The following is a 143,218-nucleotide window of genomic DNA, read 5'->3' as shown; positions in this document are numbered from 1 at the left end:
AACTCTAATGTTTCTTTCTGCGGCCTTATTATCTACAGACAGACACACATTAGATGTAAAATTTTAATTAGCGTTGATGCTTTTATTGTTTTTCATAACATTCAGAATGTTCTTGCTAGTATGTAATCAGATTAAACTCAGGTTGACACTCCAACCACATAAACTTCACCTTAGACCTCCCATTGTGCAACACAGGATAAAGGTCTGCCTGTTTACCCTTGGTTGTAAAATGTGAGGTAGACGGAGCAATGGTCTGGCTGGCAACTATTCAATTTATGTGATCAAAGCAAAATTTAATGCTGTATTTCACCCTTTGAGAAACATTTAACTTGTGCACAGAGGAGTGGGGGTCTAAATAGCATGTGCTTAACTATTCCCTCTTAATATGCAGCCTCAATTTAACCAGTCCTGGTGACATAATATGAATGAAAGTATTTTATTTAATATTGCAATTACTACCTAACATCTTCTGCTGCAATTTAATTTGATGTAGTTACTAATATTTTTAGGTCACCCTATAAAATGTCTTGTTTTAATAAAGTAACAAGGTAGTCAGTTTTACATAGCAGTGGATAGTGCATTGCACTGATTTCTACTGTTAACATACACTCAATTGGCAGTTTAGTAGGTTAGCTAAAACTAAAGCAGTATAATACAATAGCCCTGCAACAATGTTCAGTTTTTGTTGAAACAGATTTAGAGAGGTGTTGATTCAGTTGTACAGTATGATCCATTTGGAGGATGTGTTTTGTGGTGCTGTTGAACCGTAGTGTGTACAGAGAGCTGGTTTTGTTATTTACCCTACCATTGTTACCAAACATGTACAGGTGAGTCAACACCTCTCTAACTAAAACAGTTTCTACAAAAACTGAATGTTATAAACTGTGGGAGAAAGTACATTTACTCAAATACTGTACTTAAGTACAAATTTGAGGTACTTTTACTTGAGTATTTCAATTTTATGCTACCTCATACTTCTACTTTATTACATTTACAGGGAAATGTTGTACTTTTTACTCCACTACATTTATCTGACAGCTGGAGTTACTAGTTACTGCAAAGATTAAGATTTTACGAACAAAACGTGATCAATTTATAAAATGATACTGTGCTATAGATTAAACTATCCAACAATATATAAAGTAGTTAAAATGTGATCCACCTCCACCAGCTGTAACATTAAAATGCTGCTTATATGTTAAAGCATCAGTAATTATATTCCAATAATATGCTATGTATAATAATAATAGTTTCTGAAAGGGACCATTCTGCCTAACAATTACTTAATACTTGAAATACATTTTGCAGTTAATACTTTTGTACTTTTACTTAAGTGAAATCTTGAATTCAAGACTTTTACTTATTGTATTTTTACAGAGCGGTATTGCTATTCTTCCACCAATGGTTATAAACTTCATGAATGTAGAATTTATTGCAGGGCTGTTGTATCAGACTGCATTAGTTTTAGCAAGGTGCACTGAGCAACTGAGAATAATGTTAATTTCCGTTTAACTATCTTCAGTAAACAACTGTGCCGTTTCTACATTATGACAAACATAAAAGCTAACTTAAATACATCCCATGTTTGTTTAAACAGCATTAACATAACTAGCGTTCACTAGCTCTTGATTTTGTTCGTCTCCATGGTAACTCACCACTTGCCAAGTGGAATTTGGCCAAACCAGGCCGACAGCAGGACTGCCCTGTTAAAACTGCACAGCGGCCACTTAGACTGGAAACAACTTTATACATATTGAGCAGATACAGAGGACACACAGCTATCCTGCTAACTTCACCGTTTGACACTCAGCAGCAGACCTGGGAAAGCAAGTTTTTCTGGCTCTAAAAAGTTTGTGGGATGGGCGGGCCTTTAGAGTTCACTCTGTGCAATCCACCGTTTCCACCAATGCTACGTCACAGGATGCGTGCGCTCGTACACAAGTCGTATTTGTAAACAATAAAACTGGAAATAATAATAATAATAATAATAATGATAATAATAATAATAATAATAATAAATACAAATTGTAAACAAAATGTCATGTGGCTTAGTATCACACAGTCCTATATACCATCTATTCTAGTATAATGACGATCATTCTTTGAAAAACATAAACAAAAGAGAACAACGTTTAATTCACTGACAAATATTGAAAGTATCATTTCTAAATCATTCTTAGCTCTCCCTGGTTATTCAAAATAGAAACAACAAAAATACACAGCTGATTTAATCTCTTTCAAGCCATGCATTCATAAAGATTCACTTTATAAGGCACAATTAACACCCAATTTACTTTCTGTATTTTTTTTTTGAGTGATATCATTTATGATATCTGGAAGAAGAAAATTTGTATTTTGGTTTGTTTTGTTTTTTGCCACAGTAGAGGAACAGTGGGTGTCTGTAGATTCAGAGGTTATTGATCAATTACAGGTCAGCATGCTTTTTGCCTCTTTATTGATAATTACACAATTGTAATAATAACAGGCATGTAATTATCAATTTACTAGTAGACACAAAATAAAAATCAACATCCCATGACTGTATAATCTGAATTTATTATAAGCATGATTTTTATGGCAAGCTTTCCAAAAAGATTTGTTTGCTGTTTCAAATTGCATGTAGTATATGGGTGGCTGACTGTTTATAGAGCTATATGTATATGTGCAAAAGAACAAAAAGGTAAAACACAGCAATTTATCACTGTTAAACAACAGTGACGGATTCACTTAAGGATTATGTTTTACATGACCAACCAAGTATCATGACACTGTTTTCCCATCCAAAAAACTAAACATCTTTGTAGAAATAACCTTTTTTAATTTACCACTTAATCAATCAAAGCAGTAATAAATGTATATACACAAAATAGTCTCTGAATGATAAATAGAACAATACATTCCCACTTTTTCAGTTTTCTTCTTTTTGACACAAAATGTCATATATATATATATATATATATATATATATATATATATATATATATATATATATATATATATATATATATATATATACATACATAGATGTAGTGTTCTACAGGGAGCAGAGAAAAAATGCATACAAAATGTGATGTTTGAGCTTTCTGCAGTTTCGATTTTACACAAATAATTTTAACAGATACTCACATTACACCAGTATACAATATAGATCTATATATTTCATGAAAGATATTAAAAAAGTGTGTCATGAAACATATGCTTGTGACAGATAAAAATATTTATGACAGACATATACAGTAACTAATAATAAAGACAGCATATAGAACCACATCATTTATACAATCAATCATATTCTTTTTAAAGCTGAATGAAGATTAAAATTCAGATCATTCAATCAAATTCTTTTGGATTCTCAAAATCAGAGAGTGTCACTGCAGTGCAAAGAAAAACAGTGAAACGACGTCACTTACGTGAGAAGAAAAATAAATAATAATTCTGTGACAGCAAAATATTGTCTTTGCAACTATTTTTCAAGGAGTCATCCAGTGGTTAATGTTTGTTTTGTGTTTTGTCTCAGTCCCAGGCTTAAACAGGTCTTGCAATGTCCCACACCTGCCAGTTGGGCTTATGGGTCTCCTAGTAAGTTGGCAGTGTGAACATGGCGGTAGTGTCAACATAACCATTCACTGCGAGGACCATTTCGTCCTGGACCGGCATGGCAGTGTAACTGCAGGCTGTAGGCTTCTGTGTAGTGGTAACAGTGGACGATCTGTAGCAGTTCTCTGTCACTCCATTCGTCTCCAGGTCCTCACAAGGGCACCTTTCTCCTTCCATCACCTCTCTCTGGAGCAGCAGCATGTTGTCGCTGTCCACCCCCTTCACCTTGCTGTAGTACTCCCCCTGGGACATTTGGGGGCAGCTTTCGATGCGGACACGGCCTGACACAACAGGCTGGAGAAGCACCATATCCTCCTCGTTGACCCTCTGGACTTCAACATACTCAGTGGGCTGGAGAGCGGGCGACTGCAGGCCAGCAGGTGCCTGTTTGTGGCCGATGCTGGTGATGTTGACATCGCTGTGGGTCTGGAGTTGGCGAAGGGCCTGCAGTTGGGGATGAAGCAGGTGAGGTTGCTTGTTGCTCAAGCAGAACTCCCAGTAGCTCAGTCCGAGAGCTTCCTTGGTGCTGTGGCCAGGCTGGGCGAGGTAGGAGGACGTGGAGCCTGGGGGGAGCAGGCTGTCGGACAGACAGTGCTGTTTGGCCATCTCAAGTGAGCTCCTTTGGTCCTGTGGGCTTGAGCTGTACTGGGGCAGTGGAGAAAACACAGAAGGCCAGGTTTTCACCCTCCCACTGGACATGTCAGGGCTAACCATGTCTTCATGAGTATAGGTCAACACTTCCTCCTCCTCCCAGTCCTTCTGGTGCCTCTGTACCTCTGTCCCCATTCGACTGCTTTCCTGATCTGTTCGCCTCTCTTCTTCTTTTGCCTCTCCACACTTATCCATCAGCAGAACGTGGCTGTCGCAGCTGCCCCGGCCAGAGTCGCTGTCAGATGTGGAGCTCTCAGATTTGAGGCAACTATCATGTAGATCCTTGCTTTCCTCCAGCATCAGCTCCTGCTCCTCTGGGACATACACCTCTAAGTACTCCACCAGCAAGTCCTCGTAGTTAGATGATGTGGTTGGGGGGAAATCAGACACTACCAGTGCACTGAAGACCTCCTTAGAGTTGCCATTCTACATATAAAGAGGAAAATTCAGTTACAGAAAAGTAGTGACACAGTCAGTCAGAAGTCCTTTTTCTTATTTAAAAATGATTAGGAGAATTATTGTATAAATCAAAACATTGCTCCATATGTTGCTTCTTTACCTTAAGAAGCTGCTTATCAAAACCTTTGATTTTAGGACCGGGGACTGGTGGCAGAATACAATGCTTCAGACTTCAGACATGAGAAAAAAAGAGATCTATGTCAGGGCTTGTGAGCAGCAGATGGAAATCAATAAATATGAGATGATAATAAAAATCAATCAATCATATTTCTCTTGCTATATACTATAAAAGCCCAGAGTGGCAGCGGTTATATAAGCCCTTATATTTTATCATCACAACTTAAGTACCACATTGTCTCAGGATATTAAATTGTATGTTTTTCATTATTTTGCAATAACAAAATGATAATTCAGTTGGCATCAATAAGAAATGAATACAATCAATAATAACTGTAGCAAATTACAATAACATTTTGGCTAGTTAAAATCTTGAAATAACAGACATTGTCTTTCTTAATTATATACTTATATTATCATATAATTATCATATTCCAACTATCTATACTCTGTAAATTCATAATTTCAATGACAATAAAGTTGTAGTCAGACTTTACTCCTTCTAACTAATCAAAATTCATAAATGTGAATTAGATCTTTCTGTGCTTATCACAACAAAGCAATGATAATAATAATAAAATAATTAAATTGCTATCCCTGAATAATATGCTTAAAAAGAAATATTTATATATATATATTATATATATATATATAGTACCTTTTTTTTAATTTGAGTAATGGAATAGTTAAGTCATGATCACAAAGAAACTAGTTTGATATCTTAAAATAATCTAATGATTCCATTGTGATCTTGAGGTAAGTGTGAAAATCACAGCTGATTTGGGCCTCTGTAGCATATAACATGAAACATGTATTCATATTACAATCAAAAATAAAAGTCAACATTTGACCGAACAAATTTCATAAGAAATTCATGATCATTGTTTTACCTGTGGCTGTTCATGTGTAGCAACCATGTGAGGATGAGGAAGATGAAGGCAGAAAAGACCGTAATGAGGATCCACATTGACCTCTCTCGATGGAAATCTTTAAGACACAACATAACAACGTGAGTGCTTCAACACAACATACAACCTTGTACTGTCTTATCTATTTCTTCCTATGTTGATTATTATAGGATATAAAAGTAATTTAATTCATAATTACATCCTGCCTTCATCCCATTACCATTAGTTAAATCAATAATTCACATTCTGGCAAATACCGTTATTTGCCAGAATTTACAGAATATACAGATTTTTCTGAGATACCACTCTCATATCTGTCTGTTCAATATGGGACTGGAGTCAGGATATAGTTAGTTTAGCTTAGCATAAAGACTGGAAACAGAGGGAACAGCTAATCTGGTTCTGTCCGAAGGTAAAAAAAAATCCACCTACCAGCACCTCTAAAGCTCACCAATAAACACATTATATCCCATTTGTTTAATTTGTACAAAAAACAAAGTGTAAAGATAACAAGTTGTGGTTTTACTGGGGAACTACAGGAAATCACTGCTGCCAGCCAATAAATAGTTCCAGCACATGAGTATAAATGAAATTCCAACTTGATGTTTTTACACTTCAGTTATTTTACGGGTTAAACAAACCAGATATAATGTGTTAAAGAGGTGCTGGTATTCAGTTTTTTTACCTTTGGACAGAGCCAGGCTAACTGTTTCACAGAGTTTCCAGTCGTTATGCTAAGCTAAGCTAAGCGTCTCCGCTGTAGCTTCATATTTAACAAACAGATATGAGAGTGGTATTGATCTTTTCATTAAATGCTCGGCAAGAAAGCGAATCAGCGTATTTCCCAAAATGTCAAACTATTTTTTTAATGAATGCATTATATCTTGTTATGTTTAAAGAGTTTCCCCTTGGGGATCAATAAAGTATTTCTGATTCTGATTATATATGTACTGTGTAGTGTACGGTGGATAAGATGTTGGTAGATGTCTTACAGTCAGGAACTTTGATGTAGGAAGTGGAACTCCATTCACTCCAAAAGCCATGATCGGGCTTACAGCGCACCTGAAAAAGGTATCTACCACCTGACCGCAGGCTGAAAATGTTAAACATCTTCTGCTGGCCTGCAAGGTGCATCTGGAAATACAACACACACAATTGATACAACATGAGCAGTTATGCACAGTCCAGTCAGTCCTTCAAGTTGTCAACATATAGATTATAAAATCTGTGTAATTTGGTATATAAAATAGGTATTTATTTGATTTTATGAGGGAATTAATCATAAACATCCCCTGGTGAAAATGTACTATCCTAATATCCACTTAGAAGTCAGAGGTTAAAGTCAACTGTAGAACAGCACCCCAGGGGTTATTCAGTGTCCAGTTCAATGACTAGTTCCCTAACATGAGGCTTGAACTTACATTTGAAAGACAAACATTTTAACCACCAGGCCACTCCCTTGCACGAGTAACGAGTTATGTACCTCCCAGTCATTTTCCTCCTCCAACTTGACGCGGAGCTCGTAGATGAGAGTGATCCAACCGGAGCGGGTGTCAGCCTTATGTGGCGGTTCCCATGACACCCGGAGGAAGGGCCAGTCCTTGTCCTCCATTACAGTCACTGTTACGTTCTCTGGAGGATTAGGCATGACTGGAGAGGGAAAGAGAAAATGTGAATGAGACATGGTGTGTTTTGTGTGTGTGACTGGGAGGAAGGAAGAGAAAAATAAGTTAGTGGATAATAATACACAGTAACACAATAGGAGCCCACTATGGCTCTATAAGGCATCAGGCCAAACCACTGCGGCAGTAATCCTGATAGACAGGAGTGTGTCCATGTCTCTTGCTCTGTGTAATAGTAAACAAATGCACACCTCCAGCGGATGAGCACTGTCATTGCAGGAGTGACTTTCCAAATATTTGTTGAAGCATGTGTGACGATGTGGTTGAGATAAATGTTTTTTCAATTCAATTTAATTCAAAGGGCTTTATTGGCATGAAAGTTTCAAAAACAATGTTGCCAAAGCATCAAAATCTGTGTAGTGCTTCACAGATGCCTGACAAGCAGACAAGATGACTGATAAGACAGAACTATAAGACCGAAATAGAGTGAAATAAAAACTAGATAAAAAAATCTATATATATTTGGACAAATTATATTTTGATGTTCTCAACTGAACTGCATTAATCTGTATGAAAGGTGCTATACAAATAATTTGATTGATTGATTGATTTGGACAGCACACAATAAGAGTAACATGAACATTAACACAACATTAAGATATTTAGATATAGTAATTATATATATACAGTACATCCTATGCATGTATTTGTGTGTGTGTGTGTGTGTGTGTGTGTGTGTGTGTGTGTGTGTGTGTGTGTGTGTGTGTGTGTGTGCTTGTGCTGTTTGTGTCTAGGTCATTCACTGTCCCTCAGGTTGTGGCATGTTGTTACATATTGCGCAGCAAGATATGCCCTGTCTCCTTCTCCTGGGAGAATGATTGAAATCTGAGATTACAGAGCTGAACTTGTTAAAGTAAATGTTCCTTATTTCATTGAATGTTTTACATTGTAAGTGCAAGTGCATCTCTGTCTCAACCTCAGCTGTCGAACAGTGATCATATTCTGTTTTCTTTTGGTTGCCAGGATTTTTTGTGTCTTCCTTTTTCGATTGCCAGTTTGTGGTCACTGAGCCTGTACTTGGTTAGGATCTGTCTCTGCTTTCTATCTCTGACAGTGGAGAGATATTCTGCCACTTCATAATCTCTTTTTAGGGCCAGATAACATTCTGATCTACTTTGACTTTTAGTTTCTTCTTTCCAATATTCCAAGTAGGTTTCTTTACATTACGTTATAATTTGGTTTACTCTGATTGATGTTTGGAAAGCAGTGCTGTTGTGAGTGTGTCTGAGGGGGGTAGTTAGTCTCAGCACCAACTGACATAGGGGACTCTTTTCTGGGCTCAGCTCTTGGGTTTGGAGGGCTTTGGAATGGAGGGTGTCTTGGGGGCTGGATTAATGTGAGCGCTCTCTTTTGAATGTTAATGTAATTATCTGTGCGTAATTCTGCTCAACATGCATTTGTTGGTGTTTTTCTGTGTACATGTAAAATGTATCTGCAGAATTCTGTATGTAAAGAGTCTGTTGGATGTTTGTCCCAGTGGGTATAGCTACGATGACTGAGTGGACCCCATACTTCACTACCATACAGCACAATGGGCTGGATGACACAATCTAATATTTTAAGCCAGATTTTAATTGGAATTTTAAAATTATAAAATTTTCTCTCAATTGCATTTAGAGCTCTTCAAGCATTCACTGCCATGTTGAAACTCCCTGATGCTGTTATGGTTATACCAAGGTAGGTATAACTCATACTATGTTCAATGATATGATTATTAATGGTAAACTGGTATTTGTTCTCCTGATATCTAGGACGTTTTTGAAAAATCATGACATTAGTTTTCTACATATTAGGAGACAATAGAACAAGGTCATCATCGTAAAACAGAGACTTCAACTCAAAGGTCAGGAGCAGCACATTGTTTATGTTTAGGCTTTAAGTTATCTTCTTGGAGACACATAGTTGACAATTGTGAGGTAAGACAGGACTGATTGGAGACAAGTGGAAGAGGAGCGCTTTCAGATAAGCAGCCTCAAGGGCTATATGGGTTGGATATTTCATGAACAAAACAGCATGCTTTTGTATTTAGCAACAAGACAGGATGGGACTAATTCCATACAATATTTATATGTTACATAATGAAGTACATATGCACAGTATTTATTTAATAAGATGTCAGATGGAAGGAAAAGGCTGGAATTATTCTCCATTTTTCTTGTCAACAAATCCCATGAAAAGTCCAAAACCAGCAGCGTGTTAGTTCATCTTTCAATACTTTCAAACTTCCCTACCATGTCTGCGGCTTTCATACCCAAGCCCCATTTGATCCTACTTTTAAAACGGGTCACAAAGACATTTTTTTTATTAAAAAAAAAAAAGGCTAAGTAATTCCCTAAAACAGCAGGGCACTGTAGACTTAAAAAAAAACATCACTCAAAGAGGAGAGAATAATGCAGTTGTCGGGGACTATTTTCATCCACGGATTAATATGTATTTGGTGCTCTAGTGAGTATTTCCGACAGCAGGATGGTGTATGTGGGATTGACCCAAAATAAACTTCAGTGTGATCTGTGGTGATCCTAATGAAGGAACATGTCAGCCAGTGCAACAGTGTGGCACTTTTATGTGTTTTTAATAGTTTTTAGACAACAATTGAGGTCTATGGCACAGAGGAATAGACTATATTAGGCTTGGGATAGACAGGCAATACTTGTTAGTTGGATAAGTTCATTGTTGGTTTTGGTCTTTTCATGGGATTTGTAGACAATAAGAAAAATATCCTTTGCTTTACTCAATTTCTCTCACATTTGGTTGATCATAATCAACCTTTATTCAGCAGGCTGACAAAATATATTTTTCTATTTCACTGCTTTAAAATGGTGACCTTCAGTGTGCAGTTACAGGGAGGGTAAGTACAATCAGAGAGCATTAGCCCCAGTGTAACCCAGTGTGCCATTGAGCAGCTATGTGAATGTGCGTTAAAATACACTTTTTTTGGTCCTCATGGGGAAATTGTGCCTCGAACATCACGCTAAACCACAAGAAAAAAGTAGCATGCATTGCATTACCTATGTATACCACATCTATATCCACAGGGTCGGAGAAGGTGCTGCCCAGTGCGTTGGTGGCCACCACAGTGATGTTGTAATTGACCCAGATGGACGTGTCGTTCTTGTTAAAGAAGCAGGAGTTCTCTCCAGCTGTGTGGTAGTCTGGACACTCGCGCGCTGTCTCAGAGCTGCAAGATAGGAGGAGGAACAGCATGTAATCGCATGTGTGCATTTGCACTGTACTACACTACATTTCTGAAGAACAGCATGCATTCTGAAACTGTGTATATGTGTGTGTTGGACAAGATGATACAGACAAGAAGAGAGAGTGATTGCAAGATAGGCTAAATGGGGGCTATGTTTTTCTGAATTGCAGACATAACAGGAAGAAAAAGTTCTGAGCCATTAACAACAATTAAAGATGTGAGTGGATAATAGGCTGTGTAATTTCTTTCCTATTTCCTACATTCTCAATTAGCCCTTTTGTTATCTGTACTAATTTTATACTGTCCTGTTACGTCGGCACCTTCTGTAACATTTTCTTGTCACTGTCAGAAGCTCCTACACAACTGTCTTTCCGGGGCGCCTTGGTAGCTCACCTGGTAAAGAGCATACCATGTATCTAGGCTGAGTCTTTATCGCAGCGGCCCCGCTTCTTTGCTGCATGTCATCCCCTCTCTCTCTCTCTCTCTCTCCCTCCCTGTCTCTCTCTACTGTGACTATCTAATAAAGCAGAAATGACTAAAAAAATCTAAAAAAACAAAATAAAAAAACAACAACAACAGTCTTTCCTACTGCAGGTTTGCCTCATCTCTAGGATGTTTTGTTTTCAAGAAAACATCGAAAATAACTGCTGACGTGTTGTGTATGAGCGCTTGACCACTGCCGCAGACACTTGCGTTCAAATCCCAGTAGACCTGGGTCCTTTAATTAACACAACTGGGAGTGTTTATGTTTAGAAACCAACCAGCACCTGCTGCGCTGTGGTGCTGATTGGTTAGAGGACCTGTTCAGTAGGGGGTAGTTCAGTTCACTGAAAGATGGTGTGAGCTTCCACATGCGTTACGCTCACTCAGCGGTGAAGGTTCTTGCTGTGAAGTGAAAAGGAAGCAGCTGGCGACTACTCGGAGGATGGTGTGTGGTACCGTATGACCTCCCCAGGCCAAAGACAGGTGTAGGCAATGACAAAAAATTTCACAATGGCTTCATTTAACAGAAAGTTTGGGAAAAAAGTTCCCAGACATACTGCTGCTTTGACTCACATTGTATCATGGACAGCACTTGCATTTTAATTAAAGTGAATTTGTTGTGCGGCTGCACATGGTTACATTCTTCTGTTGGGAATAAAAAAGTGAAATGAAACTGAATGCAGAATGGAAGGCAACAGACAGTGGGACAAATATGCTAAGCTAAGCTAACGGACTGCTGGCTGTAGCTTCATAATTAACAGACAGACATGAGAGTGGTATTGATCTCCTCATCTAACTCTGCAAGAAAGCAAATAAGCGTATTTCCCAAAATGTTGAACTCCTCCTATAATGCATGCATTATATCTTATTTAAAGTATATGTTATATATAAGACAAAACGCCTTTAACATTTTCCCCAGCACTAACCTTGTCCTCTCTGTTTCCACACACTTTGTATGTCAAGAGTTTGTATCTGCTCTGCCACCCTCACCTCCATTGCTGTCAGCCTCCTTGACTACATGCAACCTTGCTAATTGAGTGAATGAAGCTTTGTAGGTGAACAAAAATGTTCCAGACCCTCCTCTCCTTCTCTGCATCTGTGTCTGTTACTTATCAACCTTGCACAATTTTAAAACCCATAGCCACGGGCACAACCAGAGCCACATAACTCTCTGCAATCTTTATCCTCTTATACCTGTCTGGTGCCCTCAATGCTGCCAACCACCAGGTAGGCCGCTCACTGACAACTGTGCTGACCTTGAGAATGTAAAGACGTCCAATAGTGTTTGCTGCAATTGCTGTACTGATGGTAAGCTCTATTCTTCTTCCTCTGACATATATGTTGACGTGATGTCCTCATCTTTGCTGACCCTTACTGCGGAGCTCCTCGGCCTTGACGAAATCAAACCACCTACATTAGACCTCTCTCTTGGTAATGAACAGACTGGTAACTGCTAACAATCCATCCTTGTTTCTCGCTGTGCACATCAATCAGTAAGGTCATACAAAATACAAAATTAAGTGAATGTGTAAATGCATGAAACTGGAAGCCACTCGCTTTTCTTTGCGATAGTACAGGGCATGGGTGGTGGGCAGACCCCCATCAGAGCCTGGCTCCCACCAGCAGGTGAAGGTCTCTTTTTCGGGAGAACGACATCTGGTCAGTGCGGGCTTCCCTGGCGGGCTGTAGCCTAAAGACGGACAGGAAAGAGAGGAAATTAAAGCAAATACTACATTACATACTAAACAGTGTGCATTATGTAACAAATATAGAGAACAACAGATGTGAGTTATGAATGATGTGTAATATACCATAAAAATGTCCACTGATAAACGACACTATTACTTATCACCTATTAAGTGTGCAACTCTGGCTCCTGTGTCAACAGCCTGCCAACTACCAGACACCTCTCAGATGTCTTAACTCATTGCCAGAAACTGAGAAGATACTGAGACTGTGTTTCAAGTCTGGATGCATTCAAACACTTACGCATTCCCTTTGCATGCGGCATGAAGAATAGCAGCAACAACAGCAGGACAGCTTCCAGGACTTTCTTCATCATGGCACCACAAAGCCTCGGCTGTTGAGTGGAGACAAAAAAAATAAATAAAAGAAAGGTGAGTATGGGGGAACTGTCTGATCTGTGCTCTTGACAAATCACATGACCCACAATGTTTGATGCTGTCCAACACAACAGCATAACAGCATGTCTTATATAGAGTCACCAAATGCTTTCATGGGAAAGGTAGTAACTGAGATGTTTTCTTATTGCCACACTCCCTGCTTGAGAATGAAGTCATACGTGTAATACTAAAATTGATTTAAAGCTCTTGAAGACATACTTAGGAAGAGACAATGCAAAAAAAGGACATCATCCACAGGTGAACTGGAATTAGTAGAGAAAAAACCCATGATGAAATACTGGATACATTACTGCTGAGGTAAAGAGTAATGTATGCTTAGAAAACATCAGCAATGATACGGAATATAATTTAAAAGCAATTTGCTTGAGAACATTACTGAATTCAGCTTAACTTATAGAACTGCTACTACAATTGTTATTATTAGTCTTATTACTATTATTATCATTATTATTCCTATCACTATCATTCCTATTATTATTACTTTATTAATATTAATATTACCACTGCCATTACATTATTATTATTTTAAAATTCTAGGTGAAATTTGCATTGTAACCCAACCGGCAGCGGCGGATGGCCGCCCACCCTGAGTCTAGTTCTGCCTGATGTCTCTGCCTCTTAAAGGAAGTTTTTCCTTGTCACTGTCGCCAAGTGCTTGCTCATGGTGGGATTGTTGGGTCTCTGTAAATAATATTATAAAGAGTATGGTCTAGACCTGCTCTATAGGAAAAGTGCAATGAGATAACTATTACTAACTTCTGCTATGAATTGGTGCTATATAAATAAAATTGAATTGAACTGAATTATTTTGAATTGAACACCCATGTCCTAAATAGACATGATAAGTGTCAAAATGACGCAAAGTCTACAGAATCCTAAATGTGATGAACTAAAAGAAAGAAAAATCTTCTACAGACAATGTATGCTGTTTCACTAAGGATTAAAAAACATCCTCTCTGTTTCTGACTACCTCTACCAGCTGGCACATGCAGCGTAACTGATTGCATAACCTGAGTTATCCTTTTGCCTTGACAACAGAGTCACACACAGCAGGAGGCTGGTTTGCCTTGCTGTTGAGCCAGCCCGACTCCCATTCGCATGACTTGCCATGTGCAGATGTTTGAGTTATTACTCGGCATGACCCTTCCTCTCTGAACCCATGGAGGGGGGAGAGCTGATGTTGCATTAGTGAAAACTAAAAGCTGGCAGAAAGCCCTTCCCCTCACATGCTCTCTCCCTTTCTTCTGATCACTAATAGTGAATTGTTGCTGTCAGTTGAGGATTTGACATACTGACTAGAGAGACCTCTTGACTTGCTCTAGTCCATCCAGGCCAGGAAAAATGCTGAAGTATGGACAGATACATGTTCACGTTGAAAGAGTGAAATGAAAGAGTTTAGTGTAAATAAATCTTATTATATGCAAATACTCCTCTCTACAACACCCCCAAAGCATTAGGCTCTCAAAAAAAGATTTTGCCAAAACATGGAAAACGGATGCAAAACAAGGCAGTCATCTGATAGAACAAACATTTTTGAGATGCTCCACAATTTGCATCTTATTTGCATGTGATAAAATACAACGACATGCTGCAAAAAATCCCTGATACAGGTAACAGGAAATGGCATCTAAGAAATGCATTTACAAACAGAAATTTCAAGTCAGAGACTATATTGTGATTGTATTTTTGAAAAATGTATAGCTTGAAGGGAAACTCTTTAACTTGTGTCTAATTTATTATTTTGACTTGGAGCTTTTCTAGTATGCATGCCCCACCCGCATGTGTATGCTTACACTGTCCCACAGGCCTGACATAGCATGGCACAAGGGGCTTATTGGCCATGCTGTTTTCTTGAACACTATGTTTAAAACACTAACAGTGAGCTTGGGTGGAAACATAGGGGCGCTACAATTAAATGGAGGAGTGCATGTGGTATTTCCAAGAATGTCAACACTTTGTTATATCATACTAAAGACAAGTTTCAGCTTGCAAAGACTACTCACTTGCCAACTGCTTTTGAATTTCTTTGCATTTCACAAGACGATGTAAGCCTGCAGGTAACTTCTACATTAATAATGTACTGCCAGACTGCTCAGCAGTGTGGCTGCCTAGGCATGTGTTGTCATATCATGTCTACTGGTATGCTAAATTAAATTTTAACTTTTGTAATAATCATGATTAAAAAATATATTACATTTTTCCTACTTTTGCAGTACCTTTGCAGGCAGCTTGTTTTAAGGTTGTTACACTTCCTTAATACCATGAAGATTTTGGGTAAAGGATTGTTATCAACTCTTCTTGATGGTGCCTTAATTTGAATAACGTCACCATGATCTGATAATTGGCATTAAGGTCAAGGCACTGGATTAGCCTCCTGCTGCATATAGCCTTCTTACGTAACCACTAGCCCAAACTGAATAAGCTGCTAAGCTGAGAAAGTGCTGGCCAACAATGCGAAGCTCTTCCCTCACACATAATTTTGGTCTGAATGTTAAATTTAAAGTATATTATATAGATTCTCAGCCTGAGTACATTTTACATTTAAATAAACCTTTTTTTATTTTATAGTTTTACCTCAGGAGCACTCGGCCCCTTGTCTTGTTTGTTAATTATACTGTATATCCCAACACATTTATGGTCATCATAGAAAACGAATGTACTTTTAGCTGCTTGCTTGCTAGCTCACTGCTGCACAGCTGTACATACGTTTAACATCGCAACCTTATGTATCACAGTTAAAATTACAGACGTACACTTGAAAAAATCATATAAAAGCAACCAACTATGTGTGTTGAAACGAATGCTAAGTAAAGGGCACAACATACAAAAAATCTGAAGTGAGTCAGTCAGGTCGTGAGGCTAAGGCCTAAATTCAGACTAGTGAATATGAATCATTTACGACTTGTGTCCATCAGTGGCCTCTCAAATTCAAAAGAGGACGTGCCAAATGACATGTTGAGGTAAAATGTAAGCAGTGAAGCAGGATGATCCCCTCGGGCATGGTTGTACGACGGCCCACCTTTGCAAAGGTGATTAATAAGGAATGTTTCTGTCCCAGCGCTCTGAAAAGTACTGACCGACACAGCTGAGCACCACAACAGCAGAACAGTACAGCAGTCCTGTTTCTAAGAACCTGGTTCCTACTTCTGGAAGTGCACAAAGTACACAATATATCCTCAATGATTTACTGCACAGTCACGTATTTCAGTTTTATATTAACTTACTTTATATATGCAGCACAAATAAAATATGTTAATGACACTGTTTACATACTAAATCATACTTGATTTGAAGGTAGAAAATAACTCCTTATTCTCAGGGCATAAGCAGTCTGCTGTAGCAACTAACATATTTGAAAGTTTCAGTATATAGACAAGGAAACAGTGACTCTCTGCAGTCAGTCTCTTCTGACTTTCAGGAACTATGGCTCCACAGTGTATTCACAAAGTAGATCAGCAGGTGTGGCATGACAGAAATGTCAATTTCTCAAGCAACACTTACATATCTGTCCCCTTGTCAGAAAATCTAGTGTACATTAAAATTAGTAAATCTGGCTATGATTTGTTGTGCAGTTTGAAGGAATGTGTAAAACAGATTCCAGGAATCTGCTTTCATATCAAAACTTTGACCTGTATACCTGCTCAGACTGGAATAGACTAGACACTTCCTGGTACTGTAAAAAACCGGTTTGATCATCAGCACCAACGCCTTTCTAGGAACCTTTTTTTTTCTCATAGTATAGGGGTAGCCAAGGGCAGAAAACAACAGAAAACAAGACATAGCACTTGAAGTAAATTTCAAGGCAATGAAACTGCTCCCAAGGAGATAAACACTTGATTTTAATGACCCCATGGCCTTTGATCTATTGTCACCCTCAGGACAAACTTTTAGTCATTATACTGTACCTGTAGCAACTTTATATTGTTTTTTCTGTTCCATACATTCATATCGTGAGGAGTAATGAACAGTATAGACTCTAGGGGCTGCTTTTACTTCATCATTTGTAAGTTGATATTTGTACGCTTATGAACTAATTTAAAGTGGATACTGCAAACTGACACAGGCTTGTACACATAGGTCTTAAACAGTACAAACCAGCACGATGACGATATAAGATGCCAAGACAGTCAGAGTTAAAAACCAAGGTTCTGGTTCGTACTTGATTCTCCATCTTTTGCTTTATAAAATATTAATTTCTCCTCATAGACAAGGTTCAAAATATCATTCACTGTACAGGCAGTGTTCAAGATACACAGAAACTAAACTGACGCAAATTTTGCATACAAAACACGCACATACACAGTCTGCAAGTATGGTGGCGCTTACTGACAAAACAAACAGCCGCGCGCATGTGTCCGCATACATGAATAAACAGTGTACTGGGATAATCAAAGTATATTTATGATGAGAATATAGTTGTCACGACGCACTAAGACAGTAAACCATAAAAAACGTTCTTGTGAACCACAAATTATGTGTCGCCTATTCAGCACTGTTCCAGCTACAGTAACTGCAACACTTTTTTATTGTAATGTGTTGTCTGTGAAATTGTACTTCCTCTATTGTCTTGGCAAATCTGTATCCTGTGCCCTCCTGTGTTTCTGAAGCACTCACGCAGTGAAAAAAAAAAGGCTTCAAGGACAGCCGGCATTATAACTATATTTATAGTAGGCCACAACAGTTTACTATGGTTCCTGTGTTTAGGAGAGCAAAGCAATATATTCAATACATGTGATTTGGAGAGTGGCTTCCAGTAGTTTAAGTGACACATTAGCCTAGTGAAGCAGTACCTGCATGTTTTGAAAGGTGAAATAAGTGAACATCTGATTTCTCTCCACAGCTGGGATGTAATGGATAGATTTGACAGCGGTGGCTCTGCCAGGATTTCACTGCAGCTGCAGGCATGTGCTTTTTCTGATGATGGGCGTAATAACATCCCAACTCACCTCCATCTAGTTTGTCCTTATCAAATGGAAACACTGATTGAAGTAGCTGGGCTGTGTATGCACATGTGAAAAGACGAGAGGGAAGAATGAATACTTATTTTGTCGTTTAGTTGAAAAGAATTAAGGAGAGTACATAAGGAAGTAATTGCCTTACAAAACAGCAGTAGTCATAATATTGTGAGAGAGAGGATTTATTGATTCACCACTTATTTTGGTGCCAATTACTATGTGTGTCACAGCAACACTTCTCACCAAAGCACCAACCACTACATTGTAAGTGTTAATAAAATGACAATAAAGCTTGCAGGTTCTATTCCAGCCAATGCTAACACAGATTTGATATGGTATCTGTCATGATATGGGTCGGGTCTTACATGTAGACCTGTACAGAGAATACTCATATTATAGTTATATCAAATGGGCCTTTGTTGTTTGTGTTTAACAAAAGGTGTAACAAAAGGCCAGGCCATGCTACCTTTCTGATCTGGAGACCTGATCAAACTGATATGCACTTTTCAGAATTGTACCTTTTAAATGTAGATAATTCATTACTATTGATAAGGAAGAATTTCAAAATATAGGCACAAGCAATGTTCTGCACTGTATTTTATGCTTTAATCAGGCTGTGTGACCTAAAAATTACAGTTAGCATGCAATGACTATATAAAGCCCCGGTACAGGTCTAATAGTGGAAAGAGTCAGTAAGCTGCAGGCACCTAACATTATAATCCAATATTGAGTTGATCAGCTCGGTGCTATAAAGGCCAACGGCCCCGTTCACCTCTTCCTAACCTGAAGGCCTGTGGAAGAGGAGCAGATCATGACCATGGAAATCCCATTACACAGCTGACACTGCAGCATCATCATCCTCCTATGTTGAAGGAAATAACCTGCCAATCAGTCAGCTGTCAACCAGGGAATATGTCTCCATCCAGAGCAAAACAAAAAGAGAATTAGCACACTCTAATTCCATACTATGCCAAACTGTCATTTTACGACTGCACTTCACTGTCATTGGCCATGGAAGACATTAACCACATGTGTAAACTGATTCAGAGTGAAGTTGTTGTAGTTGTTGTGACTAATCATCACAGCTGACATGTATTGGTATAACCCTCTAAATTAATGTTATGCCTTGTCAGTAGAACAAATGAAGAGGTCACTATGTACAAGTTCAACATAGATTTAATTTCAGCTGTGGACAAAATGAACCGACTGACTCACATGATCTGAAATCCTTAAATCACTCTCAAAGATGTTCATCGAAGAACTGACCATGCTTTTTCATCTCTATCTCAAACTGTGAAATTAATAAATAATAATTTAACAGTAGCTACTGCTTGGGACTTTAACTGTAACAGCAAGAATCAACTTTTCTTTCTTTTTTTGTCTATATTGTGACATATGTTTTTTTGGACATGGTAACAGGAAACAAGTTACCCTTTTACCACACACACACACACACACACAAACACAAACAAACACACGCACGCGCACGCACACACACAAACAAACACACACATACATATACACACGCAAGAAACAGGCAACAAATTATACTGGCAATATAACAATAATGGCACGACGACATATGGTCCTTCGTGAATCAGTTTGTTCTTACCTGCAATAATTAACAGATTTGGACTTTATAACATCATCTGTGACGTTCAAAGTGAGATATGAAATGCATTAACGTGCTGTTTTATAGGCTACATGGTTGGTACAACGCCAAATGGTATATCATCTGCTGAACTGGACTGAACATGCTGGCCACCAATGAGTGCAGTAAACTCTCTCCTGCCTCGGGGTTCATTCAGACCGGTCCTGATGATACAACCTGTAGCTACAAAGAAGTAAAAGTGCGTCTTACCAGCAGCTGACCGGAGTTTTCAGCCTCTCTCTCCGTGCCTTGGCCGTGGTGACTCCGCTGCCGGCTCTCAGAAGAGCGGACTTACCGACTTGTATAACTGGTTTACCGGGATGACAGAAGACACTTGCATTACCAACCTACCCGGGGAGTATAGCCGTCGGAGAAATCGCAACATCCACTCCTGGCCCCTCTATGATCCTGAGGAGGGCGGGGCAGAGGAGCCCAGCCCCTCCCCGGTAAAACCCCGCCCACGCCTTAAGTTGCCACAGACGTGAGTTTCGAGAGGGCTGGACGAGTTTGACATCCAGCAGGAGTTCCTCATAGGCGTCACAATTTAAAACAAATGGGAGGATTGGGAGCTTAAAAGCTGTTCAGTGTAAAACCGTCTCTTGCAGATTGATTTGTTTATTTTAAATGACTTAATTATCCGTTTCAATATCTGTGTGTGTATGTGTGTATTATAGTAAGGGATTGGGTTACCTGTCTAGTGGTTGTGGTTATGGTAACTCTCCTGGAAATGAATGACAGTCAATGCAATTTCCTTGTGTGTGTGTGTGTGTGTGTGTGTGTGTGTGTGTGTGTGTGTGTGTGTGTGTGCAGTGGTGGATGAAGTATTCAGATCCTAAAGTACTAATACCACACTGTGAAAATACTCCACTACAAGTAGGCTAAAAGTCCTGCATTCAAAATCGTAGGCTACTAAGTAAAAGTATGCAAGTATTGTCAGCAAAATTTACTGAAATTATCAAAAGTGAAAGAACTCACTGTGCAGTAAAATGGTCCTTGTCAGCATTTTATTATTAGCCTATATATGATGTTTCTGGACTAGTATTACTGCTGTGTTAATGTGTATGTTGCATTTTACTGCTGTAGATGTTTATGGTTGTTATTACACACACATTAAATATAGTTTAATGTGTGTGTGTGTGTGTGTGTGTGGGGGTGTTAAATAGAAGAAGTGGGATAATTTTTCAAAATTCAAAATTTCACAAGCTTTCGCAAAAATGTAGTGAGTGAGTAAAAAGTACAACGTTTGCCTGAGATGTAATGTTGCATAAAATGGAAATACTCACATAAAGTACAAGTACCTCAAATTTGTTCTTAAGTACAGTATTTGAGTAAATGTACTTAGTGACATTCCACCACTGTGTTTGTGTGCGTGAGAAACCTACTTATCTGTTATACTATCAGGAATGTTGTGAAATTCCCTGGTAGCCCACAACTACTACAATGGACTTTAAAATGTTGCCCTGTGGTACACCAATACACTATGTCCTTACTGTAAGTAGGTCTATATTCATTTTGTGTATAAAAAATATATCCTGTGGGATCCTGGTTTTCTCTGCAAAACAATAAAAGTCACCTCTCCTCAGGGCAACACATGGTACATTTTTGCTGCTACCTTAGTGACTTGTACTCACTCTACCTATGAACAAATATTGTAAAACACGTTGTGACAATCAGAACACCGTGCCATGCTAAAATAGTGTTTATCCTTTCACTGGTTCCTCTTACTGGGAGCTGTAAACATAGTAAGGTCTCCCAGTATTTGACATCCCTCTCTCCCTCTTCGCCCCCCTCCTCCTCCCATGTTATGTCCCTGACTCACTCTCTCTTATTTATGCATTAATGTGCATTTATCTCTACTTAAAACTGTTTGATATGGATACACTAAGGATTAATACACTCCTTTTATGTAGGATTTCATTCTCTAAAAGGAAAAAATCATGTCATACATATAAAGAAATAGAAATACAAAGATACAGCCATATTTGATTTACAACAGGTAACCCTGACTGAAAAAAAGACTGTATGTTCTTTATGTATATGTGTTTAAATAGCATAAAAAGGATGTCTTGATGTGTGGATGGCACATGTGATAAAACATGAGGTAAACTGTTTTTTTCTGAGACTCTGTATGAACAACTATAGATGAAAAACACAAGCTCTCTCTGCAGATACACAACATGTAGGCTGTAAAAGATCACACATTTCAGCTGTTGGAATTTCACAAAGATGAATGAATTTTAGATTCCTTGAGGGATCTGTCTCTGTATCCGATCATTGTCTCTTGAAACGAACTTCCTCTACGCTCATTGTGTTGACTTTGTGGGAAGCCACACCTACAGGGATCCTACAGACACTGACGCAAACACACATATGCATTCATGTCAAAGATGGGGGCTAAGAGAACAGAAATTCCTGGAAAGTGGTGATGGTATATGGACAAAGTGTGCTTGGCATTAAAATGTAAACTATCTTCAGGTTAAATCAGGTGAAGAAATTAACATACAATAAAAAGTCAAGTAAAGCATTGTTCAGATATTCAGTATAATACTGTATTGGTCTCTATCAAAGTCATAACAGAGGCAGACTTGAGCTCTACATGAACTCTTATTGTAAGATAACCTTCCTGTCTGCAACCTTGCAGTGATTTTTTTGTTTTTGTTTATCTTTTTCAAAAGAGACTATGAAGTCGATGATGGGTGAATGCAAACCCCCTCTATATAAATAGATTTTATATTTGAAGAAAACTTACATTTTTTGGGCTGGCTTATTGATAAGCCTTGGTGCATATTCTCATTAATGTCTAACATAAATAGCTATTCTGGAGTAAGCATAGAATAAATGTGTGTTGAAACAAGCATTTGGGCGTAGTGAATCATGGCGTTGTATCAAGGGTGGCTTGGGAAATCTCTGACCCTCCCCCTTTCAGCTCTACTGAGAAGCAATAATATTATATAACATGGCCATCTGCTCTTCACATTGATTTAAAAGTCCCATTATGCGACATAGCCACTGTGAACATTTGAACAAGGACACGCTTGATGGATGCCCCCAATAGATAAGTTCAAGAGTGCAGATCTATTGCCCTTTTTAAAAATTATTTTCTCTGTCACTCATGATATACGTTTTCGTGTTGACGTGTGCACAGCAGTGGAGGAGCTTTTTGTATGACAGCTTGCGTGCGTGTGTCTGCTCGCTGACGCTGGTGCAAGAGAAGAGGACTGAGGCAGGACCTTTTATACGGTCTATGGGCACGACCAGCAGTCTTCCACAATCAAAAAGTTTACCGCGTGTAACTTCGGTTTGTATCCATCATGTGACATTTGCTCTCTCAATCACTGCAATCAGTAGGATACAGAGACAAACCGGGACAAACGATGATGATGATGACCACGACTATGTAGTGACATCTAGTGGCGCTTTTGGGAACCGATTTGACAAAGCAATCTGTTAAATGAAGCATCCCAAGGCTACAGGAAATACATAGGGAAATGTGGTCTGTCTTTATTGATATAGAGTACAGACATTTGTCAAATGCCTTCCTGTTGAAATCGCAGCCACTGAACTGCGGGACTGGGTAGATTACTGTAATAGTATGGCTGCTATGATCTGTCATTGATTGGAAAGAAAGAAAGAAAGAAAGAAAGAAAGAAAGAAAGCAAAACAGATTGAATCTGATGTTTTACTTTTTTGTATGTTTTGCTCATGAAAGTGATTTAAGAAACAAACTTTACATTCACTTGTCTCTCGCTATGTTAGCGAGTTATGACTGAATAATAAATGAATGACAAAAAGGCATCAGTGTGAGTCATCCTGCATTTACTGCACACATAACAGCCAAAACATTGCTAAAACTATATAAATAAAGAGTTTTCTTTTAAATGAATGAACAAAATAATACATTTGTGCAAGAGGATAACCTCTGGGGTCGACTGTGAATAGGAACTCTTCATCTACAGGATCAAGGAATTGTAATAATAACCACAACAACCAAAGCCACAACGCTGAGTTCATGTGCTGCACATTTTTTTATCAGGTAGCCTAATAGTTGCAGTCTACAGTTAAAAATGTGCTTATACTCGGTCGTTCACCGGCTGAAATTTAGACTAAATGTTGTATTTGTATTAGCCTTACAGAAAAAGTGCATATGATTTTATCATGTCATATGAAACACATTGCACATATTAATCAAGTCATCACAAGCGGTTGATCACATGTGAAACAACGTTTCACATAATGAATTCAAATTATTATTATGTGGTAATCGAACCCTAACCCATCAATCAATGAATCAATCAACCAATAAACAAACAAATACATAATAATCCTGGCCACGACCCTAGCAACAACAACAATAATAGCCTAATACACGTTTGATATTTTTGTATCACTCATTTTTATTGTCTGTTCGCATTAAATGTTCATCTAGTGGGCTACATCTCTATGCTTTTATGTATATGTTTATGTATTTTCACATAGTAGCTGTAACCTCACAATATAGGCCTTTGTTAGTCCGTTGTGGTAGTTGTTTATTACAATTATTTTCACTCGTTTATCGCTTGTTTTTATATAAAATTATTAACGCTGAGCAAGAGAAAGCTAGAGTGAATTTAATTTCCCACGGTGAATCCTCTAACTTTTGCCGCTGCATCAACCTAAATTCGTCATGCGAATCAGTACTTCGATCTAATCTGGTTCTTTCTGTACATGGAGCCTGCGATTGGCTGTGTTACAAGCCCCGCCCCTAACATGAACGCGCTCACGGCTGAATGGTAATGACCAGAGCGAGTGACCACCTTCACGAGACCAGTTAGCTGGAAATGGTGATATTATATATTAAAGAGATACCTAAAAAATCCTGACAATGTTAAACTTTGTTGCTTTGCGGGACACAGCTTCACACACCCTGAAAAAAGGGGAAACAAACACACACACACACACACACACGAGCTCATCCGCCCTCTGCATATTTTATTGGCCGGTGAGGTGCTTTGGGAATTCACGACGCACGTGATTGGTTGATGTTGACAGCAATCACGTCTTATCGGCACACGATTGGCTGAGCTGTTAGGAGGAAGTGAAGCGTCAAAACGTTTTGGGGATAAGCTCGGAGTTGACAAAAGCGATCTGTCTCAGTTGAAACATTTTGGACACCGCTTGTTTTTTTTTAAATTTCCAAGTTGTGTCTTGGACAGACCACGTTGGCGAGGATTACGTTATCCTGCTGCGAACCAAACCCCCGTGCCGTGCCAAGGACTTGGTCTCACCGTGGACTTGACCACAACCGCACGGCAGAGAGAAGAAAGTGGGACTTTATTGTTTAAGGCTAGCTAGCTAGCTTTGCCAAGCGGCTTGTTTTTGTGTGTGTAGCGTGCACCGTAGGCTATATGGCTGCGAATTACGAGCCAATATATGGACTTTCAGAAGATGAGGTAAGATTTAATCTCAACAAAGCTTTGTTATGTAGAAGACAGTCACGAATAGGTGTCTCGGACCGGGGGATCAGCCTGAGATAGCTTACATCAACGTTAGCTGATAGTCAAGCTAACAAGCCCTCAGCCACGGCAACATTCCACAGTAATGTTCAGGCATCTGTCAGTGTCCTGTCCACTGTCTGCGTGTCCATTAGTTTACTCAGCTTCATTTCAGCAACAACTGTACCAGTACCACTACAGAATATTGAAATTAAACCGTTCAGTTCTACCGAGCAAGCTGAATAGCCGCTGCATCCTCTATTTGAATTAATGTGTGAACGACTTGTAGCTCGACTAGTACCCCAAAGTGCCCAGATGTGCAGAGGAGAAATTGATTAATTTCTCTGGTGGAGGGCTGGATGGCATTACAAGCTAACCAGTCTGTCAGATTTAAACACCAACTCTTGTCAGTAATCGGAGCTGATGGTGAGCTGACCACTTAACCACTTGAAGACTGAAGCTTAGGAATGTCAACTGAGGTCGATTTCCACTTTAGTGGTGAGCTCTGTGTCGTCTTTAACATTCAGACCTGCATGAATAATTTAGTATAAAGTCATGCTATAATGCAAACGTTGTTTACATGGTAGCATGATGGTCACGAGTCCAACATGATGACTCTACTGAGTGACAAACAAAAAAATGTCATATCATCCAACTACCTATCAGACATTACTAATACAGTCAGAAATAGTAAGGCTGGAGATATTTTAGATGATCTGGATGGATGACTAAAAATAATTCTTTCATATGTTCATTCATGGTTCTCAGAGGAAAATAGAGCCATTTCATTCAAATCTCACAAAATTGCACACCACCTATCCAGTTAACAGACACCCACCACCCAAACTGCACACCACCTGTCCAGTTAACAGACACCCAGCACCCAAACTGCACACCACCTGTCCAGTTAACAGACACCCACCACCCAAACTGCACACCACCTATCCAGTTAACAGACACCCACCACCCAAACTGCACACCACCTATTCAGTTAACAGACACCCACCACCCAAACTGCACACCACCTATCCAGTTAACAGACACCCACCACCCAAACTGCACACCACCTGTCCAGTTAACAGACACCCACCACCCAAACTGCATACCACCTGTCCAGTTAACAGACACCCACCACCCAAACTGCACACCACCTATCCAGTCATCCTGCGCCGCCAACCAGTGGACATCACGTGTGACCCAGTCGACAGCGCAAGCAAGTTCAGGAAGTCAGGTGATGTAGTATAAAGAGCGAAAAAGTCCATGATGGGAGGAGGTTGTGGTGGATGAATGGGTCAAACACAGGACTTTCACAACTTTAACCACGTGGCTTTCTAACATGTGCTTAATGTCGTGAAAGGGTTTATTTGGGTGTCTGTTAACTGGATAAGTACTACTCTTCTACCAGGATGCAGGAGATGATTTGCATGTGGCCTTGTTATACCAGTTTAGTGGACATACTGTATGTCTTGGCGGATACACTGAACATTGAACTGGCCGATATTGAAAACCCATTAAATTTTTATTTTAACATTGATCATTTTTTATTAAGATCAGAACATGTAATGATACACTTTTTTTCATGGGCTATGAGCAGCCTAGCTCAGCCAGTGTTTGTGTTTGCTCTGCTTTCTTGATGAGGTAACTCTTTTAACTTTCATAGCTTTGTCTGTCAGTCATTATGGGAGGGGAGGCATGCCTGTAACAAAATACCACACACTGCAACACAGCGGACTTTGGAGAGGGTTGGCTAGTTTTTGGTTAACATTCACCATATTACAGACATTAAATCACATCATGCAATCTCCACAAGTAAAGGTTTTAAGACAATTGTGGGTCCACATTTCATGAGACACTGCCTTCCTGTGACCATGAGGTAAACGTCCAGTAGTGCTACACCCTCTGAACAAGGCCATGGCCCAAAGTAACAGCTGGGTGGGCCTGGGCTCCCACCCCCACTCCCTGCTTTGCTTTATTCTCTAGCAATTGTCATACATAAAATTGTGACAGAATTTGTTGTCAGGCTTTATGTATGTCATTAACTCTACTCAGACTATCCACCAAGAAATAGTTTGTCAGTGATTTTACTTTAGACCCCATTTCAAGCAGTGAAGTAGAGAAAAGAGTGTATGAAGCTGTAAACCAAGCATGGTGTGAGGTGGTTTAACTCAACCGACAGTTCTACAGGTGGCACTGTGGGAATGCCTAGATGTAGATGCATACACGCAAAGATTAACTAACTAAACTAATTTTATAATAAATATAATTAATAAAATAAACTAATGAAAACACAGGGATAGTCAAAGTAAGATTGATCAGCAAACGTGCTAGTAAGTCCGCACATTTTGGAATTCATCTGCCAGGTTTTAAATGTTGGTATCGCTCAGGACTGAAAGTTTTTCTAACTCATTTCATTTCTAGGTCAGGGTTATTGATGTAAAAAAAAAAAAAAGCAGGTTAGGTGCAGCCAGCAGCTTGAAATGTTTGAAATGGCTTGATTGTGAGGTTATGAGATAATTTTTTATTAAATGTTTTGATCCATCATCTCTTTCTTCTGCAGCATGAAACGAGAGTGCTGCGGGTTAAGGTCATTGCAGGAATTGATCTGGCGAAGAAAGACATCATTGGAGCCAGGTGAGCATCACAGGACTTTTTTTTTTAAGGACACACCAGGAAATGCTGTTTTCATCAGAGGTTTCTTAGTAGTTACACTGTTATGCCACTTTAATGTCATCATTGTGAGATCGATGTGTAGGCCTGGTCAATGCACCTGCTGTGGACTGCCCCTGATATTCCACCTCTTTTGGCCAAGCTAGTCTTTAAATATGTTGGCTGGTGTTTGGCTCTCTAAAAGATCACATTATGTATTGCCATTTTTTGTAACTGTTTAGTAACATGCAATATTCAAGCAAGGCACTTAAGTCAGCATTATGCACTTTCATTACATTCCTTTTACATACAAAGACCTTGAACCCAAGTGTTAATCAATGATTACCTGCCGGCTTTTTGTATCCTGCTCATAACCCACCTCTATTACAGTTTTTCCAGATAAAAGCGTTTGACTAATAATTATACATACCACATACTTTCTCACATGTCGGAAGACACATATGTTAAACTTAAACTTTTGAGAGCCTTTGAAGTGTTATGTCCATCAAGGGGCCTTTGTCATATGCTGTTTGGCCTCCTTTCCTCATGTGTGATTCTGTGATTAAGTGTAAACCACTGTCACAACTTTTATGTGACGTTACATAATATCCCTCTGTGGAATTGTACTTGAAGTCTGTGTTTAGTTTTTTTTTTTTTTGCTTGATTAAGCGCTGTGACTTCTGCCCCAAATTTTACTTACCTACTTCTCTGTACCTGCAGTGCTAGAACGCTGTGATCAATTAATGATACACTGAATGACCATCAATCACTGCTAAATCTTATGAACTTGCTCCTTCTTAGTCGAGACCAAATGCATCATTCTGTCAGTCCAGGGCCTAACTTTAAGGATAATACCTATTTATTTTTAATGGGTTAAATGACTGAACACCTATTCATGTACTTGCTTCAGTCAGAATGACCAACCATCCTTTCTGTTGTGGATTAATTTTACTTCCAGGAAGTAATAGGCTGCCGTTATTTTCAAAGAGACATTAAAATGGTTCAGTGACATACTGCTGTACTTCACATGGGCATTCCTTGCTACACTGGTCACAATGTCATACACTAGCCTATAAATCAAATCAGGTGTACAAGACGCGAGTAAAACTAATTTTAAGCTTGACAAAAATTAAGATTATATCTAGGGATCCACATATCCATTTATGTTGCTTTTTTCATACACAGTACAATATCAACCACACACTCCCTTGAAAGTAAATTCTTAGAAGGCTGAAGTGAGATTCCTGTTAAAGATTCAGCTCCTACAAAGGTGCACTTAAATACCTGAATTGGTCTGTAAATTGTCAGAACAGGCTGTCTCAGTAACGAAGATTGTATATTATCATTCTTGAACTGCATGCTCATCAGTAACTTCTGCCGGTAAACAACAACCATGAGAAGATCCAAGAATAGTCTAGATGAGACAACACCCATTTGGAACAAAGCTTTGCTCATACAATCCAAAATAAATAATTTTATCCCAGGTACAGTTATGGGGGGAAAAAAACTTTAAACTGCATTTTTCAATGCAGTTTTATCTAGCTGAAATCTCCATATGACTGGTGTAAACCTCATCTAAATTTGAACACTGTTCCTACTGTTGTTTACAGTAATGCATTGTATCTGAGTGATGAGAAAGCGGATATTGTCAGAGAAAGAGCCTGGCATGTTTAGCACTGTGTGAGTGCTAGACACATGCCAGAGTGCATGTGTTAGCATCCTGATGCCCTGCTGGCAGGACAGCTCAGCCAGGCTCAGGAGAAATCTGAACTGTAATGAAGAAACACTGAATGAGGTCTCGATGTGTGGCTAGCTACCACAGGAGACAGTGCTGACTTGGCAGTCTGTCACCTCATAAGATGCTCAAACAGTGCTGGGTTGTTCTTTTCTTCTTTTTGCTCCACACATTCCTGTTGCTCCAAACCCTACAGCTACTTTGTTCTATTGTGTTCCACTCTGTTATTTCGGACTAGGTGAAACACTCCTAGATTTTGTTTTTGTTGTTCTTGTGAGTTGTTGATAGAAACTCGAGGAACTCTCATGCAATCAGTGGACCAAGCTACCATTTGAATCCAGCGGCCCAGGCTAGCTTTCATCTCCCAGTGTTGATCTGAAGTAGCTTGTCTCCCTCCCTCCCCTTTTTGTTGATATGGGAAGGAAACAAGAAGGAGTCTCAGTGCAATCTAGATACAGTAGGCCCATTGTTTTTGTTTAGTCACAGCACATCACAGAACCACACAAACACACAATTAGAGGCTGTGGGGTTCCTGGAGATGTTAATTAGCAATCAGCCAACAGCAGTTTTGCTTGGGGTACATTTGCAGTTCATTTTTTAACATTTCCCATTCCTTCTGCCCTTTTCCTTTGCTCTCTCTCAACTACTTCCTTAGAATCAATGTAAGGCTGTGCTCCAACTGGCAGGCCAAATCTAATTTTGGGTGTATCCATAATGGAATTAGATTGCTGCTTATATCAAGTCTGGATGGCAAAAACTCCCATGGAAATTGATATGGGAAATCAGATTCAAAACACATTCAAAGATCGTTTGAAATGTGATTCAAATCAAATTTCTAACCTTGTGTGTTAGGTCTAGCCTCTGCAATCAAAATGTGATCAACTACACAGGAAATGCAACACGCAACACCAACTCCCCACCCAGAGCATGGGAAAAAGAACAATTTTAACTTCCTTTGTGTCATCTGGGAAGATTGAAAGCTCTGTATCACAGCTTGATATTGTGTTGGTGTGAAGAATTAGATGACGTGCCTCTAGTCTTCATGTAGCCTGCAGCTTGCTTGCTGTTTTACTTCCACATTGGAGAAACACACCATCTGTTATATTATGTGCATATACATTGATAGAAGTTTTTTCAGGATACAGAGTAGATGATCAGAAAAGGACAGAAATTAAGTTTTATTGGAGACTTTGACCTCTCTTATGTAGACGATTGATTAGTCAACAGAAAATTGAGTGGCAACACTTTCATCATTAATCATTTAAGTAATTTTTCAAGCAAAAATGCAAAACATTTGATTCCAGGTTCTCAAATGTGAGAACCATTACTGTGAAATGAATATTCAGGAGTTCTGGACTGTTGGTCAGACAAAACAAGGCAATTGACGATGTTATCTTCGGCTCTAAGATATTGTGATGAGCATTTGTCACTGTTTTCTGATGTTTTATAGACCAATCTATAATCTACAAATAAATAAAAAAATCAGATTTATTGATATTGAAAATAATCGTTAGTTGCAGCCCTACTCTAAAGTTGGGTATTATATTATATCTTAGTTGGATGTGAAAATAAATTAAATGCTCTGTGAAAAGCATACATGATATGCATTGTTATACAATGTGGTCGGATCAGACCTCTCAGGTTGTGTTTAGATCTCAGCAGGAGTGAGCCAGGTTAAGCAGCATGACTTACCTTGGAGTTTCCCTTCCACTTGGCTCTATTGAAGTACTTTAGCACAATCTGCCCTCCACAATCATCTCCCTTCTCTTATCCATTAAGAGCAGTCACTGTAGTGATAGTTGATTTTTCTGTTTCAGTACAATATAAAATCATGTGTAAAAACCCGTCAGTTTGTTCTTGTTGACAGTGCCATCTCTCCACATGCTCCTGCTTACTACTACATACTCCATGTAATATTCACAAAAAAACGGCATTGTAGTGGACAGAATAGACAACAGGAATATATATAAATGTGTAAAAATAAAAAAAAATGTAATCCGAAAAAGTAGTAAGTCACATTTGTGAAAGTGATTGTGTTATCCAGGTTTGGTTGTAATGTAAAAGTTTCATGTAGGAATGTGCCAAGTTACTGATTAAAAAATATCCACTGTCACCACACACACAGACTTGTGAGAGGTTTTTCTTTCAATTCAGTTTTATTTATATAGCGCCACTTCATAACAGAAGTTATCTCATTGCTTTTTTCCAATAGAGCAGGTCTAGACCGTACTCTTTATAATATTATTACAGAGACCCAACAGATCCCACCATGAGCAAGCACTTGGCGACAGTGACAAGGTAAAACTTTATTTAAGAGGCAGAAACCAGAAGGAGACAGGGCATATCTTGCTGCCCAATATATATCAACATGCCACAACCTAAGGGAAAGTGAATTACACACACACACACACACACACACACACACACACACACACACACACACACACAGAGGGAAGCACAATACAAATTCCACCTAGATTTTTTAAATAATAATAATGTAATGCTTGTGGAAATATTAATAAAGTAGTAGTAGTAGTAATAATAATGATGATGATAATAATAATAATCATAATCATAATCATAATAATAGTAGTAGTAGTAGTAGTAGTCATAGGAATAATAATGATAATAATAGTAATAAGACTAATAATAACAATTGTAGTAGGAGCAGGGCAGCAGGTGGCCCACAATCACAGATCCAGACACAATACTACGGGAGAGAGAAGATGTCGAGTTAGTAACATGCATTAATGGGATACAAATGCATACAGAGGGAGAGGAGGAGAGAGGAGCTCAGTGCATCATGGGAAGTCTCCCGGCAGTCTAGGCCTATAGCAGCATAACTAAGTGAGAGTTCAGGACTCACCCAAGCCAGCCCTAACTATGCCCTAACTAAGCTTTATCAAAGAGAAAAGTCTTAAGCCTACTTTTAAATGTGGAGATGGTGTCTGCCTCCCGAACCCAAACTGGGACCTGGTTCCACAGGAGAGGAGCTTGATAGCTGAAGGCTCTGGCTCCCATTCTACTTTTGGAGACTCTAGGAACCACAAGGTAACCCTGCATTTTGGGACAGCAGTGTTCTAATGTGGTATTAAGGTACTTTGAGCTCTTTAAGATACAATGGTACCTGACCATTAAGAGCTTTGTAGGTGAGGAGAAGCATTTTAAATTCTATTCTGGATTTTACAGGGAGCCAGTGCAGAGACGCTAATATTGGAGAAATGTGATCTCTTTTCCTAGTTCTTGTCAGTACATGTGCCGCAGCATACTGGATCAACTGGAGAGTCTTAAGGCACAGATTTGGGCAGCCTGATAATGAGGAATTGCAGTAATCCAGCCTAGAAGTAACAAATGCGTGGACTAGTTTTTCGGCATAATTTTTAGATAGGATGTGCCTGATTTTTGCAATTTTGCGTAGGTGAAAGAAGGCAGTCCTTGAAGTTTGTTTCATTGGAGTTAAATCCCGATCAAAGATAAGTCAGGGGATCCTTAAGGTGGTGCTGGAGGCCAGGGCAATGCCATCTAGAGTAAGTATATCTTTAGATAATGTGTCTCTGAGGTATTTGGGGCCAAGTATAATAACTTCAGTTTTGTCAGAGTTTAACATTAGAAAATTGCAGGTCATCCAGGTTTTTATGTCCTTAGGGCATGTTTGAAGTTTAACTAACTGATTAGTTTCATCAGCCTTGATCGATAATTGTGTATCATCTGCATAACAATGAAAGTTTATGGAGTGTTTCCTAATAATATTGTCTAAAGGAAGCATATATATGGTACATAGAATTGGTCCAAGCACAGAACCTTGTGGAACTCTGTGACTAACTTTGGTATGCACGGAGGACTCACTGTTAACATGTACAAACTGAGATCGATCTGATAGATAGGATTTAAACAAGCTTAGTAGTTCCTTCAATGCCAATTAAATGTTCCAGTCTCAGTAATAGGATATGATGGTCAATGGTGTCGAATGCAGCACTAAGATCTAACAAGACAAGTACAGAGACAAGTCCATTGTCTGATGCAATTAAAAGGTCATTTGTAATTTTCACCAGTGCTGTCTCTGTGCTATGATGCACTCTAAATCCTGAATCTAAATACTGAAAAGCCTCAAATAAACTGTTATTTAGAAAGTCACACAACTGATAGGTGACTGCTTTCTCAAGGATCTTAGAGAGAAAGGGAAGGTTAGATATAGGTCTATAGTTGGCTAAAACCCCTGGATCAACAGTGGCCTTTTTAAGAAGCGGTTTAATAACAGCTATTTTAAGAGACTGTGGGACATAGAAATCTGTCTTAATAAAGACAGATTGATCATATCCAGTAAAGAAGGGCCAACTAAGGGTAAAATTTAGCCTAGGATAGGAGCAAAACAGTCAAAATATATATCAGGTTTTACAGCTGTTTCTAATGTGTTTGAAGATAAATCAGTACCGGTTGAGGGCAGGACATGATGATTTTTTTCTCTAATAGTTTATTTTTTTTTTTTTTATTTTATCATTAAAGAAGCTCATGAAGTCGCTACTATTGAGGGCTGTAGGAATACATGGGTCAATAGAGCGGTGACTCTCCGTCAGCCTGGCTACAGTGCTGAAAAGAAACCTGGGGTTGTTTTTATTTTAATGTTTAGTAATAGGCTGCTTTGGCATTATAAGGCTTTCCTATATGTTTAAGATCTTGCCAGGCTAATTATTCCAGATTTTTGGAATGCCATGTCCTTTCAAGTTTTTGCTTTGTTTGCTTTAATTTGCGGGATTGGGGGTTATACCATGGAGCTAACGTTGTTTGTTTTATTATCTTCTTATTTAAAAGGGCCTTAGGATCGAGTGTCGTTCTCAGTGAGCCTGCAGCACTATCAACAAGATGGTCAATTTGGGAGGGGCTGAAATTAGCATAGTAGTCCTCTGTTATATTGAGACATAGCATTGAATTAAATGCAGATGGAATTGCTTCCTTAAATTTAGCTACAGCACTATGAGATAGACATCTATAGTAGGAGTTTTTGCCTAATAGCATGTAGTCCTGTAATAGAAGTTCAAAAGTTATTAAATAATGACCCTATAAAGAAGGATTCTGTGGAAAGACTATTAAATGTTCAATTTCAATGCCATATACCAGAACAAGTTTGAGGGTGTGGTTAAAACAGTGAGTGGGTTTATGTACACTCTGACAAAAGCCAATCAAATCTAATAAAGAACGTAAACGCAGTACTAAAGCTATCATATTCATCCATCCACATAAATATTGAAATCACCTACAATAATTACTTTATCTGTTTTAAGTTTAACTTGATAAAATTCAGAATAAGGACCAGGAGCGTGATATACTTGAACAAATAGAATTGGCTGTCGTGTTTTCCAGGTTGGGTGTAAAAGACTAAGAACAAGGCTTTTGAATGAGTTATATTTAGTACGTACATATTCTTCATGACCCAGCCAGTTTTCAGTAAGACAAAATAAGTCAGTATGATACTCTGATATTAAATTGTTCACTAGTACAGCTTTAGATGACAGAGATCTGATGATCTGAATCCACATTTAATTCTCCTATTTTGTTGTGTTATTTCAGCTGTGGTAATTTTGTTTAGGTTTTTATGTATAACTCCTCTTCTGTTAACTTTTGATTTTGTTAATGTAAGTGGTCTGGTTGCAGACACCATTACTAAGGAGTTTTCTTCAAAGGGAGATTTTGGAAAGGTTATAATCTGACACTGTACCTCGCTTTGCCTGTTGGGACTGAGATCAGTAGAGTAATTGGTCTGCCTGGTGAATAGTGCAGCTCTGCCCCTCTATCCAGAACTCGCTGGAGATTTTTAACCTGTCAGCACCTTCAAATAAACCAATTGGCTGATCTTAAATAGCACAGTCACGTACACTCTGCTTACTATTTGCGCTGCTCACATCAAAATCATTTGCAATTTCTATTTTTAGCACTGTCAATAAGTTTTTAGCACTGTCAATAAGACAATAACAAGACATTATAGCCTTATCTCACAATACCCACATGCAAGCATTTTTTTTAAATCTGCTGGGTTGTTTGGGGAAGACTCAGGTTTCAGGTCTGGAAACAAGCAGTGTGTTAGAGTGTAGTCTAGCAATATGGGCTCTAGCACCTGTGTCCACAGTTAACATGATGTTAGATTAGAAATAGGAGTAACTAAGGTTGGGCACACTTGGCTGTACGGTTTATCTCTAATTCCCTTTTAAGACCTAAAAGTGTGTCTTAGTACAGAGTGTCCAAAAACGGCCAAGTACTTAAAGTTGCCACTTAATGCTTGGCCAGATTTGTACTTTTTAGTCAGATATTGCCGGCTTTAAATTGTAATTTCGTTAATTTTGTTAATTGTATTTTGGCTTATTTTCTTAAATGTGGAAAAAAAATATATTCTCACCAATTGGGAAATTTTTTTTTAAAATATTGTACTGAAATGTATGTATTTTCTCAGCAATACCATCTGTATATATTTGAAATATGATTAGGTAAATACTCATAAGATTGTGGGTAGCAGATTTTTACCTGTGAATTTGCATGAACTGTTACAAAGTGATAACTGTGAAAGGCTCAAGATCACTTTTTTTTAAACTCCTGTTTTGTTTCTGCAGCGATCCTTATGTCAAACTTTCTCTCTATGTTGCGGATGAAAACAAAGAGCTTGCCTTAGTCCAAACAAAAACCATTAAAAAGGTAGGTCCTAAGGTAAGAAGTGGCTTTGATGCATGCATCTGTAGCATGTTGCTCCTTCCCATGTTCTGCACAGACCTTTGGCTTGTAGTTTCAGACCTAAGGAACTCTAATGTGTTTGCGCCGTATGAGATTGACTCCTGCCACAGTAATCTCCTCCCATACCTGCACCACACATTTACAGTACAGCCTCTTAAATGTGGCTTTGTTTGAGCTCACCAGATCCTCCTGATCCCACCTCCAACACCACCACCCTTCCTTCAAATCAAGGCAATCTCATATCATCTTGAGAGATGGAAACCACAGGAAGTCACCAGAAGGAAATGCTTCCTTTCCTGCTCAGTAAAGTGTAGAGGGAGACATTGGGCAAGCTCTTTTCCCCCAGTGGCCTATTTTGGGGAGGAAATCTATTCTCAGCAGGGGGAGCTATTACTTGCTATTAGTGTAAAGTCCATTCAGATGATATCTTAATGTCAATAAGGGACTTTGAACCAAATGTTCATATTCATTGCTCACATTGCCGAATGCTCTGGGCTATATGGTTTAGAATGATCTCTATATGTTCTTCATATGTAATACAGAACATGTAAAGTTAACGTTATTCTGCATTGCATGTTATTTCATGGCTAGGATTTGTGAAAATACATAATATGCAGGGATGAAACTATGATGAAGCTGCTTCTAACACTGTCATGTAGACTGATTCCGCAAGCAGCTTCTTATTTCTTTGTAAATTTCTCCTTCTCTTGGTAGTTAAGGTTAGCTACATATAGCTGCCAGCCAACCCTCTGCTGGAGTCAGGCAGCTCAGGCCTCCATGCAGGCAGACATATGCTGCCAGTGGCCATGGTTGCCTTATTGGATATAAATAGCTGACAATGCACTGCTATGTGGAGCAGAAAAATCACTGCTCGGCTCTTCTATGGGCTCTATGTGTCTTTAAGTGGGACACCTTTGATGGCATCTTTGATGTTGAAGCTAAGAGTTTGGCTTGTGGCAAGATGGCATGAAAAATTATGAATCTCACGAAGAGCCAGTCTGAGACTAACATAAGTAACTAGAAGTTATCCTGAGCCCCATACCAAACATTGATATTTGGCATACTGTTCTGGAAATTTTCATTATTTGATCAAGGAGAATTTGACAGATTTTAGTGTTAAATTGGCTTTTTGTCATAGGGCAGTGGGTTCATTTGTTATTCTGGTATGTCAGCAGTTGTTTTAACAGAGATGTTATTTTATCACTGCCGTAAAATGTTGTAAAGTGTTTATTAATCAGAGTGACTTGTGAAATTAAGGCTTCATTGACATTCTAGTGTTTAAGTCATTTCAATCACCGAAGGAATTTTAATGAGATGTGTCACATAGTTCTCAGTCCAATAAAATATCAAATGTGTTAGGCAGAAGGAGAGAGTCTGTACATCCACATACTGACCTCATCCATCCAGAAAGTGGGTGAAAATCCTCATGGCTGTTAATCTAGGGACTAAAGCCAATCACTGGGACATGTTGGTAGCTACAAACGTCCTCTAACAACATAAGAGGATCATAAGATTGAGCCTAACTTCTCACTTGGACTCTCTTCTCTCAGTCTGAGTTGAATAGGTTTCATACATCTGTTCTGTTTTCTGTGCAAACAAATGATGGTGTCCACTGTGCTTTAATACACAGTTAATTAAATATTAGTCTAACCATGTCTGTACTTTGTGTTTCAGACCCTCAATCCCAAATGGAACGAGGAATTCTACTTCAGAGTGAGTTCATTTTGTATCAGATTCCCTTTCTACCCAGTATCCTCCACTATGATGGTCTGTTATTGCACTTGTTTACTCTAGAGTGGTAGTGTTAGAGTTGTTAATCTTTGGTTTCAGTTTAACTGAGAGCCGAGTCCCACCTCCTCCACCACTGTAATCAAACAGACCATATTAGACTTTAGAAGCTTAGCTACATGCGTATGATTACGCCTCACTCGTTATTTATAAAAGAATTATAGTTCAATCCTATGTTATAACGATTAGAAGATTGACTACCTTCTAGCCACAGTAGTTGTGAATTATTGTGACGCAAAAGCAAGCAGGCAGTTGCCTACAGAGAGTTTGTATGCATGAGCATCTCCAATGGCTTTGTATGCCACATAATCACTGGATGACTGCTGTGTTATCTTCCCTGTTATTTTGTTGCCAACACAGGTGTGTCCGCAGAATCACAGGCTACTCTTTGAGGTGTTTGATGAAAACAGATTGGTAAGATTCCCATTTTGTAACTTGTCACCCTTCACTCCCTCTGTTGCTTATATCGCACATTATTTTTAATTTCAGTCTGTCATGTTTTGACTGCTTTCACCAGCAGTTAATTTATTTAGTTCCACCCACTGTGATCCTCATGCCTCTTTTAATTTATGTCATGCAGTTTGTTCCTACTATTTAGACATTGCACTGTCTTGATGACATATCATTCCATTTCCCTTGATGATAATGGGCTTTCCAGTAGTACTTTCTTTTATGGTTAAGTCTCAGTTATGCCAATAAAACATTGATGTGCCACCAAATAAAATGTGATGATTGTAAAACTGATATTACTGCATACCTGTATTGCTAAGTCATTTTTCCCGGAATAGTTCTGCTTTTATTTCGTCACAGGGATCATCAACGACATGAATGATTTGTATTGACTTTATCTGCACCCCCATGTCTTTACAATCTTCTTCTTGTGAACTCTCTGGCAGATTGCCAGGATTTCAACTGTAGGCTCATTCAAAAGAAATGCATTGCAGTACACATGGAAGAAAAGTGGACAGAAGCAGTGTATGGCCTGTTTATCTGCTAGTTTCACTGCTCTGTTTTAAGGCTGTAGTCCACTGACAACTACTAAATTCCTCTTATGTCAAATTTCACAGATTTCCCCCACAGATGAGAACACTAGCTTCCTTGACTTGAAATGAAGCCTGTTGTAGGCCCTCAGTTGCCATGACAACTAGATTAAATGTCTGCACAATGTCGAGTTGTAGCAGTTAAAAACAGCACGAGTAGGTCTTGATAATCAATTCACTAATTCATGCTTACCGGTATGTATAACCTTCACCATGGCGAACCATCTTCAGAGGAGACAGAGTGTAGTGAAGTGGCTGTATAATATGAAGACATTGTTCTGTGGAAGACGCAAAAGGCTTCCCTGAAAGGGGCTTAGTGATATTTGTTTCTAATGACTTCTCAGTAACTCTGGGGTCTGTATCTTGAGTTTGATGTTTGATAAAACAAACAGCGGATGCAGTTCTTACTGCTTTTGTGCATGGAGGACCGACGTGGGAGATTGAAAGATTTGAGCTTGTGGAGTGTCTTTTTGTAACATCACATTCTGTAGTTTTCCTGATAACTTAATCAAGTGAAGATAGGTACATTTTATGATTAAATCTCATTCAGTCACTTTAATGTGCATCTTTCATATACTGATAAAATCAGTGTGTACATTGGTGTGTGTTCTGTGTGAATGTTCTACACGCCCCTGCAGAGGGGAATCGCTGGCACTTAGCCCGCTACAAAAAGGGCAGTTCTAATTTTTCCCTCAGTACAGTGGGAGCTCTCTGTTGCTGTATAGAAGAGGATGACACAAGAAAGAACAGCACAGGCTGCCTCAAGCTCGGTCCTCTCCTTATATGTCTGAGGAGGTGCTTTTCTGTCTATCTCTAGGTGCATGCCAAGGCAGCTCCTCCACCACTGGCCAGTATTTCTTTGAAGGGGCTGCTTGTTCTCTTGCATCCATTAATTTATTGTTTATTTGTCAGAAGATATGAAAAGTTTGACTAAGCTTTGTGCTATAGCATATGTGATAGATTGTGGTTTATTTATGTGTACTAATACCAATACTCTAGATACACTAAATGTCAACTAATGTAAGTGCCTACAAAATATAGGAGAACTATATATGAGACTGAAAGAGGTTGAAAAGGCCTACACTACAGTGTAGTGCTTTGTTTGAAGCAGGCATGTTATGTCATTTGGCAAGCTGGGCTTGCTGCCATTGGACCACACATTGGCATTTTGTTTCTTTTATACAGAACATTCTCCATAACATTTCACACACACGTTTATTGACTGTGCCTAACACTGTAGGCAGTGTGTCATCACTAAATGTAACCGGCTGCCATGCCACGATTTCTTCTCACTTTACACTCTTTTCCTTGTGGCTGTTTCTCTGCCTCCAGTCAATATCGCCTGTCTCCTTGATGCCCTCTTGTCCGCAATGGAGAACTTACATTTTTTTGTTTTTACTTTTTGTCCCTTTCCTACTGTGGTGCACCATAAGTGGCTTGGCTGTCAGCTTGTTGCAGCTTGCCTTTTGAGATAGATAAGGTGATGCACTGAGGGCTAAACCATAGGTCGAACTAATCATAGAAGATGGACTTTTTTGGACGATACAGTTTTAAAAGGCCAAATTATCGGCTTCGTCAGTTCTGTGCATGGAGGCACACAGCTTCCACACTAACTCTGGCCTCAAGGCAAAGTAGCCTAAAACCCCCATTTTCACATGCTGATCCACTGGTGAATCACTTTGCTGTCTAGCAGTATAAAGAATGCTCTCATGAATGTACAGTATGTTGTGAAAATGTCTCTCTCTGTTTTACCTTGTGCTGTAGCCAAATAGTATATTACAAGTGCTTAAGCATCATAATTTGTGTGCCTAATTTCAGCATTGCAGACTAGGATCACAGCTGAGTTGTATCTTGGGCGGTTTTTGGATGCAAACACAGTGGCCTATAAAACCACCAGACAGTTAAGTGTTTGGCTGTGTATGGGAGACAGCATAGTCTATTCCGTCTGAAGAAGACTTAGATATCTTTCTCCAGAGAGGTCTGATCAAAGCTGCAATCTGTCAGATATTCTGCTCTTCGCTCTGCTGCTGCCTTTTTTTTCTGGTCCATTTTTAGCAGCAGCTTCTTTATGCTTCTTTTTTATGTTTCCAAGCTACAAGAAGTAACAGGGCTCAATTTGTCCTCCAGATTTGTTGGGGAATTTAGCATTTTTAGTGGGACCATTTAGCAAGGAAAGTTTTACTTCATGTTGTGACCAGTGCACCTGTTAAAAAAAGGATATGGACGTCATTTATGTGTTTGTATACAACAGATTCAGGATCTGTTTCTTCTGTCATTTCTCCTTCTCTTTGTCTGTACCTTCCCCCTCCTGGATGCTCAGGCAGATCAGTAACCGCAGACAGGGTGATGTTATGGTCTTTTAATGAAGAGAGAGTGTAGAGGTCATATTTACCAGTGATAAGTTACTAGTTATCTTTAATGATAAAGGCAGTGGTGTTGCGAGTAAAATATTTAGTGATACTACAAGAAACTGAGCTACACTCAGATACTCAGATAGCAGTTTTAGGTAAAGAGATGAAGTGGTGGGCAATGTCAAAGTTAAGAGGTAAGTTATTGGGGTTAAAAACTACCAACCTGCGTGGACCTAGGGGTGAGGATATTGATGAGGTGTGGAGGCAGGGAAAAAAAAAGAGATCATGTGAATGGAGGAAGGGATGGATGGACAGTGGTAAGTTGGATGTCTTTGGGGGGCCAGTTGGCACTTGAGGGCAGCATGGGTTTGTAAGAGGAGGTGGTGGGGCCATTTGTAGTCACATGACTGACAAGCAACCCACTGTCACCTCGGAAACCAGGATTGCCGGCCGCTCTTATCCAGTCATGTCAGGAATGCTGGCCGTCACTCGGCTCAGGCTATTTCTGCTGCCTGTCGCTAGTGCTTGGTAGTGCTAAGAGTCTGGCATACAGGGATCCTTCTTTTTTTTTTCTCCCCCTCACCATTCCTTTCTTTAGCCTCCACTCTGCCATTCATTTGAGTGCGTAGTGTAAAGTTGTCAGCAGTGGCAGTTTAGTTTTTGTGGTGTGACTTCTTTCCTCCATACAGTTTACTGTGGGAAGGAAAGTTGTGGAAGAGACTCGGAGAGGGTGGGAGGGGGGGGAGCAAGAGAGAGTGGAAGAAAAAAAAAGGGGATCAGTCATCCAGCCAGCCAAAGGAGAGAAGTGGGCGACACTAAGAGACCGAGACGTGAGCTAGAGGAGAGAACCAAACAGCCAGTCAAAAAGAAAGTGAGAGGGAACGGGAGCTGTGGGACGTGAGGTGGAAATGGCACAACGTCTGCGTTTGTACTTTGGCTCAGGCCGCAGTAACACAGCCCCGGAGATACTGGAAGCAGGCTCCGAAGAGCAGCAGGGAGACAATGATGTGGTCACGGCGCTCTGCATGCAGCCGCCTCTGGTATCAAGGCCTTCTCAGGAGCCAGCTGCGCAGCATGTCCCATCAAGAGCTTTTGGTTCGAGGTCAGAGCCTTCGCTTAAACGCAGCTCCTCCATGTTCATACCCCAGCTTGCTGCCTACGCTGAGCCGCGGCCCACAAAGAGCTCCTCCATGCACATCTCCCTTCAGCGCTCCAATGGATCAAGTAATGGAGATTCCCGTGGTCATGCTGTTGATGTCCCGCCACCCTGTTATACACCTCCAGGACCTGCGCCTGCCTATACTGAATCACAGATCCGAGAAGACGTTCCCCGACAGCCACCTCCTCCATACTACAGCCCAGATTCTTTAAACTCACAAACTTTTCTGACAGAGCCGAACCTGCCCAAACACAGGGTCTTTAGTATTGGTTCCAATGGCCATACTATGTTTAACAGAGGCCAACCTGGTATCAGTGTTGGTGGTATTTGTATCCAGAGGAACTCTCCTGACAGTTCTGACATCCAGCATTTTAGAATCCTCCCTTATGGTGGTACTGGCTGGTCTGTCCAGCAGCCGAGCTCGGACCAGTGCTCTGTTGTTAATGGCGGAACACAGAGACTAGTGTTTCAGCTCCAGCAAAATCAGAACCAGGATCAGAGCCAGGGCAGGCTACAGGCTGCTGCATCCCAGGAAGATTGCACAGATGTTGGATTTGCCTGTTCAAGAGGTAGCCCTATAGTGTGTTACCCCAGAATTCGACTGGAGAGAAGCTCGTCTCATCAGAGGCTGTTGCTGGAGAATCACCAGGAAACTGGTGCAGATAGCCAAGCTATAGAGGAGAACCAAACAGACATGGAGACACAGAGAATGGAAGAAAGAAACAGATCTAATGGTTGTACTTTCAAAATCAGTGGGGATACTTCCAGAAGGCAACCTCATTTCAAGATATATTTTACCCCAGGCGGAGGTGGAGATCAGGATGTAAGCCTTGGCAATGATTCGATGAGGAATACTCCCAAGGTAAAGATTATTGGAAAACTTTAGTATGACTGTTAGCCTGTGTCTAAAAGGTTTGGCGAAAAACTTTTTAAATGGAAAAAATATTTTATAAATATTATAATGACATTTGACAATGAGACTTGCAGGGTTTTAGTTTTAATGATGACGTAATTAACTTGAGAATGAACTGTAAACAGTCACAGAAAATAGTGGAGGGGTCATGTTGCTCATATGACTGACATTTAGTTGAACACACGATAGCCTGTGTGTAGTGTAGCCAGAAGAAGTGGTTGCATTAAGTAGGGCCATGGACATTTCAAATGAGAATCAGGGTGAAATGTATGTTACCTAAATGATGCGAACTTTGTGGAATGTCTTAAATATTTCACATCTAATTTGTGTAGTTGCTGATATTTCCCTTATTTCACTCACTGAATCCAGCCCAGATGAGGAGAGATCCATATGGTGCTGGAAGAGGGTGGTGACATCCTGTGAAGTGAAAAGGACAGACATGGTTGCTGAGCTAAATCACACACACTGGCTTTCTTTCACTTTACAAACAGGCATTTGAATTTTTACACACATCGGCCCATTCGGTCATGAAAGGAAAACAGGAACAGGCTTATAGATAAATAATAATTTCTCCCCATGCACTTGTTGCCTTCTGTTTCACAGAAATGTGACACTTAAGTTTGGTAATACCCTTAACTGCAGCCAGTGCTCTTTGAGAGTTGACTGTTTCTATCTTTAGTCTGTTTCAAACGTGGTTGTTGATTTTGAGAGTGGCCAGGCGGCATGTCTTCTTTGGCCCAAGGCTGGTATGGATTCGTATCCTCGCAGCTGCTCCTTGAGCGCTTAAGAACTTAGACGTCATTATGGCCCAAACAAGGATCAAGAAGTTTTACAATCTATCAGTATCTATGTTTCCTGAAAGCCTGAAGTCTTTTGATGTAACTGTCTGTTCTCCTTATATGTATAGCTCAAGCTCTGGAAGCAAAACTGATCTAAAGGTTGCACTTTTATAATCAGTATGTCATATTACCTTATTTATCATTCACAAGGTTCTTCTTAAATCACTTTAGATATTGGACTTTTAAGCAGCAGTATGTTCTGTACACCCCCACCACCACCACCATTTTAAATTTGGATAATAAACTGAAACTTGAGGTTGCAGCTGTAAATAACCGTAATATAATAGATATTTAAATTATGGGGCTGTCATTGACTATGTAAGGATTACTCCCATTTGTTTCTCATGAAGCTGTCAGGAGTCTGCAGGGATTCTCTAAAACACAAACTTCAATATTGTGCACGCTTCCCTCTTTTTTTCAATTTATACAACCTGCACTTTTGTGGTTCCAAACGTTTTTGGCTTGAGACCTCTGAAAATGAAGCAATGTCTCTTTATGACTTCTTGTCACAGGTTGTATGTAAATGAGTTGTGACCAGTTAGCCAATTTAGAGTAATTTTTACTTCTCAGATTGATTTTTGAAGGTTATAGCAAATTCATTTTCTGCTTTCCTATCCTGTTAATCATCTCACGACTCCTTCGATTTTTCTTGCAACCCCTTTGGAACCATTGTACTACACCAATGAATTATAATGAATCAAAATTAAAAGGTGCCTTGTGAAGTTTTTGACTTCCAGTAGTGCTATGGAGCAGTTTTTTTTATGAGTAGGTCCCCGTTTTGTTTGTCTCGTGCACGAGGACTCACATGCGGACAAGAGGGTGATGCGATACACGGTCCTGCCAATTATTTCACATTATTCCAGTGATCGACAGGTGGCAATAATGTGTCAAGATACACAGCAATGCACCAGCAAAGGCAGTGACAAAAAAGACTGCTAGCAAGTTAACATGGGTGTAACAATGCACTTTTTAAATCTAGCAAATGTTTGAGGAAGGAAATGCATTGAATATGTTTGTCAGACCTCAAGGATACACACAGTGAGTTTTGGTGAGTGACACTGAATGTAAACATAACTTTTGTTAAACTCCTCAGGGCACTTTTAATACTGTACACTGTTGTGTACTGTAATTATTTAATTATCTGCCACAATAAGGAGATGAGATACATTTTGTTTCGTGTGCCATAGGCTTCATCTCTAACTTAAAAACATCTATGTTTCACGAAAATGGTGCTATGCCAGGCTTTTATCACATGAATAACATTTTTAATAAACCAGTTACTTGCCTTCCTGACCAGTAAGGCTAGATAACAAAAGATATCTGCAGTATGCTAATTGCTAAACTTGAACCCAAATGTTCTAAATCCAAGATGGTGTAAGATTTGGTAAAATATTTCTGGTTTTGTCTCAGAATTTGAGACCTACGATGTGATTGGCTTGATAATATTGGCTCTTCTCCACTAATACATTTACAGTCTTAATATATTTTTGGTCATTGGTTTTGACAGCACTTAGGCTACACTTGAATGCATTTTACACACCTTCTCCTTTCCCTTTTTTAAGACATGCAGTGTTGTGTTACCCCAGGGCATCCAGTTTCTCATGCAACAAGGAAATCCTCATTTAGACCATAATGACAGGTCTTCCCCAACTGGTAGCCTGGAGTTGGAGTGCCCCTTTTTAAAGCTGCGCATGGGATAGTGTGTGTGTGTGTGTGTGTTTGTGTGTGTGTGTGTGTGTCAGCTAGACAGTCTGCAGACAGCTATGCCACCGTGCCATGCCCTCGTTACAGCCCTGCCTCGACGCCCCCCAGTTGCCATTCACAAAGAGCTCTTGCAGGTCACTGGGTTTGCTATATTTACCTGAGATGGGATTGTGGATGGATGGAGGGGCACTCTTTTTATTTTGGTCCAGTAGCATGTGAGAGGGATTTATATTGCTATTGTTGTGAAGGGCTTTTCTCTGTCAGCTCTGATCTCTCAGAGTTGCATGGCATTGTAATTCTGTTGTGTCAGCACGGAGACTGTTGAGTAGGTGAGACAACCTTTTCACACTTCAGTGCCAGCCTGGACTTGTTCCAGGTTTCTCTATATCATAAACTCCCAGTCCGTTACCACTTCTTCATGTAGCTTTATAGCAGTTCAGTACAGCAGTTACAGTTAGCACTGGCAATTCGTATCACCGTATCTACTTTCATACTGTCTTAAGGGATCGGCTCACCCAAATTACAAAAAACTATTTATTTTTCTCACTTGTCTCTTGTGGTATCCAGGCATGCTGATAGTTTTGGTTTTATTTGTTCAGGTCCAATATGAATGAATGAAATTTCACATTTGGTGCTCACAGTATTTAAAAATAACATTTTAAATCAGCAACATCTCTCTTCATAAACAGTGTCTATGAAAACTGTTGACGTGTTCTGTGGATTATCGGAGAGTAACATGGACATTGTTTCTGGAAAGGAATGTTGCTGTTGAATTTTTTTAATTTATTTTTTCAATGCTGTGAGCACCACAAATTAAGTTGCATTCACTTCCATTGTATTGGGGTTGCGGGAGAAATCTCAGAGACTAATATATAACACCTGAAACTATCTGCATACAACATATGTGAGAAGTACGTGTTTTGTGATTTGGGTGAACTGATCTGTTTGTGTTTAATTCTCTAACTTTTTTTTGAGCTAGCTTTACAATCCCTCATCTGCCTCATGCCTCTTTCACTCTTCGTCCCTCCTCCTTCTCTTGGTCGTTAGTGGCACCCTTCCTCTCTGAGTGTAATCTGGCCCTGGGAGGCAGCTGCAGGCTCAACTGTGACTCTTTGATGACTCTGCAATTATATCCCTCTACATACACATACCCATGGCTTAAAATGCTTGTTATTGTTAAGGACAGAAAAAACAGCCATGTGTCCCAGGAGTGCATGAGTCCCATGGTATACTGTCGTTGCCACTGACTATTTCATAGGTTACAAGCTACAGTACCACTATTTTTTTATAGGTTCAAGCAATGTAGCAAATGAGATTTCCAGGTGAAGATTAAATGCTCATAGTGACTCATCAGTGCTGAACGTCTTGCCTGGTTTGCAACATTCATTGTAATTCTAAACTTTATTTATATAGCACTACAACGACAAAACAAAGTTACTAAGTGCTTCACAAAATCACGTTGTGGGTTACAGATCAACACATGGGAAAGAGTGTAATATGATACTGTCATACTCATACTCATGCTGTGGTCCAGGTTGCTTTTGTTGCCCTCTTCTAGTTCAGAGAAAACTTATGACGCACTGTTTTGAATTACCTGGGCGTTATGCAAGCAGTAAATGAATTGTCTAGTTGTTTTGGGAAATGAAAGCAGATACTGCTGTCATTTACACACAGTAGTGGCTCTGGCTTTTCCAAGAAGAAATTGTTTAAACGGTGTGTGAGTGTATGTTTGTATGTGGATTTGTGTGTGTGTGTGAGAGAGAGTTTGTTTACGTGCCTGTGCATTAATAACTCAGCGTTATTATGTGACTCATTTTGTAACCTCTCACCATTGAATTCCAGGTCTGTTAACTGTGGTGGGAGCCCAGTGTACTCACTTTCCAACACTGCTTTTACTTTTTCTTCTGACGATCAGAGTAAACCAGTGTGATTGCTGTATACCTTAACCTCGTATCAGTGTGAAAAACCGGGACTTGGCCAGCAATGTTGTAAGAAATTACCAACCATTTTTACCACATGACTTAATTTTTGACATTGCAGAACTACATTTGATGAGATTTAAGGAAGCGCTAAGGACTAAAGAAGTGATTTTGAACCCTTTTTCACACACATTTTTTCTTCAAAGCTCTTGTTTGCTGACTCAAAGTTAAAAAGGGACCACAAACATCATTAATTTCATTATCAAATCAGGTTGATATACAGGGTTCCCCACACTTAAATTGGAATTTTTTTCCCTAACTCCATACTGAATTTTTAGAACTGCACTACTTTTGTGCAGCAGTGAACCTGACTGCCAGGTTGCTCTTTATTGCAAGGTAGTCTTCACTTGACGACAGTTGGTTAATGTGTTTTTATTGTTGACCCCTTGGCAACCCATTAAGTCTCCCACAACCCACAGGTGGATCATAACTCAAACTGAGAAACACTGGACTAACAGAAATATCGCGCATTGTTTCAACTCAACCTTTCAGGTCAAACCAGTGTCTACAAACAAACATCACTGTTAGTTAATGCCTGTTGTCTAAACCAGTTGTGTCCCATACACAGGCTTCTTCCAAGAATGGCCTTTTCCATCTCACACAGGTAATCACTGCTCTGGGGGCTGCTGCTGTGCAGCCCAATCATCCGTCAATCTCCCCCTTTTCCTCTCAGTCTGCATTAATTACGACATAAGGATGGACAAACTACAGGCTTCTTAATTCTGAAACACAAACCTTCCCTGGTTTCCCCCCTGTTGTCACCTCTATCCTTCTCTCCCTCTGTCTGGCTGACTTGGCTTCAATCTGGTGGCAGTGGATGTTATTTTTCCTTGCTGGGTTCACGGGTTCTTCTCCTATGAAATGAAACCAAAGGCCTGTCCATAAATAAAACCCTAGACTGAGCCTTCTGCCTGGACACTTGTGGAAATCTGTGCTGATCGGCAGAGAAGATAAAAGCATTGTTGCCTGATAAGCCACAACAAACTAGAGCAAATATTGTATGATAATCTCAGAAACATGTGGTAGAAATTGGTCAAACATAATTGCACTTTACTGTTTTGCAACCATCTGAGATTTTCAGATCACTACAGGTGTTCATAAAAAGGCTAGAGGTTATTTCTGGATGGGACTGTCCATAAAATTAAAATCTTTATCTCTTTCACTCTGTCTGTGAAAAATAAACACAAAATGTTGCTGAACCTTAAGGTGCATTAGGTAATTCACCTCAATATTGTGGTTTTTCCTCTCTCTTCCCCTGCTGGAAATTTTGGTATTCCCCAGGCACACTCAAAAAGCTGTTACTTCTAAAATTTAGCTGCTGAAGGTGACCTTGTTTTCTTTCCTAGACCAGAGATGATTTCCTGGGACAAGTTGATGTTCCTCTCAGTCACTTGCCGGTGAGTTATTTGCATCTATCTGTGTGTATGCAGCCAGACTGACTGTTATAACACTGTTTTGAATACTCAGCTGTTTCTTATCTTCAGTTTTTCTCTGCCTGATTAACCTCTGTGAAGGTCAGGCAAAGAGTGTGTTTGTGTGTGAGAAAGTGCTAGCCACACAAGTACCTTGTTTTGTGGTCAAACAGCACCCTCCTTGTTAGAAATGGAAAGCGGCCTGTCTAGAATGTAAACAGAGGTGACTGTCCTGGGGGCAGGCTACCCTCAGAACCAATGGAAAAAGCTACACTTGTCAAATTCATGCACTCACTCACTTGGAAACTGTGGACTGCTGGGAGATAAAAGCTTTTGAAAACAATAACATGCAGAACCAGTGTGTGCTGCTTTGGAGTTTTTACAGTTTAGGTTTGATGTAAGTAACCACAGGACCTGAAAGTCAAACAAATACACCTACAAATCATTCTAAAGCAGCACTTCCTCTACTCTCTCATTAGTTGAGAGCCGTGCTGTCAGACTGGTTGTCGCTCTCTGAAGTTCTGTCTAAGTTGTGAACCTTTTTAAAAGCGTATCAGTAAAATGTATTGGGGTTAATTATTAATGTCCTATTTGGCTCCCATAGGTCCAGGAAATTAGCAGCAGCTAAAAGCCACAGCTGAGTCATGTTGAGAGATAAAGACAGTGGACAGGATAAATAATATTCGGTCCTGATGCAGCAAATGCTGAAAATCAATTTTTAGCCATTAAATAAATTGGCTGAGCATGAATTAGCTACTGCAATGCTTGTATAGATGGTGTAATCTGCGGTTTATGTGTGTTTTGATTCAATTAATTAGTTTTATGCATGACTACATGTTGTAGGAATTGGAGTCTTATTCATAGTTACTGGATGTTACTTTAGTCATCACCTTTTTTCTATACTAGCTTCTCCTAGATACTCCTCTTTTACTTTTCATTAATCAGCCATACTGACTCGTCTGAAGCAATCTGGTAGCTACATTTGACTTGTGGAAGCTTGAAGATAGGGTACATGTTGCTTCATATTGCTTTTAACAACAGTGTTTTCAAACAGTTATTTTAAATACATTATTTACCAAACTTATTATCAAGTCTTAATGTCTAAGATGTTTAGGACGGTTTGGTCCCAACAGCTTCATCACATCTCAAATTATTGTTATTTTGTTTGTTTTTTTTACCAAACTTGCATTCAAGATTGTATTTTTGATGGAAACCGATTCAGTGGTACGTTACAGAGGAATATGTGGTGAGCAGCCAGTGTGGACTGGTTTGGCCTTGTTCAATATGTAACAGGAGAAGCTCACTGTTGCATAATGATCCTGGGATGGCTGTGCAGAGAAGGTTCCAGCCGTGCTGTAAACTCATGACTCTGATATTTTGATACTCTTTAACGTGTATTTGCTTGTGTGTTCAATTGATTACTGTCAACAAATGCCTCCTCTTAATTTGCAGACAGAGGACCCTGCAATGGAGCGTCCCTACACATTTAAAGACTTCCTCTTGCGGCCCAGAAGGTCAGTTTCTACCGGATTTGACAAACAGGATGTGACAAGTAAACTGTGAAACTGGATACCAGTAATTCAACTTCTTAGGTTAAATTGTGTCTCGTTTGCCCCCATTAGCAAGTGGAATAGAAATTGACAGATTATTAAACTCACAGTAACTTTATTCATGGTTTGTAGACTGGTGTCATAACTCCAGAAAGCAGTAAGTTCATGTGATGGTCGGTTAAACATTGAAGGTGAAAGACCATCTGCTGCTAATAGGCAGTTTGGAAACTCCCCTACATTTCTAAGCATTAGCCTACTAGGGGCTCTGATGATGCAGGCCACCTGGTTTTGATGTGCTGTTTTCAAGTGGGTCCATTTTTGCTGATGTTATCCTTCTAGTCACAAGTCCAGGGTGAAGGGTTACCTGCGTCTGAAGATGGCCTATCTGCCCAAACAAGGAGGACAAGAGGAGGAGGCTGGAGAGATGAGAGAGGAGGCTGAGGTAAGGTCTTGGCCACTATTGTTAGTGAGTTTGTTTTAACTGCTGACTTAGCATTACCTAAGGCCTCCTTTTGACCGTCTCGTTCATAATAACCTGAAGCCAAACCAGATTCTAGTTTTATTCCTTCCTTCCGCAAAAAGAAAACACAGTTCTAAGCTTAAAGATGAAAGTGAGTTTCTCAATTTGGACCAATAGAAATGAGAGAGTGTTTTTTGCTAAGAGTGAGAGGAGAAAGGATGGCTCTTATTTTTAGTCTTTTCTCTAAGAATTTGGGCAGCATCTTGCTGCCAGAATCTGGTGAAAGTCTTTTCCAGGTCAGGGTATGGAAAAACCATTTACAATACTGCCTGTTATTTGGAAAAATAGGAGCTTCTCCTCTTTTACTTTATGTGTGTTCTTGCATGTGTACGTGTTTCAAGTGTGGATTTCTTGTGGAGTGCTAGAGAGGTGCTATAAATTTTCTGACAGTGAAAGGTTTCACAGATAAAGTGACATTTAGCAGCAAAAGCACGAAAACTTCAATGCCACTCTGCTAACCTCCCTTCACTACATGCTCTCACTGTGAAAAATCCCTCATTTTCACTCTCTAGATATCTTTTTTACCTCTGTACACTGACCTCCAAAATGAAATGTATTACGCCGGCTTCACTGATTATTGTTTTTTTTTTTATTTATTTTTTTCATGGTTACTTCTCTGCCAGCCTATCCTTAAAGAGTGTTCATATTTGTCAACGCTGTTGATGATGTGATATTGATGCACATTAGCTCAGCTTTACATCCTGTGGTCGGAGATATCCCACCCAGCCGGCAGCTTGTCAGACGAAAATAAACACCAGTAAATGTTAACAAAAACATTTCAAACCACAACACAGCTCTCTAACCAGCCAAAAGTTCTAACCAGCCACAAGTGTATCCAACATCTTTAATGTATTTCCATGCTTGAATCCCCTCTTAAATTGGATGTGTGCAGAAGTTCACGTGTGTCTGACGAGCTGTCAGCTCACTGGGATATCTGTGACCATGGGATCTTTGGCCTGAGCTACCAGTGAGTTACTCATACTACCTTATGTCCAAAAATCTTTCTCTTTCAGGGATGGGATGAGTCTGCGGACTCAGGCTCCCAGCGACCACAGCAGCTGCTGCCCCCATTGCCCCCAGGCTGGGAAGAGAAGGTGGATAACCTGGGACGCACCTACTATGTCAACCACAACAAACGCTCTACACAGTGGAAACGGCCCTCCAACATGTACGCTCGATCTCTCTCCTCGTGTTTTTAGTTTTAAAATATATTTTTACGTTAGTTAAATGAGAATATCTTTTCTCAAAGTTTAGCACAATGCTTTCTGCTAAGCTAAGCTAATCTCCTTCTGCTTTAGCTTCATATTTAGGAGACAGATATGAGTGTGGTATCAGTCTTATCATCTAACTCTTGGCAGGAAAGTGAATAAGCATATTGCTCAAAATGTCAAACTGTTAAAATATGCAGGTGAGACACAACAATAGCTTGTTAGACACATAAGTCACAGATATTATGTATCCTCATTATTTCCTCAAATTCACTTTGCCTCCTCAGTCTGAATGAGCCTGTACAAATTAGAATGACGAGTGGTAGATTTAGGCGAACATTGGCTAAATCCGTCTATTTAACAGTAATAATTTTCAGCCATTTTTACCGGTCCAATCCTACTTCACTGTAATAATACCTTACCTATCAATTGTGTGACTTACTAACACTTTCTTTTGTATGAAATCACTTCTTCTCTTTCAGTGATGTGATTTCAGAGACTGAGAGTGACAATCAACAGCGGCAGATCAATCAGGAAGCTCACCGTGTTTTCCGTTCGAGACGCCACATCAGTGAAGACCTAGAGAACGAGCACCTGGAGCCCAGGGACCTGGACAATGTGAGATACACATACATACATATGCATACTGAGCCACAGCTGTCTCAAGTGATAAGGTCACTAAAATATTATTTTGGTTTCATGGCTGTGTCTCCTTGTTGCTCCTGTAGTCCTGGGAACTCATCACAGAGGAGGATCCTAACGACAGCATGGCACAGTCTCTGCCTGGCCCCTCCTCCATCTTGACACCACAACACCCACCAACACCTGTCACCCAGGAGTTCTCTGAAGATTTAAATCTGAGGCTGTCGCTCACTCCCGATACCAATGGTGAAGTGCCGGGGCCTAGCCCTGCTTTGGTGAGACCTGAACACTGCAGTTTTCAGTTGTCAAAACCCAAATCACTCCACATTTAAACGACTTAATGGTGTAAATGTAGGCAGTCTAATTGATTTCCTTTTTGTGTCAGACATTAGAGTGACAGGCAGTTTTAGCAATAAATTGTTTTTCTTTTATCCCTACTTACTTTTTTTAACAGGGCCAGCTTTCAAACAGACTCCGATCCTCAAGTATGACGGATGGTGTCAGTGATCAGGCCCCGGCTCCTCCTCTTATGGTACATATTTCTGAACCCCCACATTTTCCTCCATCCTGCTCTTTCTTTGACTTGTCTCCCTTTCCTTGTTATGTTACTTCCAGCATAGTGACCATCATTTTCTTTGTTCTCTGAATGCCTTAAGCAGGCAGGCCTTGCTGTGTCATTTACCTCCTCTCTGTTGGCATGTCTCAGTGTTGTGGGTGTACCACACAACAAATCACCTTCTTTGCTCCTCCTTGCATTTAAAATTTCCACTTTTGTACTAAGCAGGTATCGCTTTCTCCTCGCATTTCCTTCCTGCTCTCTATGCTACTTCTATTTTACCGTTCTTTCTTCTTGCCTCTGTAGGATTACTACGTCCTCCTCTCCCACTACTACTCTGTGCTTAGCTATGTTTGACGTATTGGAGAAAATGTTGACTTTACTGCTTTGTGCCAGCAGAATGACCATTCCAGTAATAACCATTGGCAAGTAAGATTAAGGACAGCACCGCATCAGATCAAACGTTCTCCAGAGACTCCTGAGTCATAGCATCAGGGGAGATTCAGCTCAACAAACTGTCAGAAGATCTGAGTCAGATGTTTGTCACATAGCTGAGTCACAGCAGTGAGCTTGGCATTATCAAGCCAAGTATAAGGAAAAGTACAGGTGCTGATGTCAGCCTTTCCCTTGAATGACAAGTCCCTAAGGACTGGACAACAGTAGGCTCATTAAGAAGCCATCATAGGAAACCATATGTTTAAACAGTTTCCTATCACTGCGTTAGTGCGAGGACCTAGGGAAGGTTAATTACAGTCGCACAATTCCTAATGATATTAAATGTGTATGTAGGTAGATGGCTTCTGTTTGTACCAACCAATGCATTTGAGATTGCTTCTTGGATAAAGGTAGCCTTCACTTGTGATTAGAAGTTAGCATTATTCTCTATTTTTATTGTCATCAAATTCCATAAAAAGACCACAACCAACAATGTGTTTGTTGTTCATCACTCACTACTTTGCAACTTCCCTACCTTGTCTGTGGCACTCAGCCTCAAGGCCGTTGGTTCCTACTGAAGATGAAAATTTCACGGCTCACAATTATGTAGTTTTGTTTTTAAACAAGGCTCACTGATTTCCTAAAACAGTGGGGCGCTGTGTTTTTTAGCAAATGTTTTAGCATTTGTTTTTCAGCCACTGATTAATACACGTGGTGCTCTGGTGAGTATTTACAGAAACTGCACAGTGTATGTGGGATCGACTCAAAATAAACTGCAGTGTATGTGTTCATGGTAATGAAGAAACATGTCAGCCAGTGCAACAGTGTGGCTCATTAATGTTTTTACTATTTTATGGACAACAATGGAGGCCTATGTCACAGAGGGATAAGCTGCTTTATATCAGGCTTTTGCTACACAGACAATACTTGTTAGTAGAATCAATTAATTGTTGGTTTTGGTCTTTTCATGGGATTTGTTGACAGTAAAAAAAATATAGAATATCATCACACTTATCAATTAATAGGAAGTTTTGGGTTGACTGTAAATGTCAAAATGGCTGTATACTGTATACATGTGTGTGAATGAAACAACTGCTAACTGTCTTCCAGGTTATGTAATTTAGTATAAGCACAACAACATCCAGGACATGTCTTTTGTAAAGCACTGCCGGCTAAACTACACTGATATTGTCATCTTACTTGCGCCATGTCTTTTGGATTGCTTGGATGAAACTACAACTTCTATTTTTGTCTTTTTCTGCATTTGATAATTTTCTTCCAGTTCATGTCTTTTTGTGAACTTTCTTTGAACTTTCACTAAGCACAGTAACTCTCTAACATTTTCAGGACACAGAACTGTTTTCTCTGGTGTTACTGTAGCTTTAACATCATTTTCTACTTTGGTTGCGATTAAAGATACTGCACTGGCTGGGGATTACGTTACAGTTCAGGGAAAAGAATCTGTGTCTTTCCTCCAACAGGGGAATGCAAGCCTGATAACTTCTGTGGCTCAGACTGTCTTGATTTTTTTTATTTTTTATTTTTTTACTTTGTCTGTCTTAATATTAAAGTACTTTACTCAGAAGTTACTGACAGCACACTAAAAGTTCACTTCTTAACCTACGTTTTGTGTAATCACATCAACGAATCACAACTGCAGTTACTTTCCAAATTAATTGTGCTCTTTACTGCTGCCCATCAATCTCACAGCTCGTATGCTTCAGTTCAGTTTTTTTTATATATTCACAAAAATATCCTCCCTTTCTGTCACTCCTCACCTCTTTTGAGAATTAATTCCCCCCATGTCCATTCAGTTTGTCCTCACTCAACCTGCACTACTGCCCAAACACCCTCCCTTCCCCATTACTTCCACTTGGCAATGAAAACATATATTGTAAACTAAAGATCGTCTTCCCCTGTTGTCTACCACCAGCAGGGTTCCCAGACCAGAAGAACAAGAGCTCAAACAGTCTCAGGTGGTGAGGAGCCTATGGTAATATCTCAGTTTATATAGTTTAAACCCTATCTTAGTTCCCAGACACCACAGAGGATTGGCCTTGAGTCCCCTGACCAGTTTTGTGAATCTCTTTGATAAAAACCTACACTTGGGTAGAAAGCCACATTATGACATTTAGTCAATATACTATGGTCAGTTTTTTTCTTTTATCCTTTTTTTAGTTATCCTTTGTTTAGCTTTAACAAAGAAGGCAGCATACAAACATTTTCATATGATATGCCAGATTTCCGTGACACATAATGCATAAAAAATGATACAGCTAACATTCTTTCTGAAGTGGACTTTGTGTAAACGTTCATTAAAATGCACATCCTTGCTGGCAGGTGATTGATTTGTTCTTTAAATTGATCAGATGATGAAGCCATCCAAGCTATTGGTGATTTTATGACGTGCTGATGTGCTTATTTAGATCAGCAGTTGTCCCAAAGTTGCTGTGTTTGTGGTATACAATGGTACGTGTGTTGTCTCTTGATCTGGCAACCTGGTAGTCAGTATTAAGTAATGCCACTGAAAACAAGCTATTAAGCAGCATTATAAAATTTGTCCAATAGGGATCCTGATTCGAGTCTTTTAATATTGGGTATCCGACCCGATACTTATATTTACTTAAATGTATCTGACACATTGATATAACGGCTGTAAACTACTTAATCTTACACACCTTATTTTTCACAAGCTACTTGATTCAAATACTGGTGGTTCTGGTTCAAATATATCAAGTTTTTAAACTTATATTATTGATATGATATGAATAAAAGTTTAACTGGAGAATACAACTCTGATTCTTAGGATTGTCTCAGGACATCTCTAGTGTCCAATGTTTGAGGGTGTTATCTTTCCACATCTTTGATATCTAAAATATCACCACAGTTAATGTTGTGATCGTTTGGTTGACTATTTCAGTAATTCTACATAGGGCTAATAGTTCACTCAAAAGTAAACAAAGTAGTAATGATCCACTACTTTGCCCCATGTGGTGTTTATTTTAGTATTACTGTGTTTCATTGTGTCGTGTGTGAAGGTTCATGTCAAACGCAGTCACCTACTTTTCCATTAGAGTAAAAAATCTAATTTTGTCATATATTGTTCCGAAACTGTTTCTGTCACTGCTGCGCAGCTGAGATGGGAAAAGATTTTAAAGCTCTTGTTGTTCTTGATAGATGTTGAGAAAAAAACATGTGGTATGTTGGTATAACTCTCAACTTGACTTTATTGAAAACATCAGTTTCTGTCCACTTGCACAGACAGTTATTTGCGCCCTGACTCTTCTTTCCGTGCTGAATAATTTTAAAATATTAAAATATTCCCTCCACATGTCCCTAACGCATGTCTGCCTGTACTGATGAGTTGTTTTTGCTTTGCTCTTTCTCTACACTTGGCCAGTCTCCCTCGGCGAATGCTTACACCTTGACCACCCCTGGCCTGCCCCCTGGATGGGAGGAGAGGAAGGACGGCAAGGGAAGAACTTATTACGTCAACCATAACAGCCGTACCACTACCTGGACTAGGCCAATTGTGCAGGTACAGCAGGTCTGAAGGCTGGCTGGACCCGACCTCGGCCCCTGTCAGGGCCTGTGTGTTGGACCTCTTCCTCTATTCCCCCTGTGTTTATCCTCTGTGTAGCCATAAAGAATGATGGAAAGAGACACAGCTTTGCAACCTCAAAGTCTCTTTTTCTGTCTTTCTCTCTGTCCGGTTTCCTACTCTGTCCAACTTTATTGTATGTCTTCCTTCTCTTGTCTAGCATTTTGTTTGGTACTCTGGATGAAGTGCAACTCTATATTGGTCACGCTTTTCTAAACCCTGGCATGGAACTGCAACCACCACTTTTCCCTCCCTTTTCCCATTTCTACCCAGTTTTTCCACTTGTCTTCCCCCTGTCTTTCTGTCTGCAAATGAGGCAGCTCCACATAGTCTGAGCTCAGGGAGAGACTGCTACTGGACTGGGTGTATGTTTAATGCTCATGTCTCTCCTCTTTGAAATCCACCCTTTCATTTCTGCTTTTATCAGAATACCGCCATGTTCATCTGTTGTCTTTCATCACTTTATTCTTCTCATTCTCTGATTCTCATCTGTTTTTCTTATTACTCAAAAGGATAGGACACTGCCAAATGATTTACACAACAGTTTTATAGCATTGCTTTCACTGTGGTACATAGTCGTGGCCCATTTAAAATGTGGGTTTACCCATTGTAGCAGCAACTTTCATTTTTCAGTACATTATGTTACTGATCCCAAGCCTTCGTCCCTGTTTTGTAGTTGGCTGCATAATCTTAATCATTAATAATTATATTTTAAGCAAAATAAATGATTATCTTTTTGGGCCTATATGACCCATGCTTTTGACATTTTAGGAACTCATTTTCCTGAGAGAAAAGCTTGCATCCAGACCTTTCCGGTGGCAGACAAACGTCTCTGACAACATGGCTTATGATGAGAACAAGTTTGTTTTCGCAAACAGCATCGCTTGCCTTATTCCAACCCCACTTAACCTCAAAAGTGCTATTCTCACTGACAGCTGACTGAAGACGGAGCCAGCACCTCAGCAGCAGCAGCAACAGGAGGAGCCTCTGCCCTGGCACCCGCACCCACCCCCTCCTCCTCTTCCGAAGCCTCCAACAACCACCTCCATGAGCCCCAAGTCCGACGACCTCGTAGTCTCAGCTCCCCTACTGTCACCCTTTCCCCACCCTTCGAGGTGAGAATTAGCCACCTGCGCCGTTCCGCTCCGCCACACTTTTATCCTTTCCTCTTCACTCCAAGGACTGCTTAATTCTCTCTCCTATTTTCTCCAATCTTTACCCTTCCACACTTCTTGTCAAGCAATTCTTCATTGTATCACCATTTACATCTCTTAGAAGATGACCAAATCATGATCCTCACACATCTACATCAGCCAATCCTCAATTTCCTTCTTAATTTTTACACCATTCTAATGTTATCTCTCCTTCTTTCAGGTTAACTCTGTCTTGATGCTGCTTTCCTCTCTTTTCATCATTGCCAACCTTATGGAAATCATTTATCGGTCTTTTCTTCCCATCTCTTCTTTTCATCTCTTTATTGAGGAGGATTTTCTTTTTTCATACTGCTCTTTTTTCATCTTCACCGGAGAATGAGCTGATGACCGAGTGCCAAAACAGATCTCCGTTAAACAGTGATTAGTCACATGAAATGGTTCCGAGTTTTACTTCGGTTTTGTTATTCACAATGATGAGTTGTTATGAACAATATGCACTCTTGGCACAGTCAGCATTTCATTCTGTGGCAAAATGTGTTTTATAGCAATAACACAAACAGAAGTTACTGCTGGATGAATAAATTATTTGAAATGATTGTTGTAATTTGCCAAAGTAAACCCGGGGATATCCAAATCAATGATATTGATCTTGGAAACTAAATATCATTAAATTCATAGGCCATTTTACTAACACAAAGGCAACTATAAAAGCAAATTAAAATGCTATTGTTACATCTCATGGGAAGCATTTGAATGGCATCTTTTTATGAATACCTTTTTAAAAGAAGATTTAAGAATTTTTATTCTTATCCCTATTTAATACTTGCTGCTCATGTAAGATACAAGTCAACCCTTCTTGTCTTCATAGTGGCTACACACATACGTCTATGTGTGTGTGTGTATGTGTGTATATATACAAAATCCATTTGAACTTAAACTTTAAATTATGCAGTGTAGCTATAAATATACCACACAAACTTGGATAATTAAGATCAACACAGTGTATCTTAAAAAGTCTCTTTTTGACTTCCTACTGCATTTAATGGCTTTACTCGGTGGTGAAGATCCTGTGCTACTGCCAAGGGAACAGACCTGAAGGAGGTTTAATTAAGGTGTGTGTGTGCGTGTCTGTGTTAACAAGGCATTGTAAAAGTGAAAGAAGTGAAACACTCAAAGCAAAATATTGTAATTACAACTTTGAGAGGAGGTGGGAGGTCTGTGGATTAATTAATGCAGTCTTTTTCTCTTGTTAAAAATTAGATAAGTCAGTGATAATTGCTGCTCAAAGAATGTGATGTAGGAACACTCATTAGCCTGAGCAACTTTAGTCTGTTGCTTTAGAAGCTTCTGAAATACCAGTAATTGTAGGCCTCTTGTAGATAAATGGTTTCTGGAAAAGTGGTATTATCTTCTGATTCATTTTTCTTTTAGCCTCAACCAATATCTCCATCTGTTACCAGAAGTAGATTTTACAAAGAGTTCTGGTAGTTTTACAGTAAACCAAGTTTTTCTTGGACTTTTACATTATCCAGTGAAAATCTACATAAAAGTTGTTATTGTACCATTAAGCCTCAGAGGCAATATGCAAGGAATCAGTACAATCTGAAATCTTTAGAACTTATCAAGCCTTGATGCATTTTCTGTTGACATTTTGATTGACAACTTGACAGGTCGAGGGAGTATGCAGCATGGATGTCGATTAGCTTCCTCCCCCCCTCTTTAAATGGGAATCAACAGAATTTACCCCTGGCTTTCTCAGATATAATATTGTGGTGACGATGGTGATGGTTTTTCCTAGACATTTTCTATTCTTATTCAGTTTTCTAACAGAATGCCAAGGCAATTCTTGGAAGACTGGTTTCCATCCTTGTTGTTGTCCATTGTGTTCAAAAGATCAGTGATGATTTGTTTCATGCTGACAGTCATCCATATTCGGTTACAACTTTAATCCTCTCCTTTTAGTCTAACAGGAGTGATAATATTACATTTCATTTTTTTAATTTTTCCATTTTGGTTCCAGGGAGCCAACAACATCCAGGTGCGGAGGGCAGTAAAGGACACATTCTCCAACCCGCAGTCACCACAGCCATCCCCCTACAGCTCCCCCAAGTCACAGCACAAGACACAGCAGAGCTTCCTGCCCCCAGGCTGGGAGATGAGGATAGCCCCCAATGGACGGCCTTTCTTCATCGACCACAACAGCAGAATCACCACCTGGGTGAGCTAACAGACTGTGGTAACAGGCTGAATTGTACTTTAGGCTAGAAGATGATTTTTGAAATATGAATGAAGGACGACGCTGTATTTTACAGGTCTGTTATTTCCTAACAATTTCCTGGTACGTTTTCAGGATAGACCTATGTTATTTTGTAATAGTTAAAGGGAAAATAAGAGACAATTTTCAGTTCCAGTGAATTACGTGCATAACCTCAGTGTACAGCAGGTCAGCACAAGTTCTGCCAACAAGCATACAATGCAGCATACATGAGGATATATAAAGTTTCTAATAATAAATGAATAATGAATGAGTATTTACTTTGATTTAAATTTCATGAAAATTCCTCTCAAAATCAATAGCTGTGTAGAAACTCAATGCAAACTACTAAACTGAAATGACACCTTTGTCTGTATTTTCCTTATAATTAGTACCAATTAACAGTCTTCTTTCCAGGAAACTTGTTAGGACCCTAAAATAAAGTGTTAGCAAATGAAGGTACAAAATTCACAAGTGGTTTATATTTATTGTTTCTGCATGTGATTATGAGCATTATTTGACAGTTTGAGTTATCAAATAGACACAATATAGGACAGTGGTTAGTGTCGATCTTCCAGGATCTTTTGGTGACATCTGGTGGTTCAAGTCAATTTCACATTTACTTAAATCCTTATTTAAGTAAATGTGTTATATTGAAGACCTGTTTTATAATTAAACCAGAGCAAAAGTAAAATGTTGTTTTTACCATTTAAAAAAAAATCTTTTTCTTCACCCTGTTTTGGAATAATTCATATGCATTTCTGTATCTCTTCCTTCCCTTCTTCTCTCTTGACAACCAGGAGGATCCCAGGTTGAAATATCCAGTCCATATGAGGAATAAGAACTTAATGGAGCCTGGCGACCTTGGTCCTCTTCCTGTATGTACAGTCACAATTAGACCAAGTGCATTTCAAACTTTTGTCCATGAAGCACATTAATAGATCCCAATAATAGCTTATCTTTGTTTACTCATTTACAAGTTCCATTACCAAGATGATTAGATTAGATTATCATAACTGTGTAACCAGTTTCTTAAGCTAAACTTTGAATGAGAGAATGTATTTATTCAGCTCCGTCAGTGACTTTTCACTTTTCACTTTGTTTTTGTTGTGGTTTTTGTCTGCAGGTCAGCTTAAACAGCTTAACTCAGTGGTCCATGTTGAAATTTGAACGATGGATGGATGGAGTGGCTTTTGCACTAAAAGATCAGAGATGATCATGTGAACAGACTGTTTTAGACATTTCCTTTTTGGTCCTGTTAGAAAAGAGGGAGACTGTAACTGGCAAGGATGAGAAAGCAGAGTTTGGGGGCTGTGATAATCCCTAATTAGGAGGTGGAGACTGTCTGTCACCTGCACTATTATCTGTTTGACAAAGACAAACTCCCAACAAGTGGGCCAAATGTTACCGTAGGTAGCTGTTGAATAATCAAAGCTTCATGGTTTGTACATCTCACAGGCTTGTGTGGTGTGTGCATGTGTGTGTGTGTTATCTCTCTCCCTCTTTTCTCTTTCTCTTTTCTCTTCGTTCTGGTGGATCTAATGTATGCTACTTCTTCCACACCTGGCCATGTCTGTTTGGCAGAACCTACCAGAGGAGGTTGGTTGGTGCCTGCCTACTTACCTGTCTGGTCTGGTCTGGTCAAATGCCTGCAGACAGCCTTGCGCTTTTTTTTTGTCCTCTCCCTCTCTTTCTATCTTTTCTCTTTCTCATGACCGGCATGGATGGACTGTATCTCTTCCTTCCTTTTCATCAGAATTTTACACCACTTCCTCTCTCTGTGCCCTCTCCATGCACCAACACCCTTTCTGTTAATGATTTAACATTTGGAGCTCCCCACCATTCTCCCGGGATCCCTCAGACTGCTCCATGTCTGTGTACCTGGTTCAGTGTCTGAGGCACAGATAGACGAGTTGGGAAAGTGGAACGAGGCGAGAAGCACTGGGCATTTGTTAGAGATAAGGAGAATGAACATGAAGAACTGAAGGAGGAGAACAGGGTTGAATAAGGGGCAGAGGGAGGGATGGAGGTTTCAAGAGAAACAAAAGGAGCTATATATGTATGTTAGAGGACGGAACTGGCTGTATGCTGCCTGTGTTTTCATCTATCCCACTCATGCAGTAGCAGCATACTTAGGAACACACATACTGTAGGTACACTATGTTTGACAGATTGTCTGACTCGGTCCCTTTCCCCACCTCTTTACTCTCAGTCTACTGTAATTTTTTTAATTGCCTGACTGCTGGTGCCGTACGAGTGTGTGTGGCCTGTGACACTGTAGTGAGTGGTCACTGTGTCAGTGGTGACGTACTGGTTTGAACTACTGGTGGTGATTGACCTTTATGTTGTGGTCGTATCCCTGCCTTGATGACGTCTCAGACATGACTCAAATAGGAGAGAAAATCCCTTCCTTCCTTTGTGGTGTTTGATTAAGCTTGCCTTGCCTGCAGTGCTGGGCTGTAAGTGTTTGGACCATTAAATGGTCAGTCAAGTTCAATCAAACATAAATTTAAAAAAGGAAAAAAAAGTGGATGGATTTAAATTACTATTTGAGCATGGCCATTAGTGCTCTCTAATGGTGACTGTGTGCTTTTTTTCCTCACTATTGCTCTCTTTTTTGCTCCATTTTTTTTTAGCCTGGATGGGAAGAAAGAGTTCACTCAGATGGACGCACCTTCTACATTGACCACAGTAAGACAAGTCCATCTTACCACTTTCTGTCTCTTCCGTGCTTGTATTTGGTCATGTGTGTCTTACTTATCTGCCTTTCTCTTAAGTTACTTTTTATAGTGTGTAGTGGTTGCAGTGCAGCCACAGAATTTTCAGTGTCAGGGACAGCAAAGCACCTCATCCATTCCAGCAGAAACTTACTTGACAGGTCAGGCTGTTTAAAAATGTATTGATGGCCTGATGTAGTGCAACAGTGTCACTTAACTGAAAGATGTGTAGAGCTGAATTTATTATCATTATTATATTATTTATTTTCACCATTGATTAATCTGTCAATTATTTCTTGGATTATTTGAGTCATTTAGTCTATAAAATGTCAGAAAATGATGAAATAATTCCATTTACATGTCCCAGAGCATCCTCTTCAAATTACTCATTTTGTCCAACTAAAAGTCAACCCGTTGTAAATTGAAAGTCAAGATATTAAATTTACAACAATATAAAACAGAGAAAAGCAGCAAATATTCATATTTCAAAAGCTGAAACCAGCAAATGTTTCGGATTTTTGCTTCGTAAATGCCTAGATTTCACTAAAGTCTTGGTGAATCCTATTCTTGCCTTAAGAGTTTGTTTTTATTTGTGTTTGTTTCGTCCAGATACAAAGAACACACAGTGGGAGGACCCTCGTCTGCAGAGTCCAGCTATCACAGGACCTGTGAGTAGTTTCCTCTTACTGCCCCACTACTTCAGAGAGTCTCTGCCACAGCAGTGTTGATACACGGAAACAACAAGTTCTTGTTTTCACACACACACACACACACACACACACACACACACACACACACACACACACACACACACACACACACACACACAGCCTTTGCACAGCAAAGATAAATCACTTTGTCACTGCGGTTGTCACTTAATATACCAACACCTTTGTATCATTCTGTGTTCCACTTCAGATATTGTTCTTCCTCATTGCCAATTCCTCTCCTCAGGTTACACTCTATGTAGTTTTTAGTGTTTTAACAAGAAATAGAAGCATATATAGTTTTCCTGTTAAAACACTGACATCACAAGCCAAATGTTTAGAAAGACATTCATCACTCTTTGACCATTTCTGTGTGCATTGTTTGTTGTCTTGCAGGCTGTTCCCTACTCCAGAGAGTTCAAGCAGAAATACGACTACTTCAGGAAGAAATTAAAGAAACCGGTAAGAAGTGATTTTTAGATCTGTTTTGGGTTTCTGGGTTTTTGCTGGGGTACCTTTGCATAACAATGTCAGGGCAAAGCTAAATTTGGTCAAAACCTCACAGCTTCTCCTTGCACAAGAAGTCTAATTTGCTTCTATTTTGATTATGCTTGGTTGCATTCTTATTCAACTTTCTTCACACTTACTTGACATTGCATGACTGAGTTTGATAGATTTATTGCATGTTAAATATTCATTGCAATCATTTCACATTTCTTTGTGATTAACTCTTTGTAGGTTGAGTGCAGAATTGCATGTTACTGCTTGTTTTTTCCCTAACTGTTGTTTCCTAATGCTGGAATCTAATCTTGGGTGAACAGTGACAATAATAATTAAACTGAGATTAATTTGCACTGACTATGGATTTGACACAGTGATCAGTCTTGTGCAAGAGCATGCTTAATGTCAGCAAGCATGATTAACATGCTGAGGGTAATATTTACACTGATGATGTTGTTTTCAAAGAGGAAACATGTGCATTTTATTTTTGAGATGTAATAATTACTACAACAGGCTTGCAATCCGTCCAGAAACACCCTGCACTTTTTCTGCATTTTGCCCCATTACAAAATTAATTCTGCAATCTGCATTTTACAGCAATCTTCATTCAATAATGTACGCCAAATAATAAGAAAGATTCTATACAAGCCTGTTGTAAATGACATATAACAATACTGTACTCAAACTCTTGAGTCAGTAGTTTGTAGGAACACCTTTAGCAGCAGTTACACTTCCTGGTCTTCTTTGATAAGTCCAAATCATTTTGTTGTCTTTGTAAGATCACATACTTCCCACCTTTGCCTGTATTTAACACAGTATTGTTTTTTTTTTTATTCCAGGCTGACATCCCCAACCGATTTGAGATGAAGTTACACAGGAACAACATCTTTGAAGAGTCGTACCGTCGAATCATGTCCCTGAAGAGGCCAGATGTTCTGAAGGCACGGCTGTGGATCGAGTTTGAGTCAGAGAAAGGATTGGACTATGGTGGTGTGGCTAGAGAGTGGTTCTTCCTCTTATCTAAGGAGATGTTCAATCCTTACTATGGCCTGTTTGAATACTCTGCCACGTAAGTCTCTGCTTGTTCATGTGTGCTTGTTTTAGATTTAACTGAAGAGAGAGGTTTAAAGCCTTGAGGTATTTAACAGGATATGACACTGGACATAGTGTTAAGCAAAGCTGATGTAGTAAAGGAACCTTCCTATATGTTTACAGCCATGGAAAAATCCTCCACTCATATTTTTGGTTGGCTTTTTCCACAAAGAGTAGTAAGGGGCAGAGCTTTAGTATTGTTTCCCTATGAGACTTGTTAAAGTTTCCTTTTACTTTGATTTACTTTTCCTCTCATTCAAAAAGCCATCCTGGAACAAATGTTTCTCACATACAGTACAGGTTAAGATAATTAAAGTGTCGTATGTTTTGTTCCTTTTTCTTGGCACCATCAACAATAGATTACGACTCAGTTGATTCTCTCTCATTTTTGCCATGTAGGGTAAAGGTAACAAAAAATCAATAATACAAATTAAGCTGTTGAAAAGGCAAGGAAATCTGAGAATGAACCCTTACTTTGATTAAAGTTTGCTTGATTTAATAAAAAATAACAGTATGATTAAAACTTCAAACCTTTGATATTAAACCACATTGTGATTATTCATCACAGCTAATTTTATTAGGTTTTATTTTTACTTCAGCATTCCATACATGCAGTACAGTTTTGACATCATTACAATTTCTATCAGCTGCCTTGACATCTATGTAGTTTTTACAATACAATGTTTGAGAAAAAAATAAAATAAAAATAAATAAAAAATAACTTAAAAATAATAATAATATGCATACACACACACACAAAAGAAAAAGGGGGTTTCAGAATTCCCTTATTGCATTAACAGTCGCATTACAGGATTCCACCTCTTTATGGATATGGGTCTTGGCAGCCTTATCGCATGTGTGATTTGTTCCATTTCATACAGTTCCCAAACTTTTTGAATCCAGATGTTGTAGGTTGGAGGTTCAGGTTTCATCCATCTAATTGTAATACATTTGATCACAGCCCCAAGGGGATTTGTAACAAATAGATTTTGGCCTTCCCCTCCAAGCCTTCAGGAATTGCACCAAGTAGCACCACCTTTGGATCTTTGGGGATATCTTGGTGGAACACTTCTCTCAGAGCGTCTAACACGTCTTTCTAGTGTGAGTGCGTTCACATGACTCAAGCTCTCTATTATGAAGAATTTGATGCAAATAACTCAGTCCTTATGTAATTTTAACATCATCATGCAGCTGTAGTTAAATGAAAAGCCGATTCTTAGCAACCACCTTGAAGGTTTCTGTCTCCACTTTCTCCTGGGTGCATAAAAATACTCTAACTCTTAAAATGTTACCCTTTACCTTTTGAAGTCACACAACAGTTTTAGTGAAAACAACAATATAATGTGCAATATTTGAACAATGTTTTGCAATATGAGAGAGAGAGAGAGAGAGAGAGAGAGAGAGAGAGAGAGCTGCAGTTTAATCACTAAATGTCTGGAAGACTCATGAATCACAGTCGTAGTTTTTTAAATCAAGATTATTTTAATGAGGTACTTAATGTTTATTTTATTAAATCATGGACAAAGTTGTGTTAATTTATCAATCCTCACTCCAATCCTCAAAGCACTTTCATCAAAACCATTTTCTTCATTTTTGTTAAATTTCCTCTTTGAATAGCTTGCAGCTGCAAATAACACTGAAATTTCAGTCAATATATTATGTTTATTTACCTTTTTTTTTTTTTTAAGATATCTGTAACCAAAGGGACAAGGAGAAATAAATCCATTGCTACTACTTACTGCTCTGAGCAGAATAACCTTGAAATGACTTTGTTCTTCTGTGCTCTTGTCTCTGCAGGGACAACTACACTCTCCAAATCAATCCCAACTCTGGCCTGTGCAATGAGGATCACCTCTCCTATTTCAAGTTCATCGGACGGGTGGCAGGAATGGCTGTGTTTCATGGAAAACTACTGGATGGTAAGCTGCTTAATGCTATATTATTATATTATAGATAGTAAAATTATCTTTTATTGATATTGTGTTCTTAGGTGTATTTTCAGGTTTGTCATGTGTGAGAACACTTGAGCAACATTTTCATTGATGTTTTTAAACTTTTTTTCCACACACATACTGTTATAGCCTCATGTTGTTTTCTGCTTTATTAGGTTTTTTTATCCGACCCTTCTACAAGATGATGCTGGGAAAACAGATCTCCCTTAAAGACATGGAGTCTGTGGTAAGATCTCACTGCTACTAAATTATTAACTGATTGATTATTAAAAGATTCTGCCATTCTGGGCCACTAAGTGTCTACTGTGAAGTAGACTGAAATTTTATTTTTTTGATAATATGCTTTTAATTTGCTGATTAATTTAAATTATTTTAACAATCAGCATGTGTTTTTTATTAACAACTGAGCACAATATAAATCACAAATAAAAGCCAATTAATGACTTAATTTTCTTTTGTGTTTAATTTTTATCTGCCCTGCCTTGCATCCCTGCAGGACAGTGAATACTACAACTCTCTGAAGTGGATTCTGGAGAATGACCCCACTGAGCTGGACCTGAGGTTTTGTATTGATGAGGACAACTTTGGACAGGTGCGCAGACTTCAATTGGTCACTTTGAATCTGTTAAAATCCACATTTTTAATTGCAGTAAAGTAATATAGTTGGGTTTGAGGAGTATCTTGGCCTTTATTTTTATTGTGGTTTTCTTTATCAGACGTATCAGGTCGACCTGAAGCCCAGCGGTTCAGACATGGTGGTCACCAATGAGAACAAACAGGAATACATTGAGTGAGAACATTACAAATAATTTTCCTCTTACTTCATCCTTGTCTTTTAATGAGTAGTTACAGGCATTTAGCAATGATTATCATAAAACTACATTGTCAAACAAAATGTCTTAAAACTTGTTTTTGTATTCACATTTCAATAATCTTCCCTCTGACAGCCTGGTTATACAGTGGAGGTTTGTCAATCGGGTCCAGAAACAGATGAACGCCTTCTTGGAGGTATTTATGTGCAATAATACAGTCGCCACTTAGGGGCGATGTGACCAAAGACTTTGGGTTGACATGCCAGAGGCCCTTAGTATAAGAGTTAAATTCAACCTCTGTATCTAAAACTTCGTCCTTCAATATTTGTAGCTTTCAAAAATTATTTAGTGGGATGTTTCTTCAGAATTATGTTTTAATTCCCTTTTTGTTTAATTTTCAGGGTTTCACTGAGCTCATTCTCATAGATCTGATTAAGATCTTTGATGAAAACGAACTGGAGGTACGGATTCTTTATTTAATCAGTATCACAGATCTTGAATCCTCTCCTCCAATTGTCATATCTGTGTACATTACATTTCTGCACAATGTGACTGAGTATTTTAACTTTAACTTTTCAGAAGTGGTAATGGTTGTAAATGCTTTCTTTCTCTTCTCCCTCGCCTTCTGACTCTGTGTAGCTGCTCATGTGTGGTCTGGGTGACGTCGACGTCAACGACTGGAGACAGCACACTGTTTACAAGAACGGCTACTGTCCAAACCATCCTGTTATACAGTGGTTCTGGAAGGTACGTCTGTGATACATAAACCTGTAGACTCGTAAATACGTGCAACAAAAACATGCACACACACAACAAATTTTTGCAGACACGTACTGTGTAAATCGTCAGCTGCATGTTGCTACATATTAGTCACAGAAACTGGACATTTCATAATAAACATTGGTTCCAGTCATGTTTCCCACCATCCAGCCTGCGACGGGTTTGCTGGCCTCGCTTTTGAAGATCAAAGTCTGTTTGGAAGAACAAGCTTGTTTGCTCTGATGAAAGCGCCTGAAGTAGTACCGGCCCTGGTTATCATCTGTCTTGACTTGAGCTTTAACACACACAGTCACACAGGCAAATACACTCAGACAGCAAACAACACACACAAGCAACACACACAGACAACAGTGACATGTCATCTGATTAAGTGAACTGGCTCAAACAGCTTCTGTTTGAATTTGTGCTGTTTGATTTTATGGGTTTCTTACATGCACGCGCACACACAGAGGCTAGATTGCAAAACTGTGCAAAAGCTTTGCTGCTTTGAATAATTTAATCTTCTTTTCTGTGGTATAGTTGTGGAAGTGAGAAAGTATCATGGGGTGGAGATTGTCAATTTTAAATGTGTTTTTTTTTCAGGGTAGTGATTAAATAATAAATTAATTCTGTGAAGTATTTATTAAATTAAGTGTTTGTCACTGAGAGATTTTATCTGTCCTGTCTCGTCAGGTTGTCCTGTTGATGGATGCTGAAAAGAGGATCCGACTCCTCCAGTTTGTTACGGGAACGTCACGAGTGCCCATGAATGGCTTTGCCGAGCTTTATGGTATGTTACCTCACCAGACACCTTCAGGTGTCCTTTATTTCCTGCTTATATAACAGTAACAGTTCTTTAAAATCATATACTATATTATCTGTTTAAACTGCAGGTCCTGAGCTTTATGTAGCACTGCCACAAAAATGGTTTTCTGAGAAAAGATGAGTCAACAGTTACAGTTCCAAGAATTCACTGTACACAGATTGATAAATGTGTAAAACAGATGAGGAATGTTTGAGGAAGATTCTATGACTGCTAAAATGTTAGATCCACACAAATGTGTGTATGTATATATGTATATTTACCTAGAGGTTAATAAAAGTATTCCCACATCTCAACTATGTCATCATAGTTATCGTTTTTTTGTTATTGTTTTTTGTTTGTTACAGGTTCTAATGGTCCTCAGCTGTTCACAATCGAGCAGTGGGGAACACCAGATAAGTTGCCAAGAGCTCACACGTGGTATGTCACTACTGCACACACACACACACACACACACACACACACACACACACACACACACACAAAGAACAAACAACTCTAAGAGTCTACAGCCATGCTAGCGGCTTTAAGTACTAGTCACAGCAGTGCTTTGAGCTAAATGCTATCATCACCATGCTAACATTCTCACAATGACAATGCTAACATGCTGATGCAAGCAGGAGTAAGGTTTACCATGATTACCATCTTAGTTTAGCATGCTAGTATGCTAACATTTGCTGGTTAGCACTAAACAAAAGTACAGCTGAAGCTGATGGGAATGTAGTTAGTTTTTCAGGTATTTGGTCATAAACATAAACATTTTACCTGCTGGAGGCACTAGAGAAACAGTCAGGGATCACCAAAGTCACTAAGATACATAGTCTGGGAACCACAAATGTTTGTACAAAATTTTGTGCCAGTTCATCAAGCATTTGTAGAGCTATTTCACAAAATAAATGAAAACTTTGACCTGCCAATGGTGCTAGAGAAAATATCAGGGGATCACAAAAGTCATCTGTGGAACCTGAAGGTCTGTACAAAATTTCATGGCAATCCAACCAGTAGTTGTTGAGATCGACCGACAGACTGACATTGCCGTCCATGGAGCCATGCTGATAGCATGCCTTAAAATACTCAGTGGAGAACATGAGAGTCAAACTTTGAAGTTTATTTTTTGCATTTTCAAACCAAACACCACGTTAAGTTTTTGTTATTTGTCAATCAAACTTTTTTCTCCCCAGTTTCAACCGCTTGGATCTTCCCACTTACGAATCATTTGAGGACCTGAGAGAGAAACTCCTCATGGCTGTGGAGAATGCACAGGGTTTTGAGGGAGTCGACTAAAATGGCAGCATCTGACTGCATTCAACCAACCAACAATAAAAATAAAGAAAACAAAAAGCCACAGGGACTTCAAACCAGCTGCTGTAGCAGCATGTTGTACTGTAATGCCGGACTGTGAGTCACATCCACAGCATGGTGGTTTGAGACTGTACAGCGATTTGTCAAGCCAATATGCCTACGTCTTTATATCTTTTCAGTGCGGGTAGGTCACTCCTTAAAGGTGCTGGGGAAAAAACGGGAGAGACGCACCATTGAATGCTGAAATCTATTATCCATAGGCATGAGCGATGATGAATGACAAGAGCTGGCCCCTGATACGCCGTTTCTTTCCCTTCTACCCTTGTCCTGTGAAAATCTACAGTGCTGGAAAAGACTAATGCATTTCAATAGCTCTTTTATGTACACTATAGCACAGTATTTGAGCACCCTTCAATGGAAGGGTCCTAGCATGGCCTTAATCTGGCTTCTACATGCACTATTTCTCTAAGAAACTGCAATGGCACTATGATCACAACTTTCTCAAATCCTTAGACCAACACCAGATTACCTTAGGAATGCTAGCCAATCACATTTCAGGAAATCGGCCACACCCCTCCGTAGAGCCTTGTCTATACATTATGTTGTGTGATCAGAAATCGCCACTGCAGCCTTTTGTAGAATAATGTTTTGCTTTGTTTTTTTTAGCCACTGGTAAGGATTCAAGAAAGATCATTTTTATAGTTTTTGTCATCATGGAACAGATTTTTTTTTTTTAAATCAAGGAAAATACTCTCATCGTATTTGTACTGATGAACAATGTTGTTTACTATTTTGACAATTCTATATGACATGGTGTGTTCAGTGTAAATCTGGCTAGCCTGGGAAATAATTAATCCATATCATTTGTTATGGTGATAGCAAATGTGTTGAATAAAATGTTTTTTATTGTAGTGCTATGAAAGCAGCATGAAACTGTATCTTGTGTTTGCTTTTACTACATGGTAGAAAGTTGGACATGTAAACGGTCTCGAGGTCGAGAAGCGACAACTAAAACTGATGATAGTTTCTCTGAGATGTTTGCATCATGATTATATTAATATTCTCATGCCTGTTGCTGTTTATAATGCTGTAAATTGTTCTTGGAAAAAAACACATTTTAAGTTCTTTCATGCTATATATACAGTAAATATATGTATGAACTACATTTAACAGAAGTATTACTGATCAGCAACACTAAAATGAAGCTGTGTGCGTGGGTGTTTGAGAGAAAAGCTGTGCTTGCCACTGAATATAAAGCAGCACGTTTCTTACAAAGAAAAAAGTTTGTTTTTATGTTTTTGTTTTTCTCTCCTTTTTCTAACACCATTGAACCTAAAGGGCACTTTATAGATCACTCTGAGGTCATGTCACCTATTGTATGTTTTTTGTCATTAACTTGAATGTGATTCTTTTTTTTCCATTCGGAGCACTTTTCTGGTGCAATATAAATAGTCTGTAAATCTGGGCTGCTGCTATGGTAGAAAAAGTTGACAGAAGTGAAGCAGAGACTTCACATCCTTTTTAGTATTCTCTACTTTCTCTCTTCTTTTCTCTACCTTTTCCTCCCTTGTGTTTCCTTTCTCCTTTGATCCCACCTCTCAAACTGACTCAGTAAAGATTAGTCCTTTTTTAAAGAGGGTTTTTTTTTAATGAATGAAAAATATCACTTTTGTTAAAGTTTCCACCACTCTCTGCAAGTCTTTGTGGTTCATTTAACTTCAGTCAAATAAAAATGAAAGTTCTCAGAGTGTGTTGTTTGATTTAATACAACTGGACTTTAACTTTCCTCATACCAGAAGAAGAAACACACATAATCCGTAAAAATATATGCTATAGATGAAAGTAGATTGGTAACTAGTTACTGTTTAACAGTCTTGTATAAACATTACATTTAACAAACCCAACATTTGATATCACAGACACTTTACTGAACTTTTAAACCATTTATTTCTTTTGCATAAAAATAAATATGAACCCAAATTTACCATGAATTCTAATTCCACCATTGCCCTATAATACGTACTTTGCACTGGTGTAAAGTAACTACTTACTTACATTTACTGAAGTAGTGTATCTGCGTACAATTTTACTTTACTTGAGTGTAACCATTACTTTATACTTTCACACCACTACATTTCAGAGGAATATATTGTACTTTTTACACCATTTATTTGACCCCTATAGTTACTAGTTGTTAAAAATAAAATCTAAAACATGAACGCCTTGTAAATTAGGCTGCATTGTTATACAAACTGTATGTAAAATATATATAATTAGCTCCACATTGAGCAGCTACATCATTAAAATGCTGCTAAAAGTCCTGCAGGACAATTTATAGTCATTATTCCTGCATCAATACCAATAATCTAATAATACTTAATATAATACATTATAATATAACACTCTGAAAGGGGCCTTTCTGAGACTTCAAATTTATTATTGCCAGTTCATTCATACTGATCTGAACAGACCTTTGCACTTTAAATCAGTGCTGTTGTACTTTTAATAATTTCTGACTTAAAATTTACAGAAATACCAGGATGGTCCTTTAAGTGTAGCAGTTGTATAGCTAGGAATCTGAAAATGGTTTTATTTGTGCCAACATTGTCCTTTCACAGAGGTTTTTAAAGTTCCACACGGACAGGTGCCGCTGCTGAGGGAGAGTGTTTTAATTCATCCACATTATAAATGGATTCTTGAAATCCAGCCAACCTTGGCACAGTTTCCTGACATCAAAATACTATCTACTACTAAAATCAATTTTCAGAGCACCTGTCTTGAGAAATTAATGACACTTACCACTCTCCCTGTCTGTCTTTTTTTTTGTGTGTGTGTGCGCACGTGGTGTGGTGAAGGGACCTCAGTTCATTCACACAATCGCAATCTAGGAGTTATCAGCTCCAAGGACAAGCAAATAAAAGCCACCTTGCCAGTGCGGGGACATTTTATCAAGCCCTCCTACCCTCGATCTGGTCACAAACAAACCAAGGGCCAACTCTTCTCTAGAGCCACCTTTTAAAACATTCCACCTGCTCAAAAAAAATGTCACAAAGTGCAAATGGGAATTAAGCTTAACATAACTGTTAACAGAATGAATCATAAGAATGCACAAATACATTTCTTTGGTTTTCTGTAACAAATTAGACAGTTTTACAGTCTGTCCTTCTCTCACAGGCCTCTGTTTCTATGTTATGTCAAAGCACTGACCTTAATGAAACAGTGATGAGAAGTTAAAGCAATAACCTGGACCAAAAATATTCTAAGAGTTAATATTTTCACCTCCAATGTTGTTTCTCAGCTCATTCTCATTGATTATAAATGCTAGCCATCCATATATTATAATAAAAAGGAAAGGAAAAGGAAAAAAAGGAAATCTCCCAGTATTATTACAGTATTTTACAATTGCTTTGTTCAGTTTTCATAATTCAATGAGCAAAACACTTAATAAAAAGAGCCAAACTGACTTGTTAAATTATTACTTTTAAACACAAAATGCTGTCCTAACATACAAAATACAAACACCACCCATTACTTTTAGCTAACTGTTCCAACTGTTTATCCATTACATTTAGCTAACTATTTCAACCATTTATCCATTACTTTGAGCTATTTCATATATCTAGCAGTTTCAACTGTTTATCCATTAACTGCTTTTTGCTAACTATTTATACCATATCCATTACTTTTAGCTAAGTCTTATACCAAAATATATCCATTACTTTTAGCCATTTCAACCATTTACTTTTAGCTAGCAATTTCAACCATTTAGCCATTACTTTTAGTTAACTGTTTCATCTATTTATCCATTACTTTTATCTAACTATTTGAACTAATTTATCCATTGCTTTTAGCTAACTGTTTCAACCATGTAAGCTTTACTTTTAGCTAACTATTTTAACTGATTATCCATTACTTTTAACTAACTATTTGAACTGTTTATAATTACCTTGAGCTGTTTCAACTTCTGCTTGCCTATCGCCTAACTAGTTTTCACACTCTCTCAATTGCAACACATGAAGCTGACTCAAAATGTGGATATATACCAGTAGCTAAATATTTTCTAAATCAAATCATGATTTCTATATTTTCAAATTAACTAAGCTTTTCCACAATCTTTCCATGTAGAAGTACCCCCAGGGATACAATTGCAACCCTGATTGGGAATCACTGATTGAACATTAGGGCTTCAGAGGTTGAAAACTGAGCAGAGTGACACATCTCAGACCTCCAGATAAAGAGATACATAATCTGCCCTAAGTAACAGGTTTTATTATGAAACTACTCCTTGGGGACATGGCATATCACTACTTATAGTGTATCTATTAACACATTTTTATCTATTAACTATTATTCACTGAGTGAAGTAGTAGTTTTAAATGGAGTGAAGTGCTGTAGTGATTTGATTTTGGCAATGGGGAAAAAATACAGGTTTTCCTTCACACGATTTACTTTCAGATAAATACAGTGAGGATTTAATTTATGGAATAAACACATGACAAAAACGTGTGTTGACGTGACTCTTTGACTTGCTTTACTTTATGAGTATCCAGTTTTACTTCAGATTCTGCCAGCTGGCTGTATACCTTGCTGACTTTTGGGCTCCTCAACGCCACCAAATTCCATTACATATATTACATTTTCATTTGATCGTTCTTCTGTCAGGAACCATCACCTGACCTGAGTCTGTTACATTCAGCTCACAGGGACTTTCAGTGAAACCTTGGTATTAAGGCCCTGTTGCCACACCAGGGCAGTTTTTTTGGTCTACCCCTCCTCTGCCCCTCACCCTCTACCTCTGGTCAGGGTCGATCAATACTTCCCCTGTAGCTTATCACTAATGTGGAACTGGCTGTTTGTCCAAACCCTGCTCTGTCTACATAAAGACTTGGACAGGACAGCATCAAACCCAAATGCACCATATATCACCTCATGAACATGCAGCTCCGGACACACTACTGGACTTTTAACTGTTTGGAAAGACTCGGAGACAAAGATACGCTGGTGTGAGAGGGAAGGAGCAGAGAAAAGAGAGTAGCTGGGGAATCAGAAGCATAAATGGGTATGAATCTGGAAAGAGGATCAACTTTAGAAACTTGAGGTGAGTTGGTTGTTGTTGCAATAGGTCTGAATCCTTTAGTAATGTTTTTAACTCACAGTTTTATCAGTAAAGTTGGTCATTTATGAACTATGATAAAGTTAACAACTAGATGCTGGTGCTATTTTCAGCTCAGAAATGTTATGTAATAAAGCAGAAACAATAAAGTTGTATTGAATCTAGAATAACATACAGTTTGAACCAGCTCTATTTTTTCAACTACATTTTGGAAAAATGAATGCAAACATGTTTGTTATATAGAAAGAAATGGGGATCACACAGGTGTTCTTTTACTTTATTGCTCTTTTACACTCTTGTTCACACACACAAATACACACAGCTGCAGTCATCCCCACAATCAGTAGAAAAAGACATGACTGGACTTTGGACACTTTGGATAAGCTTTGTGTATTTACTCAGCATTATTTCCAGCATTATTATGTTTTTCATTTGTGTTTAATTTCAGCATATTGATGATTACATATTTACAGTGCTACATCGATGATCATAAATCACAGCTTAGTGTAATTTCAGCTTGACTTGAGTTTTTCATAGAAAACACCACACACCATGTGTACTGTAACTTTATCTTTGTTTCTCTCTACTTTCCTTTCTCACTTTCCCTCTCTCCATTGCTCTTTATTGATTCCACACATCACCCGACTACTTTCTTCCTTATTTCACCAGGTCGTCCATCCACCAGTTTGTATTAACAACCTCTCCATCTGCATCTACAGTAAATGCTGTCCTCCAGAGCTGTGGAGTGTGACAATGGTGTTTGTGTCCTGTGTATCAAACGCCATTATCACACTAAATAGCTACAGTGTGAAAAGGACCTCGATATATTCCTCAACTTCCTCGTTTGCCTGGTTGTTTATTTTTCTTTTTGTAATTTGTTTGTTTTGTGTCTTCTGTATAGTCTTTATTTCCTTTTTACGGATTTGTAATAGTTACCTCATTCATACTGTAAAGCCCCAAAACACGTCCCCGTCTGTTGTGCCTATAGCTTGGGACACATTACACCATGCAGCAGGGGCAGAGATGAAAATAAATATACGTTATGTGTTCATACGTGATCTTGAGCCTCTAAGTGTGACCCACTTACTTTAGCATTTGAGGTGCTAATTTGCTGCTGGAGACCTTCTCCTATAAGTATAAATAAGAATAGACGGCCCATTTGTTTTCATGCTGCTGCCATCTCTTGTGTTGTCATCATTCAAACTTTTTCAACATGTAAACAAGTAGAATTAAATAAGACACATTGTTCACATTTTATAAATACCTTCAACCCTATGTACAAAGATACACAGATATTTGCACCCCCGACCAGAATCTGTAGGTCAGAGGTTCCATTACAGGAAATGTGAGTTAATTTAACCTCATAAAAAACAAATCAGAAAGCATCTTCAACCAGCAACATCTCTTTAATAGCAAAGATCTACTGTTTGCTTACACATTGACCATAGCCACAACCTGAGAGCCATGTCAGCAATTTGGGTCAGGCATTTAAATGGCAACAGTGAGAGTAGGACAGAGAGGCTTATTATATCGAGACCGTTTGAGATTGCAGTTGAATAGCTTGCATGCTACTGAGATCCAATGGACTGTTTATGCAAGTAGATTTTGCTCTGGATGTAAGGTTAGTGTGGTGTGATTATTGGGTCCAGTTTTACACGTCTTTCACTTAGTTTGAGCTAGACCGGTACAGTATAGATCCTTGAAATGATGCTAGACATTCGAAATCAATTTAACAAGCAGAACTGCCCAAGATAATAAAACGATAAAGCAATAAATCTTGACATTTTTCAGTGAATGCATTTAAAGGCATACTTTACATGAGCTTTATGTATACAAAATGTATTTGTGTTGTTTACAGAATAAAAATACGAGCTCATCAGCTGAATCAGTGCCTTCACTAAATGAGCAAACATTATAATAATGTAACATTAAACTGAATCATACCTTTGCCACCAAAAATGACCCACTCATACTGTGTGACTGAACCCAAAACAATATATGTCCACTACTGTGTGTATTTTATCATACAACCTACTTGAAAGACATTTCCTCCAATCAATTAATTAACAAGTTCATTAATTTAATGAACTAATAGTTTGAAAACATCACCGAAGTAGAAAAACAAGAAAAACTCTACATTGATCTGTAAATAAAAATCATCGCACCTCATCAGTAAAGCAATCTCTAAGACATCACAGTTCAACACTGTCGACAACTCATCATTCTCATCATCATTTTCAAGTGTTTGTTAAATTTGTCACAGTTTTCCCAAAACTAAATAAAGTTTCCACCCCTGGATTGTAAATACTCTCTCATACATAAACAATCTCTGGTGAAATCTTCATTAAAATAAAATCTATCTCTCGATGTTCAACATGAGATGAAGCAAAAACTCTTGAAAACAACAGTCGCTGGATGCGTAATGATCGCTCCCTTGAGAGTCAGAATACATCTGTTTCCTCCATGATCTAGGAGTCCAACGTGAGTGAAGCAAATCATCAAAAACCTAACCATTTCAATAACAATAAAACCCATAGTCCAAGATTCTCCTCCTATTATGACTTGCCCTTCACTGTTGGCCCAAATGTTTTCTTCTTGGGTGCAGCAGAGGGTTGGGGTTTGGGTTTCGGAGCAGATGCAGGCTTTTTAGCTTTGGGCTGCAGGGATTTGAGGCCAAGGATCTCACAGTACGTGTTGCACTGGTGCAAGGCTTTGAACTGGTCAATGAAGGAGGTGGCACAGTTTCCTTTGAAGCCCTTATATCTAAAAAGAAGTCAATTATTAATACATCAACTTGCATGTATCAACAATTTGCATCTAAAAAATACTCACCCTTTCTTACACGTGGCTATTCCCACATCAGTAAGCCTCATTCCCACTCCTGAAAACCACAAAAACAGACCCATTTTTAGAACTCTTAATTGTAATTTTAAGTGCAGATAAAAACATTTTGAACTTGTGTATTTGCACACATTTCAAAATATAAAATTTTCCATGTTTTCCCAACCTTGCATGTCAGTAACCAGCAGGTTCCCCTCAGTCTTATGGTAGACCCAGTGCTGGAAAGCACAACATTTCTGTCCTGCCTCCGAATCGCGTCTCATCAGGTTAATCTCTTTGCCATCCTTGACTGAATACTTGACAAAGTCACCAATCAGCTCCTCCTCCAGTGTGGCGTATGGGATGTCATTGGATGGACGGTGAACCAGGTAGATGGGAATGATCCTAGTGGAAGCATGAAACAAAAGGACTTGAGCTATAAGCACTTTACATTATTCTAAAATACTATGTAGGCAAATGTGGTGCAGAGAGTTTAGTTGTACATTAAGTTTACAGCTTGTCGAATGTGTCACTCACTCTGGGATCTCTCCGAAGGCTTCAACAGACTGGGCTGCAGTGGTGTACGCCTTGATGTACTCTCTCGCTGTGTTCTGGACCTGGCACTCCTACCGAGCAAAAAGTCAATTACAGTACACTTATTTTCTTTATTAGAATATCTCTGCACACAATGTTAAGTGATCTATAGAAAGCCAGCAATGCTTTTGTATGCTATTAATTAAAGACTTCTCAAGCTTTGATAAAATGACATGCAGCAAAGAGCTTGTAAAAGGTAAAAGGTAAAAGGCTTGTAAAAGGTATGTTAACTGCATTATTGGCATATTAAAATATAACCTGATGGTCCCCAAGTGTCACATTTAGCATATTATGTAGCTTTGGGGGCACAAATACTTTCTATGCAAATTCACAAAAGGCATTTTCCCCTACAAATTGCATTTTTGAGCCACAGAATTGGATGTAATATCATATTGGATATTTTTAATCAAACTTTAATGACATGACAAATTTCCATGTTACGTTGCACACAAAATTACATTTTGTGACACTTTCTGAGCATTTTATGTGGTATTTCTCTAGAAGAATTACCATTTCTCACAAAACTTCTTGCACAACATGTTTGTCAGAATAAACATTATCCTAAGTTAATATGGTGATGATATTGTAATTGTGTTACAATAATTTGTATTATTTATTTCCATTTCCATAATTTTGTGGCAGAAAAAGTATGTAAAAGTACATGCTGTGGCATGTGATTATTATGTACATAATGCAATTATACTTTGAGCTACTAACATCAGAGTACTGTGATATTCTTACCTCCACAGCCAAGGTAAAGTTCTTCTGAACGAGCTCGTCGTTGTTCTTGGTCCCGTAGCTGATAGCATTGTGTACTTTGAGCACACAGGAGTGTCCAGGTAGTAACAGGGGTATCTGACCAGCATGCAGCTTGGTCCGGAAAGCCCGCCGGTGCATCCCTTCCCCAAAGTGAACCTTTTCAGTGATGATGCTGGCAGGTTGGTTCTCTCCGAAGTATTGGTCAGCTAGGAAATCCTCTTTGAAAATCAGCCTGGAACAGTGGACATCCTCTTCTTCACTCCCCACCTCTACTGGGGCAGCTAGAAAAAAGAAAGGCAGACACACTGTGTCATCAGTTTTCTGTCATGCAATAAAAAAAGCAAAACAAAAAAACTGAGGAGTAAAATAATAAACCTTCAACACTCACATGAGATGGTCTTTGGAGATGGAGGGATGACAATCTCACTGAGCACTGTAAAATAGTCAGAGTCAAAAAGGATACACATTTAGTAACTGTGCATTTTTCTTGTCCATGTTCATGATAGTTGTTATAGTTAAGTCATGTTTTATACCTTCATATGTGAGCAGGTAGTCCAGGGTGACTGATCCATGTAAACTGGTGAGCTGACACTGGTACTTGCCCAAGTCTTTGTGAGAAGCGTTGGAGATGGTCAGTGACACTCTACTCTCGTCCCCTGCACTTCAGAGAGAGGTTCAGTGCCACAAAATGCACCACACAAAGCCAAGTCTCTATACAAAAACCCTCTGGCATTGGATCTGATCTGAAATTTGGATTCACTGTGACATTTATTTATATAGGCTACTGTGCATTACAATATAGTATTGTGTTTCATAGAACATAGAACAATAGGAACTTGGTTGACGTCAGAAAAACATCCAAAACTTGGATCCGTATATGACATATACGATAATTGAGAAATTTGAGGGCCATGCAAAATTACAGGAGTTTCCCGGGAGAAACAACAAAACGGGAGAGCGCCAGGAGATGGCCTTGAAATATGGGAGAAATATGTTGGCAGAGATGGAAGATACAGGTTATACTTCTGACTGCTGTGCTAAGAATGGTAGGTTTAAATGAAGCAAAATGTAAAACCATACTTTATCCTTGCAGTCAACAGATTTTCCGGCTACTTTCCGCCCACTTTTTCTGATATCTAATGCCTGCTAACATAAAGTAGATTATTGATTCCCAACCTTACCCCAGGAGGTACTTCTGCGTTTGCCAGGGGTTACGTGGAAAGATTGTGGAGTGTTAGCTCAATTAATTTGAAAAAAGATAAATTACGATTTGATTTAAAAAAATATATCCACATATTGAGTCAGCTGTAACACCTGCTAACTTGAACTGTGGTGCAATTGAGAGTGCGTGAAAAATAAAACGATTTAGCAAGTGAGCAGAGTTGAAACAGTTGGGTAAAAGTATTGAATAAATTGTTCATATAATTAAAATAATGGCTAAATGGTTGAAATAGTCAGCTAAAAGAAACTGGATACACGGAATTGAAATAGTTAGCTCAAAGTAATGGATAAATGGTCAAAATAGTTCGGTAAAAGCAATACATAAATGGTTGAAATAGTTAGCTAAGAGTAGGCCTAATGGATAACAGTTGAAATAGCTGAAAGTAATGGATAAATGATTGTCCATCTTCTGCCACTCCAATTGGTAGTAGCACAAATGCAAACTCAAACCGATCTAAACATTAACAGTTCTAGTATATGAAATAATTATTGGAACAATACACACTGTATATGATTAACAGTGTTAAACAACATCCAATTTTAAATCACTTCAAATGAAAGCATTTGGAATATGACTGGTGGTGTCAATGAAGTACTGAGTTCATATGCAAGGGGCTGTGGGGGTACGTCAGACAGAAAAGGTTGGGATCACTTAGACTAAAGGAGCATAGCTGGCAAAGATAATCTGGTTATGGGCAGCAGTGGAAAGTTGATACATTTACTCAAGTATTGTACTTACGTACTAAGGTACTTGTATTTTACTTGAGTATTTCCATTTTTTACTTCTTTTACTTCTACTCCATCTCAGAGGGAAATAATGTTCTTTTTGCTTCACTACATTCACAGCTTTAGTAGCTTTGTAGATTTAGATTAATAACACAAAATATAATCAACAAATAAATTATGATGTATGGGTTAAGATGGGGGGGGGGGTTACCAGTGGTATATAGTCATTAGCTCCACCTTTACCAGCTGCAACATCAAAGTGATGAAAACATTAATGCATCAATGATTGTAATCCAATAAAATATATACTATTCTGAAATGGGCCATTAAGCATAATGAATACTTTTACTTTTGATACTTTAAGTATATTCTGATGCTAATAATTTAGTACTTTTATTCAAGTACAATTTTGAATGCGGGTCTTTTACTTTACAAAGTATTTCTACCCTGTGGTATTGCCACTTTTACTTAAGTAAAAAGATCTCAGTGCTTCTTCCACCACTGTTTTTTTGGTATGTGGTTAGTCACTGGTGCTTTGGGGTGTAATGCTGAGTTATAGACAGTATTGTGTAAAGACAAGGGTATAATTTGAGAAAGTACGTTGTAAAAATCATGTAAAATGAAACTAAATACCTTCTCTTGATCTCAGCTAGGACAGTGCCCCCTCTGCTCCAGGTCACAGTGTAGTGGGAGAAGACAGCTGCAAACTGACACCAAAGGCACAGACTCTGGGGGTCGCCACTCACTGACACTGCCAGGATAGGCTGCAACACCTTGGGGTCTGCAGACATTGTCATATGCTTTTATTGAGAGGTAAAGAATGTGTGATTACATGGATTCCATCATGCAGGAGAACAGCTGGAAAACTGCTAATGTGTCATGGAAGAGTGCTTAGCTGAAAAATGGTTTAATGTTTATCCTTTACCTTCCTTAGGTGGGATTTTCTGTTTGACCACTTCACTGTACGCCTTCTTACGAGTTTCCCCGGCGTCTACCTTGGGCTCCTCTCCCTTTGCCTGGATAGAAATGTCTTGCTTGGGTAGTTTAGACTCCAAAACACTGACAATCTTCCCAAACTTATCCTCTGACAGGCGTCGTCTTTTAATAATATCATCGTTCAGAGGACTGGTGAAGTTTTTCGGCTTGTGGTCTTTATGATCTGAATGATGCGGAGGTTGTTCTCCCAGGGAAGCTTTAGCCTCTGGTTGCTGGGACTTTTTCTCAGCACCATGTGACTGATCACTGTCCTTTTGAGCTTTCCCAGCTTTAGCACCCAGCTTGGCCTCAAACATATCAATCCTTCCTTTTGCAGTCTTTGGTTTTGCTCCATTCTCGACTTCGACCAGTGACTCCCCTATACTTTTCACTCCTGTTGCATTCTGAGCATGTTTCTTTTTCTTCTTGCCATGTGGCTTGCTTGGAGCCTTCTCAGTTGCCACACTAGTCTCAATCACCAATTTAGCCTCCTTGTCCTCAAGCCCGGCTGGAGTGTTCTCACTGGTTTGATTTGCTCCATTGAGAGGATTAGTTTCTTGCTGTTTGCAGACCTGCTGGGCTGAAACATGGTGAGACAAATTCTCCTGTTTCTTGGAAGCTTGTGCACCATAATGATGACCAGCTGACTTGTCCTTTTTGGAGCGTGTTTTGCCCTCTGAGGTGGACTTGTGGGTTTTGTGAGGCATCTTTTCAGCTGTTTTCTGACTCAAATCAGCCTTCTCAGATTTAATGGCTGTGGCGATGGGTATTGTAGCCCTGGGGACAAATGGGCCATTTACATCTAAAGTGATGAATGCAACGCGGTTCTTCTCTGAGATGATGAAATTATCTGCAGGGACAGCAGCCAAGTTTGATAGTTCTTTACTGAATTCATTGATCTCTTCAATTATTGTTTTTCTTGCAGTGAGGAAACACTCTGTACTGTCACCAGTGACCAAGTCCAGTTGTCCCTCTGGTGAAGATTTCTCAGAAGAGTCTATTGTATTTTCCTTTTTATGAATCAACTCCTCATCACCTTCCAAAGATGGTTTGTCAGTAAACCTATCAGAGTTTGAGCAGAGAACGCAAGGTTGTACGTGATCACAACTATGGTCTCTGTTGTCATTGAGAGACCTTTTGGCACAAGTTTGATCTCCTTCCAAACTTTTGCTTGCCCGACAGACGAGGGAGGAGCCAATACCGAGAGGAGCTAAGGGCGTAATAAACTTGGGACTTTCCCACTGTGGCTCCAACTTACATGTTCCGTCAAGGTCTGGTAAAGTGTCAGACAACACGTGTGTGTGAACACTGATATGCAGATCAGGTTGTGTGTCCACACCTGGTACATATGAGTTTGTCAGAGTGTGTTGTGTGTTGAGGAAATGAAGCTCTGTTGACAATTCGGTTCCTTCACAATCAACCACAGCTGGCCCACAGCTCCTTTTAGCTTCTTGCTCGGCCACCAAGCTGGGCTGGGAGATACTGTGTTCATCTGTCACTTCACGCAGTCCATCTCCAAAGGGCTGATAATGAAAATGGACAAATAATAATAACAATCTGAGGTAATTTTAAGAAATTATATATTTCTAAGACTGAGATAATTATTCACAAGAATTTTGATAGTCATACTCTTGAGTATAAGACTGTCAGACTCCACTGAGATTGTAATATGATAGTATGTAATAATACTGATAAAGTGTTGCCATAGATATCACAAAACAGGTGATTATTATCTTTTACATTTTTCTGTTCAACACATACCTTTCTGTAGAGCCACAAAGCAGAAGTTTATGAAACACCATGCTCCTATATCCAAACCCACAGTCCATATGTCCTGCATACAACTGAAATCTACACTGTTATAGACAGGAGCTTCAGGTATGCCTTGCGTTACTAAGCCAATCAAAAGCAGTGTCCTAGGCCCATGGACCTGTGAGTGTCCTGATCCTGGATTTTTAAAGGAGATGTGGTGGGAATGGGTGTGTTATAGGGTACGTACAAAAAGAGAGAGAGAGCAAGGGAGGGTCATGTTTCAGTCCTCAGCTGTGCACTCCTCTCACCCCTCCACCCTGACACGCCACGGATGCATGCTATTATCATTGAATTCTCAGCTATTATTAGATGCCATTTCTGTCCATCTGAAGTTTTCCTCTCAGGCACTCCCGTTTCCTTCAGCAAGCACACCTGTCAGTCTTTGACATGGGAGCCAAAGGACTTATCCAATAATACAGAATCAAGCCTGCGTGAAAGTCCTTGGGTGCAAAATGAGTGGCTCCAATCCAAAGCAAGGCGACAATACTCGCGGGTCTGATGTGTGGTGACAAAGGTGTATTTCAGTCTCAGGACTACTCTACGTACCGCTTAACTAGCTATCAGTTCTGTAGGTATGACAACACCGACAAGGGCAGGAGCAGGAATGTCTCTTAATGTTCTGGCCATGTTTCCAAAGCGCATGACTGATTTATCTGTTGGCCAGCACGACTGATGTGAAGGTGATCGCTGTAATTCTCTCTATCGTGAAGGGTGAATCTTTCCACTGCTCATTCTGTCTCTGCCACACACTTCAGAGAAAGTAGTGCGTGTTTGAGAGTGTGTGTGTCTGTATGTGTGGGACCAACACACAGGGAAAAAACCGTACCCATACCATCTCCATTGTTTTATTGTGAAAACGTAAAGCAGAGCACAAACTTTCCTACTGTCAAACACTTTTCTAAATTGCATGGGATAATAAGTTTAAATTTTACAATACAAGAGATAATAATGAATATAAATCTATATAGTAAGTCATCTTACCTGTTCAATTATTAGCTCTGCAGGTGCATTTTGTCCTTCCAAATCTGTATCCTCTATTATATTCAGTATGATTGGATCTTCTTCATTGCTGATGAAAATGTCTGTCTCAAAGGACTTGTCAAATCCACAAAAGTGAGAACAGTCCAGATCAGCAGAAGTAGATCCAGGGATCACATCTAAACCGTATCCTCCAGGAGAGGCCACCATATCACCGGATGATCTCATGGATGAGCATTCAGCCTGGCTGATCTTGATTTCTCCCGGTTCCTTTTCTCCTTGTGTGGTAGGTGTTGAATCACACAGGGATTCAGCGCTCTGGGAGCCCTCTCTGTCTTGGAACTCAGGTCCTGCAGCTTCGAGGCACAAAGAGAAACAGCTCTGCCCAGAGAGGACGGAGCTCTCTGGGAAGTTTTGTGCCTCTAGAGACTGATCCTGGACACCCATGGGTGGCTGCAATTGTGCCTGCACTACTGGTACTTGACCCTTTCCTTCTTTAGACGTCTCTGTATCTATTTGAGTATTAACCTCTGCTAGTGCCTGTGTCAAAGCATCTATCTCAGCCCCTATTTCTGTGAAGGCAGCTGTGAAGTCCTCTGGTGGAGCTGTGATGATACTAGTCCAGTCTGATAGTGCACTCGCCCAGCTGTCCACTGACGACCACCTCTCAACCGGTGGCCCCCAACCTCTGGTGTCATCACTAGACCAGCCAATCCCCTCGCTACCATCCGGGTTGTAACCTGACACTTGTGTCTCTCCTGCGTCACTGGTGGCTGTGAGCCCTCCTTGCATCATAGAATGACCTGTCTTGCCCAAAACATCCCTATCCTCTGTATCCTCACCTGCCAGATACTGGCATGCGTCCAGCCACAGCTCAATGGGGCTGTCGCTTCGCCTTGGTTGGGGGGTTAAATCAGTGACCTCTGCTTTCCCTCGTCTCGCATCATTTACTGACATCAAGCCTGCCTCACAGGCATCCACAGCAGGTGGTCTTATCCTTGTATGTTGGCTTACGTCTGACTCATAGTCCACCATAGCTTGTTCCTCACTAGAGCCATGATGACATTGTGTCGCTGCGTTTTCCGAATCACACATCAGGACATGTGTATTGGAGTCAGGGTCTGCCTTTTTTCCCCCTGTTTGTGATAATGGCTGGTATTCAGGACATTTAATCTCCTGGGAATCATTAGGGCTCAGGATGAAGTCCTGTGTCTCACTTTCAAAGATATAAAGGTCTGACACAGGTGCAATAGCTGTGTCACTCTCTAAACCATCTGACTGATGTGATAACGACCTTAATAGATAAGTGGCTTGACTGTGTTCAGAGCTGAAGCTGAGGCTGGAGAGAGGCTCAGTGACAGATGGCTCCGTCAAACCCTCAGAAGTAGACGACTTTGCCCCAAAAGGTTGAGGTGTACTATTTTCTTGTATTAGAGAAAAGGAGCAGGCTGGTTCTTGTTTAATGTAGAACTCTGAAAAAGATCCACACAGGGGGGAAATAAAGTCATGAGAGAGGTGAGGTAATACAGGTTCTGACGAGCCAAAATTGCTACAATCCCTGAAATCATCATCCTTTGGTGCAGGCTCTGAGCAAAGTGACAAACACTCTGACATATTATAGCTGGATGATAAAGGCTTCAAACAGTCTGCGTCAGTGCTTTTCTCCTGAGAGAGGCATTTGGAAATGTTCAATAAAGTCTCGGTTGATTTGTCAGTGGGGTCTGAGAGATCTGACACAGTCTCTGCTCCTGTCTCATGTGCAGACAGCATGTTTTTTGTGAGAATAGAAAGAGACTCTAAATCCCCAGATTGACTGTCTGTAAGAACTGGTGGTGACCGCGTTTGGTCATCCATGCAACGGAGTGACAGATCCATCGGGACTTCTAGTTGTGCTGCTCGAGGAGATTGTCAGCAGCAAGACTCCAGCTGTCAAACAACAACTTCAGGCCAAGTTTTGGGACAAATGGCATAAGGTTCTGCACACACATTGTTTGTGCCTGGCTTTTCTGGTGTCATTTCCTCCCCTTGGTTTTTAGATTCAGTACCTGCAAAGTGAAATCAGAGAAAGAAGATATTTCACAGTGAAACTGCAAAGCTAGGAAAATCAGTCAAATAAACTCCAATCTCCTTGATCTGAAATATTTGAAGTAAGACCCACTATCTCCCTCTAGCTATTTATCTTAGTTGCAAGAGATGCCCCTTTAAATGGCATGTTGCATCTATTTTAGAAGCTTTTAAAGGACACTTGATATACCTTATCAACAGTAAAACTTCCTGTTTTTTGTTACTTTGTATCTGATAAAAACGTCTGGTGTGGTGGTTGTGTTGTTACCAGCTTCAGACTACACTATCCAAGTTCTATTGTCTAGCATAACCGAGGGGCAGTAAAATATGCATTGTCTATATTATCAATATATTATTATATATACTAATATGTGGGATCATGCATCAGACAGTGTGCGATTCAATGAAGTGTTATTGATTCAACACTTTCTTTTGCATTTCAGATTCTTCTGATTGAAGGTTTTCTAAACAGTTACATCCATGCACACTTGAAAACCATTCAGCAGAGAATCTGCAGCTCTAACTTAATGCCAACCTGATACCTGATAATTATGAAACAACAGTCTGTGGAGGTTTCTGTAGTATTATTGGTGCTAATTCCCTCAACATTCATGATATTCCAAATTTCACAATCTGATAAAAGACATAAGAAAATAAGTTGTTTTTACATGGTCATAATATAGTCATAATCAAGTAATTATATTGTTAAACTGGAGGAGTTACCATCTTAAAATTTTAACAACAATGACAATACACCTGATGAGTAATACCAGCAATATTTCTTAATATTCTAGCTGTGTTTCCTGTTATTTTTCTTTTAGATTACAGCTGTAATATTTAAGGGACTTAAGATGACTATAGAAGCATAGCTGTGTCTTAAAAGCACCTATCTTAAAATCACATTGCTCGTGTTGCCCGCTACCTGACATATGTGCCAAGGCCTGATACGAAGTGTTGAAAGGGGAGGCTTCAAAATATGCACCCTCATATACAAGATTGCAAGAGCGGAATTGGTGGCACAGACTCTGGAAAAGTCTAGTATACCTTCACCCATGACCTGCATTTGTCACATTCCTGTTGCAGTGAAGGACACCTAGCCAAACCCTCAAGCCTGAAATGTTTACTATGGAATACAGATCCTAACTTTAGTAAGTCTATTGACAAACACCTTGAAAACAAACAAATTTCACACAATTTTCAGGCTGCAAAAAACATTTAAACCCCAACAAAATGTTAATTTTAGAGTTAAAAGTCACTGAACTAATGTTTTATAAGCATGGTAATGTTATTGTTCAAAGTGTACGTCAGTTAATAGCATCCTGTATCTTAACACTGTCCAAGATGCATTTCTGTTTTCCTTAAATTAATCCAATCTGTTTGATACATTTAATACACTGACGCCATATTTAGATTTGATTATGCCGTGCATAATAATAGTCCATATATCTGAGTTGTAACCTACTTTGAAGTTTTAAATTGAACAAAAATCAATCTTGTTGTTATGGTTGATTAGGGCATTAGATAGGGCTTGATCTGTACTGACATTAAAAAACAACAAAGCTGTCAGCACCTGCGTGACTGAGAGCAAGAAAGTGTAATTTGATTTCATCTTGACTCTCTGTGCCAAAATAGATCCTCAGTCACATAACACCCCCCAACAGCCTGCTGCATCTTTAAAGCTCCTGTATGTGAACAACTTGCTTGAAAGACATGAGCTCAAGGACCTAAGTACATTTTAACAAAGTTTTGAAAATAATAACACACGCTGCCTCAAAATATAAAACACTGACAGCTACAAATGAGCTAAACTAAAACTAAACAAATATTCGCCAAAATTCATTATACTTGTAAATCACTTTAAGGAATTAATTCGGCTGCTAAACAAAGTGTATCATGTGTATCATGCAGCACAGCAGAGAGTGCGTGTGCGTGTGTGTGTGTGTCAATCCTATCAGCAGTGTTGTAACAGATGAAGCAGTGTAATTGACAACATTTACCATTCCCAAACAAAGCCACAAACAAATGTCTAACAAGTTACCTCACAGCTGAATCACACATGATAAAAGTATTATTATTACTTGAGGCATTAAGACAGTTATCTGAGCCTGTGAAGGGGATTTTCAGCCATGCATGTAGTACGTACCTTTTTCATAGCCGTGTGGTTGAGGATATAGACCTATGATGTAGGACTTCAGTATGAGCTCAGGCAGAGTTGGACGTCTCAGGGCGTGAGTCTATTTTTAACTGTTGTCTCCCGCAAGTACAAAGTCAGTTACCTGATATTGTGGACATGTGCCGATCTAGAACATTTAACACTCGATATCTATATTTACAGGCTGTTTCAGTGATGGCCTACTTTACAGACTGACTCTCACGAGGATTTGGACTTGTGGTTGTTATAGAAATCTAATTAAGGGATGTTTTTGACTCCTGCCAGAGAGAGAAATAATGAGAAACTTTTATGCAAGCACACACTGGAGTAATAATTAAGATTTAGATAGTAATTTTGCCAAAATCCTGTGTGCAGAGAAAAAAATGAATTAAGTGCTTCTTTCACTGTCCAGCTCAACCCAGTGTGGCATTGGCCAGCATGTTAGTTATTTCATTAAGTTATAAAAAAAAAGTATGAGAAAACAGGCTAGTACATTAAACATTAGGTTTATTTTTCCAGAGAAGTAATCTAATCAAACACTCTCGCTATACTTTTCTGAAGGTTACTATAGGCTTGTGTAAACTATGCTTGTAAATTATTTTCTGTGTTTACAGTGCACCTGTGACACCAAGGGTCACATTTTGCAACAGTAACAACCCTCTTAACTACTCTGGCAAAGCAACAATGCACTGTTGACATTGGCCAAAACAACATAATGAGGCCAGACCTTTCTTGGCTTTTATGGAAAATTATTAGTCAATTATCTCGCCCCAGCGTGACAGTGATAAAATGTGACATTTTGTCTCTCATTTAACCAAATTATTCATCTCATAAGCAATGAACACAAGCTAATCCCTAATGACATAAATGGCAGGCCAGTTTCCAATCATTTGAATGGTCCAATGATTCTAATTTAGTTGGAAAGTGATAATGATACTGTAGTCATGATGGCCTGTGTGTTGTATGTACTTGAAACATTTATGCTTGAAAAAAGGGTATACTTTCAGTTGAGTCACATGATGGTGCTTGGATTCTGATGGGGATTTAAAAGAATAGTTTGACATTTTGAAAATACGTTTAATTGATATCACTCTCATGTCTGTAAGCTAATCATGAAGCTACAGCCAAAAGACAGTTGGTTTCACTTAGCATGAAGCCTGAAAGCAGGGAAAAAGCTAGCATGGTTCTGTCCAAAGGTGAAAAAAAAATCTGCCAACGGTGAGTATGTGTTAATTAGTGAGTTTTAGAGGTGCTGGTAGGTGGATTTTTTTTTTACCTTTGGACAGAGCCAGACATGCTGTTTCCCCCTGTTTCCAGTCTTTATGCTAAGCTAAGATAACCAACTGCTTGCTGCAACCCCATTTTGAACAGACAGATATGAGAGTGGCATTAATCTAACTCTTGGCAACAAAGAAAATAAGTGTAATTCCCAAAATGTCAAAATACTTTTGTTTACTTTGTGTTTTGAGCACCGACTTGACTCCAAACCTTGAAAAAAGGTAGTAGGCTGTTCAGGAGTCTACAGAGTTGGATATAAACAGTGAAATACAGTCACTTGAGGCGCCTTTTCATGATCTAAAGTGGTCTCTTGTTAGACTTCACTCCTTTTTTAAACACTGCTCATGTCTGTTGCATATAATTACACATTTGCTTAAAACTTGTCTGTTTAATTATTTTAGGGCATTTTCTCAAGATCATCCCATCAATTTCTCCCAGTTACTTCATCCCATACTGTTATCCTGCTGTTTGGCAACTTTCAGTGACTTATTCCTGCTACAAAGCTGTCTTTCACTTCATGTCTTGCAGTTCTCTTTCTCCTTTCATTTGGGCCTTCTTTCTTGTTCATTCTTCTCATGTTTCTCCAAGACCAGGCAGTCACCATCGACAGGCTTCTCCAGATCCTTATTGTCACAGCTTTGCAATTTTCATCACTCTTTTCCCAAGTCCGCTTTTGATGCTTAATAAAAAAACATTTTACACTTGAGAAAACTCGAGATGGTATCATCATTTGGTTGGATCAAACATTGTTGCAGAGTTGTTTACTTCCCTGTATATCTTTCAGAAAGCCACCTACTAAATGTTCTTTCATAATGACCATGAAGGACAGTTTTGTTATCAAGAGTAATTTATGGCTCTAAACATCATCGCTCCTGTCACAGGTGAGGGGAGCGGATACTTTTACTGCTTTTTAAAATCACTGCATTGTAAATAGTAGTTTTAACAACAGAGACCCTCCAAAAAACTGAAATGTCTCAAGTCTGATTTTAAAAAATAAATAAATAAAATAGACTATTTATGACTATTTTTAGCTACTACTTCTCTGAGAACACTGACACCCTTCCAGCTACATTGGCAAGGCACTGTGTGCAATCACTATTGCTAGTGTGTATGTGTGTGTGTCTGTGTGTATGTGCGTGTGTGTGTGTGTGTAGAGAAATCAGTGACGAGTTTTATGAATGAATGACCCCCCCACACTACAAATGGTTTCATTTATTATTACGAGAACAATGAAAATAAGAGGATGAGGACACAAACCGTTAAAATGGTGTCATGCCCTTTTGCTCTTTTCATGCCATTATGTAACACTTGTGTCAGCACACCTGTTCTTGCGGTGCCTTGTAAATCTACTAAGCAACGGAGGGAATGTTATTGGACTATTGGTGCATGTGTGTGTGTGTGGGAGTTGTTGTGTATTAATTTGCATGTGACCCTACTGTGTTTTCTTTCTTCAAAAAATAAGTATTTCAGGGCAGGTTTATTGTAATAAAATTACTTTGTAAGTTTTAAGAATAAATAAAGGAGAGAAGTTAAACCACTAAAATAAAGCTTTACTCCTAATGTGTCACATCACCCAAATGACCATTACATAAATTGAGTCACCAAGCAACACTTGGACAGGACTTTAATAAGGCAGGACTACTATGATGTAGTTGTTAAAGGATGTGTGTGTGTGTGTGTGTTGCTGGGTTGAGATGGTGGGTGAACTGTGGGGCAACAAGTAATCAGTACAGAGATTCATTGCATAAAATTGAAAAATAACCACTTTCTGTATTCAGCAGAGGGGGTACAATAATATGGCATGTCTTTTAAATGCAAAACAAATCTTGAATTACGCAATATAAAACTATGCATGCATTTTTTTTCTTTCTCCAAAACAGTGTCGTTTTTAAATAAATGCTCTAACAGTCTCAGACATGTTACACCATCTTGAGCATGTTGTTGTGGGGTTCTGGATTGGATGTGACCCCGTGGACCCATGTAGTCATAGTGAGAAGTGTCATCTTACCAAAGCAAGATATATTTTTACACCATGTTGCTGCACAGACTGCTTCAGCCTGGCATCTGGCCTCCTTCCCTAACCTCCCCAGACAGGACCAGGTGAAAAATGGTGTTGCACATGTAATAAGTGTGCGTCACAACCACGTTTTGTTTGTGTGGGTGCGTGAGAGAGTCAGCTAAAGGATGCCTTCCCAGAACCAATTAAGGAAGGAGGGCCATAGCAGGCAAAGGAAAGATATGAGACACATCTCCACTATGCCAAAGTGTTATGAAAGAAATAGCAAACCATATTTGGCATTTATCTTACACCATTGAACACATATTAGTCTAGCTTAAACTATGAAATTAAACATGATTTACATGACAAGTAAGCACATTGAATGCTGGAAATTATGACAAAAATTCTGGGAGAAATCGTATTGTTTTTTTATCTCCATCGTGGTGTCAAACATATGCGCAGGAGGTCTGAACAATTTAAAAAGACATATTATCAACAGCTTTAAAAAACCCTGACAGCAATTTACAGTAACAGGGTTCCATTATGCTGATTTTACAACATTACTCCAGTGAAAATCACCACACAAGGAGTTTGTTTCTGTGTAAACGGCAGAGATTAACAGTGGCAGAAGGATCTAAGTATTTCTTTGAGGCTGTTCACCAAGCATTACTAAGCTTAATACAATGCACAACGGAGCACATGCCTTGCATAACTCAAGTGCTAGGATGGAAACATAGCTGGGTGTTTTTGTGTCATAAGAAACTGAAAACCTTTGCTATGGTCTCATCAGCTGAGTCATTGTCACTTTCAAATTCTGACTCACTGCCATGGACAGGGGTTGTTGATATGACCCAAGTTATTTGTGTTGTCTTACACCAGACCCGTTAATAGGAGGGGAAGGATGATCGGGGAATACGATGAACTTTGGGTCACAAGGAAGCCAGTCACACTAGTCTTGTCCTCCGCAAGAAGGCAGTACTTTTCACTATCTCTGTCCGTTCCTCTTTTAAAATTAGACTACGCGGGGAAACAGTAAATCATTATTATCATGCTTATGGAAAATCACAACTAATCCTGAAAAGGAAAATTTTTTTCTGCATGAACAATTGACATTACATTAATGTCAACCATTAAAGATGGTGATTTAAAGTAATCAGGGAACTTCTCCAGAACAATGTGACACCAGTGATGATGAAATATATAACTGTATATAAGATGATTATATACATGATTTCATGCTTAATACATAACTGGCCTTAATTAATCATCTTTAATTAATATATTAATTGACCTGTGAGATTAAATGAACTGTATCAGCTTTGAATCATATTTAATACTCTCCATGACAGGGACACTTGAAGACCTTGTTTCTGACATGTGAAACCTCTTGTAGAATAATTTAGAAGTTAGAAGAATTAATGTCCTTATTGCTACACAATATCTTAGCTGAAGAGTTTTTCACATTAGGGGATGGCATGCTTTCAGAGACACAAGGTTTTCACCACCATTTATGTGGATTTCTTCATGAGCAGCATTATAATTCTGGTCTTTCCAAAATTTCGACAAGATCATCTGTGCAGTTAACAAATTTCAAAATAATAAGACTCGAAAGGCCTCATGTCAGAATTTTATTAGAAACTCTTTTTGGCATATTATAACACACAACGAGGGATGCCAATGGCAGATGACTGCTTACAGGGCAATTTCATTGCTGAAATAAAACTAATAGCCTAAACTTTCTTCATAAGGTTAGAAGGTGTACTGCCAGGGAGGGACAAGACAGGGCTGCCCCATTTCTCCACAATTATTTGCCCCTGCAATCATCCCTTTGATTCAGTGGTGATGGGCATAATATAGCCAAGACAACACAAAATATATATGCTTTATATGCAGATGACATAATGTTATATCTGTTAAACCATTAACCTGAAAACCAATTCAGTTTTACAAAATATGGACTTTTTTCTACCTTCAACTCTGCATTCTTAATTTTTTTTGGTATTATTGGTTCTGGATGCTGTTGATGTTATTTTTACCAATATCACTGTGAAGGTTGATGAATGTGTTGATTTCAAAGATCTCACCTTATTTTTGTGATCTGCAGGATGTTATCTATATCAACCCTCTGTAATCTGTTGAACAGTTATGGAGTAAAAGTAGTAACCACTCAGCAATCACCAAAAAAACCTATTTTCTTCCCTTTTAAAAAATAATAAACAGGTTTATTTTAAACAAAAGCAGAATTGAACAAGAGTATTTGGATAGCTTACAAGGCACAAGCAAACAGAATATAAGATTAGGTGTGTTAACTGGAGTATTTTGTGTGCTGATTTGTCTTTATGTACTGCTCCATTTTAGGAGGAGGTAGGGTTTCTCAACCAGCACAGTAAACACGTAGCTCACCACCAGCGTGAGAACCAGGTGGCCAAGGAACAGGTACATCTGAAGAAGAGACATACAATACATTAAGTTAAAAGGCATAGAGAAACACAACCAAATAATGGTCAAATCTGAAATACCTCAGCATTAGGCTTGAAACTGAATGAAATGTGCTGTCTGAAGTACTTACAAAGTTGATGTCTGTGTAGTGGATTGGGGTCTCTTGCAAGCCAATGTAGAGGATAATGAAGACAGGATGTGTCAAATAGCAGGCGAAACTAATGTTGGAAAGAGGAACCCACAAACCCAATGACAAGAGGCTCTTGATAAATCCTGGAGAAACAGTGAGAGACACAGAAGAAAATGTAGCATTGATTTAGCTGTTACTCACAAGTCACTTAACAAGAAGTGTGCAGACATGCTACTACTGTATTTGTATCTATATTTGTTAAACCAAATCATTCATTTGGTTTTGTATTCTGTAAAGAGGTAGGTGAGGGTTAAAATGTATTGTTGTTTATTGCTTAGGCTAAAACAGTAAAAATCCCCCGAATTGTACAGTATATTTTTCTCATACTGCCATTGCTATTAGTATAAAAATCATTAAACAGCAAGTTACGGTATTGTAGTGTAGTCAATCATTGATCAATATGATCAATAGTTTTGAATGCAGAAGAAACACATACTTGAATATTTGTTGCATATTTTAAATATATTATTATATATTATATATAATGTATTTTGTTTTTCCTGAATATGGTATTTGTTTACCTCCGTAACCCTCCTCACAGGCCAGTATGATCCAGGTCACAGCCAGAGCCCAGAGCGGTCTGTGCAGTCCCTGGTAGAGGGCATGAGGCACAGATGGATAGGCTGGGGTCTCCCTGAGGATGAAGGCCAATCCAACCAACACAGCCATGAGTGACAGACAGCAGAACCAACCAAGTGCTGCCTGCCACTGGAGCAACAGCAAGACACAATAAGCACATAAGTGGGATGGTAGTTGCTTGTATGTATATGTCTATTTGGCTTGATAATGTCACAGAAGAGCATATGATGTGTTCACATTTACTAAAAGAATAAGCTGTGTAGTGATTTTGGCAGGGATGCCTGTCAATGTAATCAGAGGTTCTCACCTTTTGCTTTAACAGCTGATCTTTCTTTGTTGTCAAGTATATTCCAGTCAAGACCCCTATTAAAAACGGTCCATATCTTGTGTAGGGTTTCACATAGTAATACAAGACATAATTCTCAGATGTCCTGCAAAGTAAAGAAACAAACAACAAATAAAACTAGTTTTGAATTTTAAAGAAACAACTAAAATAGCCCTTACTCTCTTTTACATTGGATTTCACAGTATAAAAAAAATTAAAGTTAAAATTAAATAAAAAAAATTACTTGACATCTAAGTCACCTTACATTTCATGCATTTGGTTCATAAGCTGTTTGCATTAGTACCAGATCACCATCAGTAAGTCTTACAGTGTAGACGGCTGAAAGACTGGCAGCTGTAGAAGTGCAGTTATAACAGCACTGGTCACAGTGGTCATCAGCAGAAGGCCTCCAGCAACAACTGCAAACACACCTCTGTTTCTGATCAACAAAAGACAGGATGAATAAACAAAATGCATTTTTTAGGTAGAAATCTGATTTACCTGAGGACTAAAGATTTTGCTATTTTTTAAAATCATATGAAAGGACATACAGTCTGTAAAAATAGACCAACAGAGGAGTGGTGGCATAACACTGGAAGTCCAGAGACAGGTACCATGTCCAAGGAATACACTGAGGAGAGATTGGGAGATAGGTTAGTATAGAAATATGTCAAAATAGAATTAAATACAGCACGAAGGTCTAAATTACTGCCTAAACTTACTATCTCATGGACTGGGAGGAGATTGCTTATCAACAGTAAGTTAGCCCACCAGTAAGTTTTACAATCCATCACTGTATCTATAAATGGGAACCAGTAAGGTCCCCACTGGACCAGAGAGATGAGGCCAATGGTTAGACACATAATAAACAGATGCAGAGGTTGAATCCTGTAGCAAAGGAAAGACAAAGAGAATTCACATTTACATTAGTTTTAGATCACACATACAATGAAGAGCTTCTAAATCCTTTTTAATTGCCAAGAAAAATAATGACAGTAACACAGATAGATTACCATTTGGTGAAATGGTCAACATACAATACCTTTTGATCCTCTTGAGGAGGTAGTTTACCACCAAACTGGGGCTCAGTTTGTCTTCAGCCCTGTCGATGGAGCCCAGCAGAGACCTTGCACTAAGCAGACCCCTACAAAACAAAAGCTGCTCTAGAAACTGCTAAAACTGGCAACTTAAAAAGCACAATAAAATAGTTGTTTTACAGTAAATCCATCACTGTTTCAAACTTGTTGTTTCAGTCTTACCCGAGCAGTAAAAAGCTGTCCACAGCCAGAAAAACAGGTCCGCTGATGGTAAGCACATACAGAGGGCTGCTTTCAACTGTGTTCTTCCAGTTTTTGTAGTTATCTGCAATAGAGACACTGCAGTGTAAGAATATGTAAGTGAATGACCTGTGGGCTGAATGAGCCAGTGGCAGTGAGTCTTGTCGTACCCAGGTTGTTTATTACGGGGAACTGTGCAGAGTGTCCACATATGATCCATAACAGGCTGAGGACACGGATGCCATTCAGGGAGGAGTAGCATCCTCCTGGGATGGATGAGGAGGTGCTAAAGACACCCTGGCTGCTGGTTTGTAGAGAGAACACCTGCAGGCATCGGTACACACCGCTTCGAGGAAAACACAGTGGTGTGTGGCTGGTGCTGTCTACGAACGACAATATTCAATAAAGCAATGTCTGAATATGAACACAATCTTAATTTTGCACAGTATATAACTTTTCAGTGCTCAATAATTACTCATCATCTTCCCTCTGTAGTCGATCTTCCAATCACAGCAGAGCATCATGCTTGCGATGCATCATCTGGTAAATATATTTAAATCTTTGGGGGACATGTACTCACACAAAAACACATTGTGTACTTACTATTACTATTTTCCTCCAAAGTGCTACTATTCATTTCGATACTGGAGGAGCCATTGGTCATCAGGGTCCCATAAAGGTTGAGGCCAGTGTTTAAACAGGAAGACTCTGCTGTTGGACTGACCTCTCTGTTCCGTTGCCACCTTATCATAGCTGTAAACAGGGTTGCCGCAAGAGGAATTGCTACCATTACACAACACACAAACCTGCAGGAGAAAAGGTATCTGTTTCAGGTGAAGACTCACCAAGGTTACTTTTTTAAAAGACAAAAACAGAATGAGATAGGTTACAAGTACAGATAAGACAGTGGAGAGGGTAAAAAATAGTCCAATCATATACTGACAGGCAGGTGACATCTGATGCATCAGGAGCAATGGTGTTGGACAAACAGTGGGTCATGATCATCTCCTGAGTCGACTGATTGACCAGGATGGCAGGTAAAGGAGGAATGAGGGACGTCTGACCAAACTGAAGTTTCCCTGTTAAAAAAAGTGAAACACATCACAAGTATTGGACTGATGTGAGTCCAGAGAAAACTGATTTTAAAATCACTGACCGTATAGCACCAGCATTTGCACCTCCTCTTCTCCACAGGAATCAGGAACACATAAACCCACGAAGTACTGGACGGTTCCCTACGGTAGTGAAAACACTTTGTTCAAAATCTAATTTTTGTCACCTATAGCCAAATGTCAGGATGACATTTTATCTTCTATAATAAATTTGTTGTTACCTGCCTAAGGAACACCTGGCAGTACTGTCCAGAAAAGGTGGGACCGTGGGCAGAGCGACACTGCTGCAGCAAGCCAGGCTGGTTGGCATTACCTCCTTCAACATTGCTACCCATCTTTCCAAATGCATCATACACTGACAATACACACACAAGCACCACCAAACAACAGTGCAACTTAGTGCAAAGAACAAAACAGCAACTGATTTAAACACCCTCCACAGTCCCTTTGGATAAAAAGAGAGACTGAATTCTTAAAATAAAACATGTAAAATGTGATAGTGATGATTGATTGTGTTGTGCACAATAAGTGCGTAAATCTGCTTCCTTGATTCATACTTTTGGTGTTCTAACAGAAACTGTTTCTACTTCCTATAGTAAGTCAGGACTCCCTCTATGGATCTATCCAAAATAGCTACCACTGTCATTTTAATAAAAAGATTTTCTTTGTCACATAACAGAGACGTTATTTCGTTGTCTTCCTCATTTTTTCATCTAGTTGCCTCAATTGAGTGAAACAGCGCCCCCCTCGGTTGTAACGGCTGGTCAATGATATCCAGTCTGTGTGGTCAGAAACGGCGTTGCACCCTTACCGAAGGGAAAACAGGTGAAGATGGCATTCTTCGATTACTAGATAAGTATCAAAAAATCAGATGTGGTCACTATGACGCTACTTTAAACTGTGAATTGACAGGTCTCTGGTAAAGAAACTTAAAAGTTAACGTTGAAGCCAGTCATGCTCTGGCCTCACAACAAACAGCAGAGTTAATATTTAAATGAAACAAAAGTTTGCTTGTTTTTCAGTGTTGCTAGCTACCGTGTTTTACCGTGACTGGTTAGCTAGAGGCTAGTTAGGGAGGAGATGAGGAGTTCAGCTAGCAAAAAAACTTAATGACCATCTAAGCAACAAGTGTAAGGACATTTTGTGACATGGATATGGACTACTTCATCTTCATGGTGAGTCAGATACACCCTCTGTATCTGTCTATCTCTTTGCTCACTGTTTTTCTCCCTAGTGGTTAAATGTATCTCTGTGGTTGTCTGTGTGTATTCAAATACTTGCTGTGTAGTTGTTATGAAGATCGTGTTATGTACATTACCTTGTTTACTCAGGCACTTTAGCTGTTGTGTGCAGTCACAGGGATAGAGTTTGCAGGGCTTTACATAATTTGTAGGCCTAATATCTCCAATTTTACATTTACAGGTTGTTCATTGTATGTAATTTGTGAATAAGTTTGAGAAGGTCTGCTAGTTCCTTGCGATAATTAATTCATTCCTGTTTTGTTTTTAAGCTGTGCTGTATACTACTACTACTACTACTACTACTACTACTAATAATAATAATAATAATAATATACTTTATTTGAATAGCACAAAATGCAGCTCAAAAGGCTTTACAAAATAAAAGCAGGCCATTTAACAATTAAAATTAAAATACATTTTAAATGGATGAAGAATGTAAAAATAATAAACAGTTAAAAATAATCAAATACAGTAAAGTGAAAAAAATGTAATGTATATTTTACAGCAACATCATATTTATAATTGTAATCCTCTGAATATCCTTGGGATAGTTAGATTAATAATTAACTACTAATTAATTAAAATTGTCTACTAATTGTAGGCAATTTTTGTAGGCCTACACCTAGATAAGATATAAGACATAAAGATATGATTGTCATGTATTTGATACAAGCATTTACACTTAATGTGAATTGATGTGAACTCTTAAATCTTTCCTAAAGCTTTCTAGTACTGTATATATTTTTGTATTTTAAGGGAATACATATGTTTATGTGCATTGTTTGTTTTTGATGTAAATATAAGTCTATTGTCTGCAAGTTCACTAACTGTTATGTGGTTTGTTGCATTACACCACAGTGGAACGGTACTACAATTCTCACATTGTCCAATTTAATAACATTTCTTTAGATGGCCTTTCAAACTTGGCTTCTGATCCACTTCTTGACTAAAATGAGCACTTAGTTTCAATGTAATTGAATTAAATGTTCTCTGAAAGAACAGCTGGCCCCAGTCTGGCCTCTCTAGACACTCTAGTAACTATACAACTTAACATACAATAAGAAAAAGCCTTTCAAAGGTCACACTTACTGAAAACAGCATATTCCTTTGGCCTGTCCTGGTTTATTTCCCAGAGAAAAGTGCTGGTATCCTCCATACATCTTTGAGACACAGTAAAGGCCTGCGTATTTTCCACCGTTACACTACACCCTGCAAACAGAAGGAACGCCACCCAACCCAGGGACATTTTTAGGACTGACTGCATCTTTTTAGCAAGGTGTTTAAATAACACATCATCAAGAAGGTAGCGTGACATTAATCTTGCACGGGATGGATTGAAAACTGCTTTAGCAACTGCAGGTTGTCCCCACCTGGTTTTCTATATCAGGTGTGAGCAGGATTTGGTTACATGAGGATGACAGGCTAACAAAAAAGACCCAGGCTGTGATTATGTCACCACACAGGATCAACATAATTAGAGTGCAAGTCTCATAAGGATGACTACAAGTCAGTGTTGGGTTGTAGCCCCATCACTACCACTGGAATGACAGGTGTTTTACATCAGTATCAGTCTGATTTTAGCCTTAAATAGCCTCAAAGGCTGTTCGGTCCTTGGGTCTGATCACATAGGGAATTGCTGGTCATTTTGTTCTAGATAAGAATAAATTGAAAACCTCAGCTACACATTTACAACTGTTACATTACATTTATCTATTTAGTTTGTTTTTACTGGAACCATTTTTCTCAAGCTAAAATATGAGAGAAGGAAAACCACAGACAGTCCAGTAATTGAAATAAATCACCAATGGCCACTAGAGGGTGAGCTTGTCCTAAAATAGAGTCCTTTCGTAAAGTGCCATGACTTTACCAGGCAACAGTGATGGAGGCAATCTATACACATTCAGTATGATGCAGCTACGTTTTAATCAATTCTAGTTTTTGAGCTCATGCTAGAGAGAGGAGATAAAAATGTATCATATTATAAAGTAAGGAAAGAGGTAGAAGTTTTATCATTATTGGAACATTTTCATTTACCAGTTGGTAACTTGCAAAAAGTAACTGGGACTCTACCGAGGTTCCGCTGTTGACACACACTGACCTAATTGCTGTCTCCTAGAAATTACATTAATACACTAAATTATTTTGTTGTGATGGAAACATTCTTTACGTTCTTTATTATTTTTTTACAGTCCAGGAAGTATTAGACTACATTCTTCTACAACACAGAAGTAGTGGGGAGGTGGTTGAGGTGGATTGTGAGTGTACACAGCACAGGACTTTGACACTGGATTCCAGGATGCGTCCCAAGTTTAGGGAACTATTGTAAAACACTGGTTAAACTGGCATAAATGGATTTTTTTGCCACTTGGGGGCATACAGCAAGCTGTAAACACAACACTGACATAGTTTCACCTTATAAGGTTGATATGGCAAAGTTCATATGGAAAAACAGGAGCAGACCTTGACCTTGTTTTGGATAAAGGTAACGCGATGTATAAAGAGGCCAGGAAAATGGTCCCTGATCATATTCATTTGACTACAGATGAGCTCCCTGATGACGTTCCTGCATGGAGGTATATACATTATATGGACAACTCTTCAGGTATGGCACATTTGGAGAACCTTTACCTGGAGCTGGACTGAGCTGCTTGTTATCAGATGTGCAGTATGCATTACTGTTGATGACACAGTTATGTATTGCAGTATTCAGAACTAGGTCAGGTAGATATTTTTTCTTTGATCCTCACTCCAGAAGAGCCAAAGGTTTGCCCCTACCCCTGGGTTCACGCACTCCTGGTACTACAGTCATGCAAAGAAAGGAGAATCAAAAAAGGAAAAGTATGCTTCTGATGAAACATATAGAGCAAAGATACACAGAGCAACATTAACATTCGTTTGGAATCATTCACCTGAAATCACCTTCCCTTTAGCTCTGTATTTGTCCACCCCCCACCCCCACCCCCACCCCTCTCCCCCCAACAAAATAAAGACATTGATTACATTTTGTGAATTGCCACCATTTAAAAGTACACAGAATAAGCTATTAGCAGCCCCTCTTCAATGCACCAATGGATGTACAGACAACTATCACTGGATTACTTTGATACAGAAGAAAACTTATAAACGTGGTGATTCTCAGGCAAGTTCTGGAGTTATAAGGAGCATCTTTTTGGTGCTAGCCAGGTAGCGTGCACTGGGTTTATCAGAGCTTTGGGTCGTTGAGAGCAGTGAGAGTGAATCAAAACAGTAAATGTGGGCAGTAAAACCAAAGCAATGAGCTGAAAGATGTTAAAAATGCTCCATAGAGCTGAGGGGAACTGCAGATTGGGTTTCTGTGGGATCATCACTATGAGTGACGTCTTTCACAGTACACATAGTCATTTGATCCATTGTTACTATAAAAATATTGATTAGTGCAGCTTTAAGGTTAGGGAAAGGGTGTGGTTTTCGGTTAAATATAGAAAAAGCAAACATGTACTTCAAGGAAAATATTGACATTTTCAATATTTAAACAAACCCACAATGTTTTATTAACCGTAACTTGGTGCCTTGATTTTCCTAAACAGAACCACAGATAGGTTAATCATGCTTTAGTTTCAAGAAATGGATATCATAGAGAAAACAACTGAAATAGCACTTGAAGCAGTTCAGCATACTTGAAGTTGATGAACTTGCATGATTCTTGCAATTTTTGGGTTGTATCCACATGATGGTTGAATGCACTTATTGTAAGTCGCTTTGGATGAAAGCATCAGCTAAATAAATATAATGTTATGAATGTATGTTGTCATTTAGCAACTTTGCAGATGCGTTAATTAAAAACATGTCCTTATTGATATGATAAGAAGTTTAATCCGGAAGGCATTACGTTTCTTTCAAAACATATTTTCTGTTTCTAATTAGTAGTATGAAAACAACATTTTTAGTAGACAGGGTTGGCATTTAGGATTTTGGTAAAGTTAGATATAATTTAATATCACTCATAAGACTGCCACTGTCAATGGTTGAATTAATGTTCAATAGATTGCAGGACATTTAGATGCCAAACACCTGTTATCAAAATCCAGCATTTAGACTTTAGCTTTTATAGTTATAATGATCCATGACACAAACAGCACTATGCAAGCATGAATGATCAGGAGAGGATTTCTGACATATTTTCATGGAGAAGATCTGATGTCTCATGTGCAGTCGACATCAGATCTTGGTTTCATCATTTATTGTCATAAAGAACAGCTTTGTACACAAGCATCAGAATTGTCTAAAAACAGCAGCACCAGCAGCAAAACACATTCTAATCAACAAACAATTCACAGACTGCTTCTCACATGCAGTTTTACAGCGCAAGACAGTTAAAGTCTTATTCTCGGAGTAGAAAAACTACTGTCCAAAACTGAGTGATATTTTTTGGAAATGCTTGGAACGAAGAAAGCAATGGAAAACAATCTTGAGATTCTCACGACTTTCAGTTATTGTTCATTTAATTGAACTGGTTGTTTTGTATGAATAATTCAGTTTCACAGCCATGTTTACATTCCTAGAAGTTTTTCTTCGGTTTAGATGTTTTTCCAATGTTTGAACATTCATTATGATTTCACAATAAACCAAAGAACCACAAACTGAAGAAACAAGATAGAAAATTATGTTTTACGAAATATAGGGTTACAATTTTATTTTTATTGTGTAACGACAGATGAACTATGCTGTAAAGAAGACTGTTCTTTGTATCTTTATATTTTAAATATTCGGGTAAATAAATGTAATCACAAAGAGCTGCCATATATATGTTAAGACGAATGAAACATAAAAAACATTTGACAATCTTTTACAAAATATATTTTTAAAAGAAAATTCAAATTTGGCCCATAAAAGTTAAGAGTTAAAAGACTCCTGTTTCTGTTTCTTCAGAAGTTCTGTTGTGTATGCATTTAATATGTGAATGATAATAACTCGACAAGGTGGAATGGAGATGCAGCTGAAAATAGGCTTTATCTTTGTCTGGTTGTCTGAAATCTACTGATATTTCATGTAATTTCAGCTCAAAATGAATGCAGAGATTTTGTTTTAGGATCAGTAGTTTCAGGATGTATTAGAAGGAGACCATAGCCATAGTTAGTTGTAGAAGCCAAGGAGGGCTCAGAGAGAAATATTAGTTATCCATGAAATATAAAAACTGAAACATAAAGAATGTTTGATGCCAACTCAATTTTTAAGTTTAAATTGAAGTCCTCAGTTAGGGGTAACGTACTGTAGTGGGGGAAACCTGAAGCTCCCAAAAGTTTTATATACTTTTGTATATTTTTTTAATCTTTCTATCCAGACATTCGTTGGACATTAGCAGCATTGAAAATTCAGAACACTGCTGACTGTATGAGGATTAATCCTGTTACAACAATATATTCATACATTATCTAGTCCTAGTGAGAAGTCAACAATGGAAACTGTTTAAAATAAAAAAGCTCTTCTATAAAAAAAATTTATTCAAGGCCTATAGAAACATCTATGTGTGTACGAAAAACTATCTTGTTCAATTTACTTAACATTTATTACATATTTTGTGTGTATATTGTATACATATTGCAGTACCCTACATATACATTATGTATATGCAGCGTGACCACAGCCAATTGAGATTGAGACTGTAGTTTGTCTGCAACAATTTAACAAATTGTAAAAGTTTAAAACAACAGTGTTTGCTTTAGATGGAATGGTTTCAAAGTGTGTTCCTCTCACTTCTCAGCCAGTCTCTTTGACTTTATGAACGCCATCCCATGTGTCCTCATGTGTGTATTCAGGTTTCCCTCCGTTTCAAACTTCTTCCCACACACTTTGCATTTGGTATTTGGTGTTCCGTCATTGTTCTCGTCTGTAACATCCAACTGGTTCTCTCTCTGACTCTCATCGTCATCCTTGCCCCGTCCATTGTATCGTGCGAGACCCTGCGGCTCCTTCAGCCGATGGACGATAAAGAGGTGTCGGGCCAGGGAGCGGTGGGAGGTGTAGCAGAGGCCGCACTCCTGACACTGGTAGGACGAGCCATCAGACTTGTGCTGGGGAATGTGCTCATGGAAAGCCGCAATGTCTTCAGTGGTGAAGCCGCAAACGGCACACTTGTGAACTTTAAGGATGTTCACCTTGAGCCTCTTCAAAGGCTGTGAGTCAGAGACCCTGGAGTTCAAGCCTGGAGACCCCTCATCCTCTTCTGGCTTCCTTTTGGGGCTGAGGGTCTGTAGAGGAGATTAAAAGGATCAGTTAGGAATTACAGGAGAACCATGAAATTCACTTGTAAGTTGAAAAGATTCACACGGGCCACTTCCTTCTAATAAATGTATATCCATAAACTTGTGCCACAGTACCGTTTTCTTGTCAGGTAAAGCCTCCATATTATCAGAGTTGACAGTCTTCCCCTCTGGGTCTTTGACTCCATGCATCAGCTGAATGTGCTGATCCAGCAGCACTCTCTTAGTGAATGGCTGACTGAGAGGTGGACAGTGCCTGTCAAAGTACAATAAAATAACAATTAGAACCCCATGCAAGCTATTTGCATACACAATTTGAGGTAGTTTTATTATTATTAAAGACTATTAAAGATTTTCACTTTGAATTGCACTGTATGCAAGCAAGTTAAAGCATGGTTCTCGCACACCCAGACCTCCACAATTACATAATTGGAGCTGCTGCATGGACCCAATGCATTCCTCTTGAAATTTGACACATCGGTCTGCAGCTGCGCCGACTGTGCATCGCTCTTTATTGATAATTGGCTCATTAGTCTGTGGTACTCCCGAGCCTTCTCTTCCGTCTCCTTCAAGTGTCTGTCCTTACCAAGAAAAAACAGAGCTAAGCTAATGGCCAAAAACAACATACATGTACGTTCAAGCGACAAAGCCCTGTCTGCCTGTTGGGAGCAAAAGAGGAAGTAGTGTGACATTACTATAGAGCCACAAAGTCCACAAAAGAGGGTGGAGGTCAAGGTGGATGGATGGGTCAACAAAACATTGGAGAGTGTTGTTTGTTTCCCGTTTCTTACAGACAGTCAACGTTGGTTTCTTGTAATCATGACAGTGGTTGTTCGCTAACTGTAACCAAATTGTTATTATTATTATTATTATTATAACCATGATAACGAAGGTCTCCTGACCTTAACCAAGTAGTTATTTAACCCAAACCATGATCTTTCCCTAACCAATTCGTTTTTGTGCCTAAACCTAACCGAACCTTAATCATAGTGGTGTAAGATCAGAAAACGGTTTTATTTTAGAAATGGCGATGTCACCCTGTCAATAGTGCCGTCAGATCAGAAAACACTTATGTGTTGTTCTGGAGGGCATGGACCAACAACATATCTTGTCATTAAATTTGGAGGACTTGTTAAAAACACAGTGGGTGTGTGTACTCACGGGCAGGTGTAGGCCTTCCGCAGTCCCTTGTGTTTGAGACGGTTGTGTCTGCAAAGACTGTGGGAGGAGCTGAAGGACTTGTCGCACTGTCGACATGGGTGTTTCTTCAGTATCTGCAATATAAGGAGAATGCAAGATACCCTTTAAAATATAGGCAGTTATGGATCACGGGACAAAACAAGCAATGTGAAGGTGTTACTGTGGGCTCTGGGTAATTGTGATGGACATTTCTGACAATTTCCAAAATTGAAAATAATCAGCAGATTAATCAACAATGAAAATCATCATTAATTACAGCCTTTTATAAAATAGTTAAAAATGAGCTGCACCTCAACCAACTACTACTACTACTACACATTGATGCATCAGTAATAATAATCTAATGATACATATGATATATAATAGTATAGGCTAACAGTCACAGGGGCCATTTTTCTGCATTGAGTACTTTTGATACTTTCGGTTTATATTTTCCTGTTTATACTTACATACTTTTAGTTAAGTAACATTTTAATGCAGAACTTTTACTGGTAATGGAGTATTTTTACAGTGTGGTGTTAGTCATTTTACTTAAGTAAAGGATCTAAATACTTCCTCCACCACTGTAGAATCTTACAGCATCAAGTCTCTAAATTTTGTGCTCTCTTAGCAACTCTTAAGTAGAATCTCAAAAAATGTGTCTAATTGGAAAGTCCATGATTCACCTTGCCGTGTTCACGCCTCATGTGAGCCACAAAGACCTCCCTGGAGCTGAAGAGGGTATTGCAGTCTCCACATGTGTATCCTGAGCCGGGAGGGTTCTTAAGGTCTGCTGACCAGTTACTGTTTGTTTTCTTTAGCGGTGAAGGTAAAGGCTTCTTTTGTCCCTTGTCTTGACCATTGACATTTCCTCCATCTTTATTATTAGTATTATTATTACTGGGGATATTGCTATTTGTACTGTTAGAGTTAGTAGGCTTGGTGCTGAGAGGGAGGTTGATGCCCAAGTTTGGTGGACCCTCGATGGTCCTCAGAGTTCCATGGGTAGCCTGAAAGGATCCACACGTGCAGATTGAATTGTAAGTAAGAATTTATATAGCACTGGTATGTAAAACATTTCTAGACTAAACTTATTAGTATTACTCATATGATTGGCCTTGCAGATTGAAATAAAGATAGTGATACTGTGTCACACATACCTAACATTAAGTCACTTAATTAGACGTTAAAAACAGACTCATAAAATTAAGTCAGGACACATTAAATGTAGATATTATTATCAAGCATGCTTAAAATAACTGCTTTTTATGCCCACCTTGATATGGTCCAACATGAGCTGTTTCTGTGCATAGTGCAAGGAGCAGTCTGGGCATTTGAACACTGAAACTTTATGATTGACGATGTGCTGGTCGAAGTGCGTGTAGAGCAGGGACTGCAAAGTGAACACGGTATCACACATGGAACACTTATAGATCACCCTGAAAGACAGAAAAAAAAACCTGTCCTTTAAAAAAAAAAGCACTGGGAGTTCACTGCTCACTTCTCAACAAACCTTTAGATAGTTTTAGATCGTGATATGAACAAAACAAATAATTAATCATACTGAAATAGATGGTTCAGTATATTAAATATTGTGTCACATCAGATGTTTATTTAGCTCTAAGCTTGGGGCACAACCAGGACCAAACCCACCCAATGGTACAAGAACACCTGCTCCTGATCTGTATCATCAGTAGGGCTCATGATGGACAGTGTGTAAGTCAGTGAAAGGTTGCCACGTGGAAAAAACCCAAGTTAAGCTGCCATGTCTAAAACCCACAAATCCTGCTACTGATGAAGCAGCGAGGGTGTTTTTCCTTAGAAAAATGAATTGGACATAGGTATTAGGTTATATTGGTGTGTGCCTGTGTGAAAGGAAGAGCATGTAGATGTGTGTTGATGTGTATGTGTGTGGTTGACAATTCTTTGAAGAAAAAGCGTGTATATTATGTGTGTACTGCATTCTATTTTTATTTAAATATTAGATTTAAATTTGCATTGAATCAACTTTTGTGTACTTCAAAATGCACACTTACAACAACAACAACTGCAGTATACTTTGCTGAATTTTGTCTTTAATGAAATATAAAACTAAAATATAGTCCACAGTGTTTTTGATAATAGCTACAACATGTTAAGACCTACTTGGGCTCTCCTGTCTTCATTCCTGGATGCTGTGTGTTTGCATGAGAGTGCGTTCCAGGTGCAGACTTGAAGGCCATGGGGCAGAGAGGACATTTATAGAAGACCTCACAGTGAGTATTCTGGATGTGGGATTTTACGGTTGCAACATCAGTGAAGATCACACTACAGTGGGTACAGCTGGAGGGAAAAGAAATGAGTTTGCTAAAGTCAGATTTAAATAAAAATTTTAACTGAGTGAAAGTCTATTTAATTCATTCTTCAGACAGAAGCAATTTGTTTCTAATTTAAGACTGTGTTTTAATTTACTTGATTGGTGAGTCTAACATGCTGGTCAGCACATGACTCAGGATCATAACTTTGAGAGACTTTTCTTGGGAAATACTCATATTCACTTTCTTGTCGAGGGTTAGATGAAAAGATTGATACCAGTCTTGTGTCTGTCCATTAAATATCAAGCTGAAAGCCAGGAGACGCTTAGCTTAGCATAATGACTGGAAACAAGGGGAAATAGGTAGCCTGGCTCTGTCCAAAGGTTAAAAAAATCTGCCTACCAAAACCAGTAAAGCTCACTAATTAGCATGTAATATCTTGTTTGTAGGTAGATGGTTTTTTTTACCTTTGAACAGAGCCAGGCAAGCTATTATGCTAAGCTAAGGTAACTGTCTGCTGAGAGTGGTATGAATCGCCTCATCTAACCCTCTGCAGGAAATTGAATAACCAAATTTCCCAAAATGTTGAACTATTTCTCTAAAAAGAACATATAGGTTTTCATACACGCAGATGCATGAATAATTTTGTGTGATTAATCTCTCATTTCATGGAGGGAAAACAGCATATTTCATTTTTTTGTGTACCAAACACAGATTTGAATTTCAAAGTTAAAAACCGTAACTTTCAGCAAATTCACATTACATTGCCGATTTTAACTCTGAGACATTTCATAACATTTTGATAGACCAGACTCATAATTGAACCATAATTGGTGAGATACTGATTTTTCAGTTTTAATGGCATGTATCTTGGGTGACTCCACACAAAAATTGTGACTGTCTAATTTTTCCCCCATCACTTTCAGTGATATGGGATTGTCAAGCTGGGGCAAACATAATGTAATAATAACTGTAATTAGAAATGACATTATAACACTTGAAAGAAAAGCAAGAACAAGAGACATTTAAGTCTGAGTATAGCCACTTACAAAGGAAGGACACTACTCAGTGGTAAATACTTTGAATTTGTCTTCAGATTTGAATATCCAAAAAATCTGGGGTTTAACAGAAGAAATTGTGGCAAATTAATAATGTTATGATTTTAGTTAAGGTAGACTGACCGGTAGCCGACTCTGCGGGTGTAATGCAGGCAGTTCTTGGTGACATGTGACTGAAAGTGGACAGAACGGCAGCTGGCTCCACACTCGGGGCAGATGTAAGGAGACTTGTGCTGATGGATTCGCTGGTGTGACAGAAAACTGCACTGATTTGGGAGAAGCATTTGGCAGATGGTGCATGTTTTCTAGAGGCAGAGAAAAGAGGAGATAAAGAAAATCATTAATTGCATTTTATCATGACACTACAACTCACTTACCTCCACGGATGATCCACAAACCCCATTATGAACAGTTTTCTTTGGCACTACTTTCTACTGAAGAAATAGTCCCATTCCAAATTGTTGCAGCACAGGATATCTCAAAATTGTGGCACATAAAACCAGTAATAATTAACCTTTACACTGTATAATGGATCTAGAGCATTTCATAAGTTGAGATGGGATGGAGGGGCTGCTGGTACCAGAAGTGTTTTCCCCCACTCACGCGATATCCTCAATGTTACTGAACAGAGAAACACAGCACCCTAAGTAATGTAACTGTCCGTTTTCTCAACACCTTAATCTTTAGCCTCCACCCACCATTAGTGGAGCACAGAATTTTAACCTTGGCGATTGGATGTTTCTTGCTGAAATACACCGCGGGAGTTGGAGTAAACACCCACCTCTAAGTTTTTATGTACACAAGCTTGTACCTTTTTATCAAAGAACCAGATAGTTGCTACCGCAGTTGTTAATCTTTTGATGATTCAACCAGTTGAGTTTCATGCCAATCCAAGCTGTAGAAGTGCTCCAACTGTGAGTCACGTAACATTGTCAATAGGAAAAATGAATGGGACTTCCAGAGGTGCCTAAAATAACTCCTCCCAACTCTATAGCCCACTATACTGTGTTAATCAATAAACTTAGCAGAAGTCAGAACTCAAAATTTAAATTTAACCATATTATGTAGCAGTTAAGACGTTACGTACACACACCTGCCCACTGGACTCCAGTGCCTGTTGATAGTGCATAGCTAGCGAGCTGTCGTCCTGGAACATTTCGTTACACTCCAAGCACTTTAGGCTGTGCCTGCAGAGCTTCGATGCATCATCCTCCAAGGGCATGGCTGCCACAAGAGGAGCACTGCTTGGAGCTGAAATCACTGCAGTTTTGGACCCATCACCAGCAACTCTTCCTGGGATTTGACTAGTGGGTGCTTGTGCTTGGGAAGTGGAGCTAGCGCCAGTGATCTTGGGTGGGCCTGATGAGGGCGATGTGGTTATCATCTGATCTGCAGGAATGGGTTTTAGGATTAGATGTGAGCACTGCATGACAACCCCTTTGTCCTTGTGGCCCCTGGCATGAGACAAGAGGCTGCATTTGTTGTAGAACACTAGACTTTTGGCACAGTGGTTGCAGGTGACCTCAATCCGCACACTGCGACGCTCGTAGTGCTGTGCCAGACTCTTTTCAAGAGCAAATGAATCTCCACACTCCAGGCACTTGTAACCACGTGAGGGTATAGAGATACAAGCTGAGGTTGGTGGAGAGAGGTTTGGGACGTACACAGGGACAGGATTTATGCTACTCAGAACTTTATTGAAGGCGTCCACTACAGAGCTTTGAGAGCTGGTGAACACTTGAACCCTAGAGACTTTCTTTGAGGCCCGGCCAGCGAGAATTGTTTTCTGTTTGACTTGTTGTGATTGTTGATGCTGTGGTTGTTTGGAGGAGGACAGGGCCTGTTGAAGATCACAGACAGCAGAGGATACAGTCTGAGGCAGAAGATTGAGGTTACTAAGATGGACTGTCTTTGGCACAAGTTTGGCATTAGCCAGACTGGAGGCAGGTACCATGACAGTCTGTTGCTGGATGGCATTAGCAGCTTTCAAGATGGCACTGCTCGCACTTTGCACTGATGCAGCGGGGATGACTGTTGCTTTGACTGTGGTGTTGTTAGCTAGCTTCAGGTTGATGACTTGGGAACCAGCTGTCTTGACTGCTGAGACAGGCAGGAAAGCTGTCGCCACAGGTTTAATAGTCATTTGCTTGGTTATTTCAATTGAAGGGCCTCCAGTGGTGCCTACTACTGTGGTTGGCAGAGAGGGCCTTGTGGGAGATGAGAAATTTGCACTGGTGGTTGCCATGACAGGTGGGCTATTCTCTCCTTTTCTCAGACCCTCAGGATCAAACTGTGGTAGAACTCGTGTGACAGTACGCTTGATCTGGCCGGATGAGGTCTTGATTGTTTTGATCCTGACTTTTGGGATGACCGGGGTGGTGTCTGTGCTTGAAGCAGGGGAACCTTTGCTGCTACCCTCACTGGTGACGCTAGAGGGGCTGTCTGGTTGTCTTGTTAGAAGCCTCTTTGCAAATTCTAGGGCTGACTCCTGCTCATGTGGCTTCTCTGGAGCTCTGGGATTTTCATTGGCCTGGATGGATTCTTTCTGTGTTGTAGGAGAATCCAAGTCTGTAGCACTAGCTTTTTTGGCACTAAGGGCTGCTATGGCTGCTATACAAGATGAAAGTTTTGCAGAGGACTTAGCTTTGACTTGAGACATATTGGACACATTATCAAGCCCTGATGGCTCACCAGCCTCTTTGCACTCCTGACCTTGAGACTTGAGGACCTTGAGTTCCTCCTCAGGGAAACTTAATTGAGGGGGGTCGTTAGACTTGGGACCTCCAAGAGTGCCATTGTTGTTCTTGTTTTGATCTGGTTTTTGGTCTCTGTTTGCTCTGGGCTTAGAAACATTGTCCACTGATACAGGAGATTTGGGATTCTGGTCCTCTCTCTTAGTAGTGGACCTAAAGAATGACTGACCTCCCTGCTTGTCCATGGGATCATCTACCTCAATTTTATCATCATCATCAAACTCTTCAGCACTGGAGATGGGGCTGAACTGATTGAAGGTAGATGATTGGTTGTTAACTGACTGTCCTTCCTCCCTGAGAGCTTTCCATCCATTCTTGGTGTAATGAGTACCTGGTGGTATTGCTTGCAAGAGGCCATTATGAAGTCCATTGCCAATGCCAACAGAATGGGGTTGGGAGTGGAAATGTCCATCCTTCTCTGATATGCTTCCGCCATTCTCACTAGTGTCCGTTTTTCGGATGTTCTTGACAATGACACTAACGCCAACATCATGTCCTGTTGAGGGGTTATGGGCCTCGTCTTCAGTGGTAGCCACTGCATCACTTGGTTGCTTGAGCTGTCCGTCATGGTCATCATGGTGGCCAGATTCAATAGCCACTTTAGGATCCACCATGTCAGGGATGTCAAAGGCTGCCAGTAGGTCATCGAAGTCTGGCGTCTTCATATCTACCATGGTCCTGCTCCTGTTCTAATGAGGAGATCACCTGGGGAACACAGATAGAATGGAAGAATAATGAGTAACGTAAGCCATGTTTACTACAGATTTTTAACTATATTTAATGATTTGAGTTCTTCAATATGCTATAAGATATCACATTTTGCAATGAAACTCTTCATACTGTCTGTGTATTAGTTATGTTTGTATCTGATTAATGTAGTAACAGAATATTGTAGTGAAGAAAAACAGAAGTACATTAAATTACTCTTATTATTGCTGCTGCAACATACTGTCTCGTATGAGATTGTACGAGAGGAAACAAAAAAGGGTTTGCTTATTTCTCGTTCTCAAAAGTCAGCTTAGCAGATCAAAGATCAACACAGTGTACTAATACTGTTGTCCGCTTGTGATTTGTGTTGAATTTTCCTAGTCATTGTCAAGGCAATCTGTTAATTAGATTATGAGATGTATTGTGTGTGAAGCTGATATTTTAGTTTTTGGGTTGTGCAAGATGACAGCTAATAATATCCATAGATCATAGTTTCCGTAGTGGATTTGTTCGTATCTTTGTATAGACATGAATTTTCTCAATGAATGTCATGGCAATCTTCTCTGAAGAGCTTAGTATTTGTTGTACAAGTGAACTCAAACTGTAAAGGTAAGGTGTAATGGATGGCTATACTAACTAACATAAGCCCATCATTAGTCCCAAATGAGGCTTTTTCTCTTGGTGATGGAAAATAACTAGGCAATTCATACTGAGAGCAGAATTTATTGACGTTTAAAAGTGATAAATTGGTGATATTTTGCAGGGCAATTCCATGTAACTCTCTCCAAATTTGATTTGGAATCACACTTTTCCATACTGAATTTATCAAAAGATACACAATAAAGAATCTGTGAGCTTGTGATTTATTTGCCCTGTTTTATCTGGTCCCCCTCCCATTCAGACAGATTTCCAGCCAACCTGGCCCAGGTCGGGCCAATCACAAGCATTTCACATTTGTAAATTGGTCTGGCGATGTCAGGCTACATTAAACAACAAGACCTCTGTAATATGATTGTGTTCATGAGTGTTTTAGCTTTTGAGTTTTGATGAAGTTGGAGTGTGACTTTGGGACATGAAAGCAGCAATGCAAAAATCTGTATTCCTGGAGAAAATCATAAATTCTGGATAATAAAAGTGTAAATAATCCTGTCTGTGGCATACAAATTTCCATTTTAGATGTAAGTGTCACATTTTAGTATTTTTGACTAAGATGAGGTGGTAAGCATACGATACATAAGTTTATTTTAAGCTATATTTTCAGTTATTTCCCTTTTAACAATACTGGAAAATCCATTTTTAAACTGTAGAACAATGAAAGATCAGCTTACTTGACATCATTTTTTTGAGGATATTTGAACATTTTTTGTTATTTGAGAAGAAGCCATAGAATTTAATATTAAATAGTTTTTTAACTGTCCAATTTCATATGTGCCTACATTTTGTGACTTACAGTATGATTTGTGGTGGATTTGGGTCTAAACACACAAACATCATTCAGTCAAGCTTTTGTTTTGCAGTTTCATTTGCCACCACATGGTGTGCCAGTGTCTACATACAGTACAGCCTGTGAAATACCATGTTAACCATGACTTAGTCACTACTTTCTGGTGCTTGATGTTTCATTAGTGCATTAGCAGACTGAGCTTAGTGCTCCCTCCGCCTACATCTTCAAATCAAAAGTCCAGCTGACGTACAGTGCATAAATGTATGTACACTTGTGTATGTTCTTTTTATGCCTCATTCATCCTTACATTGGGTAACTTCATTGAACTGTTTCAAAGAGTAACACCGGGGAACCTCATGCTCGTCCATATGGGGGGTAGATGTGACATTTTGATGACATTAAGTGGGTACTCAAGAAAACATTTTCCTCTTCAATCACTACATGCTCAGCATTGCTATAATTAAACAAATTAAATGGGGAGAAAACCAATAGTATACCAGTGTGCTAATGAAATGCATTTTACTTTTCTTGAAAAACTGCTAGTGGAACAAGGCAAGGACCTGCATCATGTCCTGACTTTACCAGAGAGTTCCTGTTTTATAATATAATATATATTTTCTGATATATAATTAGGAAACAGATGGATCTGGTCCAAGTAATTAATACAATATAAAAGATGAGTGTACTTGTAATTTTAGTAATTTTCCTATCAGTGGCACTTGTCAGCATCAGCTGGTTTTGGTTGTGAATAAAACATGTAAACAATACTTATGAATATGTAAATATGAACATGATCACAGGAGAAAGGACTTATCATCTAAAGATGATCAGTCTTTCAAGCCAAGACAACATGTTTATTTATCAAAAACAACCAATGTTTATAGAAGATGTTTTTGTTAGTGAATTCTGTAAGCAAAATGTCTTATACAGGATTATTAAACATCAGAAAGACTTTGCTTTCAGTGGGTTATAACTTCAGAAACAAACCAGTCTTTATTTTTTTTAATAGTGAACACTGCAAATAATACATGATGGGACTGAGATGCACTGTGTCTGTATGTGTTATGGGTGTTGGGGACAAAAGGCACAGGCATCGAGCTGCTCTGCTTGTACAGTACGTGCAGTTAAACCAGTACTGCTCTTTGATCCAAATGGATGGCAAACACATCTGCACACACACAGACCCATATCTTGTCTTGCCTCATCTCTGGTTTCAAAAAGCAACAATTCTCAATTCAATTCAGATGATGGGATGGTTGTAATAATGAGGTAAACAAACAAAATGACCGAGAGAGGTAGAAATGTTATGGAGGGAGAGGGCAGGCGAGAAATGTAGTGAGGGGAAAAATGGCTGCTGAGCTGTGTGAAGCTGCAGCAGAGAGAGAAAGGCCTGGTGGAAAGAACAGCTAGTCACAGCCATGAGCCAGAGCAGCCTGACGTAGAAAGTAAATGAAGGTTAAATACAGACAAATATGAAAAATACACAACAGAACCCCTCTCAACAACAGGAGTTTAATACACATGCATCATTACCACCTGAAATCCACTGAGTAAAAGACTGCTACAATCTCAGTAAAGTGAATGTAAAATAACAATGGTGGAAACATGCAAGTGAATCAGCCACTCCTCACCCTCTTTCCTCCGTCCCTCTCCAGCCACTAGCCAAACCTTCTTTCCTTCCTTCCTTCCATCCTGCAACAAACACAGTCACAACACTACTAACCCACAAAGAAGCCATGCACCCCACCCTGCCTGGGAAAAAAAGTCCTGTTTCTTCCCAACCAGGAAAAGGCCCAGAATACAGGGTCAGGTTACATCCAGGGATCTGGTGAGTGGTGGTGGTCCTAGTAAGGATCCTCCCTAGTCATTCTCTGCACCACTAGCAGCACACAGACATACAAACAGACAGATAGATCATGCTTCTCTGTGTGTGTGTGTGTGTGTGTGTGTGTGTGTGTGTGTGTGTGTGTGTGTGTGTGTGTGTGTGTGAGGCACGCTCGAGGCTGCAGATTCACAGACTCCCAGCCAGCCACATCCCCCTGCCCTCGTCCCTTCCCAAATCTCCCTGCCCCCCTCGTTACGAGCCGCGCTGCGTAGCACGACTTCCAGCCAGCAGCAGGGTTTGTGCCTGTGCCTTCGTAGCCAGTAGCTGAGCTGTGAAGGGCTGCCATGGAGCAGCCTGGGCTATCTCTATCCCTCAGTTGAGCACAGAGACGGTATTGTTCCTGTCAGCCCTCTCGTCTGCCTCAAACCGGTTTCAGCTGGTTCTGGTCACCCAAGATAAAGCCCTGTGCTGCAATACGGCCTCAGAAACACACAGACAGAAGCAGTGTGCCCACCTCCCAGGAAACACTGCAACATTCTTCACCAAACTACATGTATATTGTCATATAGATTTAGGGAAACAAGAACACACAATATTTTATAGACAGGTGGTGACATGATTAAAGGAAATTCACTCCGGTCGGTTGCACTGCCATAAAATTAGGCCACAAAAATACACAACAAGATGATGTTTGGGTTAGCACAGTTACCTGGACACACAACACAGGACAACAGTAAAGAAAATGAAAACAATCATACAGTGTAAACAAAAAATAGGTTATGTGAGGTAAGATTTGAACATGAAAAACATTTTAAACATATAAAGTAAAATGATGACTGAAATATATAAAGTAAAATGATGACTGATAACAGCAACTGATATGCAACGTAACAAACTGGAAAGAAGAAGCAAATTTAGGTAACCATGATGGTAGTAGAAGCTCAGTCCGGTACCTTGGCCTGTTTCTCAACCAGATCCCCCAGTGTTTTCACCCCCAGACACACTGGTAGTCTCTCTGAAAACTAAAAACTTCCATACAGCCCCCAGCAGCATTACACCCAGCACTGTGATATAAAGACAAGGAATGTAAAAAAGAAATCAACACAGACTATCTCAATTGGGCAAACACAGGCCATGCATGCACCCCCCTCCCAGATTCCCATCAAACACATGCAACCCCTGCCCACATATGCCACCACAGAGACACACATAAACATAAACATGCATGTTCATGCATATATAGAGGTAAATGTGGCATACCCTTATCAGATTTTTTTCCACTCAGAGATATTCAGGAAAAATCAGTCTTCCTGTAGAGGCCTCAGCACCTGCCTGTACTCAGCCCCAACCATTCCAGCCCCCATCCTCCTCCTCCTCCTCCCCTCCCCCTCTTCCCACTCTCCTTCACTGGGTCAGTCCTAGATTTTAGTCCCAGTCCAGGCCTCGTTTTCTCCTGAAGCCCCCGCCACCACCATTACGGCCGTGCATGAAGGGACGGATGGAGAAAGGGGGCAGTGTTCAGCAGGCGAATCAGGCCTTTTGTCTCTGTGCAGGGGGGTGAGGGGACTCTTCACTCTGGCTCTGGAGCAGCAGCAGCAGCTGGTGCAGAGAAAGGAGAGAGAGAGAGGGAAATGGAGACAGAGGGAGGTGGGGGAGAGAGAGGAAGAAAAGGAAACAAGCAGGAGAAGAGTATAATATGGGTTTGAATATGTACACTACGTTCATATTTTAGGCCTGTGCCATAGCATAGCCATATACTGTATGATCGAGTGGAAAATGTTTGTGTGGTATTGTGCTGGTAAACTAGTCTCAGTCCTGCACATTGTTCTTCAGGGATCAATAACATTATATATTAATAACATAATGTATAAATAGCCGAGGCCTCTGTTCAGGCCCCATGCTGTGTATGCCAAGGTCAATGAGTCTTGTTTCTGCTTAAGATGGAAGTGTCACAAACTTTGATGGCAATCCTGTTTTGCTGCCTGTTTTTACTGTGCACAAGACAAATACCCACATGCACACATATAAAGCACAAATTAATGTAAGAGAAGATGGCAACTTTTCATTCTAAAAGGGTATGACATAACACATGCAGTAATGACATCATTTTCACCTACACGTGAAGAATTGAACCGATTTTGCGATTTCACAAATGTAAACATGAGCGTGAGCGTGATTATGATTCGATTTTTCATGTATCAATGTACAAACACAAAAATAACACATTAATAACAAGACAATCAGAAGGGTCAGAGTGATAAATTGGTAAACAAATACGATCATATCAAGTATTTCATAACCTACCTGGGAGACTGCAGAAAGAGAGGCTTTCAGCTGATTAAGCATGACTCTCTTTGGACTGCTACCAATCCTTGATACATCTGGCAGATTTTTCAAAGGCAGCCATGAGTGCTGCAGCATAAACTAATTAGCCTTCATTATGGCAGACCATACCAGATTTATTCATCAGACAACACAAATGCATTTTATACACTGTTAGATTTGTGCATACATATCATAAAATGATGGAACATGGTGCCTCCTGCCTCTCTACAGTGTGACAGATTTCAGTGCAGGAGAGGAGGCTGACGTTGCCGTGCTCCCCACCCGGAACAGAAAGTCACATGACGTCACATCGTCTCCGTTTGTGTTGGCTACAAGCAGCAAAGAGGAGCTGCTATAAGCTTACCATCTTGTTTCCCTCAATTTTCACAGTTTCCTGCTTGAGATAGGCATGTTTGATCATATCACTTAAAAGCTTAACTTCAACACTTGAAAAATGTCATTCAGATATTCAGATAGTCCTGTTTTGTCATACATGGTACATTTTTTTCCCATATGATTATATCCTGTGATTAGAGAATATCAGTATCAGTAGTATTACCTGTCCCGAACTAACATGTTTAGTATTTTTTAGCTCTGTAAAAAGTGGATAAGCCTAATATTATCTCCATAATATCCTGTATAATCAAAGGTTACAAATCGAAGAAATAGCCTTGATAGGTGTTTTCACGGTTGCCTTTAGGCTCCATTTAAACCAGTGGTTCCCAACCTTTTTGACTTAAAATGAAACAATGCAACTACTCATCACAAGTCATGGCCTTTGTGTGCACATGCAGTTCAACCAAAGAGTGATTTTATCTTCTTAGACTGTTTCATTTGAAGGATTTTTAGTGGTAAGAGGTAAATGTATTCAGTATTTTACAAGAAAAAGGCAAAAAATTTGAGAACAGTCAGAAAAAAGAAACACAATTTTGCTCTCACTACCTCACTGGTGGATCAGTCATTGCAAACACATGCTGTGCAGCAAAACATTGTTCAAACCCACACAACTTTATTTTAAATTCTAGTGGCGATCCCAAAGTTTCCAAAGATACCAAGATGTCAGGTTGAATTTTGGAGAAATGTGTATAAAGTGATGCGCAAGACACCTAGAATATTTGCATCCATAAAGAACATGGAGTCTTGGGTTTGAATATTTCACTCATGTAGCTTTGATGAAGAGTGGGAAGGTGCTGCTGCAGAATATGCGATACTGTCAGACTGTGGAAAAAGATCTTAGACCTTAAGGGGGAAATATAAAAGGAAAGCTGGGTTTTAAGGGGTTAAAGCTGTCCTGTGAACAATGGAGTTTGCACTGAGTTGACTTCTCTGGTTAAATGGATACAGCAAGGCATTTGTTGCTTGAATAGTTGCACATTCTGTATCAAATCAACCCATTTGCAAACAACAGAAGTAGTCATTTATATGCTCTCTCCCTCTCTGTCTCTTGTGTAACTATGTAAGTAAAGCAATATGTTTCTTTAAATCCCAGTGCAACCTTCGAGGTCTCTGATTGGACAGCTGCCAGGTGATTTAGTCAAAACTGTGACAAACAGCAAAGACCTCATAATGACAGTCTGTCCTTTTTAATTGACACTTTCCCGTTGAAGGGCCTTCCTTAAATGGCTTTTACTTTTCATAAAGCCAATATTATTACAGTCATGACACCACCATCAGAACACTTAATGTATCATATGACATCTAAAAAGAAGGAATAGTGTGAATGGAAAATAGAAAGGACATTTTCACAGCTCAAGAAAAAAGATTTTCAGTGATTTTGAGCTCACTTATTGTTCACTTTGTTATACATGAAATATATGAAAATTAGCCTGAAGAAACATGTTACGTTACAATAATTTTATTATGTTATGTTGTTATGTACTGTTTTGTAAAGATGATGATGATAATAAAGCATAGATTGTAAAGATAATCTATAAATGTCAGTAAAATCAGAGTTCTCCCTAAATTCACCCCACAGTGCCATCTGCTGTTTCTACTCCCAACAAAAGAAGTTAAGAGTGACACAGGGTTTTACAGTTGGAGTTATTGTACTATAGCATTATCCACTCTTTCTTTGAATGGACATTTTTTTGAAGTTATAAGATGTGTAAAATGCTGAATGACACAGTCGGTCACGCTTATTCCAACTTTCTAACTAATTAGATTTGGTTTAATTGTGTGGCTTGAAATTATTTCAGTGATCAAGGGCAATCAGGCATGAGTGGCTGTTAGTGAACTCATGAATGAGTGGGTGAATGATTAAAACCTCCTTGGCCTCTCAGTATGTTGTAACCCCAAGTTCATACCTTCGTTGTGCAGTACTTGACATGTTTGAAGTCTTACTCATTTGTTTTTGTTAAGTAAACGATGCACGATGGAAATTCACTTCAACAATATTCCCCACTATCGTCATATCAGGGCATCGCGTTTTAAATGAAACATAAAGTAAGTCTTTTTCAGTATTTGCATAAATGATTACAATCTTTTATTTCAGTGGTACATTTAATATTCCTGGAATTTAGTGATTTCCCAAGACATTTTCGTGGTACATGATCAGACGCAGGGTTTTGTTATCTTACATAAAAATAACCCAACAAACATTTCAGATGGCACTGCTCTGTGTGTCCTACCTGATACTGCCCCTTGAACACAGGTGACTCATCCTGTTTTGTTAAGGTCATACTTGTACGAGGATATGATACGTTACGAGCCAGAGATACTCTCTAATATGCTGCCGGGATGTGTGTGTGGGGTTGTGACATGACAAATAGCCTGAGGAAACCTTCAACCTTTTCAACACAAAATGTTACTTACCTGCGTGGACTCCTTATCTGTCCTCATCTATTCTCTTCCTCCAGCAATCTGTCTGTCAATACCGTCATGAAAGGGATCAGTCAAGTATGAGAATTTCACACAGGCACATGCGTGGGCGCCTCACTGTGTTTGAGGACTGCTTAATTCACATTGTTGACCTTTCCAGAGGGATAAATACACTAATAAACTGTACCGATAAATGATGTGGACTACGCATAACAAGCTGGCATATGCTGCTTTGTCAAATTCTTGTAACTGAGCACACGACAGGTGTTGTCTGCAGCAAAGTGATTTGTTGCAGCACAGCAGATGTCACAAATCACTTCACAATAAAAGATAAAATAATAAATAAAAGAAGAACTTTTGGATGTCTTCAAGTGTTGTGGAGTCACTTTTTGGGGTCTATTCTATTCTGTTCTGATTCGTTGGCTTCTTATCTGCAGGTTTCCCCTCATCCTGTGAATAAAACACTCATTCTTTAATCTAGACAATAGCCAGTAGTAGAAGGTAACATTTAATACTGTACTTTAGTCAATTACAGTGCAAGCACTTATCAGTTTATGCTACTTTGTACATTTCAGACACAAATATAATATGATTTACTATCTGACAGCTGTACTGTCTAGTTACTATAAAGCACAGGATTTTACATAATAAACACATTAAAATGTTGGTACCATGTTAATGCATCAGTAATATAAGCCCATAATAGAATATATAATAATATAACATTCTGAAAGCGGGCCATTCTGCATGATGAGTACTTTTACTTTTGATACTTTATTTGCTGATAATACTTCTGTGCTTTTAGTCTTGTAAAATTTTAAATGGACCTGTAACAGAGTATTTATACACTGTGGTATTACCAGAGGTGAAAAGTAACTAAGCAAATTTACTTCAAGTACTAATGAAAGGGATACTCCAGTGATTTAGTTCTGTAATTCAATAAAGGTGAGAATAAGAGAATGGTTAAAATTAAAGAGACTGTCCTCACATGATCTATCGTTTCAGCAAGTGCTTATGTTTACGTTCAGGTGACACAACTCTCTAGGAGCCGTAGTAATTATGATGGGGGCAAAGGAGCAAGTCAGGTGATGTTATTACAGAGCGAAAAAGTCTGCAGAGTTAGGAGGTCAGGGTGGATGGATGGGACACCAAAAACATGGGACTTTAACACCACTGTACGTTTCCCTTTTAAAACCGACAGTCAATGTTGTATTTTTTTTTAAAAGCATGACCACAAAGAGTTTTGAAAGGCACAGACAAATGATGCTGTCCTGTCACGCTTCTATGTGTCGTTATAGAGGGCATGAACAAACAACGTATTGCGTATTTTAATTTGGAGGACCAGATGAGAATTTAGCACAAGGCCCTAGTATGAGTCAAGCTAGTAATGTAGCCAAAACACTACATTACCCATAGTGCAACCAATAGCATCTTTGTGTTAGACCTTCACTGCCCAGTAAGTGCCCAGTTTGTAACACAGGCTTTCTGTTAAAAATGTTAACCTTGATGGCATCATCAGGGTTGTTTTCTCAGACTTGACGAAACTCCACCAGGACACAGAAGACATTATGCAACTGTTGTCACAGGCTGAGCAGTGCTAACCATGATTAGTACACATATCATCATCATTTGTGAAAAAAGTTTTTGTGTCTCCAGAGGGAGCTCAAAAATTCTGATCAATTGCCTCAAGTGATGTCAGCGGCTCGAGGCTACATTAGGCGCTACTAGCATGACACACCCAAATCTGTCGTTGGTCGAATTGCATTGTGGGTAATGTAAGCGCCTGGTTTTGACGAGGAAGAAGAATGCATGGAATAAAAAAGGCGATATCTCTGGTTCAGCTGCAACGATGTTGATCATTTTTTTAAAAACTGTCCCCATGAGTCCAACAATGTTACAGGAGGGCAATGCTAAATCTCTGGAGTACAATTTTTTAGACACTTTTACTTTAATTGAGTACTACCATTTATGCTACTTTATACTTCTACTTGACTGCATTTCAGAATGAAATATTGAACTTAAAGAGGCCATTCTGCATGATGAGTGCTTTTATTCCTGACTGCCAACTTTAAGTATACTTACAATACTTTAATACTTACAATGCAAGGATTTTTCACTTTGGTATCATTACTTTTTCTTAAGTAAAGGATCTGAATACTTCTTCCACTGCTATTGCTAAGCTTTTCCCCCACATGCCTGGTGAGACGGAAGCAATTACTCAAAAGTCCCGTCCATCATCGCGAAATGACGTTGGCACCTCCCGCGATCACCCTGCAATCTCAGGACAAACAATAGCGAGCAATAATAATTACAGGCGATAGATGATCATTTGTCATCATGACTTTCTCATCCTGGTACCGGCACCGTGGTACTTTTAAAAACACCCGCTGACGCACAGCTGTATCAGGAGGGGCATTTAACTTTCATCATTAGTCATTTCTATCAAAGGCATCGGGAGTGAAACTTCTATAAGTCTGCAACTGGAGTCCTTCTGCCCCTCTGCGGTATCGGTTCACAGAAATAAAAATCGACTATGGTGGAGATTTTCTAAAGTTAGATCAAGCTGATTAACTGCAAGTAAGGATTAATAAACCGCTGTTTAGATCTGACATTTTCCTCTGGTAACATGGGCGGAGTGTGCATATGCTATTCATGGACTTGCAGACCAGTGTGGCCAGTTTTTATTATTCTGGCTACAATACCTTGTATGTTGTACTGCTCAGAGAGTCCTGCAGCAGTTGTTGGCAAAATATATCCACGCGGCAATCACTGGGCAGTAGGTAAGACAAACCTCTCATTTTTAATAGGATAAGTAAAAATAAAATAAAATTTTATTGTTTTTGAAAATTTGATAGTGTATTTTCTTAATTTATTTGGTAATTATGCACCATGTTTGGCGATGATATTTAGAGCAAATCATATGATATCTCGTAGGATCAGAAGATATGTTAAGCATGTTTAGAACTCCTTTAAATCCTGCATGCTTTATAGGACCGTTGCTCGTTTGAACACATATTTGCTCACTAATAATAATGGTGTTCATTTATAATAATTATAATAATGCAGTGATCTGTCTCATCTGTGTGTCAGCTCTAATAACTAACACCTTACCAGTACATGTAATAGATAGATTTTTTTCTCAGCTTCTGTTGGACAGGTTTGCAAAAAAAAAAAAGAATAATTAAATTCCAGTAAATTGTATTAAAATAAATTAAACAAACATTTCTTTGTTAGATAGGAAAGCTGTTTTATGGGAGACATAAACTGAATACATTGCATGCCATCCATGCTTGCAATGTGGTGAAAGTTTGGATTTTATTTACAATTTAATTACAGATTAGGGCCTATCATGGTATTGTTTAAACCACAAACAGATTTATTCCAGAGCAGTTAATGCATCCCATCATATCCAACTCCCCAGGTCATTTGATGGGAAAGAAGAGCATCGAGAGCCTTCCTGAACTGCAGGAGACAAACAGTGACTACCTCACACCCTCAGAAACAGCTGGGGTCACAGAGCTGAACCAATACCAGCATCTGATGGACGCTCTGATGCAACAAAAGAACCAAAAACAGATGATGCCACGAACTGCAGACAGGCTGCTTTGGCTGCGCAGTGGCTGGAGAGAAGAGGACAGAGACAAATATCTCAGAGAGGTCAGTTTGTGCATTGTACCCCTCCTTTAATTTATCAGTCTAATCATTCAGATGTTACCATTTCTGGAAATAAGATGTTATGGTTACATGTATTTCTCCATTTCATCACTGCATTATAGATGTCAAACCTGCTTCTTCTGGCTTTGAAACTGCAAGACAATGACTCCCCGTGAATGGAAGACGAATTCTGTTTTTCATCATTATCTACTAAACATGTTCCCTGTAATCACATATCCACACTGTATACTTTTTCTGCTGTAACAATACGCTGGAAACCTAATATAAGTTTACTTCATCAGTAATTTATCATTTCTAATTTGCATATCATGCAGCAGTTTGATAACAAACTGACATGACAAGGTTATGTTACATAAGCTGAGAATGCTGAATAAATTTAACATTGTGATAACTGCATTGTGGATGTCTAATCGTGCTTTGCACACCACAAGTGGCCTTTTATTTATTTTTTATCACACATTCACTGTATTTGTTTGATGTAACGCTCATAAAGTTTGCTCCACCTGTACAGGAACCAGTTTGTACCACCAGATGGCACACAATATCCATTATGAGAGCATCTATAGTGTCTATGTTACATTTTGAGTAATTTACCAGTAAGGTGAAGCATGAAGAGAAGAAGAACATGATCATAATTACAGTAGAAAACAGATCACCAAAAGCAGTTTATGGTCCATTCAGAGAGCTTTGGTGCTGCTTTTTCTCATAAGAACAAATAAACACACAAACACAAACACCCCCACTGACTATTTAGGACAGTAGGATAGATGATGATGGGGACTATTATTAGCCCTCAGGGGTTGCACACAATAGGAAATGCTAATTGCAACAATTTGGTTACACACATCGTTTTTCTTAAAGCCAAAGGAAAGTTCTTCTTTCTGTCCTCTTCCCTCATTTGTCACAGATGATTGGCTAACAATAGAGTTACAAGCCACTTTCACCCCGTCATTTTGAGTCTAATCCCAGGAGCGAATAGGATAAAGTTTGTAGGAGCTAATGAGGAGGAAATAAGTGGGTTGACAAACTCATTCTGTAAAACAGAGGGAGGAAGTCTGGGCTGCTTCTTTATTACACTCATTAATTAAATGATTAAATGTTTAGGTGGTATGAAACTTGATATCATAAAGAGATTAAATGGATTTTATGATTCAAAGTTGCATTTCCAGTATGATGTGTGGCTCTATTTGAGTGTTTTAGACAGCATTTGCAAATTAACTTCAGTATAAAATAACAGAATTATTCTTGAACAATTACAGCTGAAAATGTCAACCGGCTTCCCTTCATCACTCATTTTGCATTTAGTGTTAAATTTGAATTTCATTGCTCTTTCGGAAAAATACTTTTCCCCCAACCTGATAGTGGAATCCACCACTAAGAGGTGCTGTATTCAATATTCTCCTCAGTTAGTGTGAGCTGAGCTGCACCTTCACTCTGCAGCATGATTAATGAGGCTTTAAATAATTTTTTTTACATAAATGTGATATTAGCATATCAACTACGGGTCATGGATGCCATTCTGTTATAAATTTCAGCTATATCATTCCTGTTCTGTCCTGTACACACACATTTTTATCATTCTGTGAGATATTTCTGACAAATCTACATGTCTCATCTGTGACAAATTGTCTCGTTGAAAACTTGATCAGTCACTATTTTGTTCAAGGATTTTACATATAAAGTTTATTGTGCAGAGAAAATATTCACATTCATTAAATCTTTCATGAGGAAGATCAAAAAACGGCAGGGAAGAATGAATCCAAATGAGGAGTGCTCCATTTACAAAAGTAGAATAAATACAGATGGCTACTAATAGACTTATATTGGCAACGTAACACTGGATAAGAACAAGACTGGGCTAAATGAATTTAAAACAGTAAACACAGCCTGCAGAGAAGATAAAGGAGAAGAAAAACACCAGATAAACAGTGTTCATTAGTTTCATATTCTTACAGGAACTTCACAGTTAGCGTCACAGATTTTCAGATAGTTGCTTATATGGGTAATACTTTACTATTTATTATTTAGTATTTATAAGCAGTATAATCAGTATTCATTTAATAAATGGGTTATAACACATTAGACTGTAGTTATACACAGCTATAAGGACATATTTAAGTGTTTATTAATGTACGGTATTTGTCAACAACTTCTCCTATGAAGGCATATTTTATATTATTATTTTATCATATTGTCATTCATTATCTGTCTATACAGCTGCTTCCACTATTGGGTGCCCACAGGAGGAGTTATAGTTGTTGACAAATACATTAATAAACAATTATAACTACTTACAACTTCTTTATAGTGTGTTATAAACCATTTATGAAATGTTTATCTATTGCTTATGAATACTAAATAAGGGGAGTTAAAGGAAAGTGTTACCCTTATAGGTGACGAGGATGTCTCTAATCCTGGATGCCAACTGTAGATTTCGCTCTTTAAAACTTCCAAAGTAACAAATCCCATCAGCATGAGGATGAAGTCAGTTTTTCAAAAGATGCAGCATGATGTGTTCTGGGTTTCGATGTCCATGCATCACCACGTCTTCCCAATAGACTGAATATGTTCCTTGGCCTTCATCCTCAGTGAGGCAATACTGGAGTTCCTTGGATCAGCTGAGCACTGGTACGCCGGTGGTGGGGGACACATAGAGCCCATGTGGGGCAGGTGAGGGTGGTGTCCCAGGGCCGGGGAGTTGAGGAAGGAGGGCGGCAAGGAGGAGGGCATGGAAGGGGGAGGAGAAGGGGTGTAAGTGCCCGGGAGGCCCTGTGAGCCCGTGATGAAGCCCGGGAGGGACTGCAGGGAGGTGGAGGTGGTGATTGGGGTGGAGAGCCAGGGGTCCAGCTGCAGACTGGAGCCCAGGGAGCTGGTGGGAGAGCGGCTGAAGGAGAGCAAGGAGGAGGAGGAGGTGTCCTGGAGCTTGATGGAGCTAACCTCCAGCTTCTCCTGCCGACGCCACTTGGCCCGCCGGTTTTGGAACCAAACCTGCAAAAAAAGAGGACGATTTTTATTTTCAGTTCAACTTAATACAACTTTGTTTATTTAGCCCTGCAAAGGCAACTATATGCAGCAGCTCGATAAGATAAGAGAGAAGAGAATAAAATGCTTTTAAAGCTAAAAACAATCAAAGGCTGTAAGCTTTAAAGCAAACTGTAGCCATTTTAATGTATTATATAAAATATAATATTGTATGAAAGTGTTTAAACATATATAAATGTGAAGGATGAACAAAGCATTAAATTGTAAAGCTATAATCAATAACTAGTGAGTGTTACACACCTATATAATATATCAATATAATAAGAAATTGATTTAACTTCCAATTTTTCACCTTCTTTCAATGTCTGTGAAAAGACTCATCCCTGAAGCAAGTTAAACATTCTATAAATAAATTTTATCTCTTTTTCTGTGTTAAAATTCAGCCAAATAAATATAAAAGTTTCTTTTTCTCTTCAGGTCTTCACTGATCTAAACAACTGAAGTAACTGTGGACTTGGGGAAGTTAGTATGTGTGAATAATAGGCTATAAGGCTATAAGGAATAACATTTTATTTGTTTATGTTTATGATTTGGCAAGTTAAATATCTACAAATCAAATTCACGTGAAAGAAAATCTAATATGTCACAAACTGTTTCTCTAAATGATCTCTTAACTTTGTTGTAATAATGGTAGATCTACCCAAAACAAACTTTTAATGTAAACATTAAACCTGCTTTTCATTTTGGAAAGATTATTTGTTTTTTCTTCTATTGCTGCATTTATTAAAACAGATTACATATGTTTTTTTGTGTTTGTGTGAGGAGATAATGCATATACGGCGACAGAATTGTAGCCATTATTTGTTATGCAGGCCTATGGGTCGAATATATGCGTGCACAATGAGAAAAAAGGCGATATAAGCGGTCATATGTTGGGGAAATACCTGCACTCGGACCTCCGGCAGGTTGACCTTCAGCGCGAGCTCCTCCCTGCTGTACACATCCGGGTAATGGGACTTTTCGAAAGCTCTCTCCAGTTCGTGAAGCTGGAAGGTGGTGAATGTTGTCCGGTTCCGACGGTGTTTCTTCTTGGGGCTTTCATCATCGGACAGTTTGCCGTCTCTGTCCGGTGAGTCCGGGCAGACCGAGGCTTCAGCGGTGCTGCTGGCGCAACACACACCTGGAGAAAAGACCAGAGTGAGGATCGAGAGAATTTCAAGTTCTGGCCAAGTTTAAATGTTTTTCCTCAAATCAAATTGTCATAGTTTCAAGTTATTTTCCCAATGTAGCTTATTAATGTGTTCATTTATTAATTAGAGGGTTTTTATAGCTGAAAGATAAGACAGTTTGCGCGAAATCCAAAAAATGGCACCTGACTCAAGAAAATGATTACCAGATGATTTTCTTTAGAATGAAATACAAGTGTTATGTTACCTAAAGGTAACCTTTAGAATCTTAAATACTTAGGCCTAATACTACAGCTACTACATGGCATGTTATAAGCTTATTTTTGCACTTAAATTGACTTGATACTGAAATGTGGTGAAAACTAAATCCACTTACTGTCAAAACTTTCTGAGGAATGACTTTTCTTCATTGGGGTCACAATTACATTCCGCTCAGCATCTTTCACCAGGACTTTTTCTGTCATGCTGTAGGAGGCTGACTTGTGGAAGATGGTGTCCTCTTTAAATCCCAGTATCGCCTCTATGCTGTGGATGGTAGCCGGGTTGTCCCCCGGGCTCTGGGCGGAGCGTGCGGAGGGAGACAGGCGCTCATCCATCATCATCATCACTTGGGAAGTTGATCCAAGAAGCCACATTGGTCGGTGAAGTCCAAAGAGATGGTCAAAAGTACACACGCTCCAACTTCTTTTCAAATGTATCGCTGTTCTTGTGTTTGGTAAAGTTGTAAAATTTCAAATCAGAGCCGAGGGCTGCTGGAAAACTTGCGCACCAGATACACACCAGTGAGACCGTCTTGCTCAGTGGATGGTGAGCATCTTCACAGGGGGCTTTTAAAGTAGCGCCTGCTGTAAGACCCCTGCCTCATGCGGCACCCCCGCTGCACGTCAGAGAGGGGACGTCCTGTTGGATTTGGCCCTGGATTTAGGGGTAACTGTGCGTCCAGGCAGGCAGGCACCAGCGCACACCCTCCCTAACTCCTCCCCATCTCAAGTGCATCATTCAGTGCTGGCTCTAAACCTACTTACATAAATCTTAAAACCATCTTTCCACTCCTCCAGATGTCATGTTCATGTCAGTCTGTGAAAAAAGAAGAAGATTAGGCCCACAGATTAAGGTACAACAAAATCATAATTACAAGATTTCTGGTCAGGACACAGATTGCAAGATGACAGCTTAATATTTAATCAAAGATATTGTTGCCAAACCGAATAGACATTTCATTTAGTTGAAGAACTATTTGTTTTATTGACCTAAAGGAAAATCACGCACATCCTGACACATGTTGAATAAAAGGAAGTTAAATACTTTTATAGGCTCATTAAAGTCAATTAAATCACGTACTAATTAGTCATAAACCAGCCTTAAACCATGAGCAGTTTCTTTAACCAGTTCCTTATAGGTGTTGAGTCAAAGAGGGTAACAAAGCCCAAACAATAACAAATTTGGGCTATAACCACTTAACAGCAAACAAAGATTGACAGCAGTGTGGTAATCCTGCTTAAGGGGATTACATTATTTTACTCAAAAGAGTTAAAACCCCTAAAACTATTTAGCTTTTCCTAATTACAGAAGGTGACCTTATCCTTTGTTTGCCTGAGAGAGGGTGGAGGTATGGGGGGTGGGGGGGTGGTGTCAGAGGGAGAAAGATGCTAACTGAGCACTGTTTAAATTCGCACCAAAAAGTTGTGAGGCGAGCACATGCAAAACTTTATTTTTACAGCAAAACTTTTTAAAGAAGCTCTCTTGTTTTCATGTATTTGCATTTGAAGAGCTCTGATGATGTTTTATGGCACACACACAGAGCATGATAATAAGCTGTATGGTGTTGGTGAAGTTTGAATTGATTCAGTTTTATTGTTAAAATGTCAATTATGTTTTGACCTGTGGAAAAAGCTGAACATTCAGTTTCTTTCTCATTAGCTCAATGCTCAGCTAACAGTTAGCCTTGAAAGTCGCACGCACACAGGCTGAATGAAGCTTCTGCATCAGTATAATAACCTCCAGTGTTCACACTACCAATAATGAAGAGACGATGTAGACAGAAAATGTCTTGCAAGTTTCTTAAACTTATTTGAAAGTATGTGTGGTGAAATGATCTCAACTCAAACTTTCAGTGGCCTTCAGTCCAAACAACTTTTCCAAATCTGAGATAGATCATGGCACTGACCAACTACAGGATGTCCACTATGATCATTCTATATAAGAGATGGAAGCTTAAATGGAATAGTTCATTATGTTGGGAGCTATGTTTTTTGGTTTTCTTGTTGAGAGTTAGATGAGAAGATTGATGCCACTCCTGTATCTGTGTGGTAAATATGAAGCTACAGCTAGCAGCTGGTTAGCTTATCTTAGCATAAAGACTGGAAACTGAGGGAAACAGTTAGCCTGGCTCTGTCAAGGTTAAAAAAAAATCTGCCTACCAGCACCTTTCAAGCTCATTAATTAAGACATTATATCTCGTTAGTTTAATCTGCACAAAAAACAAAGTGTAAAAACACTATAGCATGTTGGTTTCACAGGTAGTTGTGTGCTGGACTATTCCTTGGTCGGGAGCAGTGACTTCATTTTTGTAAAGATATAACGTGTTAATTAGTGAGCTCAGAGGTGCTGGTAGGGACATTATGTTACCTTCAGACAGAGCCAGGCTAGCTGTTTCCCCCAGCCCCCATGTTTCCAGACTTTGTGCTAAGTTATGCTAACAGTCTTCTGGTGGTAGCTTCATATTTACCACACAGATACTGTATGAGAGTGATATCAATCCCCTCATCTAACTCTCGGCAAGAAAGCACATCAGTTTATTTGTCAAACTATTCTTTTAAAGGGACTTTGATGTTACTATTGCCACTATGTGGCCAAAACCCGAACCTTACACACCAAAATACTACACACAAATGCAATTGTTGACTAGTTGAGGAAGAATATGACATATATATATATAGAATATGACTTATATAACTTGCCTAGCAGGTCGCTCAACTTCCTTTCCCAATAAAATGAAGAATGAGATTTGGTATTGCAAGACTTCAGTTTGTCCTGTGGTATTGTCATCTAGAGAGAGCGAGGGAGAGAGAGGGAGAGGCGCAGGCACTGGCCGACAACCTTGGCTTTGCTGATCCTATTAGATGGTAATCTCCAGACTTTATAAATCCACAGCCATTTAAACTTGGGTTCATGTGAAACTCTGAATGTTGAGGATTCCTTCCTCCCCCCGTTCTGCCTAATCATCCCTAACAAGTGTTTGGATTATGCCCAATTAAATTAAGACCTATTTCTTTATTCACTGCATTAGCTCTGATTCAGGTAGATGGGATTAATTGTTGCTTAATCTTAAATGTGTAATGGTTGTTCTGTGTGGCTGACCATTTTGAGGATTTGAGAATGAGAAATCCAAAATTAACATTACAGTTAATAAGCACTAACAAGGTGTCTTTTTTCCAAAATCAGGTTACTTGATAGTTTTAATTGCTAATAACTGACTTACACTTAGTAAAGACATGAAGTTTGAACATTTGTAAAGCTGCATATGACAGACACATGAAGAAATAATGTGTGTAGGAAGAAGTTTTCCAGTACCCAGCTTCACAACACACACAGACGCATTTCATGTATTCAATATACATCTTTATTTGAACAATACATTTATTTTCTCATTTCAAAGTACCTCCATATATTTCATCAGTGTTTATGTACATTATTTTTATTTTTATGGAATAAATCATTCAGTGTTTTAAAATCATGAGTTGTGAAAATGTTTCAGGCTCATTATGGTTAAAATGTGAATGTGGAGAAATTCAAAGTAAATCAATGTGTCAAGACTTCTGAAGATTGTCTGCTTTGTAATTACACAGAAAGAAAAAATCTAAATATCATAATTAATTCAAACATCACATACAAAAAAAAATCTAGAATAACCAACAAACCAAAAGGGAAGTTGAAACATTCAGACAGGATTTCATTTTTTAACTTAAATAAGGTTTTTTATAAGCAAGTCTTGGTATATTGTTATTTGTTTGACTGAAAATCACACATATGTAGACTTGACTGTCTCATTTCACAACAAACAGAGAAAAGAGTGAACATTATGTCACAAATAATCATCTTTTTTTAAATGTATTGTGGCCATGAAAAGTGAAAAAAAATGTGAAAAGCAATACTTGGCTGGGAAAATCACTTTTCTACATAATTTATCTAAAGAAAACAATCATGGGGGAGAGATGGGGCACCCGGGATGTCATTTAAAGTATTTTCATGATAAGTTGTAAATTACTACACATTCAGAACAACTAACAGGGAAACTTTTACAGTATATCCTTCAGTAGATGCAGACTGGCAGCAGTAATGATGGGCTTCATTTTTTATCACAGAAAGATGATTTGCCTTTTTACTGCGTATAATAAAATTGAGTTCTTTGTAGGCGATTTACAGTGTAACTGAATCCCAGACTGCACATTCCCAGAAAGTGTTGAAATTCATTTTCTTGTGTTCTCCTCCCTTCCTCTTCCTCTTCATTATTAAAACACAGACCATTCACATGACGGAGCACTTCTCCTCTGCTTTGCTCTTCAGCTCGGTGACGGTGGCCGAGGCCTTCTCCTTCAGCTGGTCCATGTCCATGTTCTGCAAGTTTTGAAACTGGCCCATGAGGGAGTCCTTGCCCTCCTCCTCCGTGGCGTCCTCGTCCACCATTTTGAGCAGCTCCTCAGGCACGTCCACGTCGTCCCCGGCCATCTCAATCATGTTCTCATCCTGCTCGCTCTGCAGACGACATCAGGTAGAAAACACGGTCAGAACCCAGAAACACAAACATATGACAGTAGAGGATTTTACATTCAGTGTGATCATTAATAATGAGCACAAGTCTCTGTTTTCTCACCTATAAATTAGCACAATGGTCCTTACTTGGTATGCAATGTCTTTAGAACATGAAACAGGTCACAAAACCTTTTTTAGAGGGTTGTAAAAGGTGGTGTGTAATTAAATTGATTCACAGCATTTATTCATAAACATTTACACATTTTTCTTCTAAAATTGTTTTTGTTTTCTCTGGAAAAGTAATAGATTAGTTAAAATAATTCTCCATAATGTCATTTCAGGGTATTATATATAAACTTAAAGTATATAAACTTGTATATATATAAAAGTATATATAAGCATGAGGGGGGTGGGGGCATTTTTTGTTTTTCCCTGATTACAATAAAGACTGTATATTTATGGCATTGAATTATTATTTGCAAAAGTAAACAACCTAAAGGCTGACTTTTTTACAGGATTAACATGCAGTCTGCCTGCCTGATTTGCACAACATACAGTATGTCTTCCCACTGCTACACTCAGATCTGACAAACATGGCGTGTATTGCCCTGGGTTAATCAGAGGACATACCACTAAACTGAGCTATACATAATCCTAAAAAAAGACTCATTTGTTGACCGCTTTTTGATGACTTATATTGTCCTCCTTTGATTTTACTTTAGTTCTAATGCAACACATTAAATTTACATTTACATTGAATTCAAATTATAAGCAAGTGATCAGGGAAACTAGGAAACAAACAAATCGATGAACTCTAGGATCTTAATCCACATTCAAGTAGCTGCAATCGAGGATTTTCTGCTGTCTGTGTTTTCTACATTTTTGTGAAGCAGACTGAAGGATCTCATTTACTTTACTGCGCTCCCTCACTTCATGTGCCATTTAAAGCCTTTCCAACAAACCCACTCTAATCACTTAATATCTGGAATAGTCTTGCAATAGGTATGACTGTGACTATTTTAAACATCAATCTGTGGGATTATCTCATTCTCAGACCTGCCTTAGCCTTTCCTCTCCGAATCCCAACGATAGTCTAAAGATATCTTCTATAGCCTTGCACGAGACTCTAATTCCATTAGACTAACAGCAACAACTTGCTGTTTCTACTCATACTGTACACTTGTACCATTAAATATATATGTATATTTTTTTATAACTCATCCCTGATAGCAAGTATGTGTGTTCTCAACCACCCACCAGTTAAAAGAAAAGAATCAACAGAACAGGATTCCTTTAGGTGTCTTATTGTTACTGAAAATCCAATTAAAATGCATATTTCAGTTCTAATAAAGACACTTTGGCCTTGGTCATTTGTTCTTTTTTCAAGCTGGCACGCAATGTAAACATCATTTATTGAAAATAATTAGATTGATATGTACAGCCTCTTGCCATTGTCCTCACCATATATGTGCAGTTTCAATTTAGAAGACAAACAGTGAAAAGAAATGTGCGCATTGTTTAAATCATAAAACTGAACAATAGATAGTCTGTTGCATGAGACTATTAGAAAAACACCTCCAGCAGCCAAGGTCACCACTGCATTCAGACGAATAAAAATCGTGCTATTCGAAAACCTGTATTAGATATGATTTAGCTCTTTTGCCATAAACACAATACAGCATGTTTTCACCACTAGATTCATTTACAAGATTAGAAGACACTCTACTGATATTTATCTTTAAATGGCTTAAATAAAATCCCAACATACCTTTTTTGCTCCTTCCATTACAGCAAATCTTTCTTTAAGATTCCTTTTAAATTGCTCGTTTTACATCCACTAAAGTAGATGTTGTTCTTTCTTAAAGCCAGGTCACAGTGCCTGGTGCTCCCTAATGAGCCTGGGACACCTGCTCAGCTTTTCGGCGTTGTAAGACTCAAGGTGCAATATGGGACACATAGGCTAACGTCTCCAGGACGTTGGTTGAACGTCTTTCTCACTAATCTACTGGCATGGCTTCCACCTCCTGTTGTCCAAGCAGCAGCTGCCAAGTGCTAAAGACAACCTCAACCATGAGGCAGCTATTTGTTGCTCTACCTGCGCAGTCAGGACACTTTCAAAGCCATTTAATAAGACAGTTGATTATAATTACCAGTCCTTATTAAAAGACTGAGAAAAGGAGTAAAAAAAAAAGGGAATTGATACAGAAACGGCATTACAGGTGTCGAGTTGAAGCAATTGGTAACACCCCTTATTTAACATTTATAAGCAGTATATAAACATTTAATACATGGTTTATAACACACTAATGCAGCAGTAAGCAGATAGAAGTGTTTATTAATGTATTTGTCAACATTTATAACTCCTCCTCTGGTCATCTACAAGTGGAGGCTGATGTATAAACAGATAATTAATGGCAATATAGTAAAACACTGTTTTAATAATAAATTATTCATAGAAGCTGTAGTTGTTGACAAATACGGTATATTCATAAACACTTACAAATGTCCTTATATTTGCTCATAACTACATTATAGTGCATTGTAAACCATTTATTGGATATGTATACTGTATAGTGCTTATAAATGCTAAATAGGGGGCTTAAAGTAAAGTATTACCTTGGAAATAATTAACTTAGAGTCAACCATTATGCCTTTGTGTTCCTATTAAGGGGAATTTATTAATGTAAAGTATTAAGTGAAATTTTTAAATATGAATTATACTAGAACTGTATAGGGATAAAAGCTCTTTACCTTTGGCAGCCTGTATTTTTCTCTGAGGCACACCCTGAGTGTCGCCCTCTCTGCCTTCTTGTGTAAGAAATCTGCATCTCTCTCCATCCTGAAATAGAAATGAAAAACATTACATTATAAATGTATATATTAGGGATGAGCGAGTACACCATTATATGTATCTGTATCTGTTCAACTAACTAATTTATCTGTTTTAACTGAAAGCCTGAAATTGATATGGGTTGATCACAAGTTGCAATATTTATTAGAAAACTATTCACAAAACAGCCTCAGAACTGAGCTTCAGAGCAATGTTTTTGATCACAAGAGTAAGAACTATTTACAGAACAAGTTTTTTTTTAACCTTAATATTTATGTTTTTTAAATGTCTTTTATCACTCGTTTAACACTTCTGAAGAATACAAAGGGAAAAGCTTCACAAAAATACTAGCTAAAAAAGTGTTTGTGCCTGAGCTCTTGTTTGTCATCAGTGTGTCAAAGGCTCAAGAGCAGCATAATATATTTTTCAGCATTTGGATTTTCATGAAAAATTGTTTCTTCCCAATGGCTCTGTTTTGCGTTTACTGTATCTTAATCCAGCATGATACACACACACACACACACACACACACACACACACACATCGGCCTAATCAGATAAACTGTTTATCTCAACAGTACATCATCCAGTTCACCTGAATATCATTAAAGCAGGAAATCATGTCTGCTGAAAAAAGATTTCAGTTTAACCAATGAGGTGTCAATTAAGATTCACTTTATTTAAAAAATATTTTCTATTTTAGTCAAAAGAAAATGTTTTGTCACAATAAGTGTATCTTCATTGGCTTTTCTATTATTTTTTTTTGTCTATTATTAGTCTCCCAAAACTGCTGAAAACATACAAAAATCTATTTTAAACTTACATAAGCTATGCATGAGTTATACGACATTTCTTTTGTTTGTAAGTGTCTTGTTGTACTACTTGTATAACTGTTTAAAATATTTGACACTATTTTACTTTTGTAAACATTTGTTTGGCAACAAGCATTTGGTTAAACATTTAGTTTGAGTTGTAACAAGGTTATTTGCAGAAGATATAATATTACTTAGATCTGAAATCTCCTGAATTAATTTGCCTTAGTAACTTTACTGCCAGTTATTCCAGTGTTAGTTTACTTCCTCTAGATTCAAAGAATAGAAAATACACCAAAGCTGTATTCTGTGTTAGACATGAAATAAAATGTTGTTGTGACATAAGCGTTAGCAACATCTTAAGCCATTAGAAGATAATAATTCAACATCTTTCATTAGTGATTCTAGTTTTTATCGTTGAATCAAGTTATTAGTCATTTATTAAGTCTGTGTGTTTTCCAGCAGCCTGCACTTTGTGAGAACCTGCCTGCTGCTGCATTTTCAAGGCGAGACTCATGTACTTTCTCTCGGCTAATTAAAGATGGGATTATTAGGCCAGAATGAGTCGAGTAGATTTGCAATCAAGCCAAGACGCCACAACTTGAACTGTAGTGAAACAACAAAACAGTATACTGCGGTGTTTAAGAAACCGTTAACTATACATTTGTTAAAATGCTTGATCTGGCCAGGTAGATTATACAGATACTTGTACAGTTTTTAAGAAGAACAAAGAGTTTTTTATGTTCTGTCCTTTTAATTTCCATCAAATGTTTGTGTGGATCAGGATTTGTCGCTGTAGATCTGCATCCATTACTAGAAATCTACAATTATGGAGAAGGTTGTCATTTTATGACGTCTTTTAAAATAAATAAAGTCATTTCCCAAACATGAGTGGAGAGGCTGGATTAATGTTGTTATGTAATACAGACTGACTGGATCCGCTTGATGCTGCAAAATCTTCTCTGTATCACAAAAGTGCAAATTCCAGATTTATCAAAAATTTTAAACGGAAATATTATTTACACAGTTTCTTTAAAATGGTATTTAGGATGGATTACTCACATTGTTGCTGAGTGTACATTTTATTACTTAGATGTCAGCTTAAGTGAAAGGAACTGGAACTTTATATAAGACAAACTGGCCATTATGCACTGGTGGACAGCAACATGGTGAAACCAAATTACCTGCAGCTCATATCACTGTAGAGTTTTAAAAGTCTATCAAAAATAAATTCAGAAGGTATTCCATAAAAAATAAAAAACTGTGACCTGTGAATAAAACTGCCATTTTACAATTGCTTACTCAACTAGAATGTCCCTCAAAAAGTTACCCATAACTGCTCCTGATGCAGAAACAGATGACAGATTATGGGAGATTATTGATCCAGGTCCAGCAAGACCTTTAGCCTCAGTGGGTTATTATGTAGAAAATTCTGGAAAAAAGAAAAGATCCACTGTGGTGGTACCTCTGCTGTGACCTTCAGCAGCAGATGCATCTCTGACAGACATTGCTTGCTCGTTGTAAACTCATAAAATACATGAGTGTTTACATTTAGTTAGGCTTAGAGAGAAACAATTTGGTTAAATGTAGTGCAAGAGAGGGAAAAAGTAAGAAGTGAAGGGTTGTAATGCAGTGGGAAACAGCTTGACAAGGTCAGATTGTACATTCTGAAGTCATAATGTTTTTGACAGGCCGATGGCATCAATTCAAAGTGGAGTACTGTCCATGTTGCTACTTACTTCTCCTCCACCACCTGTTTTTGGTACTCTTCATACTCCTCCCGTGTCATCCCTGCTGCCTTTGCTGGATCTGAGGGGGTGGCCTCCTCTTCTTTGTCACCTCCACCACCAAGACCCATTCCTGACAGGGGGTTCCCAATCATGCTCTTGATCAAGAAAGCCATCTTGAGTTGTGTGACTGTTTACTCTGCAAGGATGAGAATATTGTTTTGTAGATGAAAATGATGCTGCTCCCCTTATGGTGCCCTCCGGTTCGCCTTCCTATAGCTGTCAAATCCAGTGGTAGCTCTCTAGCTAACCTGCTGCTTGACTATGGAGCCAAGGACACACTGACTACAAGCAACAGACACATACACACACACTTAGACACACACACAACATTTTGCCTCGGCCATAATCTGGATTTAATCCTCCCTGCTCCACTATGCTAAGAGGCAGATGGCCTGTTTTCTCTCTATTTTTAAATCATGCAGACCTTTGTAGATGTTTCTCTATATTTATTTTGACATTTTGTGCATTCTTTGGAAGAACGAGGTGCAGCACTCATCCTAAAAATGGTTTTGGCGATGGGTGTCCTCAGTTTGGGACCACACATATGCTGCTTCCGCCCATTGGTGCTTAATCATATTAGTAAAGTACGGGCCGGCCCGTGCGCAGCTTATTCTGCTGAGACCAAGCAGAGTAGAGAGAGAGAGGAGCAGGATTAGAGTCTTGTTTATCCCCCAATAGAGCCATCGTTCATGCCGTGCTATTGTTCAGTAGGA

The 143,218-nt window shown here is 39.0% G+C and overlaps 9 protein-coding genes and 1 long non-coding RNA gene across 22 annotated transcripts in view; 3 read left to right on the top strand and 7 right to left on the bottom strand.

Annotated features, from left to right (window-relative positions):
• Positions 1 to 1,883, bottom strand: part of LOC122865331 (alanine--glyoxylate aminotransferase 2, mitochondrial-like) — an 11,021-nt gene extending 9,138 nt beyond the window's left edge. The window contains exon 1 of one of the 2 annotated variants that reach the window (XM_044173609.1): positions 1,656 to 1,883. In XM_044173609.1, the coding sequence (XP_044029544.1) occupies positions 1,656 to 1,752 (97 nt within the window). In that variant the 5' untranslated portion in view covers positions 1,753 to 1,883. The remainder of the gene's footprint in view (positions 1 to 1,655) is intronic. The other variant, XM_044173610.1, reaches the window with a different exon arrangement.
• Positions 1,884 to 2,536: 653 nt separating this feature from the next.
• Positions 2,537 to 20,243, bottom strand: prlra (prolactin receptor a). The gene is made up of 9 exons (XM_044173608.1): positions 20,054 to 20,243; positions 13,083 to 13,173; positions 12,651 to 12,783; positions 10,423 to 10,592; positions 7,216 to 7,382; positions 6,725 to 6,866; positions 5,715 to 5,811; positions 4,808 to 4,877; positions 2,537 to 4,674 (listed from the first exon to the last, which is right to left on the bottom strand). The coding sequence occupies exons 2-9, from the start codon at positions 13,153 to 13,155 to the stop codon at positions 3,577 to 3,579; spliced, it is 1,950 nt and encodes a 649-aa protein (XP_044029543.1). The 5' UTR covers positions 13,156 to 13,173; positions 20,054 to 20,243; the 3' UTR covers positions 2,537 to 3,576.
• A 4,579-nt stretch (positions 20,244 to 24,822) lies between these two features.
• On the top strand, positions 24,823 to 73,929 carry nedd4l (NEDD4 like E3 ubiquitin protein ligase). 10 transcript variants are annotated; one of them, XM_044173536.1, is made up of 32 exons: positions 24,823 to 25,272; positions 27,872 to 27,945; positions 36,295 to 36,376; positions 38,087 to 38,125; positions 38,561 to 38,614; positions 48,754 to 48,789; positions 49,532 to 49,582; positions 51,050 to 51,111; positions 51,487 to 51,589; positions 52,681 to 52,835; positions 53,358 to 53,493; positions 53,604 to 53,792; positions 53,972 to 54,049; positions 56,442 to 56,501; positions 57,909 to 58,046; positions 59,045 to 59,224; positions 61,284 to 61,481; positions 62,318 to 62,395; positions 64,154 to 64,208; positions 64,844 to 64,902; positions 65,338 to 65,403; positions 66,282 to 66,511; positions 68,332 to 68,453; positions 68,642 to 68,712; positions 68,983 to 69,078; positions 69,203 to 69,276; positions 69,434 to 69,494; positions 69,700 to 69,759; positions 69,938 to 70,045; positions 70,751 to 70,847; positions 71,228 to 71,300; positions 72,062 to 73,929. In XM_044173536.1, the coding sequence occupies exons 1-32, from the start codon at positions 25,228 to 25,230 to the stop codon at positions 72,162 to 72,164; spliced, it is 3,033 nt and encodes a 1,010-aa protein (XP_044029471.1). In that variant the 5' UTR covers positions 24,823 to 25,227; the 3' UTR covers positions 72,165 to 73,929. The 10 variants fall into 10 exon arrangements, with proteins under 10 accessions (XP_044029471.1, XP_044029470.1, XP_044029474.1 ...); XM_044173535.1 differs by having other exon boundaries at positions 36,295 to 36,388; XM_044173539.1 differs by lacking the exon at positions 48,754 to 48,789.
• Positions 73,930 to 77,059: 3,130 nt separating this feature from the next.
• On the top strand, positions 77,060 to 78,353 carry LOC122865781. Its single transcript, XR_006375543.1, has 2 exons — positions 77,060 to 77,280; positions 77,965 to 78,353. It is a non-coding gene; the product is annotated as an uncharacterized LOC122865781 (long non-coding RNA).
• A 315-nt stretch (positions 78,354 to 78,668) lies between these two features.
• alpk2 (alpha-kinase 2) lies at positions 78,669 to 91,483 on the bottom strand. Its single transcript, XM_044174640.1, has 11 exons — positions 91,388 to 91,483; positions 87,184 to 89,225; positions 84,341 to 85,913; positions 84,049 to 84,196; positions 82,002 to 82,129; positions 81,857 to 81,901; positions 81,451 to 81,749; positions 80,653 to 80,741; positions 80,303 to 80,520; positions 80,128 to 80,176; positions 78,669 to 80,058 (listed from the first exon to the last, which is right to left on the bottom strand). Exons 2-11 carry the CDS (start codon positions 89,053 to 89,055, stop codon positions 79,851 to 79,853), a joined length of 4,629 nt encoding a protein of 1,542 aa, XP_044030575.1. The 5' UTR covers positions 89,056 to 89,225; positions 91,388 to 91,483; the 3' UTR covers positions 78,669 to 79,850.
• Positions 91,484 to 94,419: 2,936 nt separating this feature from the next.
• On the bottom strand, positions 94,420 to 103,105 carry oacyl (O-acyltransferase like). Of its 2 annotated transcripts, XM_044174988.1 has the most exons (15): positions 102,926 to 103,103; positions 100,817 to 100,950; positions 100,640 to 100,718; positions 100,427 to 100,562; positions 100,087 to 100,289; positions 99,654 to 99,866; positions 99,466 to 99,568; positions 99,249 to 99,350; positions 98,929 to 99,094; positions 98,758 to 98,837; positions 98,535 to 98,645; positions 98,189 to 98,312; positions 97,824 to 98,010; positions 97,243 to 97,385; positions 94,420 to 97,115 (listed from the first exon to the last, which is right to left on the bottom strand). In XM_044174988.1, exons 1-15 carry the CDS (start codon positions 103,098 to 103,100, stop codon positions 97,011 to 97,013), a joined length of 2,061 nt encoding a protein of 686 aa, XP_044030923.1. In that variant the 5' UTR covers positions 103,101 to 103,103; the 3' UTR covers positions 94,420 to 97,010. The 2 variants fall into 2 exon arrangements, with proteins under 2 accessions (XP_044030923.1, XP_044030924.1); XM_044174989.1 differs by lacking the exon at positions 94,420 to 97,115 and having other exon boundaries at positions 97,264 to 97,385; positions 97,824 to 97,936; positions 102,926 to 103,105.
• Positions 103,106 to 105,991: 2,886 nt separating this feature from the next.
• znf532 (zinc finger protein 532) lies at positions 105,992 to 121,814 on the bottom strand. 2 transcript variants are annotated; one of them, XM_044174576.1, is made up of 11 exons: positions 121,641 to 121,814; positions 120,597 to 120,935; positions 119,143 to 119,203; positions 113,700 to 116,064; positions 112,730 to 112,911; positions 111,400 to 111,576; positions 110,531 to 110,693; positions 109,941 to 110,264; positions 109,237 to 109,349; positions 108,193 to 108,331; positions 105,992 to 108,063 (listed from the first exon to the last, which is right to left on the bottom strand). In XM_044174576.1, exons 4-11 carry the CDS (start codon positions 116,031 to 116,033, stop codon positions 107,566 to 107,568), a joined length of 3,930 nt encoding a protein of 1,309 aa, XP_044030511.1. In that variant the 5' UTR covers positions 116,034 to 116,064; positions 119,143 to 119,203; positions 120,597 to 120,935; positions 121,641 to 121,814; the 3' UTR covers positions 105,992 to 107,565. The 2 variants fall into 2 exon arrangements, with proteins under 2 accessions (XP_044030511.1, XP_044030510.1); XM_044174575.1 differs by lacking the exon at positions 119,143 to 119,203.
• A 4,909-nt stretch (positions 121,815 to 126,723) lies between these two features.
• LOC122865629 (gastrin-releasing peptide) lies at positions 126,724 to 128,549 on the top strand. Its single transcript, XM_044174322.1, has 3 exons — positions 126,724 to 127,258; positions 127,900 to 128,135; positions 128,255 to 128,549. Exons 1-3 carry the CDS (start codon positions 127,105 to 127,107, stop codon positions 128,306 to 128,308), a joined length of 444 nt encoding a protein of 147 aa, XP_044030257.1. The 5' UTR covers positions 126,724 to 127,104; the 3' UTR covers positions 128,309 to 128,549.
• A 1,272-nt stretch (positions 128,550 to 129,821) lies between these two features.
• On the bottom strand, positions 129,822 to 133,280 carry rx3 (retinal homeobox gene 3). The gene is made up of 3 exons (XM_044174319.1): positions 132,699 to 133,280; positions 132,080 to 132,315; positions 129,822 to 131,141 (listed from the first exon to the last, which is right to left on the bottom strand). Exons 1-3 carry the CDS (start codon positions 132,955 to 132,957, stop codon positions 130,692 to 130,694), a joined length of 945 nt encoding a protein of 314 aa, XP_044030254.1. The 5' UTR covers positions 132,958 to 133,280; the 3' UTR covers positions 129,822 to 130,691.
• Positions 133,281 to 135,926: 2,646 nt separating this feature from the next.
• cplx4a (complexin 4a) lies at positions 135,927 to 142,795 on the bottom strand. The gene is made up of 3 exons (XM_044174321.1): positions 142,455 to 142,795; positions 139,826 to 139,913; positions 135,927 to 137,077 (listed from the first exon to the last, which is right to left on the bottom strand). Exons 1-3 carry the CDS (start codon positions 142,616 to 142,618, stop codon positions 136,850 to 136,852), a joined length of 480 nt encoding a protein of 159 aa, XP_044030256.1. The 5' UTR covers positions 142,619 to 142,795; the 3' UTR covers positions 135,927 to 136,849.
• Between the last annotated feature and the right edge of the window lie 423 nt (positions 142,796 to 143,218).

The sequence above is a fragment of the Siniperca chuatsi genome, linkage group LG18, assembly GCF_020085105.1.
Source record: "Siniperca chuatsi isolate FFG_IHB_CAS linkage group LG18, ASM2008510v1, whole genome shotgun sequence".
NCBI classification, from domain to species: Eukaryota; Metazoa; Chordata; class Actinopteri; order Centrarchiformes; family Sinipercidae; genus Siniperca; species Siniperca chuatsi.
The sequence above is the reverse complement of the archived record's forward strand: the minus strand, read 5'-3'. Positions and strand labels throughout refer to the sequence as shown.

Excerpts from the sequence above, each read along its gene's own strand:
- prlra (XM_044173608.1), bottom strand. The coding sequence starts at position 13,155 with ATGATGAAGAAAGTCCTGGAAGCTGTCCTGCTGTTGTTGCTGCTATTC. Across the intron at positions 5,812-6,724 it reads CTACATCAAAGTTCCTGACT|ATTTCCATCGAGAGAGGTCA; the intron begins GTAAGACATCTA and ends TGTGTCTTAAAG. Across the intron at positions 4,878-5,714 it reads CTACACATGAACAGCCACAG|TCTGAAGCATTGTATTCTGC; the intron begins GTAAAACAATGA and ends TCATGTCTGAAG.
- nedd4l (XM_044173530.1), top strand. The coding sequence starts at position 42,500 with ATGGCACAACGTCTGCGTTTGTACTTTGGCTCAGGCCGCAGTAACACA. Across the intron at positions 53,494-53,603 it reads AGCCCAGGGACCTGGACAAT|TCCTGGGAACTCATCACAGA; the intron begins GTGAGATACACA and ends TTGCTCCTGTAG. Across the intron at positions 70,046-70,750 it reads TTATACAGTGGTTCTGGAAG|GTTGTCCTGTTGATGGATGC; the intron begins GTACGTCTGTGA and ends CTGTCTCGTCAG.
- alpk2 (XM_044174640.1), bottom strand. The coding sequence starts at position 89,055 with ATGGATCTGTCACTCCGTTGCATGGATGACCAAACGCGGTCACCACCA. Across the intron at positions 82,130-84,048 it reads CTAGCTGAGATCAAGAGAAG|TGCAGGGGACGAGAGTAGAG; the intron begins GTATTTAGTTTC and ends CTCTCTCTGAAG. Across the intron at positions 80,177-80,302 it reads GCTGGTTACTGACATGCAAG|GAGTGGGAATGAGGCTTACT; the intron begins GTTGGGAAAACA and ends TGTGGTTTTCAG.
- oacyl (XM_044174988.1), bottom strand. The coding sequence starts at position 103,100 with ATGCAGTCAGTCCTAAAAATGTCCCTGGGTTGGGTGGCGTTCCTTCTG. Across the intron at positions 100,290-100,426 it reads GCATCAGATGTCACCTGCCT|GTTTGTGTGTTGTGTAATGG; the intron begins GTCAGTATATGA and ends TTTCTCCTGCAG. Across the intron at positions 99,095-99,248 it reads CTCCTCAAGAGGATCAAAAG|GATTCAACCTCTGCATCTGT; the intron begins GTATTGTATGTT and ends CCTTTGCTACAG.
- znf532 (XM_044174576.1), bottom strand. The coding sequence starts at position 116,033 with ATGGTAGATATGAAGACGCCAGACTTCGATGACCTACTGGCAGCCTTT. Across the intron at positions 111,577-112,729 it reads ACCCGCAGAGTCGGCTACCG|CTGTACCCACTGTAGTGTGA; the intron begins GTCAGTCTACCT and ends TTTTCCCTCCAG. Across the intron at positions 110,694-111,399 it reads ATGAAGACAGGAGAGCCCAA|GGTGATCTATAAGTGTTCCA; the intron begins GTAGGTCTTAAC and ends TCTGTCTTTCAG.
- LOC122865629 (XM_044174322.1), top strand. The coding sequence starts at position 127,105 with ATGGGCGGAGTGTGCATATGCTATTCATGGACTTGCAGACCAGTGTGG. Across the intron at positions 127,259-127,899 it reads CGGCAATCACTGGGCAGTAG|GTCATTTGATGGGAAAGAAG; the intron begins GTAAGACAAACC and ends CCAACTCCCCAG. Across the intron at positions 128,136-128,254 it reads GAGACAAATATCTCAGAGAG|ATGTCAAACCTGCTTCTTCT; the intron begins GTCAGTTTGTGC and ends ACTGCATTATAG.
- rx3 (XM_044174319.1), bottom strand. The coding sequence starts at position 132,957 with ATGTGGCTTCTTGGATCAACTTCCCAAGTGATGATGATGATGGATGAG. Across the intron at positions 132,316-132,698 it reads TTCCTCAGAAAGTTTTGACA|GTGTGTGTTGCGCCAGCAGC; the intron begins GTAAGTGGATTT and ends TCTTTTCTCCAG. Across the intron at positions 131,142-132,079 it reads TGCCGGAGGTCCGAGTGCAG|GTTTGGTTCCAAAACCGGCG; the intron begins GTATTTCCCCAA and ends CTTTTTTTGCAG.
- cplx4a (XM_044174321.1), bottom strand. The coding sequence starts at position 142,618 with ATGGCTTTCTTGATCAAGAGCATGATTGGGAACCCCCTGTCAGGAATG. Across the intron at positions 139,914-142,454 it reads AAACAGGTGGTGGAGGAGAA|GATGGAGAGAGATGCAGATT; the intron begins GTAAGTAGCAAC and ends TTTCTATTTCAG. Across the intron at positions 137,078-139,825 it reads AAAAATACAGGCTGCCAAAG|AGCGAGCAGGATGAGAACAT; the intron begins GTAAAGAGCTTT and ends TGTCGTCTGCAG.